The 104,538-nt window shown below is 38.7% G+C and overlaps 1 protein-coding gene across 2 annotated transcripts; it reads right to left on the bottom strand.

The window, feature by feature from the left end:
• Positions 1 to 2,167: 2,167 nt before the first annotated feature.
• Positions 2,168 to 97,881, bottom strand: ATP9A (ATPase phospholipid transporting 9A). 2 transcript variants are annotated; one of them, XM_034433019.3, is made up of 28 exons: positions 97,515 to 97,881; positions 73,040 to 73,184; positions 71,169 to 71,282; positions 65,359 to 65,467; positions 63,557 to 63,615; positions 61,026 to 61,077; positions 59,510 to 59,604; positions 59,030 to 59,110; positions 57,341 to 57,416; positions 54,959 to 55,035; positions 53,272 to 53,432; positions 50,743 to 50,885; positions 50,177 to 50,289; positions 46,414 to 46,626; positions 42,150 to 42,311; positions 37,167 to 37,259; positions 35,979 to 36,062; positions 33,543 to 33,713; positions 27,849 to 27,947; positions 23,923 to 24,012; positions 23,514 to 23,658; positions 19,748 to 19,812; positions 17,475 to 17,630; positions 16,288 to 16,352; positions 13,828 to 13,936; positions 13,661 to 13,718; positions 9,711 to 9,914; positions 2,168 to 7,440 (listed from the first exon to the last, which is right to left on the bottom strand). In XM_034433019.3, the coding sequence occupies exons 1-28, from the start codon at positions 97,580 to 97,582 to the stop codon at positions 7,304 to 7,306; spliced, it is 3,144 nt and encodes a 1,047-aa protein (XP_034288910.1). In that variant the 5' UTR covers positions 97,583 to 97,881; the 3' UTR covers positions 2,168 to 7,303. The 2 variants fall into 2 exon arrangements, with proteins under 2 accessions (XP_034288910.1, XP_034288909.1); XM_034433018.3 differs by having other exon boundaries at positions 46,414 to 46,623; positions 97,515 to 97,724.
• Positions 97,882 to 104,538: the final 6,657 nt, after the last annotated feature.

The raw sequence follows: 104,538 nt of genomic DNA, 5'->3' as shown, positions 1-104,538 counted from the left end.
GGTAAAGGTTCCCCTCGCACATGTGCTAGTCGTTCCTGACTCTAGGGGGCAGTGCTCATCTCCGTTTCAAAGTTGAAGAGCCAGTGCTGTCCGAAGACATCTCCTTGGTCATGTGGCTGGCATGACTAAATGCCAAAGGTGCACAAAACGCTGTTACCTTCCCACCAAAGGTGGTCCCTATTTTTCTATTTGCATTTTTTACATGCTTTCGAACTGCTAGGTTGGCAAAAGCTGGGATAAGTAACGGGAGCTTACCCCGTTACGTGGCACTAGGGATTTGAACTGCTGAACTGGCAACCTTTCGATCAACAAGTTCAGCGTCTTAGCCACTGAGCCACCATGTCACCTGATAACTATACCAAGCTACTTATACATACAGTTCATTTTTTCTTCAAATAGCTCCTGGTAAGCTGTATGTCTTTCTTCACATTTTTACTAGCCCCTTGTGAAGGAGATGACATTGAGAAGTAGGCTACATTCATATATCGAGCTAAAATACAGCAGGTATGTTTTCACATGTAATATGGTGCCAGACATATTAGTATAGATCTTGACCTCAGGAACTTTAAGAGGTGTGTACAACTTCAACTCGCAGAATTCCCAGTGTTCTTTGGGAACAGGTTTTCCCAGTTTGATGGAAGTGTTTCATTTTTGCTAACCCGAGACCTTTTCACTACAGGTAGTCATTGATTTATGCCCACAAATGTGACTAGAATTTCCATTGCTAAGCAAGGCAGCTTTTAAGTGAATTCTGTCCAATTTTATGACCTCGTCTGTCATAATTGTTAAATGAATCACTGCAGTTTTAATTGAAACACACGATAGTTAAGCAAATCCAGCTTTCCCCCCATTGACTTTGGTTTTTGGAAGCTGGCTAGGATGCTGCAACTGTGACAAATATAAAGTGGTTGCGAAATATCCAAATTTTGATCATGGAACCATGGGGATGGTGCATTGGTTGTTAAGGGTGAAGACTGATTGGAAGTAACTTTTTCAATGCTGCTGTAACTTTGAGCAGCAAAAAACAAATGATTTTTTAGGTTGAGGATTGCCTATTCTGGAAAAAAAATATATTAAATTTGGAAAAAACCGTCTGTGCTAGATCCAAAACATTGTAGCAGCCCTTGAACTAAATATAGCTGCATTTATAATTTTGACTGAAGGACAGTTAGGTACTCTGGGACTAACTGGTTCTAGAAAACATACATTTGAGAAGATTCCCATAATACTCAGGTTCCACCTAGTGGGCAAATTGTGCAAACTTTGCACTCTAGAGAAATTTAGGAAGCAAGCAGCATGCTAACACGAAGACCAATCGACACCTGTATGGAAATGATAATGGATGGCCCTGGAACATAATTCCAACTCAACTGTTTTTCTTTTTTGTAATTGCTGCTGTCTACACGGGTTCCATCATCTTTGATCGTGATCTTTATACTTACAACTGTTTTCATTCCTTTTAAACAGAAAACCATGGATTGAAGACTTTCATTTTAGAATATTTGTTTTTAAAAAGGGGTTTCACATGTTTTGGTTTTAAAAGTGCATCTGTGCATAGATTCAATGCAGACTCTATTATGAGAATGTTTGTATTTTATTTCACACAAAATATCCTGGCTCACATTATTGTGTGACAGCCCGCATCTATCTATCTATCTATCTATCTATCTATCTATCTATCTATCTATCTATCTATCTATCTATCTATCTATCATCTATCTATCTATCTATCTATCTATCTATCTATCTATCTATCTATCATCTATCATCTATCTATCTATCTATCTATCTATCTATCTATCTATCTATCTATCTATCATCTATCATCATCATCTCTCTCTCTCTTTCTCATCTTTCTCATGACTATAATCAACCAATGTGATGTCTATGGAGATTCTCAGTCATCCAGGTCATGGTTGTCCCAAAGGTGCTTTTTCAAGAGGCAACTGGACTTTCTGCTTTTTCTTTGAAGATGCTTCGCTTCTCATCCAAGAAGCTTCTTCAGCTGAAAACTTTGAAGAAAAACCAGAAAATCCAGTTGCCTCTTGGAAAAACACCTTTGGGACAACCAGTGTGATGGTTGTGCTGAATTCATGATCGCTTCTCAATGCAGCAACAGAAACAAGATTTGACCAACACAATATCAATTCACAATGCCAAATAGGTATGAAGTTCCATAAAATTTATTGTTAACTTGTTTTCAACCATTCCCTTTTTAAAAGTTCTTACACATCTGCAACATGGAACTGCACATGACAATTACTCAATTTGCATGTATATTTCTCTTTGATCAAGAATATGCACATCTCAATTGACAAGAGGACAAGTACAAAACATAGGCATCACAAATAATTTGACATGGGGATTCATACCTCCAACACAGGAGAGGGAAAGAGTTTTCTGCTGTACATTTGAAAAGCTTAGAAATACATATTTAATTAGGTGATGGCAATCAACCGGATCACAATTAACAGAAAGTTTTGGAATACTCTCAAACACAAGTTTAAATGTTCCAAGGAAAATGAAACACAATCCACCCTTGGACAGTTCCATTTTAAATGCTCAGGCATGAGTTTTAATCCAACCTTAATCCTCAGTTTAGTTTTCTGTACCTAATTAGGCTATGCTGGATGTGTTACTCTTGCTGTATTTTGATCTCTGGAGGCTTATTTAATACCCTTCCTAATCTGCTCCAGAAATGGAATTATTGGGCAGACAATTTCCTCCCCTTGGATTTACATTAGTAAGTCATTATTGGCTTTAATATCTAATATATAGGTGGTCCTTGTTTAGTAACTACAAATGGGAACAACTCAGTTGTTAAGTGAAGCAGTTGCTAAGTGTAACTGCTACTGTGGGTATAAGATCATACCTACTTCAGTGTAAGATCTTACTTCAGCTTTCCTTATGCTTTACAGACCTGTGAAAATCTTAAATGTGAGGATTGGTTGTAAAGTTACTTTTCCATCGTCATAACTGTGAATGGTCACTAAATGAGGACCACCTATGTAAGGATCTACCTCTGGGATATTTCCTTATTGTATTACTCATGCATGATATGCACATTGCACAGTAGAAGTATAAAAATTATTGACTGGGAGACTGTACGTGGCATTCCTATCTGTGGTTGCAGAGTCCAACCCAGGATTTTTGGTATTTTATTTACTTTTTGGAACGGGGGAAGAGTTTAAATGAATTTTAATTTTATATTTTGGAGCATGGCCCTTGTCACATTGTGTAAAGCATTGTGTGGTCCTCAGGCAGAGGTTATGTATCTGAGTCCAAAGGACATTTGGCACTAGAGATGATGGCATCATTTGTCAAGAGGACAAAGCAAGTGGAAAAAGGAAGTCCCCACAAAGGCCCAAATGAAAGAATGACCTACAGATGAAAAGCCTTCCATAACTTAAGTGCCCAGAGAGCATGTCATCCAATAGTCTTCTAACCAGACCCAGCCTGAAAAAAACATGATCTGAAAGAATTGCCTTAGCATCAGCAAGTGACAACTAAATTTCCTAAGGAGGAAACTCCCTAGTCCCAGGAGTGGGAATCTATGGATCCTCAACTCATGAACAAATTATTGTGCCTAGCAATAGCAATAGCTTTTAGACTTACATGCCACTCCATAATGCTTTACAGCAGTCTCAAGTGGTTTACAGATTGAGCATATTGCCCCCAACAATCTGGGTCCTCATATTACTGACCTCAGAAGATTTGAAGGCTGAATCAACCTTGAGCCCCATCAGGATTGAACTCCAGACTGTGGGCAGAGTTAGCCTGCAATACTGCATTCTAACCACTGCACCACCAGGGCAACCTATACAATGGCCATGCCATCTATAGTTCAACCATGTCTGAAGGGAGAAGAGTTTACTCAACCTGATGCATTCAATCATGGATTTATCACCAATTGTTCTGGATCAAAATATACAGCCACATAGTCTTATTTCCAATGTGAAATCAACACCATTACAGAATGTGTGCAGTTATCAAAATGCCCCAGTGTTTAAACAGTTATAGTAGAAGTTTTGCTTCCTTGTTATCTTTATTTCTATTCTTGGAGGTCCTTTGTGCAGTGGAGATACCTAACCATCCAATGGATAATGGCCAATACCACTCAGAATTAACCTCATAATTCATTACACCAACTTTCCCCAATTCTGTGTTTTCTGGAGATTCCAAATTCCAACTCTTGCTATTCCAAGCTGATTTCCTACAGAAATGAAAGGTAGCTAATTGGAGGAAATTGTTCTACACAAACACCAAAGTTTCATATATAAAAAAATAAAAGTTACTGTTAAGGAAATGGTTACAGAAGGTAAAAGAAATGCAAGTTTTATACCCTTTCCCCAAATATATCCATGTCTATCCCCTCTCCAGCAGGTGAAAAAATAAAAAAGAAGCTATCTCACTTGTATTAATCAGCCATTTGCAGTCTCTTTCATTATACAGTATTAGCATAATAGCATTCTACTCTTGGATCCTTTAGTCATATAAAGGAAAGTGTCCTTTACAGCCCACTCGAATGCATACAATATTTTTACACACAAGTTTAAAAAGAGTTACTCCCAAGTGTATCCAGAATTTCAACTCTAATTTATCTGGGAATACACTAAAGATTCAGAAGTGAAAAAGAGCAGAGTACAGCAGGAAAGTGAGAAATTGTTAATAGATGATGAGAAAGCAGAAATTCTTAATTCCTATTTTGTGCCTGTCATCTGGGTTAGACGATATTGCTATTGGACTCAAAACTGGGTCAATGACCATGCTTAATACGGGCTCATTTCAGCTTGAGGGAAAGTTTCATGTGGCGTGCTATCACAAAACCCTGTGCTTTCAATATTTTTATCAGCTAATACTCTTCAGGAACGAAAAAAGCTTCATAATATCTAATCAGGTTTAAGCAATGAGCTGATGTGAAGAGGATGGATTTATCAGAGATTTAAATTCTGCACTTGGAAAAATTAAGTGAAAGATGCACGTATAGGATGGGGAAGACCTGACTAGACAGCAGTGAATGTGATAAGAGATGTACTTATTAACCAGAAATTAAACATGATATAACTGTGTGATACAGCTGCTACAAAGGCAAATCTTAGCTTGGGGTGCATTAATATGTATACACAGTCCAGATCATGACAGTATTTTTTCCATTCTACTTTACCTGGCCATACCCCACTTGAAATATTCTGTCCAACATGAAGCACCAGAGTTCAAAAGTTTTGCTCAACTCAAATTGAGTACAACATTTTAGCTGAGTGTAATCATCTTTCCATCTTAAATCTAAACTCTGATTACCCCAATGTTCAAGTCTTCGTGCAATCTGCTCTACAAGGAGAATTTTTCCTTTGTTACAGGATAGTGAAGAAAATGGAAAGGAAGATGAGGGCTCCTTGGGGCTCTCTGAGCTGGATTGTTTTCTTGCAGATGTTTCATTACCCAAACTATGTAACATCATCAGTAAGGAGTAAGGTTTGCTCTCATTTCTATTCTAGTGGCTTGCCCAGTCAATGTTGGTGGGAGTGCTTTTATCACTTTTTCTTGTTCAGAGTGAGGACACAACTGCACATTTATAGGTAAAAGGTTAAGGTTCCCCATGCACATATGTGCTAGTCGTTCCCGACTCTAGGGGGTGGTGCTCATCTCCATTTCAAAGCCGAAGAGCCAGTGCTGTCCGAAGACGTCTCGGTGGTCATGTGGCCAGCATGACTAAATGCCAAAGGTGCACGGAACACTGTTACCTTCCCACCAAAGGTGGTCCCTATTTTTCTACTTGCATTTTTTACGTGCTTTTGAACTGCTAGGTTGGCAGAAGTTGGGATAAGTAACGGGAGCTCACCCCATTACACGGCACTAGGGATTCGAACCGCTGAACTGCCGAATTTTTGATCAACAAGCTCAGCATCTTAGCCACTGAGTCACCGCATCCCTGCACATTTATAACTGCCTCTAAATACTTGGGGGAAAGTATAATGAAACCTGCATTCTGGGAGGAAAACAATGTAATGTGAATTGGGGAATGTGCACGGGAGAATTAGCATTAAAATTTTATTTTTAATAGGGATTCTTAATAAATATCCAAAAAGGCAGTGGGAAGGGGATTTATGCCCTATGGACAGAACAGATCAAGCCATACAGGTAACACCTCCTTCAAGTATTGTGCATCAGTCTGAATCTGGAAGTTCCATTGGCCAGAAAATGATGCTGCATCCAGGCAGTGTACAAAGCCTCTTCCAAGATGACAACGTGACTAAAGGTCTGTTGTTTTGTGAAGTAGCTTCAGAGCTGTGCTTTGCACAAATGTTTCTTCAATAACTCCTAAGGCCTTGCCCATCCCTAACTTCTGATCCTTTTTCTTACCTGTCAGTTATCTCATTCCCTTTATTCTCTTTGGTTCTGGCAGCCAAGCTTGTTTTAGCTGTTTTGCAGAAAATCTCAGAAAAGAGAGCTGGAGGTTGCAGAGGGGAAGGTGGTAAATTGTAGGGTGAAACCTGAGCTTCTGACTGTTCTTCTTTTCCTGGTAATGATCTTCCACTCTTACCTTCATCTTAATAAATGGGCAGTTTGTCCTTGCAGAACCAGGATAGGGGGTTACAATTTTCTTCTCCCCTCCCAAAAAACTTTTCAATAATTTTCTCTTTAGGAAAAAGACACATTCCCTTTAGAAAACCACTGCAACATGTTTTAACTGGAAAGAGTCGTCTGTGAATTCCTTTTCTGCAGAAAACTCAAGAAAAACCGTAGCCAATAGAAACCAGTAATTCTGATTTGCGTTGGACCACTTCAAAGAGGTCAACCCGGCTTGAGGTATGTACAGTGGCCTGTTAACTACATTGTTGTGTTGCTCAGATGAAAGCATTTCCCAAGGCACAGAAAATATTCACAATGAGAACCTGAACTCAAAAGATAAGTAGCAATAAAAATGAGGAAATTAAATAAGTTGACCCCCCAGAAAAAGGAAAATACATTTGAAAAAAAAAATAATCCGTCATCTCAACAGCTGACTCAGCATTTTCCAGACCCATCCCATGCAGACAGTTTTTTTCTTCCCAGTTACATGCATTTGTTTTCAGTTTGATAAATATAAAGTGACAAAACTGAATCGCTGATATAAGTTCTCTCTGCTTCGTTTGACTGTGAGGAGGGTCTTTTTGTGTGTGTTTTAACTGAATTATTCAGTCTTCCAGCACTGTTCCCCAGCCAGTGCAGATTGCTTATCCAACTGTCGGACATCGTTCGATGATGAATACACATTTATTGAGTCTGTAAGCACTGTGCAAAGAAGAAAAGTGAGTCCTTGCTCCTATGAGGTTAGTTTTGAATAACTTGGGGGAGAAAACCTTCGTCTCAGGTACTTTAGGACATAGAGAGGAAGACAGCTGACTAAGGTGATCACAGTCACCTTCCATAAGAACGATAAAGTTGCTATGAAGTAAACATCTGCAAGAAAGAACATATTTCTCTGTCACTCACTGTAACTAAGAAGGACATGTTTTCACGGTTAACTTTGTTTGCTTTTAATAAAAATACAGATTAAGAATTCAATTGCAATCCATCTACCCTGTTTCCCCCAAAATAAGACATCTCCTGATAATAAGCCCAATCGGGCTTTTGAGCACATGCGCTAAAATAAGCCTCCCCCCAAAAATAAGCCCTCCCCGAAAATATTTAAACACAGAGCTGGAAATCAGGTAAGACGGCAAGAGAACCCCCATCTTGTTCCACTCGCCCCAAAATAATAAGACCTCCCCGAAAATAAGGCCAAGGGGTTCAAAAAAATATAAGACAGGGTCTTATTTTCAGGGAAACACGGTATTTCAGTAGCAACTATAATAGAATTATGAACTCTGAATCAGAAATGTTAACAGGAAGCTGTTAATGGTACCAGTTTGTTGCTTAGCACGACTCCTGCTGTTTCGTGGCAATCCTATAGCAATGAGTTTTAATTTTACCTTTGGGGCCTATTTGTTTTCCTATTCCGAGCCTGCTGAGTACAGAGGAAAAAGAAATTAAGCATAGCAGTTCACATAGTTCCAGCAGGCCTCGTATTAATCCTCAGTGAAGGCTACCAGTTTTGAGCTACAAAAATCCAGATTAGGATTAGATGGCGAAAAAGAAAGAACAGAAAAGAAAAATTAAAGGAGAGAAAAATAAGTAAAGAAAAATAAGCAAAACAAAATAAGCAAAGCAAAGCATTGTCTCTTTGCTGCATTTTAGCAGCTTGCTGGATTTTTATAGCACAGTTCTGATAGCCTTGTGTCAATGTTAGTAGAATTTTGCCAACAAACTTTCAGAGACAGTGGATTTTTTTTACATTAAAAGGTAAAGGTTTCCTCTGTCCATTCTAGGGGCCAGTGCTCATCTCTGGTTTTTTAGCTGAGGGAATCAGCATTGTCTGAAGACTTTTCCATGGTCATGTGGCCAGTATGACTATATGCCGAAGCACACGGAACACTGTTACTTTCCCACTGAAGTGAAACCTATTTATCTATTCACATTTGCCTGCTTTTGAACTGCTAGGTGGGCAGGAGATGGCATAAGTAATGGGAACTCACCCCGTCACATGGCGCTTGGGTCTCGAACCTGGGCTGTCAGCTTTCCAGTGAGAAGCTCAGTATCTTTAACTGCTGAGTCACTGCCCTTCCCCCCTTCCCCTTTTCCTTCCTCCCCAGGTGGCAATTTTGGGGAGGAAGGAAATTCGGGGGAAGATGTGATGATTGGAAAGATCTTAACTATTTCCCATAGCTTTATTTGCACAGAATTATTCCATAAAATATTTTCTTGATAAACAATTTCTGGACATTTAAAAAGGTAGAACAGGTGAAACTGATTTTAAATTATAAGGGTAAAATAAATCTCTGACTTTTTAAAATAAGAGAGAGTTATATTTTGAAGTACAAATTTGCACATGAAACTTGGCATCCAGTGGGATGTTTTGGGCTACGGAATATTTTTTTTTAATAAACCTGCTTGTCAAGTTTTGCACAGAAGTGGAAGATAAAAATAGAAATTGGGGAAACTTAAGTAAAAATTCGGCATTCACAGTTTCACATTTGGGACCATTCCAACCGTCAATCAAGGACACCATATTGTCTTGCTGTAAATTCAGGACTGCTTTGCAAAGGAGCTGTAATGGTCTAAATGTTCTTTCTCTACTATCAAACCCTTCAATTACCTGATTTGTTCCATTTTCACTACATGACCCGACTAACAAGAGATGGAAAATAAGCCCCTAGTAAACACATATTACTTGATAGAAAGAGTATCAATTAGAGAAACTGTGGGGGATAGTTGAGTGATTTCCCATCTCTCTAATTTTAACACAGCTGTGAAGCTTTTATTTTCTAGAAGGCTTCTCAATCCAGCTTTTATAATCCCCCTCTCGAATTTCTAGTCCCTAAGCAAGTAGCCTAGACACATACTGGTTTGAAACCAAGATCTGCCTCTTATTGCTGATATTGATCTTCCATTCATGAGAGGTAATATTTCCTGATGTTTATATAAAGTTTGATCAAAAACCATTTCAGTTCTTTGGGTCCCTTGCAAAATAACTCATACCTAACTGCCTATACTTTACAATTTCAATAAAAATGTAACAGATAAAATGATCATCAATTTCCAGCTTCATTATTTAGCAGAAGATTGAGGTGTTCTTCCATTTTGCAAATAATTGAGGAAGTTTGAAGGAAGACAACACAAAAGATAGTTACCAATAAATTCATGTAAGAAGACCAGTGAGGCAATGTAGCATGACAGACTGAGTAATTCTGCCACTATCATGAGCCAATGCCACGTCTGAATGGTCAGTGCCACCATCAGCAGTTCAGTGAGGATCAAAGATGTGAAGGAAATTGCCACAATGTGGACGAATTCAGACTCAAAAAGCAGAAGTGCGCCATACATAATTATGCTGCCTGAAATGAGAGGAAATGAAAGGAGTTACAGCATCAACCAGAATGACAATTGTTGTCGACTATCTATAATGTACATGATTGGATTGAATGGAAAATAATGTCTCCAAATGATAATTGAACTGAACTATTTTGAAATAATCCAAAGCTTTGAAAGTTCAGACACACAAAAAGGATTTCTTTTTTGTGACAATACAATGTTTAGGATTTATACCTCATGAGCTGCCTATGAAGCAGTTGTGAAATTGGATCTCATCATTTTACCTCATCCGTCCTAAAACCCAGACTTGACATCAGGTAATCTCCATATTTTTGCCAAATTGAAGGAATATCTTTGTGGGCATTTGTTGAAGAGGTGGAAAAGACTACCAACCCCTGACTCAAGAGACAGATTGGAGTTCTTTTGTGGAAGCTTTCAAAAGTTTGTTCATCATTGGCAGAAGTGTTTAATGAATAGTTATGGAGTATAAAATTATATACTTCTCATTCAACCTGTGTACAATGACACTTGTTACCCTTCCTGTTGGACCCAAAACCAAGAATGACATGTAATTCTTCCAAATGAGTTTTAATTATTTCACACCTACAGACAACATCTTGCAAAACTAAACATTCTACTATCTTTACCTACAATATACTCTGTGAACTATAAGAGAGGAGCTATCTTCACCTTCTTTCTCTTACAAATCTCAAACTGAGTTGCCATTTACTCCTCTGGAATGTACCCCCTCCCTCCTGTGAACTTACCTCCTGATGAAATGAATCTGTAATTGCCAGCCAGCCCATAGACAAACCCCCCACATGATGGGGAGGGCCAAATTATAATTTTTATCTAAAACTTGCAGAACTGTATCTCGCCGCTGGAAATGGCTTTAGTACTTTGATCAATTCAGGAGAAACTGGCTTCCACAGTTCTGTTATTATACACAACCCACATAAAATAGAGTTCCAATAGTCCTTGCAGTCTTTTTTTCCCAACCTGGACTATTCTGGATGGCTAACTACCAAAATAGTTTCCTAAAGAGAAATGATTAGTGTGTATGGAAATATCTTATTTTTATCTAGTGAATCTGTTTATTCATGATTCATTCTACATTTGCAAATAAGTCTGCAAAACAATGAAGCCTATCCTATAAAAATGTTTACTGGCCTGTTTGGCAAAGAAATGCTAAAAAAACCCTCTGATTCTCTTGTAAAATCCTTATTGGAACAAGTTGCACAAGAGAATTGGTGGGTTCTCCATCATTAGATATGCTGAAACTGAGGCAAAACATACTATACATTTCTCAAGGATGTTCTAATTTGAAATTCCAAATAGAATTGGGAGCTGGAATTGGTGGTGGCCATGTTTTATTAGTAGCTGGTATAGGAACATGAAAATGTAAACAGGTAACAAGCATAAGGAAGAGTAAGAAACAAGAAACCAGTTTATCACACACAGAGGAAGAAAGAATGGAAAAAAAGACTACTGTATTTGAATCTAAGGAAAATATACTTTCAGGAATCAGTGCTTTCTCATATTTGTGTGCATATTTGTTGTTTTCTTCCAACAGTAACCCCTTCTACTTCAATCAGTGCTGCTTCAAAGCAAGGGCATTAGACTCTATGGCCTAAAAACCTCTTTCCAAATCTATAATTCTGTCAGCTGCATTATGTAGAAAAGACCAGGAAATCAACTTCCTCAAATGGCTAATATCATTTTTATTGAGTTTGGTTATAAAAGCACAGAATCTTGCAAGTCTGATTGTGCTGTGCCTTTTTTTCCTTCTTACTAGTTCACTGAATGAGGGAAGCATCTGCCTGAGCCACTTCTGAATGCTATCTCTTGTTCTAAACTTAGAAAAAATGTTTCAGTTCCTTTTGCCTAGGTTGGTTTCTGCATATCTCAATACAGGTAATCTTTCCTAAATTCTACACCTTTTCTCATGAAAGAAATGGAAACATTCCTTCCTATCCAACTTCACATGATATCATTCATAATTTTATGCACATCTCTGTAGTATATATGAAACTTTCTAGCTTAAGGCTCAGAGGGACTTGGAATTGATTTTAGCTATAATCCAAAGCATACATAAGCAACTAGACCCATTAACTTCAGCAGGAACTTACATTCACTGACACATAGACACTACACTGAAGGTAGCTGAGCATGTAAGGAGATAGGATGGGAAGATAAGAGTGATTTTGCATTCTGCTTCTGGCTGATCAAAGAATGGCTTCACAGTATCCTAGAGATTCAGATGCAGACACAAGTCATGACCTCAGCATGAGTAATCTATGTTGATGAGTAATCCGCAGCCTAATTTGAAAAGCAATTTGACCAGTGACTCAAGATTAAGCCATAAAATACAGATTCAGAGAATAACCTTTCCACCATCTGGGAAGAGCTCGGTTTGGGGCCATTCTTGGGCAAAAACTACTGGCCAAATTGCATGGTGTGATCCATCAAGGGGGTGAAGTCATTCGACCCACAGAATGTAATAGGAGAAGAGTCCTGGTTTAGAAATCTTTCCCACGATGTCTCATTTTTTCTGACTGACCAGAAGCCGTGTGTCCAAATGAAGGCTTTCATATTGTTTCCAGCATTGATACAGCCCTTGAAAATAATTTCTCTTGGAACGTTCTCTCACACATCTTTATTACCATCCCAACATGTTTATTTTCCTGATTTTGCTTCTCTAAAGTATCCAAAATAAGACAAGCAGTTGCCCTAGTGAATGAGGAGATATACTTGAAAACGAGTGGACAATGGATCTAAGCCATTACTATGGTATCTTGTAGCCAGATAACTTATTTCAAAATAAAGTCATTTCAATTCCTTCACTGAATTCAGTTATTTCTTGGGTTCTAGGCCATGTCATTCCTTTTTCTTCTGGTGATCAGCAGAAATGCCACTGATAAAAGGCAAATCCCTAGAAGGTGCAGCTTCAAGATGCTTACTATTCAATATGTTTGCTACCTGCTTACTATTCAATATGAATAGTAAGCAGGTAGCAAAGCTCTATGAACTACAGCTGTGTGAAGCTGCAGTACTTAGTAGAAAAATGGAGGAAGAACTTATACAACTGGAGCATGTAAACTGGATGAAACGGTTTTGGTATGGAGCATTTGACTTATGGATTGGAGGAACCCGAGACAAGTGACAATGATCTGTCCATGGAACACATGCGAGAAGAGATTGCAATGGTCTTCATCAGAACCACTTTAACATACCAGCACTTTCAAGGTGGAAATGTAGCAACAGAACCAAGAACCCTACTAATCGATGACAGCTTGATGGATTCCTCTCTGCTGCATCTAATTCCATCATTGCAGAAAAGGGAAGAATAGTTCTGGCAATGGTAGGCCTGAGATGACATAGACCAATTTCCTATGAAATTGTTGATCCTTGCTCTGTCTGTGTTCAAACTGACACCAGAGATAAATCTGCTCTTGGTCTGCATATCTCTGGCTTACCTCCAGGCCACTAGTTTTACCAGCCACTCTACAGGCTTTCTGGTGAGAAGGAAAGCAAGACTGCAGCCAAAGTCTGAGGAAATACGATCACTCAGCAGAAGCTAAACAGAACCCCTGGTGGTCAATGAGAACAAATTCAGAGCTCTCCAAAATTTGCCAGCTCTCTTTATAACTTGTGAAACTAAAAAATGGCTGAATTTCTTTTTTGACAGAGAATTATACGAAGCCAAACTTGGAGAACAGTTTATTTCAAATTTTCAGAAACACCCTGTTGAATAAAGGAAACCTCTTACCTTGATAGATACTTATTAAAACCCAGATCAAAAATGTCTTATAAGACAACGGTCTTCCCTAAAAATGAAAGGGCAGAAAAAATGAAAATGAAATCTGTCTCATATTTGTTAACCTCAAAGTCACATGCAGAAATTTGAAAGGAATACGAATGAAAGAAACTTCAAACCTTCAGGAGATCTTTGTAGAGCTCTGGATACAACATAGCCACTACTGCTTTGACATCTTTGTCCAGCACTAGAGAGAATACTGGAAACATGGTGTAGAGGGTAGAATATCTAAAAACAGGAACACAAGAAATTCCAGCTGAAGTTTACAGTCTACCATTTTAGTTTTCTTCGCAAATCCTCTCTTCATTTTCAAAAAGGTAGGACATGGAGACAAAAAGCAATGACAATGATTTCAATTTCAAAATTTATCTGTGCCAGAGGTTGTTAATTTTTTATACTCATTGGCAGGGGCCACATTTAACACATTTGCAGAGGACTAAGGAGTAATGATGCAAAGGAGGAAGACAGAATGGGGTATATACAAAGGTAGAACCCATTTTTTTCTCCACCTTTGGGCTTATTTTAGAAGGCTTACTGCTCTTTCTTTCTTTCTTTCTTTCTTTCTTTCTTTCTTTCTTTCTTTCTTTCTTTCTTTCTTTCTTCCTTCCTTCCTTCCTTCCTTCCTTCCTTCCTTTCTCTTCCCTCCCACCCTCCCACCCTCCCACCCTTCCTCCGAATTTGTATTACAACCACTATGTTTCCTATTTCAAAATAGTGGGCAATTATGCTCATACTTTATATATAAAATGCATGGCTAAACCTGTGCTGTCTAAGTAGGTGGCAGCTGGGTTCAGAAACTGGGTTGGGTCTGACTCAGTGGTGAAATCCAAATTTTTTTACTACTGGTTCTGTGGGCATGGCTTTGTGGGCATGGTGTGGCTTGGTGGGCGTGGCAGGGGAAGGATACTGCAAAATCAACATTCCCACCCCATTCCTGGGGGGAAGGATATTGCAAAATCTCTATTCCTACCCCACTCTGGGGTCAGCCAAAGGTGGTATTTGCTGGTTCTCCGAACTACTCAAAATTTCTGCTACCGGTTCTCCAGAACCTGCTGGATTTCACCCCTGATCTGACTAGCCTGGGAATGGGAGATCCCCCAGGGAATTGAGGACTGTAGGCTAGAAGGCTGGTAAAGAAAATCTTAGAAGTCAGTGGGAAGTCATTTCTGTGGTGTTGCTACAAAAACTATTGGATGAGTTTCTATGGCAACCAGAAATCAAGGTTAACTCTAGGGTATTGAAAGTATGTAAGTGTTTTACTATTAATCCTGCAAAATAACCCTGAATATTGTCTATGGAGATTCTTGGTCCTCCAGGCCATGGTTCTCCCAAAGGTGCTTTTTCCAAGAAGCAACTGAATTGTCTGGTTTTTCTTTGAAGACATTTTGCTTCTCATCCAAGATGCTTCTTCATCTCTGACTGGATGGTGTGGAATGGAGAGGATTTATATTTCTTTCAGACAACTGGTGATTTGCATTCTTTTAGAGAGACGTTGAGGAGCTTCTTGGAACTTCTGAAAGGTCTCCACACCCATTTGCACTACTCAGGTGACCCTGAGGACACAGATAAACCTCCAACTGGCCTCTAAAAGAATGCAAATGACCAGCTATCTGCAAGGAATAACCTTGAAATATTAAAATTTGAAGAGATGAAAGACTGCAGGTCTTAAGAAGCTATTTTATACAATCAGTGTCTTAATTCAACGAGGTCGGAGTGCTCTGCAGACTCCGTTGTCTTTCTCAGTTTATGTTACCAGATACTTTGAATTGGAAAAGATCAATTCCTGGGACTGTCTGAGTACAAATTAGATACTCTACTACTCAGCTACTAACTTTCCCCCACTGTTAATGTCTAAGCGCTGCTTGACCTCTAAAATAAACAGTTATAAAGAAAGACGTAATAAGTCTTATGTGCTACATAAATGTGGTGACCAGATATGCAAAAAAAATATGCACATGTACACATCAAGAGTTGGATCTGCTTGCGTTTTCTTGGCCAGATTATATTTTGAACAAAACCTCAAAGTATGCTGCTGAAATGGTCCAAAGATCCAGGACTTAATTTTATCCAAAACGCAACAGGACTCAGCCTCAAACCTTCCCTATGCTGCTGGGCTTTCACCCAAAAAAACAGTGATGTGGGGCACTGGCATTCATTTTATTTTCTTTCTGCAAAAGAGTCATATTATAAAAACATGGCTACACGATTTTGTTTACTTTTTTTTAAAAAAATCTGCACCCTGCTTTTTGTTTTCAGAAAAGACACCTCCCTTTCCCCCTCTCCCCTCCAACATGTTATATACCATTGCTTCTGGGATACAAAAGTTGCTTTAACAGCTAAAATTGGTCCTAATGGGATCCATGTGCTTTTTAATGGTTGCTGGATTAAAGTTGCTTTGAAACTGTGCATCTTCAAAGTGTCCTGCTTCATTCCGATAAGAGCAGCAGAGGCAGGAAGGAAGGAGCGCGACATTTTGGCCTGTGCTACACATTGCCATGACCGTTTTCAAACTCAGGAAGGCTTCAAACAAATCTCATTATACATTTTAACGATACCACAGGGAAGGGTTTGGCTCTTACCCAATGATGAGGAAGCCTTGATAGAGCGGAACAGAAGCAAAGTAAAACACCGAAGAGAAAACTGCCTATGGAATAAAAGGCAAGGAATTATTAGGCTTCAAAGCAAAAAGAAAACAAGAGTCAATGACAACTATCTCTTCAGCTTTCTCTTAACGGAAAGAGTTGGCGCTCCCTCATTTGTCAAGTAGGTGACAAGGCAAGTAGTGAAAATTAACACTCAGGACTCAGGAATGAGAAAAGACCACAGGTGGCTTCTCCACCCAGAAAGATTTGGAAATTTAGAAAAGGAGACATTGATGTTCATGGTAAATTAAATCCTAGTGAAAGCGTGTGTGTTTTTTTTTTAAAGGGTTCCAAAGGATATTATGCCTATTCAATAATTCAAAATTTTTTGAAAGTCATTATACAATCAAAACCAGAGATATTTCTGCTAGGGCTGATGGATAAAAATTTAGGAAAACTGCATGGTATTCTATTCCTATATATGATAATGACAGTAAGACTTTTATATCCCCAATAGTGGGAAGAGTTGACATTATCTACAATGCAAGAATGGTTGGCAAAGTTGATGGTGTTGGCTGAGATATTGAAACTGAGGGTCTCATTAGAGAAAAAGCATTGGGTAACTTTCATGCTAATTGGAAGTCCCTTTTGGACTTTTTTTTTGCACAAACAGAAAAAATGAAATGATATATGGATTTGGGGACTATTAATGTTCATAGATGATAAAAAATGGATGTGAATTACTTTTTATTTATATCTTCTGTAAAAGAAGTCTGAAATTATTCTTTCTTTTTTGCATTTCTGCTTCTTCCTATAATTTTTACTTTTTCTTCTTTTCTATCTTTTTTTCATTAGTTCTTATTAGTTTTTATCTTTTTACTTTAAAATTTAACAAAATTATTGTGTTCAAAAATGATTCCAAATCGGTGTAACTCACTGACAAACTGCTATCTGTTTTCCACACATGGAAGAGAAACCCTATCAGTTGAATGTGAGAAAGTAGGAATTTACAGACCAAAAGAAACAATGCTCAGTTCTTGTTTAATTGATTTCTCTTATTTTCTTTGCCATTTGGACAGAGCAAAGTAGAAATCCTATGTGGATTTTTTTTTTTAAAAGAAAAACCTCCTGTCTGGAGTCAAATGACCAGAGGACACTAAAGACAGTAAAGAAACATCACTGACCTGCATGGTACTGATGCACAAACTTCTGTGGATCACAAACTGGCTGAGAGCAGCAGATCTTTTGTAGCTGTTTCTTCCATGCACCATCAGTAGCCGTCCCAGGTGCTTAAACTGAGTGATGGAGAAATCTGCTGCAAGTGAGGCTTGTTTTCCTTCCTAGGAATACCGTGAAACAAAAATATCAATACCCTCCATCATTACAAAACCCAGAATTCTCCTGCCACAAAAGCAGGCATCGTTCTAGTTGTATACAGAAGCCTGTTCTCCTTAGATCAGCACATAAAGTCACTTGAATCAGGCATCTGACCGCGGTGAACATGGTATGTGCCTTTTGCACAGCTCCCTCACCTTTAAAACTGAGAAGTGAAGGAGTTCCAAAGAACGAGGATTTTTCTTTTTTACCAGTGTCTGGTTGATTTACAGTGCTATTCTATGCAGATTATTCACAGGTAAACTCATCTGTATTTAGTAGAGTTTACTGCAGTGTAATCCACATGCAGAATGTAGCCTTAGGATATCTGAGGCATTCACAAAATCATTTTCAGTTTTCTACTTGTGTTTTCCCAAAAATAAGACCCTGTCTTACATTTTTTGCCACCAAAAAAGGCACCAGGTCTTATTTTCGGGGGAGGGGATGTCATCAACTGACTCACTACACTTGAGTGTGTTGTCCCTGGTTTCCTTTTCGCTGTCAGAGGCCTTCAGGAATTTCTTCTGCAGACGGCAAGGCTAAAGGCATCTGCAATCGATAACAGAGCTCCAGATCGATCCAGAGCTCTGTTATCGGCTGCAGAGGCCTTCAGGAAAGCCTTGCTGGCGTTGCTACCTGCAGAAGAAATGGGCTGGCAAGGCAGGTGTCGGGGTGTGTGAGGCGTGGCTGAAACTGTCCAAAAGTAAGTAGTAGGACAGCTCCACCCCCCATCCCCAGCTTAATTTTTATCCGTGCATCCTGAAGTGGGCAGGATCTTAATTAGGGCTTATTTTGGGAGTAGGGCTTAATATTGGGCACACATGTAAAAATCAAGCTAGGACTTACTTTGGGGGTAGGTTGTATTTTCAGGGAAACATAGTACTTCTATTTATTGTTATTTATTTATAACACATTTTCTCTTTTTTTCTTGCAGGTAGTCTTTGATTTATGACCACAATTGGGACCAAAATTTCTGTTGATAAGCAAGATGGGGGTTGTGACTTGTGCCTAATTTTCACAATCTTTTTGGTCATGGTCCTTAAGTGAATCATTGCTGTTGTTGAAGTGAATCAAATGGACATTAAGTGAATCCAGTTTGATATTATGCCCATGTGATGCCATCACAACTCTCACTGCATGTTAAGGATGCCATGACTATCTCAAAATCATTTCTTAATACTTTTGGATAAGAGCAGTGGTGAAATGTAAATTTTGTTACTACCGGTTCCATGGGCGTGGCTTGGTGGGGGGGGTGTAATATGACTGAGTGGGCGTGGCCAACTTTTTTTTTTTTAACTTTTAAAACCATTTTTTGTACAACCTCTTCGGCTGAGAGGCTGTAAAAAAAATGCTTTTAAAGCCTCTGACAATCCCAGCTGACTTGCCTGATTGGCAGAGGCTTTTTTTCCTTTTAAAAACATTTTTTCTATAACCTCTTCGGCTGAAGAAGTTGTAGAAAAAATGCTTTTAAAAATTTTAAAAAAGCCTCTGATGATTGCGCGGCTCAGCCGGGCAATTGGGGGGGGGGCAGGAATTTTTGCTACCGGTTCTCTGAACCACCCGCTTCCATCGCTACCAGATCAGGCGATCCGGTCCGAACTGGGAGCATTTCACCCCTGGATAAGAGGGAAAACAATGCCCCGGTTAGGAATAAAATCAGACCAGAAAGGTATAGGATGACAGTTTAATCAAAAACATGTGTCTTAAATTGGGGCTAAAATCCTAAAAATTTGACACCCGCCAACACTGTGAGTGGGACCACATCACATCTGTAGGCTCAGGAAAAAAATATATATTTTTTTTACTTTTCCATTGCGTCATGTCTATTTTAAGGATTATACTTACATTTTTATGGTTTTCTCATATTAAAATAGGAATAAGCAATTATGGTCAAAGGAGGAAGGGTCTTTGATAAATAAAGAAAAAATTTGTCCAGAGAGCTTCCAAGGTTGTGTTCCATAAATCAGATGAAACTCTCATTGTGAGATTATGTCTATCCATTGAAATAAAGCATATCCCTCTCTCCTGAAATCCCTATCATTATGACTGTTGCATTCAAACTAAACATCATGCTTTGACTTACCTTTCCTTCAACACCAACACCACAGTCTGCCTCCTGAATCATACTGACATCATTTCCCCCGTCACCTGTAACACATAAGATCAAAAAAATTCAGGAAAATTTGGAGTGGCTTAGAATGCTAGCAATCAGATACGATCCGTAGCTATTCTACAGTATGTTTCCATTTTAAAAGACTTATCAAGGTAAAAAGAAAACAGAAGCCATGATGAGAAACATGGAGAATTATAAATGGAAAACTGTTCCAGAGTCAACATTGTAAATCTATGTGAGTGAGACAGCTGTAAAATAAGTGCTCTGTTTGGAACCACTCCTGGTATTAAAACCAACACTTTCAGTCTAATTGGGCATAAAGTACACTGTGTTGCTGCAAAGGGATAGTTCCAACATGGGAATGCTTCCAGGGCTGTTGTAGCATTTTTCTACAACCTTAGGGCAAGCCCAAGTGATGGGCATAGAGTCAAATTGGGCATATGGACATTCAAGTTTTACCTGCATGCATCTAGTGAATGAAACAGCTCATTACCGCAAGCTAATGAATTTCAACTAGCAGGTGAAATTTTAAAAAAAGAACTACACAGACACCTTCAGAGAGACAAAGAAACACAAAATTTCCCCCATGGAATGAGGTGGAGACATCTGAAACACATCTGGCTTAAATTCATAAGTTATCTGGAAGCCACACAGGGCAAATGGTGGAAGCACTGAATCATAAGAACATCCCATTTTTTGCCGTTTTCTTTATGGTTGAAAGCCAGTTCCAGTTCCCCTTGCTAGCCAAGGTTGGATCTGATTAGGTTTTACTTGGTCTGCTATAGCTAACCATAAAGAGACAAATCATTTTAGCTGTAGAATTCCTAGCTGGCAATGACGTCCTTTTGATTTTATTGTAACCCTTTGGTTACAATAATGGATTCCAGAGCTTCATTATACATGCAACATAAAATGAAAAGAACAGCAGGATGGATATTCTAATATCACTAGCAGTTTAGCATTTCTTTGGACAATTATTTCAGGTCATTCAATATAGATTTCACTGTCTCTTTTCACGTTTTAACTATGCTATGTTTTTTTTTTCAGTATAATGAGGTGTAAAGTAAGCAAGCGGAATAACTAAATAAAAGAGCAGAACACGTTTCATGGGGCCTATTTTTAAGGAAAGCAGAGATAATAAAACATGGTGGCTAAAATTCAAACCCACAAAGTCTGGGGGAAAAGAGTTAAGAGCTGCAGTTGTAGAAAATGCAATAAAATAAAATAAAATAAATCCACTATTTGATAGCCACTGAAGTTGGAACTGCAATTTCCAAGTGAAAATCCTCTTAAGAAAACTTTGCATGTATATAATAAGGGATTGAATTTAAAATGTGGTTTTCTTTCATTAAGAATAAATTATTCCTTAGGAAGAACTGTACCTTTTATCTAATCTGGAACCTATCTAAATTTAAATCCATGGAAATAAAGGTAAAGGTAAAGGTTCCCCTCGCACATATGGGCTAGTCATTCCCGACTCTAGGGGGCGGTGTTCATCTCTGTTTCAAAGCCGAAGAGCCAACGCTGTCCAAAGACATCTCCGTGGTCAAGTGGCCGGCATGACTAAATGCCAAAGATGCATGGAACGCTGTTACCTTCCCACCAAAGGTGGTCCCTATTTTTCTACTTGCATTTTTACATGCTTTCAAACTGCTAGGTTGGCAGAAGCTGGGACAAATAACGGGAGCTCACCCCATTACGCGGCACTAGGGATTCGAACCGCTGAACTGCCGACCTTTCAATCGACAAGCTCAGTGTCTTAGCCACTGAACCACTACATTCCTTAGTTCCATGGAAATAAACAGCATAAATAAGGGCTAACAATATTGCTGAATTTATGCCCCTCAAACACTCAATATGGGATGAAGAAGAGTTATCCCATCTCTCTGAGAACTGGAACTCTGGAGATTTAGGACAATGATAATATCTTGCTGCAAGAATGGCAAGGCTATTTAATCCAAGTACTGTAGTCCTCAAATTTCAACCATTGGTTTAATAACTATTCAAAGTTGCAATGGCACTGAAAAAGGTGCTTTACAACTGGTCCTTGAACTTATGACTGTTTTGGTTGTGATCATGTGATCAAAATTCAAGCCTGTCACAATTTACAATGGTTACAGAGTCCCGGGGTCATGTGATCATCATTTGTGACCTTCCCAGCCTGTTTCCAAGAAGCAAAGTCAATGGGGGAAACTGGATTTTCTTAATGAACGTAAGATTCACTTAACAACGGAGGATCCCGGACCTTCGCACCTTCCGTCGCGTGCTTAAAACGTTTTTATTTCATCAAGCTGGCCTGGCCTAAATCTTCTCCTTTTTTAAATTTAAATTTTAAACACAAATTTTAATCTGTTTAATTATGGGGCATTTTAAAATTCAGCCAAAATTATTTAATTCATTTTAATCTATTTTAAATTTTGTATCTCTGTGTTTTATCTTCTGGCTGTTCACCGCCCTGAGTCCTTCGGGAGAAGGGCGGTATAGAAATTTAATAAAATAAAATAAAATAATAATAAACAACTGCAGTGATTTGCTTAACAACTGTGGGAGAAATATCATAAAATAAGGCACAACCCACTTAACAACTGCCTTGCTTAACAACGGAAATTCTGGTCCCAACTGTGATTGTAAGTTGAGGACTACCAATAAACTCAATTGATTAAGAGTCATCAAATCACTGTCAACTCTTAGCAATCACACAGATTTTCTCCACGATAATTTCTTCCAAGAACACCAAAATGTCTGTGGTTATGATGGCATGGTTTAATTACTCTTCTGCAAGTGATCAGGAGGTTAGACTCAATGATCGTTTCTGATCTCTCTTTATTTTCTGCAAAATTATTACATTTGCATGGAAAGGGCTACCTCATAGCTACATCCATGGATTTGCTTTCCTTTCATTTCATGGGGTGCTGCAGTGGTGGGTTGCTACCAGTTCGCCCCGGTTTGGGTGAACTGGTAGCAGCGACGGTGAGAGGCTCCGCCCACCCACCTAGACGTCATCAAAAACACTCTGTGCATGCGCAGAAGCGCCACATGCTCCCAATAGCGAACCGATAACACCGGGATTTGAAACCCACTACTGGGGTGCTGCTTCAGAAACTCTCTAACCTTTATTAAAACTCCAGAAAAATGAAAACCCATAGATGTGTGATGTTTAAATCACAGCTTTTTCTCCGTTTCCATGCACTGAGGAACCAATATGTAGAAAAAGATGCTAAACTAGAGAATCCAACTGGAGAATCCCTACTATGAGAGATTGCAGGGAGGCTAGGAAATAAAGATAAGAAGAAACAACTGAAAAACTGAAGAATAATCCACAGATAGCTTAACCCAGGGGTGTCAAACTCAAGACCGGGGGGGGGGAGGGGGGGCAGGCAGATCTGGCCCGCAGGGTACTTAGATCTGGCCTGTGGGGCCACCCTGGAATCAGCGAAGGACCAGCCTGTCTGCTATGGTCTCCTGCAACCCTCTACCAGTGAAAACAGAGCTCAGGAGGGCCGCATGCCTGCCGGCCTGTTGCCTGTGCAAATTGAGCTGCGCATGTGCATGCATGTTCCAGCCAGCCCCTCATGTGACCCAATTCCAAATACCCCCCAGCCCGGTAGTGGGTTGCAGCCTGGGGGTTGGGGACCACTGATCTGTAGATACCCCAAGAATAACCTAAAAGATACCATACTGAAGTACGTCTAATCTTTGCTTCCTTGATGTCACCTGTGTGAAGCTTAACACCTACCTACTGCGCAGGTCAGCTTCCCAGTTCTCTCCTTGAGTAAGCGTACAATCTGAGCCTTTTGTGTTGGGGCACATCTACAGCAGATGACTGCTGGACACTGGCAAGCCAGTTCCATGAACTCGTACTCATAGTATTTCAAGCATACCTATTCCATGAAAAAAAAAAACAAAGAAACAAATAAAGGTAATGGGATGCAGATATTCTTTGCCGACCCCTGTCCCTTGTAAGAGCCTGATGTTCTAGATCAAGTGTTTCTTGGTCGTGGCAACTTTAAGATAAAGCTAAGAGTTCTAGGACAACTTCTTTTCAAGGTTGAAAAACATTTCCCTGGAGGAATTTGAAGGCCTTTCTGGCCAAAGTTGGCACCTGCTGCAGAAACAGGAGCCAGGAGCTCCAGTCCACCTCTCACCTCCAAGGAATCCCCAGAAATCACCAGCGCACAGTCATGCTTGCGGCGGAAAGCATTTAGCTCCAAATGTGCTTCTCCACGGTTGGTCACCTGGACAGGAGAGAACGGGTAGTTTAGTGTCAGCAAAGAATTCATTGTATGTCACATGGATGTCAAATCAGCCAGATGGTGTCTGGTGTCCTGATCCAAGCCCTGCCACTTCTGTACTTGCAGGTCTTATTTATTTAGTATATATGTAGGCTGCCCCAATCTGTCGTAATTCTGTGTGGGTGAGAAAATAAGACAATAGAAACAAGACTATACATAATCCCCAAAATAAAAAAAAAAGGTTAAGGTTAGGCAAAATGAAGAAGCCAATACAAGGGACCACCATCCACTCTTATTCATGGCTTTGAGAAAATCCAGCTTTTAAAAGTTTGTTTAAGTGGGGCCTGGAAGATACGAATCTTGGTGGATGAGGAATTGTGTTTCAGAGAGCAGGCACCATGACAAAAAAAAGGCCTGTTTTCTGGTTCCCATCACACAATCTATTGGACCTGGAGGATGTCAACCAGTGGTGGGTTCCAACCGGCTTTACTACCGGTTCTCTTCGTGCACGCCTATCAGCTGGGCTAAAAAAGAAGAAATAAAGGTAGGAATAACGTGGGGGCGGGCGGGAGGGCCCAGGTCCCAGACAAAGAGAACCGGTTCGGTGACGTCACATCGTCACCACTACCGGCTCGGCCGAACTGGGCCGAACTGGGAAGAACCCACCACTGATGTCAACCTACCACAGAATGCATGAGATGGGCAGAAACTACTGGTAATAGACTGACACTCAGATAGCAAAGCCTTATTCCATGAAGGGCTTTATAAGTAATATCCAGGACCTTGAATTGCACATAGGACCTTATGGTAACTATTATAGTTACAATGCAGAAGTGTTACCTGAACATATCACAGCATGCTCATAACTCTGGTGTATTATATTTCAAGTAATTACACTGCAATTGTCCAGACATAAGGTGACCAAAGCATGAATGACTGTCTTAAGGGCCTTCAACTTCAAGCACAACTGACACACTAAATTAATTTGGGTGAAAGTCCTCCTGACAACAGCTGTTGCCTGCTATTCAAGCAGAAGATATGAACTCTGAAAGATCTCCAGATTGTGACTAATCCTGAAAACGATAGTGCAGTCCAATTCAGGACCAAATATGGATGGAAGCAGTCCAGATTTTTTGGGGGGGGTGGGGGGGGAGAATCCAATTAATCACAACTGCCCAGTCTTGTCAGGATTGAGCCTAAGCCTGTTCAGCTCAGATTCACACAGCGCCTCCAGACACTGGGAGAAGATCTTGAGAAGCGTGAGATTCATAACTGCGTATCATCAGCACACTGATGAACTCACCCAGTGGCCTCAAATAGAAAGGGCAATTGCCCAAACCCTCTCCCCACCTCTCAACACTGACCAAAACCAATCACAGAGAAAGGAAGAGATCACTAGAACATCCTGATCCCCACTCCTAATACCTGGAGGATACCTGTTCTGACCTAGGCTTCCCAAGAGCATGAAGCAGATTTCTTGTCCCGACAAAAAACCCTTTTTATTAAGTTACTGTTAATTCTTCTCATTCACATCCAGCGAAGTCTTTCAAGGGTGAATTTAGTCACAGACCTTATCTGGCTTGTAGAGCTGCCAGACCGGTATCTTCAAAACTTGGCAAGGAGTCATGAACCAATTAAGCGAATTAATTGTCTCCTGCAAACTCCACTCCCCTTTCGCTCCTCTTTTATTCCCTCTGGGAGGGGCCATTCATCATCCACCTGTGGCCTTACTCCCAAATTGACCCTTGTTCTTTTGCTGTTCCCTTCGTCTAGCAACTCTGCGCATGTGCACATGGGAACAGGCTCCAGCTGTTTGTCTGCCTCACTGATGTCTGACTCTGAAGGCAGCTGATAACTGGCATACGGCCCTGGCTCCCTCTCTGTCTCCGATGCAGAGCCCTCATCAGAGCCTTCCCCAGACTTCAGACTGGCCCATGTTCCTCCCCAACCTCCTCACTGTCCAAATCTGCTGCCAGCTCTGCTGGCGGGCCACAACAATACCATGGTCAATGATACTGAAAGCTGCTGGATATCAAGAAGAACCGGGGTGGCTGCCCATAAATCCTGCATTTTGCTCCTCCCTAGCAAGGAATGAGTCACAGCCCCCCCCCCCCCAAAAAAAAGACCTACTGGGCAGCTAGTTGAGGATGTGATAAAGCTGGAGAAATAATTACATTTCACCGTTCTTATTGCTACCATGTAATCCCTAGGCTCTCATTCATCCTCAATTAGATTCAAAGACCCTTTGTCTTCTTCCAACAGCACTCTAGGCCTTTTTCTGGCATTTTGTCTCCTGAAGTTCCTCAGAAAAATCAAGAAACTCATTAGGATCGTTACACAGTGAAAGGCCACAGAGGAGCAATTTGATCCAAGGATTGTAGGCAGCAAAAAGTGACTCAAATGTTGCAGATTTTTGAATGCTTACAAACTTACATTAGTGTGGATCTTATCCAGAACATAGAAGAACGATTAGTGGCTCAAAGAAGTAAAAGAAAGCACTGATCAGTCTGGGGGGAAAACAGGACATATAAAGGTAGGAAGAGAATTGGGTTATGAATATGACACTATTCTCACCTAAACATTTTTCTGACATAATTCAGTGCATTCTTACTTGGTAAAGAAAGTATAAAGTATTCAAATCCAAAGAAGACAAGGACATTTCAGATTTGGCAGAGATATCTTTGGCATACCTGTATCAAGCAGAGGAGGTGTGTGCACAGTAATTCCAAAACAACTAGTTTCTTGCTTTTGGGGGTCTGTATACCACATATTTTTGCTGTATACAGCAAAAAAATAAATAAAAAATAACCAAATCTGGTTTTTGAATGGAACTATCAGTATCCAGGGGTACGTCTGCATAGCCCTCTCTTTTTATTCTTACACCCATGATCACACTTTGTGAAGAGATTGCTCCATCCCGGTCAACGCTATGAACTTGTGGCAATTTTAAGAGAGGATCTATTGAAAGAATTCTAGAAGACAAAGATCAGTAATTTCTAGTGCTCTTTAGGAAATTTAATGCCACTGTATTAAAAGAGCTGAAGTCAATAGCATAAGGAAGAACACACAATATAGTTCAGAAATGAAAGTGACTGTTAAACGCAGGGCTAAAGGACAGGCTGCATAAAGATCTGCATCTCTACTTTAATGACTCAGGATAGTCCTTTTGCCTGAGACAATTTAGCTTAAATGAACAAAGTGATATTCCATCTTTTATTGCACAGCCATGGTACAGAAACACAGTGGCCTTTCTTGGTTTGCCCAATGAAATCTTGGAGCCTGACATTTTGCAAAATGCCCTCAGAAAACATTTTCAAAGAGATGCAGGGTTCCTTTTACAGAACAACAAGGATGAGCAATAAATTAGTTCTTCAAGACAAGGCAGGAGAAAACAACATTCACACTGGTTTCAAATCTTCAGTGAAGGGCGGATTTGGAAAATAAGCCAAAGTGCTTTGCTGTAATATTTTTTTGGGGGGGGAGAGGAAGAGAACCATCAGAACAAGAATTAACCATTTTAACATTTTTGATTTGTTCATAAAATGCATTTCTGCCCAGCATTTTGTCTTGTTCAAGAACTTATTTCAGGAGCGATCCAAGCACCCTAATAAAATTGAGCCTGCAAGAAATTGGAGGAAACAAGAGCTCTTTTTCCACGTTGAAGTTCCATGTTCTAGGATCCATCGTATGCAATGATGTTTGCAGCAAAGTTAGGCTTATATCATATGCTCAGGCTGTAGTCTACAAGCACAGTGAAGCTGAATGTTATTTCCCCCCAATTCAAAATAAAGCTCTGTGGACAAGTGCTAAGTAAATTAAGTTTTATTTGTATTACTCACCAGTCTAAATATATGAATGTCCTGAGACCTGGTTACCAGATGTGCATTCTTAGCTGTACACGTGGCTGTTTCCAGTTTATCCCCTGTGAGCATCCATACCTAGAATAAAAAAAAAAATTCAAAACCTCACATGAATAGAAACAAAGAGCCAGTATAATGCAATGGTTTGCTTTGGACCAGACTCCCTGGAGACTCAGATTCAAGATCCCACTCAACCACAGGGCTCACTATGTGGATCACTTTTTCTCAAGTCAGCTTACAAGGCTGATGTTCTGGGGATAATATTAGAAGAAGCTCATATTTAAGCTGCATTCAACTCTAAAAGGAAAGCAGGTTGCATTAAATGTAGTAAATAAATAATGGTAAATAATAAAAAGGCACTTAATAAATGTTTAGCTTGTAGGAAAGTTAATATATATATTATATTTTAGATATTTAGAAGCCAATGTGGCACTGTGGTTAAGACCAGGATCCTGGAGACTCAGGTTTGTCTATTTTCAGCTATGGAAAATCATGGGGTGAAATCATTCTCTCTCAAATCAACCTACCCCACACCATTACTGTTGTGGGGAAAACACAGAAGAGGAAATACTAAGTATGCTGCCTTGGGGTCCTGGAGGAAAGTTATATAAATCTAACAAATCAATCAATAAAATTAGTAAAGATGACCCTATAAAAATACAAAAATCTCCGTTGTGTCAAGAGATTGATGACTTCCTGTGATTTCATGGACATACCCATTTCTTTTTCTTGGCACTAGAGTAGAACACCATTAGGAAAATTGGAGAAGACCCATCCTCCCTGACGTATCATGATTTTTTCCAACTACCCAACATCTAGGCACTGTAAAAATAAATAGAAGGAACTTGCACCTTTATACCAAGTAGATTATCTCTGTCTTCTGGATAATAGAGTTGGACAAACTAAGGACAAGGACAAATCTGAAAGTAAGTCCCATGATTTTTTATTTTTATTTTTATTTGATTTATATGCCGCCCTTCTCCGGAGACTCAGGGCGGCTTACAATGCGTTAAGCAATAGCCTTCATACTTTTGTATATTTATACAAAGTCAGCTTATTGCCCCCACAAACTGGGTCCTCAATGATAAAAGTATAAATGATAAAAGTATGTAGCTTCTACTACTTCAAGGGCTTCACCACACTTTGCAAGGTAAGAGCACTGAGTTAGGGACCAGTAGGGTGGAAGGATTAAGTGGTGAAATACTATCCATAGGGATCTCCCAGTATTAATTAGGTGGGGTCAAGTTGAGTCTGGACTGGATTTTAATTAAAATATAATTGAAATCCTACACCGAGAAGAGATTTAGGTATGATGGCCTCAATAGTCTTTTCAAATCCCATGATTCTTTAAAGTTTTATATAAATGCAATTGACAAAAGCAATTTTAGCAATTGCGTATTTGGAATAAATTACATGGAATTTAAAAGTAATTGTTAAAAAGCCTTTTTATATCATACTGGGATCTAAGAGATATATTTCGCAAAAACATGAGTCAACCTTGACCATTTTTGGAGATGGAAGCTGCAGCTAAGACAAATGGCACCAATAATGCAGTAATGGATGTTCTATAAAGGCAGCTTTAAACTGCTCCATGTGGCAGCTGTCTCAATGCAACAGGCTGTTTGTGTGAAGAAGATGCAGCAAGAAAGGTCTGTGGTGACATGGAGAAAATTGCCACATCCACACAATGAGTCATTGTACATCATGAGAAGACAGTAACCATGTGGACAACTTCATAGAGATTTTCACATAGCAACCAAAATATGCGCGCAAGTCTCTGATTAAACTTTTTAATAGTCAGTGGAATCCAACAAAATTGGCCTGCTTTGCATATTGCACAATTGTTGCTTTGTTGGGAAATACATCTTATGGAATGGGCACTAGTGATATATAATCATGTACATCTTATGGAATGGGCACGAGCAGTGGTGAAATTAAAAAAATTCCCCTACCGGTTCTGTGGGCGTGGCTTGTTGGGGGGAGGTCATGTGACTGGCTGGGCATGGCCAACTTGACATCACTCACATCGAGGGGCTCCTCACTGGCCCCTCCCCTCCGCCACTCCTTGTTGTGAATGGCAGGAAAATGGGGAGGGGAATATTCCTACCTACCATCCGTCCCTCAGTCTGTGCTGAGATTGAGGAATGGATGACAGGCAGGAAAATCCCCTTCCCCATTTTCCTGCCTTTCATAAAAATGGCTCCATTCCAGCTGCTCTCCCCCACCCCTGTCACCCTCCCTCCTGGGGACTACCTTAAAAGGGACAGGCTGCATCAGCTCCATTCTGAATGGAGGGAGAAAAGTTAGCATTCTCTCTGCTGCATTTAACATTGAATAACTTTTCTCCCTCCATTCACAACGGAGCTGCTGCTCCCTTTATGGTTCCCTCCTGGCCTCCTCCCTCCTGGGGACTACCTTAAAGGGACAGGCTGCAGCAGCTCAGTTCTGAATGGAGGGAGAAAAGTTAGCATTCTCTCTGCTGCACTTAACATTGAATTCTGTGGAATATTGAGCGGCTAGAAGAGGTGAGCGGTGACCAGCCGGGCATGGGTGGGGCCAATGAGGGGTGATTACTACTGGTTCGGCAAACTGATGCCAATAATTCCTAGCGGTTCACCCAAACTGGTCTGAACTGGTAGGATTTCATCCTTGGGCATGAGGTATATAATCATGTAACCTGCCATAAATTCTACTACACATTTTGTTTTGTATTGCCAGTTGTAAATTGCAAATTTATCTTTGATACTTATGATATTTCTATAGTATACTGCAATGTTTTTCAACCTTGGCTGCTTGAAGTGTGGACTTCAACTCCCAGAATTCCCCAGCCAATTTGAAGGAGCACTCATGTACCACCTGATGCCAAGTTTTTCAAGCAGTCATGCATTTTCCTGAGATTTCTAGTCTATTACGGAATATGAGAATTCACACTGGGAAGAGTTATAATTGATATGGGAAGGAACTGAACACTTTCAACAGGCAAAGCCAAGAGTTTGGGGAGCATTTCTGAGTAGCACAAGCATGGCCTTGGGTATTTCTCTACATCTTGGATATCGTATCCATTCTCCCTTTTTTCACAAAAGTTCAAGTCTTGGCTTTCATGGAAAATTGTAAAATAAGAATAAACTCCATGCTGCCATTCTTTCCCTTCAGACAGGAATCCAAAGTCCCATGGTTTCAGACAAGCATTCTATATATCATTAATACAATTGAGCGTGTCCAGAAATATTTCACAAGAAGAGTCCTCCACTCCTCTGCTTGTAACAAAATACCTTATGCCACCAGACTTGAAATTCTGGGTTTAGAAAATTTAGAACTACGCCACCTTCGGTATGACCTAAGCATAGCTTATAAAATCATCTGCTACAATGTCCTACCTGTCAATGACTATTTCAGCTTCAACCACAACAATACATGAGCACACAATAGATATAAACTTAAAGTGAACCGCTCCAGACTCGATTGCAGAAAATATGAATTCAGTAACAGAGTTGTTAATGCCTGGAATGCACTACCAGACTCTGTGGTCTCATCCCAAAACCCCCAAAACTTTAACCTAAGACTGTCTACTGTTGACCTCACCCTATTCCTAAGAGGTCTGTAAGGGGCATGCATAAGAGAACCAGCATGCCTACCATCCCTATCCTAATGTTCCCTTTAATTGTATTCATTTTATGTATTCAATTCATGCTTATATATATTATCTAATATGTACTTGACAAAGTAAAATAAATAAAAATAAAAATCACACATGGCTTCATGTTAGCCAATAGGAAGCACAATTCAGTACTTTCTTTATACTAAATACACACTGAAATTTGTACAAGATAGTCCAGTTTGCTTGGTAATGCTAACAATAATGAAATCAGCTGAACTATGTTACTCGGGATGAGACAGGTACTTTAGTTATAAGCTGATTTAAAAAGCTTGCTTTCCTGACATGGGGAAATACCAGCTATGGTGTGATTCCTAAGCCACCATTTTTTTCCCCAATACAAGTGCTCTCTGAATAGACAGACTCCCAACTCTCAGTCATTCTGGGAATCCACACAGCAGGTGGGTACTCATATATTAACAATGCCTACTATAAAAGTATACAGAAGTTAAAGGTCTTTCAGTTTGAGCTTAATTCTTTTTAAACTTCATGAAACATCCTTGTATTTTTCTTGGCTTGCTATTTTTTTCTTATGAGGTGTTCTTCTTTTACCTGCCAATCTAGCCTTCAGCCAATCTTTCCTGGAAGATTCCGATACTAATCAGATCTGACCAAGGTTAGTTTTTAAAAATCAGCCAAGGTCAGCTAGGTGCTGCCATCTATTTATATCACCAGATATAAAGAGAGATCAATCAAATAAAATGCATTCCCTTGGAAGTTTTAGTGGGCTGTCAATCCCTCTGCCTTTAGAAATATCTGGCTCTGAAATCGCATTCTTAATGGAACTGATGACAATTTCAGCTGCTCTTTGGTTATATTTAAACAGGTTATATTATATTATATATTTATATTGTTTTTATTTATATTTGCCTGACAGTAGTCCTGACACTGGTCTGAATACCCTGGAAAAGTGTGCAACAGGAAAGTCAGATAAGCTGCAGCATCCAGAGCAGTGGGAAGTCTTTGTAATGCCACCTTTGTCAAATCCCTGAATTTACTTAGAAGCAGAATGGAATATACTTCCTATTTCAATGGAACATCCTGCTCAGATAAATAATTTTGTTAATTGAAGGGGAAATGCTGTTCTTCTACCAAAAATCGTAGCAATACCAAACCAGAATTCTCAGATGTGACTCCATAAACAATGTAGGTACTTAACCGATACAGGTAGTCGTTAACTTACAACCACAACTGAGTCAAGAATTATGGTTGTGAGTCTTTCTATGGATATTAAGCAAAGCCATTGTCTGTAATGGGCATTTTTTGTTGGAAACTAAATGTAAATGCTGGTTTCTGGCAAAAAAAAAAAATGTGGTCATATGACTGTGGGAAGCAGTAAACAGCCACAAATTGGGGCCAGTTGCTGAATGCCCAAAATACAACTGATGTGACTGTGGGTGTAGTGTCAGCTGTCAGAACTTTGAATACGGTTTGTATCTTTTTTTTGGTTCTGTTGTAACATTGAATGATTGCTAAGTGACTGGTCGTAAGTCAAGGACTACCTGTAGTGCTTTATATACTGACAGCATTATTAAGGTGCTCCTAATGATGTGGAATAGGGAGGCGGTGGCTCAGTGGTTAAGATGCTGAGCTTGTTGATCGAAAGGTTGGTAGTTCAGCAGTTCGAATCCTAGTGCCGCATAACAGGGTGAGCTCCCGTTACTTGTCCCAGCTTCTGCCAACCTAGCAGTTTGAAAGCACGTAAAAAATGCAAGTAGAAAAATAGGGACCACCTTTGGTGGGAAGGTAACAGTGTTCCGTGCGCCTTTGGCAGCCACATGACCACGGAGATGTCTTTGGACAGTGTTGGCTCTTCAGCTTAGAAACGGAGATGAGCATCGCCCCCTAGAGCCGGGAACGACTAGCATGCATGTGCAGGGGTACCTTTACCTTTTAATGATGTGGAAATAATCCATTTCTGCTCATTATAATTCTGTCATGTTTATTCAGCCATAGACTAGTACACTGCGGGGGGAAAACAGTAAATCTTACACTTTTGATTTCTGAATCAATCATACCTTAATGCCAGCATTTTTCAGAGTTTCCAAAGTTGGCCTGACATCCACCTGTAGCTGATCTTCTACTCCAGTCAGGCACAGAAGCTCCATCTCCATCTCCAGACTCTCAATCACTGTGGCTACCTTCAGGGAGCGATCGTGGACACTTAATTTTGCTTGGACGTAGCGGGCCTAAGGAAGATCACGAGAGACACATCCCTTTACTACTTGCTCATTCACTAAGTGCTTAGCTCATATTAGAACAAAGTACCATGGATGAGGAAAAGCAGGGACAATTTCCCAAGAGCCAGCAGCAATGCCCCCACCTCTATTTTAAAAGCAGCCAGATCGTGCTTTTCAGTTTTGGCAGCAAAAAGCTAAAATTCAGCAGCATAATTTTTGGTTTCCTTTTTTAACCCTCAAGACAAAAATCAGGTGCATTAAGCCTTTTCAGGGTTTTAGGAGCTATCTTCTTGTCTTTCTTCACGTGCACAACAAAACTAAACAAAACTAAAAGCATGCATACAGACACATAAAAATTTTGGATCAACCATTCCTTCCCACAATGTCACTGTATCACCATGATGCCCCCTGGTGGCTCAGAGAAGATTAAATAAAACGCAGCTCCAGCAGGGGAAAAAGTATCCCTCTCATTTAAAAAACTGGGCAATTACTATTTTTTTTAAAAAAAAAACTAGGTGTGGAAGCAAATATATTCCTTCACTTGCAATTGCCAGCATGTTTATAGGGTAGGGAAGAGGAGGAAAAGAGCAGGAAACATATGGGTTGGGTAGCCTCTCCCTCTCTCTCTCTCTCTGTCTCTCTCTCTCTCTCTCTCTCTCTCTCTCTCTCTGTGTGTGTGTGTCTATATATTCCACTCCCTCCTAAAGCCAGATGGGAAGAGACTGGCCCACATTTCAAGAATCTTTATCTGTGAGAAGAACATGGGAGAATGGTGAGTCAACTGGCTGGCATCCACAAGTTTGATGTGGCCCTTGAGCTGCCAGCTGGCTGCCATTGATACATTAGGAGCACATCCAGAGCAGCCCTCATGTCATAAGTCATTTTTATTTTAGCCTTTGTCCTTCAACATCCTGGAATAAATTATATAGCATCATCAAGGGTGGTGGAGCAGAAGACAATGCAAGATATTCTTCCCCAACAGGTGCCCTCCATGCTGTGCAGCCACACATACTCTGACTGTGCTAGCTAGAATTGGTTGAAATTATATGGATTCCTTTCTCCTTGTCATGCAAGGTAGAATAGAATAAAGTAGAATCGAATCGAATCAAATCAAATTGAATAGAATCGGTTTATTGGCCAAGTATGATTGGACACACAAGGAATTTGTCTCCAGTGTATAAGCTCTCAGTGTACATACAGTATACATACAATAAAGTAATGTAATAATAAGATATCTAGAGGAAAAGGTAGTAGAAAAAATGAGAAGGATAATATTAATACAGCCATTCTACATGAGTAAATACCCTTAAATCTTCTTATGAAGATTTATTCGTGCCTTCTGTTTGCCCTATATCCTTCTTTGATATAAGTGTTATAAAGTATTTTGCACTACTCACTTAACCAGACCAGTTAAAGATCTAGGGACTGCATTTGCACAGCATGCCTAGATAGACTATTAACTTTGGTTAGGTGTTTTAATGGTTTAGTAAGTGTGTGGTGCAAATCCAACCGACTAGATTAGTTTATTCATGCTTTGTGTACCTATAATATCGGTTAACGTAAAAACCAAGTTAAGCATATTGTGTCAATATAAGCCATCTTAGTTATTCTACACTTGATGCCTTCCATGTGGATAGATTTTCTCCCAGAATTCTTGGCAATGGCTATATAGATAGAGGAATTATGGAAGATAAAGTTCTGTTCTGGAGGGCATCTAATATAGAAAAGACTACTCACAAGAGTTAAGATATAGAAATATAGAAAAGACTACTCACAAGAGGTAAGAAACAGTTCGTGAGGTTGGAATTGTAAAACAGCCACATCCAGAGGTGGGCTGCTGCCAGTTCAGACTGGTTTGGGAGAACTGGTAGTTGCAATCCCTGTCCCAGCACTATCCCGTCCTATATTGCCATGTTTTTGAAGCCACGTACATGGTCGGAAGGCGCGCTCGCACATTTTCGGTACTGGGTGAACCGGTTGTTACAACCGGCATCAGCCCACCACTGGCCACATCCAATGAAAATGATAAGATACAAGTGGTATATATTTTATACAGCCAACTCACTCATCCATTTTCCAAAATGTTCTAAAGGTAACCCTTCCAGTCTGGAAGTTGCCAATGCATGATGGACTGTGGCCAATTCCATCTTTCCCAAGAAAAGGAAACAGCAAGCATAGTAGTTTACGGTTTAACCTATTTAGGCACTGCCCTGCTTATTCCAGACATAAATGGGATATTCATTTTGAGCTCTATTTCATATTTAATTTGCTTACCTCAAAATCTTGATATTGCTCCTCAGACAGGGATTTCTTTGCTACTACAAGAACCCTTAATCCTTCTCTTGCCATGTTACCACACTATAAAGGAATACAGACATATTCTTATAAGCTAATCTGACATTGGAAATAAATATTAGCATAATAATTGTCCCTGTTTTTTTTTTCAGAGAGCATAATTTAAAAATTCCAAAATTATGGAATTGCATCATAATAGTAATACTATAGTTTTAATAAAACCATAAGTAATAAAATTGAAACTGTAGTTTTAAAAGTCATCTACAAAATAATGGTTACAGTTTTATATCAAAGGCTAGCAATCTTTTCAACCCAAAAATCTTGCAAGACTTTGACTATTTTACCTTAAAATGTTATTTGATTTTTGGTGAGAATGCTAAACTAAGGTGAAATCTCAAATAAAATCTGGATTTTTTAAAAAATGTAAAAACTTGGTTGAGCTTGCTAGAACCTCCTGTGATCTAGCAACCTTCTAAAATTTTAGCAAAAATATAATTAAATTCCAGATTAATTTTGGAGAAAAATCACACTATTACCAGATGCATGGATACCCACGTGTTTTACATAGTGTTTCAAGTCTTAGGTTTCTCCCATGCAGGACAATGTAAAATATTTTTCCTCATTTTTTTCTGGGACAGCTAAATGATGGAGATTTCCAAAAATTTTAGATTTTGCATGGAATTACTATTGCATAGGTAAATTGCAAAGACCATTCTAATAAAGATGGTCTACATAAGCAAGTTGCATGAAATATATCTGCAGATTCAAGATGTGTATATACACCTCACCATTATGCACACACGTTGCCCTACTTTTACTTTTCTTTACCATATCTATAAGTAGAACATACATCCCTCCTCTCCTCTCTCCTCTCCTCTCCTCTCCTCTCCTCTCCTCTCCTCTCTCTCCTCTCCTCTCCTCTTCTGTTTGCAGATGGTCTTTTCTTGCCTTCAAATGATTTGGTTACTACTCCCACTACCCCACAGTGGCCAGCCAGGCTAACAATGGAAGTTGTAGTACAACAGATAGCTGCCAGGTTAGGAAAGGCTGAGTTATATCATCAGGAGCATTCAAAGCATTTTCTGAATTCAATTTCATACTTCTAATGAGAATTTCATACTTGCAAATGTAAAAAAAAGTCACAGCATTGAGAATGCTGTTCTGTACCTCTTCCTCTAGCCAGTCATTGTACTGAACAATGCCTGCCATAACCACATCCGCCCCTTTCATGTAGAATGTTATTTCTCCTGTAGATTCATCCTGAAAGAGATAGAAAACAGGGAAGAGAAATAAATGAAATGACAAAAGGGGGAAAAAAAATCTCAGGCGCCCTGTTTTAATACAGATACTAAAGATACAGAAATCTATTCATAAAATATGCAATACATCAATTTAATGTCATTGTGTGTTATTCTAGAAATGCTTAACTTGAAGAACCATAAATCAGCAAAAGAAAATTGCTGTCTCCAAAGAATATAAGGTAGTGCAGTTCAGAAGAAGAAAAAATGGAAGAAAGGAAAAGTTTTATGTCATTTAAAAAACAATGTGGAATCTTAGCAAGCAAAAGTTAGCTTTCTATTATGAATTGCTATCTTCTTCCCTCCCCAATTTGCACAGTGTGTAGGAGTCAGTTTGATAGAGGGAGTCTCTTTTATAAAAAAGACTATCGTACCATCATTTTATTTTTAAAAAGAGGGAACATTGGGGAAAGGTTCTTATCCTTTCCTACCCACAAAGCATATAATGGTCCTTCTTTTGATCAGATCATCATTCTCATGCAATTAATTTTTAAAAAATAGATGTGCATATGTCATTTATGTATTACTTGTTTGTTTCTTAATATCTACATCTATTTGGTCTGGGTATTATCAGTTTCTAAGATACATTTAGCCTGAAAAACAGTTAATTAAATTGCAACTTTCTTCCATTATTTCCAAGTCTGTCATATAGAAGATGAAATAAATTTTCTGTTTCTCCAAAGAGTATGTCCTATAGTAACAGGTTAAGATTACAGGATATAAGATTTGTTCTAAATGCTTGAATTTTCTGAAGAGATAATTTTGGAAGTAGAAAAACTTTTATTGAAGATTATTGAAGATTAGCAGTTGTGTGACCACTTATGAAGAATGGTATAACTATGAACTTCTAATATCATTGGGGCGTGGACTAAATAGCCTTTGAACTCCTTACTAATTCAGTGTGTCTAAGAGCTAACACTAACAATCAAACAAAGTAATACATCTGTGTACGTCCACTAATAATTTATACTTGAAGCAAGTGCTCCAATGACTGAATGCTCCACCATAAAACAAATTCCAAACTCTCCACGTATATTAGCATATCAAGGAAATCAATTCTACCCTAGCCTTTTGCTTGACCTGTAAATTTTCTATGCGTTTGAACAAAATAAACAGAATTTGATGATGTAAGTTCTATCAAGAAGGGAGAATGGGTTGATGTTCTATCTAATGACAGGTGTTACTGGCTGAAGTCCCAGGCTGAGGTCAGGTTCCCACTGTTTTGCATGGAAAAAGGTCACTGCTATTTCCTCATTCCAGCCATTCTCTTGCAAAGGATAAAACATTACACTAATTCACATTTAGGGTTAAAATACACACATGTACATTATCTTCCCCTCCCCCCCAAAAAAAAATCCATTTGAAATTGGTGAGTATTAAATCACAGGATTAAGGCTGTAATCCTATACTCACCTAACTGGAATTAACTACACCGAATCCAAAGGGAATGTTGAGAGAGAGAAATTTATTAGTTGGTCTATAAATAAGAAATATGTATACTGTTCAGATTCTGTAGACTCCGCTTTTGAGCAGAAGTTCTACAGCTGGGCCGATCTTGTTTTCTTTCTCCCTCCCAAATGATTTTCAGCCACGAACACATTTTTCTTCTAAAATCTTTGGGATTCCCCCAGAGCCATTGTGGAGCAGTGATTAAGACGTTAGATAAGAACTGAAGACTCATTTCAAATCCATCCTTATCCATGGAAGCTGACTGTCAGTCAGCCAGATGAAAAAACAAACCCAGTTGAAGTTAATAGAAAAGACTTGATGCAAATCCAGGAAGATTATAGTATCTCAATAACATAAACAGAGTGAAAAGAGGATAACCAGCCAAAAAAAAAAAGTTCTGGAAACCTCTAAAAGGCTATAGAAACTAGAATGGGACAAAGTGCCAGAAATCTCATTTTTACAACCTCTGCTCACAATTAACTAATATTGTAATAACAGTTCCATAATTTTGAGAAAACGCAGGAGGTACCTAGTGTACGTTTTCAGGCTTAATCAAAAAAAAAAAAAATCTCTTCCTGACAAAACCAAGGAGGGAAAAAAAGAGAAAATTCTGGTCACTTTGCATTATTGCCCTTCCCATTATTCCCCCCAAATGGTAGATGCAGTCCCTAGATTCTCTTTGTTTGTTGGAAAGAAAAGAAATTAAATTTGGTGTTGAGACTTGGGCTTGTAGACATGCCTTCTGTAGAGATGGGAATGGCTGACCTCTCAACAGTATGTGATTTAACACTAAGACCAAATACAAAATTTCTCTCCTCCATTGATACTGTAGAGTACACCTGCTGAAGAACGCAAAAGATTTCTTTCATCAGATGAAGAAAGAGTTAAGTGGACTTCTCTCCCTTCTCCTCTGTTTTTTTTAATTTTTAAAAACATTTATATAAGCTTGATCAACAATCTTCTTTAGCACTGTAATATCTTGAGGCTGGAAATCAACACAAAGATAAACACCATAACCTTATTTATACCAGTGGCTTTTACATATGGCAGTGGCACATTATTTGTCATCTTTGACAAAAGGACATATGACAATGGAGTCATCTGTCAATGCAAACTTCCAATTTCAAATCCAAGGGTGCCAGGAAAAAAAAAAACACATTAAAATATTTCCAACACAAATTAAGATCAATGTTTGTGCATTACACGTTTAAACTGTTGAGATATGTTTTAATAACTTTTTGATAGGAAACTAACAAGAAAGTCCACTTCCTGCAGCGCAGAACTAGTTTTAAGAGCGTTTAGATCTTTTGTCCAATATAAATATCATATCAACTATCTCCTTGCATTAGTCATTTCCTCTCACCAAGTTCAGTAGGAGGTTAGCACATTCCCATGATATGGCACGATTACAAGTATAAATCTGCAGAAAGATTTGCCAGTTGTATTGTTTCTCAACCACATCTTTTTCCACCATAGTCTGATTTTGGGCCAAGGTTCAAAGGCCTTTCCCTCCCTCCCCCAACTCCCACTTGACACATGACAATAGCAGTTTCTGAGTTGCAAAAAAAAAACCAAAAAAAAAAATTATTCTCCATTCCAACTGCTCAGAAGAAGAGAGACTGGAAAGTTTTTGTGGTTGAACAAACAGCTACCTCCCTACCAATAAGAGGCAGCAACTGTCTTATTTTGCCCAGCTTGTTGGCTATAACAGGATCCCTGGAATCAGATACTATGAAAGCAGACAAATCTTTAACAGCCTCCTCTTAAGAAGAAGACGCTACAAAACTCAGAGAGAGGGAGATTGCTAATTGTTTTACCATTTGCAAGGCAGCTATTTCTAGAGAATCTAGAAAAGGTATTTGGCCTTTTTTTTTTAACTCGGCCACAAAGATTATAAGTAAAACAAACATGATCCAACATCTTATTACTAACAGTGCTTTTGTATTTGAGATTGCCCATCTTTTCCTCTTTCTATTTCTCTATATCACATATCAACATGTTATCTCTCAGTATTTTCATCCTCTTAAAACAAAAAACAGTCCCAATTGATGCATGCATATGTAGGAAATAGAGGGGATGCGGTGGCTTAGTGGCTAAGACGCTGAGCTGATTGAAAGGTCGGCAGTTCAGAGGTTCGAATCCCTAGTGCTGTGTAATGGGGTGAGATCCCATTACTTGACCCAGCTTCTGCCAACCTAGCAGTTTGAAAGCAAGTAAAAAAGGCAAGTAGGAAAATAGGGATCACTTTGGTGGAAGGTAACAGCGTTCTATGCACCTTTGGCATTTAGTCATGCCTGCCACATGACCACGGAAACGTCTTCGGACAGTGCTGGCTCATTGGCTTTGAAACGGAGATAAGTACCGCCTCCTAGAGTCAGGAACAACTAGCACATATGTGCGAGGGGAACCTTTACCTTGTACTATGTAGGAAATACATCGCAGTTATGAATTGAATAACAGGAGGTAGGAAGTGTAGGAAAATGAAGATTCAGAAATATCAGCTTCTCTGAACCTTCTCTATAAACTGAGAGTTTTCTTATGGCAGAAAAAAAATCAATAAGCATTTTCCCCACTGCTAGAAGACACAATAAGAATTAACTTGGAAAGAAATATAATCAAATTCAAAAGGATGGAGTTAGAAGGTAGTTCAGATTCTTCCAATGGGTCTCTAGAAAATTTGCAGTACTTTTGGAGATAAATTTTTGACTCCTAATTGATTATCAAGAACAGTAGTTTTAACCTGAGGAAAAGAAAGCAGCTTGGAAAAATAGGCAGATTTTTTTTGGGGGGGGTATGAGCTCCATTCTGTTCAAAACATTTTAGTATTAAGATTCCAGAGGAGTCTTATAGCAATCATTCCCAGCCATTATCTTTATGCAGATCACAATTCCATCAACAGTTTGTGAAGGGCACTATATAAACCAGGGATTAGGAAAAGAATGTCTCTATATATTATGGCACGTGTAACACACATGTCCATATGTTAATCCTATTTTTTTTTTTTAAAAAAAAGAGAGATGTGAATCATTTACAGGTAATTACATATTTTGCACCAGTCTCTGCTTTATAAAATATCCTAATAAAGAAATAATAACAACAATACATCTGGAGCAGCACTTGAATACCACTGGCGTTGACAAAATCTCCATCAGTCAATTGCAAAAGACAGCTTTACTTGGAACAGCTTACATCCTGTGACAATATCATTAATATAATTAAGCAGCAACATCTGCCTATCCCAGACCCTTGGGAAGGACTTGATAGGTGGTTAAAAATGCCAAAACCAGTCTAAACATTTAGCTGACTGTATAACCACCTACCCACAATAAATTGGTTCCTAAAACCCTGAAATCTCACCCCAATTTACAGAGAATGCTTCTCCCCGTGTGCTTATTCATCTTACCCGAACAATGATCCCCATTCGTTTACTTTCGTACGTGAAGGGGAAAATCTGCAGGATGGTATAGTTTAGAATGTGGCCACCAGGAGTCCTCAGCTGCACAGAAGCCTGGTCTCTTCCAACCAGTGTCAAGCCAACACTTTCTGTCCATTGCACCAGGGCCACCTAAGCACAAGAGAAGTCACAGGTCAGATAGACTGCTGAGCTAGTGGGTTCAGAGGTCAAGCGAATGCAACAGGAGGGAGGAGGGAAAAAGGCAAAGTGAAGAAGAAAGTGATTCGATTATTAACTGTACCATTTCCTCTCTTGGATTCCTCAGCCTTTGCCGTGGTTAGAAGTGACTTTCTAATTTGATAACACCTGGGACTAGCAGATGTGGTTTATATGGTTAGGGTTGGGAATATGACAGCAATTGAGAGAATGACGTATCCAGGAGCCTGAGGTTCCCAATCTTGCTCTCCTTTCATCCCATCCCTCTAGAACAGTGTTTCTCAATCTTGGCACTTCAAGATGTGTGAAGCCAAGCATGCTGACTGGGGAATTCTGGGAGTTGAAGTCCACGTATCTTGAAGTGACCAAGGTTGAGAAATACTGCTCGAGAATCTCAAAGGTAAATGACTGAGCAACTTCAGCACCCTGAAATGTACACTGAAACAAGAATAAATAAAGAATAAATAATGAATTAGCTTTTGTCCCAATGCTTTCCATTAGCTACATACAGTACAATCCTTGGAAAGTTAAATAATTTTTCTCTGGATAAATTTTAAAAAGTTCTTAACAACATTGTGGGGTTTGTTTTTTTTTTTGGTTGCCAACCTTTTTTTAAAAAAAATATTTTTTCCCCCATGATGAAGAAAGGAAAAGGAAAATACTCTGCCTTAACGTCAACCATGTTGCTAGGACAGGGGAAAATATAGAAAATACTGAGAAAATAACAATTTATGAATACAATGATTAATGAGTGTGAGGATCAATTTATCTTTCATTGTGAGTTCCAATGAATTACTCTGAAACTAACACGCCCAAATATTTCCTCTGCATCTCTTTGCCCAAATATTATCTAATAAGATATGGAATAGGAGATTAATTTCAGGCTATACTCCCATCAATGAACCTTCCTAGGCTGCAGCCATTATTAGCGTCCCATATAGCATGGGTGTCAAACTCACCATGCCACGTTGCCTTCACATGTTTTGCGATGTTTTCCCATGTGCAGAGCCTGCATGTGACGCATCTGGCCCACAGGCTGCCAGTTTGACATCCCTGTCATATAGCAAGCTTTTCTTGCGTCTTGTGCTTTAGCAATGTTATTTGACATACAGTCCTTAACTTACAACCATTCATTTAGTGACCATTTGAAGTTACAAGGCACTGAAAAAAAAAGTGACTTATGATTGTTTTTCACACTTAAGGCTGTTGCAACATCCCATGGTCACATGATAAAAATACAGACACTTGGCGAATGGCATGCATTTATGGCAGTTGTGGTGTCCTGATATCATGTGATCACCTTTAGCGACCTTCAGACAAGCAAAGTCAATGGAGAAGCCAGATTCGCTGACTGGGGAATTCTGGGAGTTGAAGTCCACGTATCTTGAAGTGACCAAGGTTGAGAAATACTGCTCGAGAATCTCAAAGGTAAATGACTGAGCAACAACCATGTTACTAACTTAACTGCTGTGATTCACTTAACAACTGTAGCAAGAAAGATTGAAAAATGGGGCAAAATTTATTTAACAACTGTCTGGCTTAGCAATGGAAAATTTGGGCTCAATTCTGGTAGTCAGTTGAGGACTACCTCTATGTAAATTGCACAAAGGAGCTGCAACCAAAAAAATGCAGCATGGATTGCTTCTTCCTCAGGGAAGCCAGTTTTCAAGACGCTCAATAATTTCTCATTAATTTCTACTCTTTTTTTCTTCCCCTCTCACATGTTTTAGTCAGCATTTTTCCACTAATGAGAGCAAACTTCTCATTGAGGTGAACTGGGGGTGGGGAATGTCTCACCTTTTAAGAAATTGGCACATTTAAAAATTTCCCTTGATGGTATCTGTCTTTTCTGTCAATCGTATTGCTTTGGCTACCTATCTTTATTCAAAATATGAGTTTGCTGTGAGTACGTGACAGTCATCATGAAAGGGTGCTGCTGGGTGAGGAGGAACTTAATAAAATCATTATTTGAGGAAGATGAGATTAAGCTTCTCGATTAGAGGACTTTTATGCAGGGATTTCTACCACATGCAAGAAAAAGTGGTAAGCCAAAAATCCAATCCTTGAGGTCAAATGGTTTGGGTTGACCAATCTCTCTCCTCCTTTGCCCTCAAACTGAAAAGAAGAAGGCACAGCTGGTATGCGGTTTAATGTGACTATGTGATAGTTACATATGTTATTCCAGGCATTAAGTGACGTGTTGTTAAAATGCTATTCTTAGCTGATGGATTAGTGAATCTAGATCTAATAAAAGGGAAAGGCACGTGGCTTTTAGGAACGGGGTAGCCGATTAACAATCTGGCATTGGTCTATGTAAGCCACAGCCTGCATTAAACCGAAAACTGCCTCTCTGTAGGGGCTTGCTTGCTTGCTTAGCTCTCACTTCATCTGTGCACCTGTAAACACTTCTCTTAAAAATGCAAAAGATCTCCAATGATCCTTCTATAAAGGAAATTCCTAGGATTACCGCAGGGTAATTCTGGTGATTACCACAGCATAAGATGGCAGTGGAGCAGTGATATGTTTTTGGGCTGAACGGCCATGGTTTAGTTTGATTTAGTTCTGACGTTTTACCCGATGTTGTGGCCGGCATCTTCAGAAGCACATAGAGAGGTACACCACAAGGCAACACACTCCGTCTCTGAAGACGCCAACCACAGCGTCTGATGAAACATCAGAACAAAAGCAAACTAGATCATGGCTGTTCATCCCAAAAGCTCATTGCTACTTTGATGCCAGCCATGAAATTCTATATCAATATGTAAGACAATAGTCTTGCTATAGCCCTCTAATTATTGGCTAGCATTCCTGTAACTTTCTAGCAATTGAACACTCCTTGCTCATGAACTCATCTGAATTTATTGGCCAACAAGGCTCTTGATTAATGCCACTTCAGACCTATGGAGATATATAAAGAGACCCTTCTTATTTTTTACTCAAAGTCTCATTTTGATGGCAGGATCCTTGTGAACAGCTGCTTGTAATGTAGTTGATAGACACATTTTTTTCACATTCTGGGAAGTGGTGAGGTGTTTTGCGGGGGGTTAAAGGCCACTTGGTCATGTCTTCTCCTGGGCAAGTTATCTGATCAGATTCTACCTCTTACTTAATTTCCCCTCGGTTACTGTAAGGCCTCAATCAGACAGAATGACGGAGCCCCAGAGGCTGTAACTGATCTCTCTATAAAGATGCTTTCAGGAGCTTTGGCCCAGGAATGCACACCGGAAACAAATGTAGGAAACCCAGCTTTGTGTTTCAGGAAATGAATGCTGTGCCAACTGGTAGAAATTATCCTTTTTCTTCAGAAAAAGGGGGGTTAGGGAGATGGACCTTCAAGGTTTTGTTCGAATTTCAACATTAACTGCTCTTCCTGACTTAACAATATTTTATTACTATAAAGTTTCAAAGGTAGATTTTTAGAAGTCTGTTAAAGCAACATTTCACTGATTTCCTACAGGGAATGGCTTAGCCATATCAAAATTCAGAAAAGTAACTTTAGCTTTTTTCTTTCTTTAAAAAAAAGAAAGAAGCCAACTTTTTAGGGGTGAAGACAATGGAAGACTTATATTGTCAATATTGTCAAAGAAATTATATTCTTCCAAGACAGGATTTTATCATGAAAGATTTAACTTTTAAAACAAAATAAAATTCTGGTATATTTGCTTGTGAGAGTCAGTTGGAGCAGTGGTTAAGGCATCAGCTTAAAAACCGGGAGACTGTGAGTTCTAGTTCCTCCTTGGACACAAAGCTGGCTGGATGACCTGGGGCCGCTAATTTCTTCTCAGCCCTAGGAAGGCACTTTTGAAAAATCTTACCAAGAAAACTAGACATGATTGAATGGAAATAAAAGAAAATTGTATGATTTGAGAAATCTTATTTATATAAACCAATTACATTGCCATGGATAAATTCCAGGCATTAATGTCATATGAAATTTAACAGCTGTACTTACATTATCCATCAAAATACCATTAACCATATTTGGAAAACAAAAGGGGGGGAAAAAGGCATATTAAGAAATAAAAAGACAATAACATTCTTTTGAGGACCATTTTACCTCATCAGGACTAGCAGCTTGGTACACCCTGCAAGAATCTTCATAATGCTTCTCAGCTTCAGCCTGATCTGTCACACCATTCGATTCGTAGACAGGAGTCACATTGTGGCAGAGCGCAATTGCTTTCACTGCCTCATGGACACGGCTGCTCAGGGTTTTTCGTACTTTGGTAGCCAGGCTGGGTGCTTTTAAAACAGGTGGTTCCTGCGACTGCTAGAAGAGAGGGGAAAAGAGGCTGATTGCAATTAATATCCTGAAATTAATACTCTCCTTATGAGTCTGGCCATTCTGAAGATCAAAACTGATGATAAAAATACATTGTAGGACAGAAAAAGTAATTAATTTATTTGCTTAGCCCACAAAGGCGATTAGAAAGAATTTATCTAGTGTACCATTTCCTCAAAATGTCCTGTTTCTATGGGATAAATGAACATATTGCACAAACAGTTTAAAAGTAAGCAGTTACAAAGTTAGGAGCACTCTTATGTGTTCCCACTGAGGTCAATGAGATTTAAACATACACAAGGTTTCCCCCCCTCATTTTTCAGTCTGTCTTTAAGGCAAAAAGTATTCTAAGGATGGCAACACACTCTATACAAATAAAAAAAAATTAAAGCACACTTAGAAACACAATTAATGGACATTTGGACAATTGTGCATGGTCAGCTACTTCTCAGCATATGGAATAAATTCATTATTCAGTGAAGTTTAACTTCATAGCAGCATTCACTTTCAAAATTAAGTGTTCAAGAGATAAATGGCCCCTTGAAATATTGTGCATCTGGAAGATACTTTTAGCAAGAATAATCTCTCTCTCTCAGCATTGTTGTCTTCATAACCTTAAGACATTTTGACCATAGTAATTGATATGAATATTTGAATACTGAATATTTGGAGTTGGGAGAAGGGGTTTGTGCATTTGGTGACTAGATCATAAATAATCTTATAGAAATGGGTGGCTGAGACAGAACAGTTAGGGATCCATGACTAATCTTACTGTTAATTATATAGTTTATTATATGGGGAATGTCTGGTGAGATAAATTGTCCTCACCAACACCAAAGATCCACCCTGTTGGATAACATTATAATGAAGGAAGCAAAAGAGTTGGCAATGTTATAGCACCACAGTAAATTAACCTCAGGGAGAGGAAGAAAATAAAAACAACATTTATCTCAAATAACTCCTTGTAAAATTACTTGTTACTGTTAATTACTGTTACTGTTATGCTGTGAAGGATAATACAACATGGTAGGAGCTCTCATCAATTGTTCTCCCATCTCAACATTATTCTAAGGAGCAGATCCTATAATTCTTTAGTCTAGATCAACCAAGTATTCCTAAGGACATGCTTCAGCTGGGAATTTGTTATCAATAACACTACTAAGATCATTGTCGTGTCCTACGAATTTCACCAATCAAAATTTAGAGGGGAGGGAAAATGGTTTTCCTTGTTGCTAATTTTACAGAAGTGGGTGTTGGATGCTAATCAATGTACATTGCCAAGACATCTATGTGTCTTGGCCACACCAGACAACTAAGCCTCACTCAGCATGACCAATCAGCCACATGACCAACTGATCATATAAGACCTATAAAAGCAGAAGAGAACTGAAACAAGACTTCACTTCAACTGAAAGTTCTACTGATGATGTTACCTATCCTGGTAACAAAACATTCAGAAACTAAGCAACAAATTCAAAAGAACAAACCACCACCACCATCTATGTAGTTCCTGGTCTATCCATTGTATGCCTCAATTTAGACAATCAACAACATCAAAAGGACAACTGTACAGGAATGTTTTTCATTGATCAAGAGAGGACAGATTACTTTTCATTGGTAGCATTAAGCTCCATAAAAATATAAATTTACAGGAAAGCAAACTTAGCAAAAGATGTTTAATGCATAGGATATGATGTTATAAACATAGAAAAGGAAAAAATAAACCCAAGTGGGCAGATATGAGGGTCGAAAGTTTTAATTTTTATTACTGTTTTCAAAGTCTGCACCAAATCTTCCAGGTAATTTCACAATTACTAAATTATGCTGGTCACAGGGGAATATATAACCATTGAGTTTCCTGTGCTGTTAACCTCTTGTGTCAAGAGGACAAAAGTTTCACTTCCAGGTCAAAGGGCATAGCATGGTACCAATAATTAGAGCAATGAATCAGAACTACAGTTTAAATGAATCATGGCCAGCAAATGCTTCCAATTACCAGAGATTCTAACCTTTCAATTATGTTTAAGCTTGCACTCATTGAGACATCCCTTACCACTGTTAGCTGCTTCTTTCATCTTATTAAATGAAACTATATTAATTAAAGTTGATCTTGGCTACAGGTTGGAGCCAGGAAATAGAACAGTGATCTGCAGATCTACTTTTCCTGCTTCCAGTTAGGTTGTGATGGGGAGAAATTATCTAGGAGGCAGCCTATTTAAGGGTCCCTGATTGTGTATACAGAACCTGGATTAATATCATTTACCCATACGAGGTCATTGTCAGATTATGCTGAGGCCAGTAACCTTTTTCAGGATATTGCATGGCCACTGCCCAGTGGCTGAAATCTCACAAGATCAACACATTTTGTAAACTGTTGGACATCTATTTTTGTTAGTTTAAGTTTGGGGTTTCCAAAGATGTTTTGTGGTATTGCTGCAGGTGTGTCAACCTCTGGGTTGTGCTGAAGGCAGGGTGGGGTGGGCGAGAAGGAGGCAAGACCAGAAGATGTGATCCTGTTCCACCTTTGAAGCAAATTTATTATAGAGTTTGAAGAGCTTTAAAATCTTCACTTTAAAAAAAAACACAAGCTTTTCCTGCCCCGAATTGTACCTCTCCTATTACTCTGATTTGTGGAAAGAAGGTGTATAAAAACAAAGCTAGTGTTAAGTGTTATTTGCTTCCCATCTTCTACATCTATTTAAAAACAGGAGCTAAAATGTCTCTAGCCAGAAAAGATAAATCACTATTTCTGTCTTTATTGGAGAAGCAAATGAATAACATGATTTTTTAAGACATTCAGCTAAAGGTCTGGGTTAATTCCATTATTTCTCTAATATTAAATTTTTGTTATTGCAAGAATCATGCAGCATGGAGAAAATGTGTCCTACTATTAAAGAGTCAGTTTGTCTAGTGCTTAAGGCACCAGGCTAGAAACCAGGAGACTGAGTTCTAGTCCCATCTTGGGCCAGTTCTTATCTCTCAGTCCTTAGAAGGAGTTTGTTTGTTTGTTTGTTCAACTTATATAATGGAAAACCACTTCCAAAAAACTCTGCCAAGAAAACTGAAGGAACTTGTCCAGACAGTTGGCAGGAGTCAAAACTGATTTGAAGGCAAAAGAAAAAAAGAAAAAAAGCCCTGTTATAAGACACTATGCAATCATTACCATTCTAATTTTTTTCCCCCTTCTCAACAGATTTTCTATGGAAATGAAAACTGGAAAAAGTAGTATGGAGAGAAAACCAGGAATAGGTTTTACAAATGAAGGAAATGCTACTCAATTTCAAAACAGTGTGCCATGTAGCACTAAATGCTGTGTTTAACAAAAAGTTTAATTTTTCAGGATTTATTGTAGTATATGCCACAAGCGGGAGATTCATGGCCCTCCGGAGGTTGCTGGATTCTTTGGCTTAGCTGATTTTTCATCTTCCATACAGAAACAGTACGAAAACATCATTTCCTGATGCCAGAATTATGGTTCAGCAACATCTTTTAATTCTATCATTCCTTAACTCTGACATAGCCTCATAATTTTGCTTACCTGTGTATATATGCTAAAGATATGGCTCTGAACTTCATCTATGGAGTCAAACCCATAAGCCATTGTTCCAAGATGGACACGTTTGAAAACCATCTCATTCTGTGTTAGAGTCCCTAGAATAGGAAAATTACATATTATGGCACAGAAAGAGCAAATTAAACACCAAGAAACATTTCTAAGTCTCTAACACCAGAACTGCTTTAACCTAAAGACCATGCATTACCAAGAAAAGCATCCCGAGAGATATCAAAATATTGTTACAGATTGTAATCTTTAAAGTTAAAATAAATCAGAAAATTAATAAATACATTAAAGTATTAGACATTTTTAAAATATTAATTAAGTATAACTAGAATTAAATTTGCTTGTTCTACTTCATCCAGCCACTGCTATTTAAAGAGTAATGCCCAGCATACCATTCAAAACTGAAAGTACTATCAAGTTGTCATGTATCTCATATCCATTTTGTACATTCAGAAAAAGGCACTAAGATCTTTCGCAACACAACAAATAATTGCAACAGAACCTTGATTCTGTGTCCTGCAAAAAATTATATATGAAAATACCTGTCTTATCAGTAAGCAAGTAGGATATTCTGCCTAGTTGCTCTGGGATTGTGCTAGATCGAACTACTGTGCCAGGAATTTTAGAATCCCTCCGGATCATCCAACTGTAGACAATTTTTCCCATGTCAAGATTCACTCGTAAACTACATAAAAGAAAGAGAAGATGAGGAAGAAGCAACAATAGGTTGTTATTAGGAGTTTACTCAAAACATGACTTAAAATTTGGTATGAAGGGTGTTTGAAGAGGTTTGGTCCCTTGCAATTTACCCCAATTTGGTTCCATCTGTATACCGTATTTTTCAGAGTATAAGACGCACCTTTCCCCCCCCAAAAAAGAGGGTGAAAATCTGGGTGCGTCTTATACTCTGAATGTAGCCCCGCCCGGCTTCTCAAACGGAGATTTCAGAGGCTGTAAAAAGCATCAGAAAAGGAGCTTCAGAAAAGAAGCCCCCAAACAGAGCTTCAGAAAAAAAGCCCCCAAACAGAGCTCTGTTTTGGAGGCTTTCAGAGGCAGAGGCTTTTCTGAAACAGAGTTTCAGAGGAAAAAAAAAAAAAAAAGCAAGGCACGGAGCTCACAACCAAGGAACCTGTTGCTAAAATTCACCTCTGGGAACAGCTGATTGGGGGTATTCCCAGAGGCCAATCTACCTGCCAATCAGCTTTTTTCTTATTTTCCTCACCAAAAACTAAGGTGCGTCTTATACTCCAGTGCGTCTTATACTCCGAAAAATACGGTATGTGGGATTGCAACTATCAATGGACAACACCATGATAAAAATTAGATAAGGTCTGAACCAGATGCTACTTTCTTACACGGGATTTATATAAACACATTCTCTCATTTCTGAAGCCACAGAGCAGTGTTCCTCCAAATGACATTTGCAACCCAGTACTTAGGATCGTATCAAATAAAAATCGCTTCAAGGTAACTGGTGGTCTGAAGCAGTTATTTGAACTCTGGCCATTATTAGCAAACAATGTAATAGGGAGTATGTTGTAATCCAGTTCAAAACTCATAGTTAAGCTACGTGATATTTGGGAAATTCATGACCTGGATCTCCAGCTGTTTTCAAACGTAACACCTAATGGGTTTTAACTAAGATTTGTTGGATAAGGCATAGTGTTCTGGTTCACCATTGTACTAAGCTCAAAGTAAACCACATTATCATTGGCATTCACTGTAGGAAACAAGGGAAGGCAAGTGACATCTAGTGATAGCACTATGCAGACTCTTCTGCACGCTGTGACACAAGTACAAAAAGAATGCATCATGACAATTTTTGTAATGGGTATCAAAATGATGAAGAATGGATGACTATGCATATTATGGCTTAGTATGAAGAATGGATCCAGCCTTTTTTTAAGAACAACAGTTCAGCATAGGGAGGAATTTTAGAGTTCCCCACATAGAGAATTGTCACTTGTTTTCTATGTTTAATATTTATACTTCCTATATTTAAAATGCTCTTTATCAATATGACTTACATCAAGCTAAAAATTGTAAATGAATTTCTTAAAAATAAGGAATACTTGTGATGATTCCCCAAACTAGAGCTGGGAAATCAAAGCACGCCAAATGCTAATGAACTCCATCATTTAACCAAGTCAGTCAGTCCAGGCAATGACACTGGTGGAAATGTTAGAGCAATAGAGGATCCCAAGTTCCTTAGCACTGCTCTAAATTTTCACAGCTCTACAGGCCTTTTTCAGGCTGCAAACTATAATTTATATACAGATGAATTATACACATAAATTAGTCAGTTCTTGCAAGCAGTTCTTGCTCGCTTTACTCTAAGTATAGGAAGGTTATTATTCACTTGTTACACACAGATTTGGAAACTGTGATTTATTTAAAGCACCAGATTTGTTTTGCTCCTAATGAGGAATGAAAGACTGATACTTCCTACCCACATGTCCCTAAGAGATTGCATAATCCTAAAACTCATCTAGCCCATTCATGCAGAATTCACAATGGCCTGAAACTGTAAAACCTATCAATAATTACATCATGCAAGAACTTCTAGCATGCTTGCTTTAGCCTTCAAGGAAGCACTTTTCACTTGAAAATAACAAGAGTAGTTACATAAAAAGCAACTAGGCTGATGTTAAGGATATGGAGTAAATCATTTATGGAAGTTTGAGTAAAGCTCAAATGAAGAAGAACCTCAAAAATACAGCTCTATTTTAAAGGAGTACAACAGAGATGGGTTTCAGCAGGTTCTGACCAATTCTGGAGAACCAATAGCAGAAATGTTGAGTAGTTCAGAGAACCGGTAAACACCACCTCTGACTGGCCCCACCCCTATCTATTCTCTGCCTCCCAAGTCCCAGCTGATCGGGAGGAAATGGGGATTTTGCAGTAACCTTCCCCTGGTGTGGGGAGGGAATGGAGATTTTACAGTATCCTTCCCCTGCCACACCCACCAAGCCACGCCCCTCAAGCCATGCCACGCCATCAAGCCACACCCACAGAACCCGTAGTAAAAAATTTTGAATTCCACCACTGGAGTACAACAAATACATTTATACCTGATAGGAATGATATTTGAGAACAGAAGAAGAAATCTGAGGATCTGAAGGTACCAGCGGCCAGCAAAGTGTTGGAGGGAGACCATGACAAGGGAGACCACCACCAAGGCCGCAAAGAGTATCTTGGTTAGACAGTTAACTTCCAAGTCAAAGAGACCAATCTTAAAAAGAGAAAATGATTGTTTGCATTAACAATTATTGCAACTGGAGCAGGTATCAAACTAAAATATGGTCACACACTACTCCAGGTTTTTTTTAAAAAAAGATATAGCACATCTTTCCCTAGTTCAGATTTTTAAAACAGGGCATCAACAGTTGACTTCCAATAAAAAGTAGGAGGGGATCTTGCATTGGCCAGGGATTGAACCCCTAAGGCAGGCCTGTCAAACTTGCAGCCTGCGGGCTGGATATGTCACATGCAGGCCACACCCACCCTGGCTCCGCAAAGGCAAAAAATGTCGCAATATGTCACGATCTGGCCCATGACATGATCAAGTTTGATACCCATGCTCTAAGGTTACTTTAAATTTTAAATGCTCCAATTCTACTCAGAAGGCATCAAACAAGGCAAGATTGATTCAGATGATCAATATTCTTCTAGGTATAGGGATCAGAAGATCAGGTGATCCTATAAATTAGTATTATTGTCTTAATAGTTATTCGTGGCTCCCTTTTTATTTTTGTGGTACATTGTTATTTCTACAGCTATATTGATATTTTTACCTCTGTATATCTGTATATTTATATTTGTAATGAGAGGTCCTTGGTACTTTCTGAGCTGGCTTGTTTTCTTGCAGATGTTTCATTACCATAACTAGGTAACATTATCAGTGATGGTTATATTTGTAACTGTGCTGTACTCAGATTTTTTTTTTTACTTCAAAAAGCTGTCCTCTGACTGTAATAAATATAAACTAAGCTAGCCCCTTCTCCTTGACACTGTTTTCTGTATGCAGACACACAGGTGATATTGATGTGGATGACCAAAGATCTGGTTTCTGTAATTCTCCTGTGGAAACCAGTTGACATGAAGTTACTGTCTGAGAACTCATACTTTACATTGTTCATCTAACATGCTTTATATGCACACCCGAGTGACACATGTCAGACGTGTGACAGATATGATCAGGCATCTAAAATGGACTACACAAGTTTGCATATTTATTGGCAAAGCTAGCTTTATAGACCAAGTAAAAGAGATGAGTGTCAACCCTGCTAAAGGCATCTTTTGCTGCTTCATGGTTGCCACAAGGCATAAGGGGGAAAGGGAGTGGGGAAAATAGATAGCCTGACTTGGCCGTCAAAACAAAAAGTTTTCCTGTGGGAACCAAGGTCATTTCAACAAATGGCTGAGAGAGGAAGAGTGGAGTAACCAAGTGAATGACCAACACCTCCATTAGACAATGTAACTGATGACCTGGGGGAAGGGTGGAACTTTCACTTTTAATTAGGTGAAAACCGCGGGAATTTTCAGAGTTGGTTTTTATCAGCTATGCCAATATGATGTATCCAATAAAGCTGTTCTTTGAGGAATCTACCTGCCTCGGAGTTCTACTTTTCATGGGTGCATTACTCAGAACGCTGACAACAACTTTATGTTGTCAGCAGCTCAGAGTCACCTGTGTGCAAGTAATGTGGTCATATAAATTTAAGGAATAAATAATTAATGAGGAAACATTTCCCTTACCTTACTGCGTGGATTTGAGGTATTCATGACACTGCGTAACTCTTGGCCTGTATAGAGAACAACTCCCACAACTGTTCCTAAAGGATTGAAGCAAAAACACCAGTCCTACACTCTGTTCGTATAAGTTCACATATATATAGTGCACTAGAACAGCCTTCCAGGGAAAGAGCTGGCTTTTTTCTCACTGGAGGTTTGAAATGATGCTGATGGTCACTTATCAGGGATAAGTGCACAGCCCGCCCCCTCCAACCCTGTTTTGGCCAGCAGGGTGCTTCAGGAGGCAGCCACCCCATCTCCCCCTGCTCCCCCGCTCCCCCCACCAGCCCACAGAGGAGAGCTACAATGCTGATCCGGCCCTCAAAGAAATCCAGTTTTTGACATCCCTGCTCTAGATATATTTGGGCTCCACAAAAGTGACACAAAAGTGCCACCAAGGAACCTAGGATGATAATTTGCACTGGTAATCAATTTATTCATGCATTTTAATTAATTTATAAACAGGTCTTAACCAATACAATTTACATGCATAGGTACAATAACTGGAGAATACCAATAGTGTTCAAAAACGAAACAATAAAACATACATTCTGTTGTTAAAATCAGCAGAGCAATCTTTTTTTTTGGGGGGGGGGGAGTAAATAATGATGCTTAGAGGCCAGGACATGAAAAGTGTTAGTGTCAAGAGAAAAGATGTACAGCTAAAACCAAAACTATACAAGATATAATTTTAATTTAAAATATAACTAAGGAGAGGTATCATGATTAATCCCAATACTATAAATTATGGTAAGTTTTCTTTGACATTAAAGATTCAGTGGCATTTTATACTACATAAACCTTTTGGGAGAATTTAAGAATTTTTACTCCAGTAAATTATATGTGTGTGTGTGTGTGTGTGTGTGTGTGTAGTTAATATTTCGGGTTTCTTCCCGTATAATTGTGGATATATCCCTAAAAGGGTAGAAGCGACGTTTTTTAGGGATATATCCACAATTACACGGGAAGAAACCCGAAATATTAACTATACACACATATATACCCGTGAAAACTTACATAGACATATATGTATGTATGTATGTATGTATGTATGTATGTATGTATGTATGTATGTATGTAGGTCTTTGGTTATTCGGGTCTTCTCCCACGTAAAATTGGAAGTGTCTTGGCGATGTTTTGACGAAGTCTCATTCGTCATCTTCAGGCTGGTGTTCTCGGCTTCGTGCCGAGAACGAAGCCAAGAACACCAGCCTGAAGATGACGAATGAGACTTCGTCGAAACGTCGCCAAGACACTTCCAATTTTACGTGGGAGAAGACCCGAATAACCAAAGACCTACATACAAACACCCGCGAAAACCTGAGAAATATATATATATATATATATATATATATATATATATATATATATATATATATATATATATATATATATATATATATATATATATATATATATATATATGCATACACTATAATAATCAAATCCAAAAATCATCTATAGAAGTTAGCATCCCTCAAACTGTTGTATTCAGATCTGTTGAAACGGCAGCTCTCAGGAATCATAGCCAATTGTTAGGCTGGCTGTGAATTTTGCCAGCTGCAAGGACAACACATCAGAGGGTGCCAGGTTTCAGGGAAGCTTCAGCAAAGAATGCAGGCAACACATGGCACAAAAGTTGTCTGATTACGGTAAATCACAGAACAAACAAATCACAGAAACCATCCTGGCATTACCCAACTCATTGTTTTAATCTCATTTCTTCTGAGGATTCTGTCTTTGACATGCCTCTCAGTCAGCTAAGTACCATGAACTTCCCTCCCTGAAAGCGGCACATCCATGCCTTAAGTGCTCAACAAGATGGAAAGCTTATAGAGAAAGAGGTGAGTATATTTAGCCATCTCAGGGGAGTGACAGCGGAATTGTTTCTTGAAATACGCTTCAGAGAAAAGCCTTTGATTTCTTCCAACTATAGCCTGATACATCTGCTCTTGCTTTTATCAGATGTTCTCCTTTGGAGTCGCAAATGGGGAACCCCATTTATTTGTGGATCTTTTATCCCGGCTTCCCTTTAAAAGTCTCCCTGACACCCTTTCTGTAACTGATTTAAAATGTCAATATAGGGAGCAATTAAGTGCTATTCTGGCAGTGGATGCTTTCTCCAAAAGGTTATTTATTGGAATTCCAAAGGTCTTCTCATCTATAAATGTCCAAAGGGGTAATTAGATGTCAACTCAAACCCTTGGTAGTGTTAGCACAAGTGGAAAACTTCATTCCAACCCCTAATTTCCATTGACAAGAGATGATTATTTTCAATTACAAAGAGATTTTTTTAAAAAAAAATTGCTAACATACTCCCTGGGAAATTCACACATCAGGCCTTACCTGAAGCAATTACTGTGCTAGCCCAGAGGGTATTTTCAATACTCAAGCTCTCATTCACAGGAGGGTCACTGTCCTCCTGAAAGAGTCAAGGAAACAAACAAAAATAATAAGCACCTTGTGCATATATTTTTTTTAAAAGGTTCACACACCATTTCTAGAATTTCATAAATGATCAGAGACGTTTAAATCTCTCAACACTGTTGCTTCAATCCTCAGGTGCTGAAAGACCACAGGATTCTTTCCCTGTCACCTCAGGTGTGAAGCCAATGCTGGAGTGTGATGTGTGTCAAGATGTTCAGTAGTGCAGGCTACAAGAAGCAACAGTTGAACTGCAGCTCCCAATAATACAACACCCTGACAGATTATGGTAATGTACGTTCAACAGCCTGCTGGTTACATCATAGATTATCGTTCAAATCTGAAAGGTTCAGGAAATGCTGTGTGGCTGTTCGTAGCTGTTTCTGAGCATTTCATTTTAAATAAATCATGCAACAAAGGAAAACAGTGGTGTTAGCTTGAAGCAGATAGCCTTTTCCAGTTATAAAAGGTAGATTTGCACGATGTAAACCAACAATCTTAACTCCAGGGTCATGTTCACACATTATATTAACTAAGAACCGCTTTTAAGATTCAGGGGAAAAACTATTCACTGACATCTGTCCTCTTCCTCCCAGCTTTTCTGTCCCTCCCTCCCTCCAACATTACATGTCCCTTTTGCCAATTGAAATGAATAAACAGATGTGTTTAGGGAAACTCAAAATATTAAAATAATTATCAGTATGGAACACAATCTTACTGCCTTGAATGAAAACTACCTGGGCACTTTAAATACCAAATCATTTTTTAATTGAACAGCCTTCTTGTAAGGAGCAGCTGTATGTCTCCCTTTTAAATTTCCTTCTGTAAACCATGGATTGTTTTAAATAGTGGGTTAAGTTACAATGGTTGGGTTCCCAGATAATATTAAAATAACAAACCAAGCTTTTGATTTACTAGGATGATACAGTTTACCATAATTGTCTAATGCTACAGATGTACTAATTATTATCGCTTGTTAATAAACATAGTTAAGACAAGCAATGATTTAGTGTCTAAACCATTTCCCATGCTTTATGTTGATTAGAAAATTGGACAATTATATTTGATGATGTGTTGTTAAAAAAGAAAAATTAAGTGCCAATTCTATTATTTCCTCTTACAAGACTGTAGTACAAGAACAAACTACATTTTATGCTGTTCATCTCCAAACATGTTTGTTTAGATTAATTACAATTACCCATGGAATGGTATAATTTTTATCTTGAAAGCTGTGTACTCCCCAGGTATAAAAACTGCACTCTCCAAGGCAACTTGGAGCTTAATGAAAGGAGTCATTAGCTACCAACTTGAACATTTTCCTCCAAAGTTCCAAGCTTTAAGATGCAATTGTTGATTGGGACAAAGCTGGGAGGTTATAGGGCAAATCTCTCTGTTATATATCACTTTCAAAAAACAAAATCCCTCCTTATGAAAAGATCATTCATCCAGCACATGTCCCAAACAGAGATCATTACGGAAAGTGTTATCTCGGTCTAAAATCTATATGGAACATGTAGAACATCTCCAAATATTGTTTTATAAGCCCAACACTCTTCTGAAGTTTCTAAGTTTTACTTTTTTCTTTTATTAAACAACAAAGTCAATGCCTACTCTTGTGAATGTCCCAACGAAGTTATGGATGTCAATATTTGGCTCCTCTGCATACACATATGACCTGATTTGAAGAAGGTCCTACAAAGGAAGATGAGAGTATGAAGACAGAAAAGGGGCAAAATTCATTATAATAGCAATAGCACTTAGACTTATATATCGCTTTACAGTGCTTTACAGCCCTCTCTAAGCACTTTACAGAGTCAGCATATTGCCCCCAACGATCTGGGGTCCTCATTTTACCAACCTTGGAAGGATGGAAGGCTGAGTCAACCTTGAGATGGTTAGGATTGAACCCCTGACAGAATTAGCCATCTTTCCTATAGGAACCAGAGACCAAGATATGCTCAAATAAACCACCAAGATTTAACTCAGCACATAAGCTACAAATTGGTTTGAAAAACAAATATGTCATTGGGAGATATTTTTTTTTAATGGCACGTTAGGTTGTATAATTAAAACGACGTTTGTGTTACGTACAGAAGCAGTAGGTAACCTCTGAGTACAGCTGACAGGCAGGCGCAGTTTCCAATCTGTTTCACCATCCAGCTGATCCGTTCGGAGAAAGCAGGACCCTATAGAAATATTCATCTGAGTTAATTTCTCCCTCCCATGCTATACATAGGAAATACGATACCTCATTATTTAAAGCAAATTCTTTATAGAAAGGTTTAGCCTACATGGTACAGTAGGGGAAGAATCTTAACTCAGTGATCTGAGAGGTGTTTTACCTATAATTAATTGTGGGAGTGATCAGAGGGGCTCCCCATACAAAAACAACAAAAAATCAGCAGATGGCTTGCTGAGAAAAAAATAGAGTAGTCAATAGAACTAGACATGCCTTCCTCAATGCGGTCCCGTCCTTGCATATTGGACTTCATGTAAGGTGGTGGTGAAGATTCCATCACTTTCATGTCAGAAAGGACATCATCCATGCAGTAGTCTCTAAAACTTTGGTGTCAAAACTCAACTTCATTGAGGCCGCTTCATCAGGGTTGTGCTTGACCTCGGAGAGCTGGGTGGGCATGGCCAGCTCAACAGCACTCATGTTGGGGGCATCTGTGGTGGCTTGAGTGCTCTGCCAGCAAAAACGGAGCTCGGGAGGGCTGTGTGCAGCCCCCCCCAAGCTCCATTTTCACTGGCAGAGGCATTGTGGGCCAGTCCTTCAGCTTTAGTTTGTACCAGACACAAAACACTGGTGCTTTGCACAAATCAGAATTGTCTCTGGAGATAAGATGCAAATACAGAGGTTTTTATTTTTATACATCATTCTTTTTTTGGGGGGAGGTACTAAGATTAAGCCAAATAATAACCCTATAACTTCAGTGTTGAGAGCAGCTCCATGTGTGCCTCCAAACCATCTTCTGATGTGGGTCACAGTCTCTGTGTGACCTACAAACAATTTGACTGTGGCCACCATGACTATAATATGATTGCACTTGAATCAACAGTGCTACTGGCAGCTGTTCCCTTGATAAATATTATCACACCCAGGCAGGATCCCACTGTCTTCACTTTACGAAGTAGTTTTAAAATTGTGCTTTTCTTTTCCCACAGTTCAATTTAGGTAGAAGTAAATAAATATTATGAAGAAGCTTCAGAATTGCTGATTACATAAACATAAAGCTGCGGTAGCCGAGAGTTTGCAAGCTGCCTGAACAAATGGTGGGACATCTCAGAAGAGAAGCTAATCTGAAGCTCAATGAAGCCCAAGCTACTGCCAACATGCCACATCAATCTCCCTTTCCTTCTCACTGCTTGACCTTACACAACAGGACGTCCTGCAAGATAAACAAGCTCTATGTTTTTTTTAAAAAAATCACCAATTATAAAATAAGAAGGAAGCTTGAGCTATTGAAAATGAGTGTTTGAGTTCGTCAGACTCACCAAATTTAAAATTGTATCTACTTAGGTTACATGTTCAAAATGATTATGATGTCCCCTATAACTGGCAAAAGGTTAATGGTTATTTTCACAATGGGTTCCAGATGTTTACCGTTCTTTTCTGATGTCCTCAAGAAAATCATGTCAGCAGGGACCCGTTGGTTCTTCATTGGGAAAAGAAAGGCAGTCAATGAATATTCAGTCCATAATTTTGACTGGAAATATAATATACAACTAAGAAGATTTATTTTTTCATTCGTTCAATTTCTATAGCTGCCCATCTCAATCAATGACTGGGGGAGGGTTTACAATTCAAAAAATATATTATAGTTAAAACATTTAACAGGCACAATATAATTATTAAGTAAAGGAGCTCATTGAGACAGGCTGATTATTGTATATTATATAGAGATTATTGTATAATTCCATCCAAACTAAATTCATAGAGATATATTACACAAGCAACTTCATAACTTTAAATCCCAGTGTCAGTCTTTTCTAGGTCACCCACAATAGAAAGAGACAATTTAGAAAAATGAAGTTGAAATGGTATAGGACCTAGAGCAGGAGGTTGGACTAGATGACCTTCAAGGTTCCTTCCAACTCTATTTTTTCTGTTATTTCATATTTAAGTGATATGGGAATAAACAGAACATTTTTGCCATAATAGCATATCCATTTATTCTCTTAATCAAAATGGTTATTATATATTTTTACACAGCCACCATTCAATGAAAGTAAAAGTATAAAATTCAGATCATTAAACCTGAATCATTGTCAAAGACCAGAAAAGAGAAAGCTCTTAAGACCAGTGAAGTAGAGGTGGATGGGTTTTCTAAAGACAAAACCTGAATACTGAACTGAAACAGAATACTAGCAAGGCTTCAGGCCTATCCTGAAGTGAAACAGACTTTCATTTTGGAGACTTCGTAGGATATGGAGCCTTGACAGCTGTCATGATGTATACGCTTCCAAAGGTTCCCACTTAAGTTGATAATATAAGCAAGAACTACTGCTTTGAAAACATGTGTCTGAGCAGTTATCCAAGAAAGAAAGAAAAATCCTTGTCTTTTGCAAATAGCTAATCTGGAGAAGTTTCCTTCCATTGCAATGATTCTGCTGCCCCCAAATGTCCTTATCAGGGATGTGGTTTTCCTTTTACTCTTACATCTGGTTTCAAGGCAGCTGCCTTTCTTCTCGTCCATATAAGCCCATGGAACCTACGGTCTCTCTATTAATTTGCACAGGAAAAAAAAGGAAGATTGCCACTGAAGACTGTTCCCTCCAACCTGCCAAGAAGTCTAATGATAACAGAATGCTCTTTGTGGAGAAGGCCTTCACACCAAATTCATCTTTGTAGTGTGAGGCTCTCTCTCCTCCTAATACTTCTCTACCTTGAAAGTGCTCAGTAATATCCTCAGAAAGTTTCCTTTTGCATTAAGGTCCGCCTGCTACCACCAATAGCCTCGCACCGGCCAGTACGCTCCCATAGAGAGGGGCTCCTCCGGGTGCCGTCGGCCAAACAATGTCGGCTGTCGGCCCCTAGGGGGAGAGCCTTCTCTGTGGGGGCACCTACGATTTGGAACGAGCTCCCCCCGGAGATACGTAGGATCCCGGATCTGCGCACCTTCCGCCGCGCGCTTAAGACTTTTCTATTTTATCAAGCTGGCCTGGCCTAAATCTTCCCCTTTTTAAATGTGGAAATTTTAAATTTTTAAATTTTAAATTCGTCTTATTTATAGGGGCATGGGTAAGGCGTTTTAAATTGGGGAGCCATTTTGGATTTAATTCTGTTTTAAATGTATTTTAATGTTTATATTGTATGTTTTTTAATTTTGGCTGTTCACCGCCCCGAGTCCTTCGGGAGAGGGGGCGGTATAAAAATCTAATAAATAAATAAATAAATAAATAAAGGTCAGCACCAGCATTTCTGAATAGGAAAAGCATCTAAAGCAGAGGTCTTTAAAGAAGAGCTATGCTGGCTGGAGAATTCTGGGAGTCGAAGTCCACAAGTCTTAAAGCTGCCAGGTTTGGGGACCCCTGATCTAAAGGGTTTTGAAAACCAAAGCAGGCTTTCAACCTTTGGTCAAAAGCTAATCAAAAAATGGAGCTTCCTTCCTGAAATTTTAATTAACTTCTAAACAAGAATTAAGACTATAAGATACGGGTGGCAAAATCCAGTTAACTACTAGAGGCCCGTAAAGGGATAGGTGTACATATAACACTGTGCTGTCATGTACTTCTCATCTGGATGTTTGCCTACAATTGTTTGCATACAATTATGAAGCAGCCTTCCCAATTTGGTGTCCATCAGATTTGTTGGCTTGGAATTCTGATTACTGAAGTTCAACATATAGAGAGGCATGAAATGGAAGAAACCTGCTGTACAACATGCTTTAACTATTAATTGCTATGCCATCAAAACTGACACCAGCCAGAACATAGAATAACTAAGAAGTAGTACATGATTGGAGGAGATTTGGCCCATAGAATGGGCAAGAGTCAGACAGGACTGAATGGATAACATTGTAGTCATTGTCATCATCATCATCATCATCATCATCATTGATTGCTAAATGCTGATTCCTCTGTTATGTTATGGGTATTGAGGAAAATATTATCATCTTTTAAATGCAGTCATACCTTTTCCACAATGATAAGGTCCCCCACTTGAATATTAGAACTTTTCACCTTCACTGTGCCTGAAGACAAAACAAAATACTGCTTTAAAATTCTCCAAAAGTGTGCATAATTCTTCACAAGACACTAAGCATTCTCGGTGACAACCCTCCCACGCACACTTCAATTCAGAGGGAATTATTTGGCACCTTTCTATTGACAAATATGGTCCACAGCTGATATGATCCTTGATGCTAAAAACTCAACAAGTATTAGCAAAGAGCAATGCCTCATTTTTAAAACACTGTAGAGTAGCTTTATGCAGCTGTGAACAGTACAAATGACCAGCATGCATTTAAATTTGAAGCAGAGAGCCAAAGCAAAAGATCAACAAAGTGTAGATGGGAATTAAAAACACTCCCCACTCTTCCAAGAAACATTTAGCTTTTAGGAGACCTTATACATCATGACTTGCAAAACAGAGCACAAAAGGTTTGAGAAAATATTGCTTTTTGATACAGCTGGTAAATGCCAATGATCTATATCAAAGCAGTACTCCCTTGGTAGGGGGTCTCTCTGCATTTCATAGGACTTTTTTTTTTTTAATGCTGGTCTGGTTTACTATGCTTTGTATTCATGAACTGTAGAGAGAGGAAAGCAAGAAAATAAAACTCTTAAACCAAAAACCTAAAAAGGTATCAAACCCAGCATTTGCAAATTTAAGGACAAAACTGGGCCAAAAGATACATGCTCAACAAACTTGCATCCGATAAATATAGATTTATCTTTCCCCCCCTAAAAATATTTTTCAGTATCCCAGAAAGCAAATGCAATTTTAAAAAATAGCAAATTTGAATATCCACTATGAAATTTAAATGTAGATTCAGAGCAAAGGTTTTCACAGCAAAGATTATTTGTGCCTTGTTATTTTATCTTCCATTTTATCTTCCTGGTTCTTATCAAAGAGAAGGAAATCCTGTGTTAATTAAGAGTGCCTTTTCATATGCATATTTTCTTATCCCCTTTCCATTTATTACCTTTGTCTACATTGTTTTACATATGGATGCCTGCCTCCCCATTGTATCCTCCAAAAAATAAAGATAAAGAGATAGTGGGTAGCTTCACAATAAGTATATTCATGCATGATTTGTTGGCTAATTATTATACACTAGGACATACATGCTGGCTTATGAATCATAATATTAGGGTTTACACTACATGTAGTTTGAGCCCTAATACTGTTTACTGTTTACAAATTTTACTTACCATAGTATCTGAATATTTGAAAGCAGTTAACAAGTGGATTTGTACATCGTACTATGCCATTGTTATGTTTATGTTTATAATTATGTTTAATTGCTCCAGTTGTATGAATTTGTACAAGAAAGTAAACCATGAACCATGATTTATGATTCACACACTGAATAAAACTATAATGACATTTGTTTAGGGAGTTTCTCCTTCCAAAAATTTAGCAGCTTAAATTTAAGGCTATTAAACCATGGCCTACCATTATATACAAATGGCAGCATATTTTGTTTTGTTTTTATTTACCAGATATTCATATAGTTACAAACTTTATATATGTTATAAATTTGCCTTATAAAAAAATAATCATTAGTAGGAAGGTTTTGCTAGAGCATTCTTTCAATAGGACACTATAAAGTTCTGATTTGGCCCAAGTCACCAAAGGGATAATTAAAAGCTCTGTCCATATATTTGACATCTTCCCCTTCAACCCCCTCCTTCTCAAAATTGCTGTTCTGATTATCATCATCTTTTGATAGAGTTGCAAAGAGACAGAAAGCTGGAGCCAATTTCCTGACCTCTTGCTGTGAGCTTGCTGTAAATCTGAGAGTTGACTTCCTTGTCACGCATGTAACATCGGATCTCTTCTACTGCCTCACGGATGATGGTAACAGTAAGCACAAAGCCCTAAAGAGGCAGAAAGAGAAATGGTGGAGGATTAGTCAAAGAAAATAGATTAAATCCAAAGAACTTGTCAGAAGACCTGGGAAGTTAGTGAATGATCACAACATGGAGTCAAGATTAAATGTTTAGTTAAATTTTCCATTTCAGAAGAAGCCGCTTAGTTGGTAGAGGCTAACATTTTATGATGTGATATAATATGATATAAAACCATATGATGAATGATTGAGGGGACTAGGTACCATGTTTCCCCAAAAATAAGACCCTGCCTTATTTTATTTTTTTTTTGAACCGTGAAATATGAGCTTGACCTTATTGCCATGCGCTCAAAAGCCCTATTGGGCTTATTATCAGGGGATGTCTTATTTTGGGGGAAACGGTATATGTAGGGGGACTAGGAGTGACATGATAGCAATCTTCCAATATTTGAGGGGCTGTCACAAAGAAGGGGTTGACCTGTTCTCCAAAATACCTGAGGGCAGGACAAGAAGTAATGGATGGAAGCTTCTCAAAGGGAGATCCAACTTAGAATCAAGGGGAAATTTCCTGTCAACGAGAACAATTAATCAGTGGCATGGCTTGCCTCCAAAAGTTATGAGTGCTCAATCACTGGAGGTTTTCAAGAAGAGGTTGGACAGCCCTTTGTCTGAAATGATATAGGGTGTCCAGCTTGATCAGGGGGTTGGACTAGAAGACCTCCAAGATCCCTTCCAATTCTTTTTTTTCATGTTTTATTTGTTTTATTTATATAACATTTAATTTTCATCAAACAGTGTGTGGTCTGGGTACAGTTATGTTTAAATAGTCATATTACACATCTTTGTTGTGGTATTCATCACCATAATATTGATAATATAATAACATAATAAGGTAAAGGTAAAGGTTCCCTTTGCACATATGACTCTAGGGGGCAGTGCTCATCTCTGTTTCAAAGCTGAAGAGCCAGAGTTGTCCAAAGACATCTCTGTGGTCATGTGGTCGACATGACTAAACGCCAAAGCTGCACGGAACATTGTTACCTTCCCACCAAAGGTGGTCCCTATTTTTCTACTTGCATTTTTTATGTGCTTTCGAATTGCTAGGTTGGCAGAAGCTGGGACAAGTAACGGGAGCTCACCCCGTTATGCAACACTAGGGATTCTAACCACTGAACTGCCGACCATTCGATCGACAAGCTCAGTGTCTTAGCCACTGAGCCGCCGCATTCCGTATAACATAATATAACAATAATACTTAACATCATCTTCTTTAACAACTCTCCACTTTAACATTTCCTCTTTTTATATCTCCTCCTTTCTAACTTCTGTTTCTATTATCTAGCCATTGATAAAATACTGTATGTCCCATATCAAAAAATATTCAGTTTCTTCTTTATCCTTAATAGTAAGCGTTAGTCTATCCATTTCTGCGCATTCTAATATTTTCTTAACTACATTCCCCTCAGACAGGATCTCATCATTTTTCCATTGTTGCACAAATTCTAGTTGCGGTTGCGCAAATTCTAGTTGCGGTTAGTATATGCAAGATCAGGTATGTAGTCTTTTTATTATATTTTTCTGGTAGAATGCCCAAGAAAAATATCTCTGGTTTCAGGTCTATATGTTGTTTTGTCATTTTTTTCAGCCATGTATGTATTTTTGTCCTTTTTTTTTTTTTTTTTTTTTGCTTTTGGGCATGTCCACAGATGATTGATTACACTTCCAACATTTAGTAGATCTGTCTTTATACATTTTTGCCAATCTTGCCAGTGCAAAATGCCATCTATAAAACATTTTATACAGTTTTTCCTTATATGCATTTCCTTATATGATCCCTTCCAATTCTGTTATTCTGTATTCTATGTTACATGACTAGAAATAACAAGTAGAAAAAATAAAGACTGGTAGTACAAAACAGTACTAAAGCCACATTGCTACAATGTTCAAGCTGCAAATATTCAACTTCTATGTTGCTACAATATTTCCGAAAAGATGGCCTTTTCTTTTCTTTTACTTTCTAGATAATACAAATACTTTTGGAACAAACCAAGCTTGTATCCATTTCTTCCATTCTATTCCTACCAATGGTCAAACCAATGCCTCTGCAAACTCCATAGATATTGTATTTATTGTATTTTAAATATTTTTATATTTATTTTTAAAATATTCAATAATGAACAATTTAAACAAGACAAATAAAACCCATTCAATAAGAAGGAAATACCTTTTCATTTGTGACCCCAACAAGTGATATTCATAGGAAGAAATACATTTATTTATTAAATTTATATCCCATCCATCTCACTACCCAAAGCTGCTTTGGGTGGCTATATAACCAGCCTTATCTAATTCTGATAACCTATATCATCACCTTGCTTAGTGCTTGCAAACTATCATAATACTGCTCATCAAAGTAATGTTTTAGATTCTTGTTATTGGTGATGCTTTTGTTTTGCTATTTTTTTAAAGACACCAAGACACATTTATAGTGATTTTATACATGTGCACTCCTGAGAAATAGTCCCCACTGAACACACAGGACTTTCTTCTAAGTGAGTGAGATTACAGGTTTCATCCAGGGGTGGGCTTCAAAAATTTTCGCAAGGGGTTCTCTGCCCGGTTGCTGGGTGGGCGTGGCCATGGTGGGCGTGGCCTAGTCAGCCTCCTGCACCACCGGGGGGGGTGTTGCCCTCCCCAGGCTCTGGAGACTTTCCCCGAGCCTCCAGGAGGGCAAAAATGGCCTCCCCAGGCTCCGGAGGCCCTCTGGAGGCCAGAAACAGGTCCGAACTACTGGTAGGCCCGTTTTTCACCCTCCCCGAACCTCCGCACGCACCCTGCACTTATCTGCATCCAAAACAGGCCGCTTGGGGACTCCTGGGAAGGGTGGGGTGGAGTGGGCGGGGCCAGCCAGGAGTGGGATTTGGGGATTCTCCGAACTGCACAGAATCTTAGCTAGAGGTTCTCCCAAACCCCTGCGAACCCCCAGCAGCCCACCCCTGGTTTCATCCTTTAGAAGGGGAGGACGGCAGAAATATCATCACTAAAATTCAACTTCTCAGTCTAAAAGCATTTTCTTTCATAGTTTTTCTCTCTTTTTAAGACATACTTTAAATATTTAAAAATATGTTTCCAGACTGGGATTATATATCTGTGTAAGAACATTCTTGATGTAGGTTCTTCTTACCTGAATCATGGAAAGGAAATAATTTGTTCTGTAAATGTAATTAAGCTGTCCAAAGGAAATCAATCTGCTGTACTAATTTCTAGGAATCTTCCACTCCTTTGCATAGCTTCCATGAACATTAATTCAGAATTATATTACTATATGCCTTCAAGGCTTGCCATTACAAAGAGATGCAAATGATACAGGGGACTGATTCCAGCTCTCCCAAATTTGGAAATCATTAGTATATTGTATAAAGCAACTCCAAAGGAATTTGGGGTTATTAAGTCTTGTTTGAAAGAATGGCAATATCCTTTGGAGAAATAAACAACCCTTTTTACATTTACCTAAACTCAAATCCTGTATTTTATTTACTGTATTTTTAATTCCCTCAAAGTTTCTCTTCCCCAAAGCTAGTTTTAGCCCCATGGGAAGGAACATAGATCAACTTTGGGAGGATGGGGAAAATTTGGTGTTCCATTTGCTATTTTAAAGTAAAAAATAACAGCCTTGAATTATCCAATCCTATCATCACAAGCTCTGATTTCCTATATTGTTGTTCCTTCAATTAAAAATAAGCCCAGGTAAATACTTACTGACAGCAAGTCCCAATAACTAATGAGGCTTTCTTCTAAGTAGATAAGTAGCATTCAATTATCATACTATTTTATTCCCATTATGATAGCATTTTAATTTGGTGCTTAAAATATATATCAATCATTACTCTAAAATGCTACCTCAAAAACCAGTTTATAAGGTTTATGCATACTATATAGGAAAAAAATTTATGCATTTAAAGATTGGGGTTCCAAATAATCATTAAAACTATCCCATTTATTCTGCCTCACTGATTCCTCTCAAGTTGTTATTTGACTCCAAAACGGCTGTTTCAGCAGTCTACAATGAACAAAAAGTCTATTATTTATAACTCTGGCAGCTCACATGCTGAATTCTAATGGTTCGTGTGATCTGAACAAATTACAATGAGCTACAGGTTTGAAGCAAGCCCTGTTAAAAAAAATACAAACTAATTTCTACAATAAACACCATACAGTAGTGCAGCCAGATGTGTATTCCATACCATATAAAATGAAGGCATATTAAGAACACAAGCTACTATTAAAAAGGGGGAAAGTTTCTAGCAATCATGCTACATTAAGAAGTGGCTTGCTTTGTTAAATTCTAAATTTAAGCCAAGCCATTGGAGATAGCTATCTCTCAATACTTTTTTTCTTTTCAAAAGCAAACAAAGGCTTAATCAGAATAACTACAACTGGGAATGGGGGAGAAGAGGAAATTTAACCTATTCCTCTCTGTTGCTTTCTACATTTCAAGTCCCTCCCTGCCCCCCCAGCAACCTCAAAAGTGGTTTTTGCCTCATGAAAAGAAATATAGATCTGCTTTGGGAGGAAGAGAAAATTTTGTTTTCCATTCGCTATCTTAAAGTAAAAAAATAACAGCCTTGAATTATCCAATCATATTATCCTAAGCCCTGATTTGCTAAATTGTTTGTTGGGAGAGCTATAATTGAAAGAAGTTAAAATCCCTAAAGGCATACTAAATCACAGCTACCCAACTGATAATCTTGTGTGGCTTCCGGAGATCTCTAAAAAGCATTAGCCATTATAATTTTTTTAAAGTGACACAACCGGTTAAACACATAACTGGATTGTTATTATTTATCATTTTATTAATTTTATTACATTTTTGGTTTTGTCCTCCTCTTCATCCAACTCGTATGACTATAGTTCTCTTCTCACAATTAGTTGAGCCAATAAGAAAACACATCTGAACCAGATTCAATTTACTGCAACATATATTTAAATCAAATGAAATGAAATTTAGCTTTACTCCTGGCCCTACCAATTTTGTCTTTGGAAACCAGTCATTAACATACTGTTCAAAATCCAAGTGTGGCTGTTGATGCAAAAACAAAACAAAACATAGCACTTCCTTGTATTAAACAAACAATTAAACCATTTATGGTTTGTTAGACACAGACTGCTGGTGAGAGGAACAAGCAAAACCAGTTAGAACTGTGCAAGTCAGCATGTTCCTCCTTAATTTCCATATTGGTCAATATATAGTTTATATAGTTTAACCTTTGGAAGGATCTAGAAAAATAAAACAAACAAACCCAAAGTCTATCTACTTCGTATTTGTTCAGCGTTTAGTCCATTGTTCCAAAGACAATTACAAAAATGCTTCCATGACAACCTACTTTTTTAAGGGAGTTAACCCAGGAGAATATCTTTAACTGAACTCTTGGAATGATTAAGTTATGGGATAAATTACTCCCCTGATCAAGTGTCTCCCTGTGTATTTCATTTTCCTGCATCACTCAAGGTTTTATTTCTGAATGGTGAACCTTTATTAAATCAATTTTAAAAGTTAAACCAAGCATCTACAATTCCCAAAGACATAAAGGGCAGGTTTCATAAAATAAGCTAACAAAAACCATTTTAAGTTTCAGCATTACTTGGATCTCAGAGATAAGGTTAACAAAGGACATCTTGTATTCAAACACTGAAACTTTTCTTGGATAAATAAACCTGATATTACCTACCAGTGGAACCCAATATGTGTAAAGTGCACCAAGCCTCATTTCAGGAACAAATTGAGAACAGGCAAGAAATAAAAAGTAGAGATTGAAGAAATATTTGAATTGGTTGAACAGGACCTAAAAGCAGAGCGAGGAGAAGATTAAGTAAGTGACAAGGGAATATTGGAAGCAACTCATCCAACATAAAAGCAGCAATCCACAAAAACATGTTAATTTGAGAAGATTCTAAAAAGGAAATAGTTGGACAGTAAAACTTTACTGATTTATAAAAACACACACATACATACACACCAAATACTCTCATCTCTAGGCAGAATATAGGTAGTCCTCAATTTACAACCACAAGTGGAACCAGAATTTTTGTTGTTATACAAAGCAGTTAAGTAACTTGTGCCTGATTTTATGACCTTTTTGCCACAGATATTAAGAGAATCACTGCAGTTATTAAGTGAATTAGATGTTCGCTTTTTGGAAATCAGCTGGAAAGACAGCAAATGGCAATCATGTGACCCTGAGGGGGTCATGCAACTGTCATGAATATATGTCAGCTGCCAAGCGCCTGATCACATGACCATAGTGCAATGGTCAGAACTGCAAGGACTGATTATAAATCACTTTATTCAGTGCTTTTGAAACTCTGAACAATCACTAAATGAATGCTTATAAGCAGGGGTGAAATGCTCCCGGTTCGGACCGGATCGCCCAATCCGGTAGCGATGGCAGTGGGTGGTTCGGAGAACCGGTAGCAAAAATCCCTGCGCCCCCCCCCATGCCCAGCTGAGCCCCATGATCATCAGAGGCTTTTTTTTTTTACTTTTAAAAGCATTTTTTCTATAACCTCTTCCGATGAAAAAATGCTTTTAAAAATAATTAAAAAAAGCCTCTGATGATCGCACAGCTCAGCTGGGATCATCAGAGGCTTTTCAAAGCATTTTTTTCTGCAACCTCTTGGCCGAAGGTAAAAAAAATGCTTTGAAAAGTCTCTGACGATCCCAGCTGAGTTCCCTGATCAGCAGAGTGGTATTTTTTAAAGAGCCTCTCTGCCGATCCCAGCTGAGTTCCTGATCGGCAGAGAGGCTTTTCAAAGCATTAGAAAAAATGCTTTGAAAAGTTTTTTTTTTAAAAAGTTGGCCACGCCCACCCAGTCACATTACCCCCACCACCACCAAGCCACGCCCACAGAACTGGTAGTAACAGATTTTACATTTCATCCCTGCTTATAAGCCTGTAGCAGTTTGAATCAGTTCAGTAATCTTTAATCCTCATTCTATTGTACTTTTGCACTAGTATTGGGAAGACACATTAGATGAGAGTTAATTTACTTTAGAAATGTATTTCAAAGTAGATTATTTAAGGTAATTGTTCATTGGGTGAGACATTCTTGCCTTCATTTAGCAAGATTTAATGGAAATACGGGAGGTTAGGAGACCATATGAGAATATCCTGGCCTCCCATATTTCCATTAAATCCTGAGAGAAATCTCATGAGGGAACTCTTTTCATAAAACCTTTGCAGTGATTGTGCTATTATAACAACTGGGGCAGGAAAATTCCTGTTCATAAGAAATAACTGAATAATTCCTCTCTTTAAAAAAAAATGAAGATTTTTTTTAAAAAAAACCCACTTCTATTTTGGTTTGTTGGCTATTATACACAGATACATCTGTGGGAGGAAATGACATCACATGGGTCATGATGTCATCATGCAAATAGCATGATTGATTTGCATCAGAGGTATCATGTGACTGGTGCCAATTAGTGGCACCCGTCACATGTCACCATTAGCAAATGGTGACATTTGCACAATACAACATGCCACATGTGCTGTTCTGGTTTTTGTTGTAGATTCTAAGCAATGTCTATAATCATACTTACTCCTGGTAGAAAAGTAAAGAAGTTGTACTTCTGGTTGTTGACGACATTGCGTGGATATCTCTGATCCCTCTTTTCGGGATGGCCAAGCCAGACGGTTCGAGGCCTGGGATCTCTTCTTCCACAACATCTTAGGCATTCACAGCATCTGTAGAAAAAAACCCCAGAATTTAAAACCTTATTACCTCAAGAAAAGCAAAATAATGCCAGCTTGTTCAACCAAAGGTTGCACTTTTCTGCCATTGTTCCTGACAAAACAATAAGCCAGGATTCTAGATGCAAGTGTAAGAACAAATGATAATTAAGCTAGGCTTTCTAAACCAAAATCAAACTGAGCCTTGGTAGTACAGTGGTTTAAAGCACCCTGTTATTGACACAGCTGCCTGCAATTACTGCAGGTTCGAATCTCCCCAGGCTCAAGGTTGACTCAGCCTTCCATCCTTTCTAAGGTAGGTTAAATGAGGACCCAGTTTGTGGGGGCAATAAGCTGACTTTGTATAAATATACGAAAGTATGAAGGCTATTGCTTAACACATTGTAAGCCGCCCTGAGTCTCTGGAGAAAGGCGGCATATAAATCAAATTAAAAAAAAAAAAAAAACCAATGGTTTCAAATTGTAATTTGGGATTCCCTTCCCTAATCATATTTTTCTCTTTTAGTTCTCAGAACAAATTGTTTCTCTACATCAGGGCTGTCAAACTCCCGGCCCGTGGGCTAGATGCATCACGCACTGACCACACCCATGTCCAATTTAGTGAAAGGGGGGGGGAGTCTCAACTGAATCTATCTGCATAAATTTTTTAGATACATCTTTTAAAGCAGAGAACTCTAACTCCAATTGGCACAAGAGATGCATGAGTACCAGCTCATCAACCCAAGGGCTGATAAAAGGTAAAGGTAAAGGTTCTCCTTGCAAATATGTGCTAGTCGTTCCCAACTCTAGGGGGTGGTGCTCATCTCCATTTCAAAGCTGAAGAGCCAGCGCTGTCCGAAGATGTCTCCGTGGTCATGTGGCCGGCATGACTAAATGTCAAAAGCACATGGAACACGGTTACCTTCCTACCAAAGGTGGTCTCTACTTTTCTACTTGCATTATTTACATGCTTTCAAACTGCTAGGTTGGCAGGAGCTGGGACAAGTAACAGGAGCTCACCCCATTACGCGGCACTAGGGATTTGAACCACTGAATTGCCGACCTTTCAACTGACAAGCTCAGCGTCTTAGCCACTGAGCCACCACGTCCAGGGCTGATACACTGGAGCTTTTTCATAAATTGATTGAAAAATCTTGAGTGAATCAGAAACGAAGAAAGTGAGTATCACATTATGCCATTAATATACTGAATCAATGCATGAGTGACTGTGAACAGTGCTTCCAAGTCCAGAAAGGGATGCAATTGTTCACAAAACCAAATTGTGCAAAAGCCCTCCTGACCACAACAGTCACCAACATTTTAAGCAGCCCCTGTGAGTCAGGAGGATCCCCAGAAGTGTGTGCTGGTCTCAAATGGGGAAGTGCAATCCCATCAGGACCAAAGGTGAAAATGTCTCAGACCTCAGGGGCTCAAATAACCCCAGCAATGGAATTTTGTCAGGATGGAGCCAGAATGGTGCATTCCTCACCATATTGATCACTTCACTTCTAGTGCATCAGATTTCTGAAACCTTTTGTTCTATTTTTATTTATGAAATGTTAATCTGCTTTTCAGTGTTTAAAACACCCTGAAGAGAGATTTTGAAATGCCTCTTCATTAAAAATTGAGCAAAACAGTCGAGTCCAGAATGTTCAGTTCTTGACTGAACTTTTGAAAAAAAAAGTGCAATAAAATATGTATTTCTTCAATGAAATGTACTGTAATGTTTCTACATCCTGAAACACCAATTAGCCAAATACATTTTAGCCCTCTTTACTGTGCACAACCAACCTGCGTTTAATGTCATATGAACCAGAATGTTGTCTTTGCTGAGTAAATAAGATTTACATTAACCATGATTAAGCAATCATACACAGGCTGTCTAGAACCAATCACGGAAGCAGCTTTAATACTATGATCTGGTTCCAAACCTATTTTAATCTGGTAAATAATTAATCGTTAGACACTAAATTCAAAGTAAGCAAAAGACCACAACTTACAAACCATAAAATCTGGAGTGGAACAACACACTTAGCCATCATAGGGTTTATTTGGATTTGGTTGTGTATGTGAGAATGGAATATATGCATGCCTTGAAGCTAGTTTGATGACTTTTCACTTTGTTATGACTGCTTAATGGTTCTTTATTAGAAATGTAAAAAAAAAATACTCTGGAAGAAAGCATACCAAACTTATTCCATTCTATTGTCAATCAATCAATCATACTGATCCATGAGGCCACCAGGAAGTAAGATCCACTACCTTTTTAATCCTTGAACTTTTGTTTGTTCAGTCTGGAGCTGGCCCTCCTAAGAACAGTAGCTAAATTAAATATGTAGCTACTGTTCTTAGCAAAAAAGTTGCAGATGTACTTGAGATGTCAGACAAATGTGTTAAAGAGGCACAAATACACTACAATCCCTCCCTGTTTCTCTAGCCCTTGGAATTCCCTCTTAATTATGCCACTGAATTTCAATTCAAGCCGAACAGTGAAACTTGTTTAGTACGATTCTTGGACGGCAAATCCCAGGGCAGCTAGTTAAGACTGGAATTTGAAAAACATATTTGAAGAAGGTGGCTGAAGTCCACTCAGTGATTTCTTTCTTCCTGAAAGACTCATAAAAAATGTAAGGCACAGAACGTATTAAAAACTTAAACAAGTGCTTAAAATAGGCTTAATTTTATTTTTTAAGAGAGAGAAAGAAATGTGCTCTCCCCCACCAATAAGAGATTTTAAAAAAAGAAGAATCCTGGTACAATTTTGGATGAACACTGATAGAAACCATCAGTTTCAATCAAAGAATAACAGAACATAATGACAGAATAACAGAGTTGGAAGGGATCTTGGAGGTCTTCTAGTCCAACCCCCTGCTCAGGCAGGAACCCCTATACCATTTCAGAAAGTGGTTGTCCAATCTCTTCTTTAAACCTTCCAGTGTTGGAACTGGAGGCAAGTCCCTCCACTGATTAATTGTTCTTTCAGGAAATTTCTTCTTAGTTCTAGGTTGCTTCTCTCCTTGATTAGTTTCCATCCATTGGTTCTTCAGGTCAAAGCCTTCAGGTGCTTTGGAGAATAGGTTGACCCCCTCTTCTTTGTGGCAGCCCTTTAGATATTGGAACACTGCTATCATGTCACATTAAGGAAAGCCTGTCTAATAGGACAAGGCAAACACACTTACGCCATGTTCTACCTACTTGTTGGAAAGTTGAGGTGGGGTGGGGTGAAAGAAGCTATCATTTCCTTGAAGAAAGTACACTTCAGTGACAATGCTCCCTCAAAGGCATGCAGATCTTTATTTGCTGATAAAGAGATTACTCACTTGACTAAACATTGCTTACAAATAAATACATCTTATCCCAATATTTCCACCTACAAACTCCGGATGCATCCTGTTCCTCCAGTTACCCAACTGAGCCCAAAATTTATGTTGCTGAAACATTTGTTAAGTGAATTTTGTCCCATTTTATGACCTTTCTTGGCTCAGTTTTGAGTGAATCACTGCAGTTGTTAACTTAGTAACACGGTTGTTAAAGAGTTGTTAAACTGGCTTCCTCATTGACTTTGCTTGTAAGAAGTTTGCAAAAGGTCACCATAAGAGCCGTGGTGGTGCAGTGGTTAGAGTGCAGTACTGCAGAGTACTTTTGTTGACTGCCGGCTGCCTGCAGTTTGGCAGTTTGAAACTCACCAGGTTCAAGGTTGACTCAGCCTTCCATCCTTCCGAGGTCAGTAAAATGAGGACCCAGTTTGTTGGGGGTAATATGCTGACTCTGTAAACCGCTTAGAGAGGGCTGTAAAGCAGTATATAAGTCTAGTGGTCAATCATTTAAATATGAGCCAGCAGCCAAAAAAGTCAATGCAATCCTAGGTTGCATTAACAGAGGGATAGAATAGAACAGAATGTGCTGGAAGGGGCCTTGGAGGTCTTCTAGTCCAGCCCCCTGCTCAAGCAGGAGAACCTATACCATTTTGGATTAGTGACTGTCTAGATTCTTCTTAAAAACATCCAGTGTTGGAGCGCCCATGATTTCTGGAGGCAAACTATTCCACTGATTCCACTGTTCCATTGCTTTCAGGAGAGATCAACCAATTTCATCAATATATTTCTAAAACAAGAAAGTCACTTCATTTTACTTAGATAGAATCAAGTTCACATGAAGTATTAGTACCGCTTTATAAAACCTTAGTAAAAATACTGCATCCAGTTGTGGTCACCATATTATAAAAAAGAGGTAGAGATTCTAGAAAGAATGCAGAAAAGAGCAACAAAGATGATTAGGGGGCTGGAGGCTAAAACATATGAAGAACAGTTGCAGGTGAGTTGCAGGTGAGGGTCAAAGCCGGCGGGGGCCTGGTTGCAAAGCCGGGCTCCGGCATGGAGCAGGCCAAAAATGGTGGTTCTCTTAATTCCAAATCCAGAGGGATGGAATCAAGATCAAGTGAGGTACTGATACCACTCTATAAAGCCTTAGTAAGTCCTGCATCCAGTTTTGGTCATCACACTATAAAACAATGTTGAGACTCTAGAAAGAGTGCAGAGAAGAGTAACCAGGATGATGAGGGGACAGGAGGCTAAAACAGACGTGAACGGTTGCAGGAACTGGGCATGGCTAGTCTAGTGAAGAGAAGGACCAGGGGACACAGGATAGCATCTTCCAATATTTGAGGGGCTGCCACAGAGAGGAGGAAGGAGGTCAAGCTATTTTCCAAAGCACCAGAAGGCCAGACAAGGAACAATGGATAGAAACTGATCAAGGAGAGATTCAACCTGAAAATAAAGAGAAATTTTCTGACAGTGAGAACAATCAACCTATGGAACAGAAGTTGCCTTGGGAAGTTATGGGAGCTTCATCACTGGAGGCTTTCCAGAAGAGACTCGACTGCCATTTGTGAGAAATGGTGTAGGGTCTCCTGCTTGGGCGGGAGGGTTGACTAGATGACCTACAAGGTCCCTTCCAGTTCTGTTAATCTGTTAAATCTGAATTGGGTTTATCTAGTCTAGTGAAAAGAAGTTCTAGGGGTAACATGATTGCAGTATTCCAATACTAGTGGCGTTGCCACAAAGAAGAAGGGATCAACCTATTTTCCAAAACACCACAATGAAACAAATAAACAATGGATGAAAACTAATCAAGAAGAGAAGCAACCTAGGACTAAAGAGTAATTTCCTGACTGTGAGAGCAATTAACCAGTGGAACAGCTTGCTTTCAGAAGTTGTTTATACTCATCATTGGAAACCTTTAAGAAGAGACTGGACAGCCACTTGTCCAGAATGATATAGGTCTCCTAGTTCACTTCCAACTCTCATATTCTGTTCTGTTTTAGATTTGAGTCCTAGGCAGATTAGATGAAAGTAAATCTACTCAAGTTAGGAAAGCATAAATTTGTGCTTCATTCATTTATTTGCATCAGTTCATTTCCTTCGTTTTTACTCAACAGAATAATCATGTAAGTTACTAGCACAAGCAGAAATAAATAAAAACCAACATAAATTAAAATGGGCACATAAATAGAGAAAACCTCATATGATTCATGGTCCTATTAGAATGGCCAACCTTTCACAAAGGCAAATTTGCAGCTAGGGTATTTACGAAAGCTATTTGCAAACAAAAAGAATTCAAATTAATCTCCATACTGTGAAAACATTTTTTCCAGCCAATTTAGAGCTGTTGGTTAGTGCCTCTGTGTTGCATTCTGTGAGTTTCACACTTGCCTGTTCTTTTCCTGGCCAGTGATTTTTCCTAGTACCTAAAGCTATCTTTTCTCTTGCTGATTGTGGGGAAAATTGTGAAATTGGATATTTGTTCTCCTATTGCATGCTTGACTTCTGCAGTGTTGACAACTGCTCTTTTTCAAATCTAGGGGTTTCGCAACCTCATACATTTTTTTTCAGCAAGAAATCTAGCTTGGTTCCACTTTTATTTTTAATAATATTTTTTTCTGAGATAGTATGCAAGTGATATTGCAACAAAAGAACAAAGTATGCTGCTTCATAAACACAATTTATGTGTCTCTTATACATCTGGGTGAGTCAGCTGTTAAAAATCATATAGGAATTTCAAAGCAAGAATATCTTACATAAACAGTTTATTCTAAATTATAAGGACCAGCACACTATCCTGCAAAGAATCCCATGTTGTCCTTGAAGTATCCCTCCTCACCCCTTATTTTTCTGAAGAAGAAATCTGTGTTATTCAAAATTTTGCATGATAGGCTATCAACATAAATTAGATTAAGATGAACTTAATACAGTTGTATTGATCATTTTTTTTCTATTAAATTTCTTCTGAATTTTCTTCCCATAAACTAACATGCTTGAACCACCCTGGTATTTGCTCAGTATTTGAGGGCAATGATTCAAAGAGTTTCATAATGAATAATAGAGTTGCTATGGAGTAACTATGGCTCCCATTTGATTTCATTGTTTATTTGACTACAATGTTTATAGATGGATATAATTCCAAAGGAATACAAAAGTGAGTTGCTGTACTTTGTTGCTCTGCTTGTATTGATAAAAGCTATAGAAGCCAACTGGAGCAGTGCCTTCAAACCATACTTTAAGACAGGAGTAGGGAACGATGGCCATTTTATGATCTGAGGACTTCAACTCCCAGAATTCCTGAGTCAGCCATGCTGCCAACTGCATGGCTGGCTCAGGAATTCTGGGAGTTGAAGTCCACAAGTCAAAGAGGGGCCATTGTTCCCAATCTCTGCTTTAAGACATTTAAGAATCAATATTCTTCAATACAGGTTCAATATAAATCTCATTTGAATGGTCCACTTATTATTTATGGAAATTTTTAATCTATCAGGGGTCCGCAAATTATTTATAACAAAATACTTAGGATTCACACAAGCACTTTCCTTAATAGTAAATTTAAAAGTTCTATAGGACTTTATAATTCTAAATTAACAGATTCCATTAATCAAATATTGTATCATAATTTACCATGATTTTTCCCCCATGTTCATGCTTTACAGTAGAATGAAACAAGTAATACAAGTCTTAGGCACACACAAATTCCAAAATTCTTGGTTGAGCCATAGATCTCTTCCAAAATCAGAGGAGATAACAATTACATAGTTGTAAAGTGTGTTGTGTTAAACATATGTTTAAATGTGTAAATGCAGCAGTGTGTGTGTGTGGGGGGGCTGAAACATCAGGTCTAACCTGACATTTAATCTTCTTTCAACACATTATTTTTGAATTTATTTCTCTCCTCATTTAGGGATTGCCTTGTTTAGTGACCATTTGTAGTTACAATGTGATGAAAGAGTAACTTTGTGATTGATCCTTACATTTATGATCTTCACAAGTCTGTAAAGCAAAAGAGAGCTGAAGTAAGATTGTAAGAACAGTCACAATTTCATTTAGCGACTACTTCTGAGTTGCCGGTCCCTATTATGGTTGCTAAATGAGGACAGGCTGTTCTCATTTTAGCTATGTTTCATTTTCTTTTTGAATTTCTTTGGCTTACTATTCCTCAGTTTCTGCACTCAGTATTAATTTGCCCTAAAAGAAAATAGGATAGGTCATTTTAATAAAGGAGCATTCAAAAGAAACAAAAGCTTAAAGATTCCACCCGCCTCTCTCTCTCTCTCTCGCAATTCTGTTGAAAGCAAAAAATGAACAAAGCCCTCATGAGTAGAAGCTCCCACTCATCAATTAAATATTCTCCACTAAACCTTTAGCATTTACTCAATACTAAATTCAGTACTTAAATTTCTTAATACTTAGAAGAAAAATGATTTTTCCTTAAGGAATTATTTAACACTTTCAACTATACATTTTTTTCCATGAGATTGCAAGCTGCAGAACAGGAAATTGGTTGGGGAGTGGCAATCAACCAGCAAGGTAGTTTTGTTCTTGTTTTCTCTTTTAAATTAAATATCACATTTCTTGCTTTCTACTTCACCGCTTGCAAATAAGTGTAAAAGAAATCTTATCTCGTTAAAAAAAAATCTAAAGGTTTCCCTCTTTCCCCCAGAGAAGCGGCAGCTGTAAAAATCTACTGGGTTGTAAGGAATAAGATAGGAAATGTTAGCTTAGTTTAAATAAGAAATATTTCACCCAGTAGCAGAAAGATTAACTTACACAAGAGTCATTTTCAGACATCCTGTTGAGAACAAATCCAACATGATTTCCATGTAAGGTCAATACTTTCTAAACTAAATATTTTAACAGGAAATAGTCAATGAAAGGCAAGAGATTAAATACTGCTGTTTCCCTGTTCCATGATCCCAGTTGTAATATTTATATATGGGATAAACTAGCAGATTTTAATTTTCAATTTTTTTTAAAAAAAGCGTAAGGCTGCCTCAGGCAATGATAAAAGAGGAAAGAAGAAGGCTGGCAAAAGGATGTTGCTTTTAGAATAGGAATGAATCTCTAATGTTGGTGCATCTGATCCACAAGTCTCATGAAGGGCCATTCTTCTACCCCAGAATTCCACAAAGAGAGAGAGAGAGAGAGAGAGAGAGACAAAGAGAGAGAGAGACAAAGACAATCCCAAACTCACCCAGCGGGCATTGCACCTAAAATGGGACTAGAACTCACAGTCTCCTAGTTTCTATCCTGATGCCTTAACCACTACGCCAAATTGGCTGTCTAGTCCTGAAAGCTGGATCTACAACACAGGAAAGAATTACAACACCCCTGACAGGAAGTTATTCAGCCACTACCTCAGAGAATGTATCAATTTTCATAACTGAATATTCTGTCCTTGAACATGGCTTTTGTGTGATGGTTCTAATACTTAATACTACCTTTTTGGAAGAACTTAAAAACTCATTTTTTTTCCAAGTGTTTATATGACAAGATTCAAATACTGGTTCATTGTCCTCCTCCTTTCCATTAATCTACATTCTCCATTTTAGGAAATAATGGAATATCAATAACGTCAACAATGTTAGAATAAAACTTCTGCTTTGACACTAAATGTGCTGTTTGCATGCATTCTTTGTTTCATCTGTGCTTAGCAAAGATGACTCTATTGTTAAAATAACTACAAACTGTATTCATTACATTAGCACTAAAGTTTGTCAGAATTGCCAGAAGATCCCAGAGGAACTAATTCAGCTTATCAGGATTTTAGATTTTTAAATATAATTAGGAACACAGTTCAAAGAGGTTGGGCTCCTGCTAAGAGCTTCCTGAATCTACTCATCTCCTTCACCAGTACAACTTGCCACCAGACAATGATGTGGAAGAAGTGTACTAAATACCACTGACAGCTTGCACTGTCAAGTAAGTGTTTACAAGGAGAAGAAAAAAGAAGACAATGACAAGACCGAAAGAGATACCTGGAGAGAAGGTCAACAGACTGAAGGAGGGGAACATTTCACAGTACCTGTTGCAACAATAAATCTTAATTCTCCAAACACTTAACCCCATATTCGGGTTGAAGTCTTATAAAAAGGTCACTCTTAGAGTAGTTTCTTTATGCAGACAAGAAGAAAGACTATATATACACTATGTCTGTGAATAAGCAGATCTGCCTCCTACATAAGAGGCAAGATCTCTATATAGATCTCTGCTTCCAGTTTTAAATTCTAGGCCTTCTGCTCTTGCTTATCCATGTCAATGGATACTTGGCTATTATCTTCCTCATCTTGAGAGACTCCAGTATCTGTTTATACATGTTTTTCTCTAGTCTGAGAACTCTTTTCCCATCTCACCAGCTACAATCCTAAAATCTTTTTCCCCCTCCCTCTCTCTCTCCCTCCCTCCCTCTCTATTTATTTATATATAAATAAAATTTATTGGCCACCCATCTTTTTTTTTCAACCCACTTCTCTAACTCTTATCAAGACTGATTTTTATTTTTTTTCTTCTAAAAAACTATCTCCCCAAATATTATATAATCCCATATTTCAATTCCCATCAGCCCCTTATCAAAGGCATCAAAGCCCAACTCTTCAGTTAAGGGAAAAATCAGAGAAATTTCTCCCAAATAAGCCTCCGTGTTCACCACTGACAGAAAACGCTGAATGCACAATTACAGAGTAGCAATTAATTCTTGCTCAACTGTGTTCTTTTAACATCATACATGTAATAATAGAAGGTGAACCATGAAGAATAATCTGCCTTCAGACTCCTGCCAATACAATTTAAATTTAATGACATTTCCATTATTTCTAGAATGGTCACTATGTGTATCAAAGGAAAAAAAGCATTAAAGCAATAGTACAAGTTTAAAGGACAACTAATCTGTACCTTTCTGGAATATTGGTGCCCAAGCAACATGAAGCAGTACCTATCTATTAGAATAGCATTTCCTCAGAGATTCAGATGGCTCTAACAACACTACTCATCTTCAAAAAAACCCTGATTTCCCCCCCCAGGTCTTAGATTAGGTGATATTATGGGATATGATATTATGGTGATATTATGGGATGTGACATGTACTTGCTGGAGAATAAGCAGCTCAGCCTTTCCACCATGCACAGTGGCTCCAATAGCAAATAGGCCACCACAATCTTTTTAAAAAATCATGCTTACTAAACAGTTTTGATCTCAATGGAAGATAATAAATGTTGCCTAGTGAGCTCCACATGGAAGACTAGAATAAAACTAATACAGAGAACAAATTGCTACTGTCCATTGAATAGCTATGTCCTCTGGTGCATTCATATACAAGTGTATTACCTACACTTAACCCTAAGCTACATCATGGTACCCTGATGATTTGTGGGGGGGGGGGGGACCCTGAGCCACATCATTTCTTGTGTGTGAGGGTTAGGATTGACATAAACCAATGATGGCTAACCTTTTCCGGACCGAGTGCCCAAAGCAAATGCGAACCCCCCCAAGTGCAATGCACATGTGTGTCCCACACATGCATATGTGTCCCCCACATGCACCCCACATCGTGCATTCATGCACCCCCGTGCATGCGCAGCAGAGACACGAAGACCAGCTGGCTGGCGGGAGGCACATGTGCATGCACAGCAGAACTGAGCTGGGGTGACACCTCGCATGCCCACAGAGAGGGCTTTACATGCCCTCTGGCATGCATGCCATAGGTTCACGACCACTAACATAAACTGTCTACTTGTTTCCACCAATCATTCAGCCCTTATTCCCAGTCTTGCTTACTTATTATTATATGGGAATTTAAAAGCAACTCTCCTTGCAACTCTTGACGAGGGTGCTGCTCAGATAATCAAGTGTTAATTCAGCAAGTCAGAATATTCATTACCTTCATGCACCTCTAAGTAATATGCATTACTTTTATGCACCTCTTTGAGCAGGAAGAAAGTTAAGTTGATGTTTACCACAGCTTCCTATTAATAACTAGGTTGGGACTACTTGGCATACTGCCTTGTTTTAAAGTTGACTTCTGCATCTTAGATGATAAAGATCATGCTTCCAGGCAGCTTCCTGATTTATTTTACCTTTTGCAGGAATGAAGAAGTGATAAGACCTTAAATAGGTCACAATGCTAATGCTCATTTTGGTTTATTAAACCAGAATTTGATTATTCAAACACAGCCACTTTCATATGCGCAGGCAGAAAAGAGATTCCTTATATAATTCCCAGGAAAATGAAGAAATGCAGCAGAACAGTAGATAAGATCTGGAGATCAGAGCCAAAAATGATGAACAGGTAGTTAAATATTTCCAACAGGTATGAATCAAGTTTTAATAAACATTTTACAAAAGACAAGTCTGTTTAAATATGTCTGATTCCCTTTTCCTCAGGGAAAAGATTTTGTTTTATGCCTTTCTTTATACTGTGATATATATTTCATATTTTCTTTTTAAAAATCATTGATGGAGGGTTGATTTATCTTCTCTAATTGAAGAAGATGCTTTCCTTCCTTAGAAGTAAAATTTAGCCTGAATATAAACCATGGAGAGATTGATTTTGACAACAGTATGTTCCTACAACTTTAACAGCAGAAACATTTGTAGAACATTAACAGGGATAAATAGGATTGGTAAAACATCACAATGGCATACTGTAAACATGATGTCACCGAGTCATGATGTCATTGCACAGATTACAAAATGGCGAGATGATGTCTGTTGCCCATACATCAGTGGTGGGTTGCTACTGGTTCACCCCGGATTGGGTGAACCAGTAGCGGCGGCAGCAGGAGGCTCCACCCACTTGCCCAGATGCTTCTGCGCATATGCAGAAGCATCATCCATGTGCAAGCACACACGCACCCATGAGCAAACTGGTAGTGATGGGTTTTGAAACCCGGCCCTGCCATACATAAACCATGCCATTGCATGATGATATTACAACACACAGGCAGTTTGCTCCTCTAGTGTGTGTGTGTGTGTGTGTGTGTGTGTGTGTGTGTGTGTGTGTGTGTGTGTGTGTGTGTGTGTGTAGGAGGGGGGAGTTTTAGTCCCACTTTAGGCATGAAAACCAGCTGGGTGACTTTGTACCAGTCACTCTCTCTTTGCCCAACCCACCTCACAGAGTTGTTGTTGTAGAGAAAACAGTAAGAGGAAAGAATAGTAGGTATGTTTGCTGCCTTGAGATATTTATAAAAATAATAAAGGCAGGATATAAATAAATAAACAAACAAACTTCGAAATGACACATGTAATTTGCATCATTTGCATGATGATTAAAATATTAAAATACCATCATGGCATGTACCAGACACTTATGTCTTCTACTCTTCTCTTGTAGCAATTACTTTTTTTGAGGTGGGTATGAGAAACCTGCCACCATGGTACCTTATATATAAGGAAGTCTCCACCACAACTCTGGATTGCAAGATATTAACTCAGCATCATAGAAGAAACAAGGACAAATAGAAGGCATTGAATTATGGTTAACCTCAAGAGGATAAAAAGCAACATGAAAGCTCTCTTCAAATACTTAAAAGGCTGTCACATAGTTGATTTTGTGTTTTTACTTTTTACCCTTGCTCCTCGTTCACCCAGGAAACATTTGCTGTTGGACAAATTGAACATTACAAAAAACAAGGTACTCTTTTAGCTTTCAAATGAGCTTAGCATTCTTAAAAACAGCAGTGCGTTAATAATGTATTTTAAATATTTATATGCCAGGCTTCAAATTTTATATTATATCCTGCAACTGCTGAAAATACAAAGAAGTACTTCCCCTTAGGCCAAAAAGATGTCTCATCTTGATACAAACAATACATCTAAGGCTATTTGCCATTACTGTTATCTGCCTTGAAGATTTTAGGAAATGCCAGTAAACAAGAGCCTTCTAAGAAACTAGCTGCCATTGTCACCTACTGCCAACAAGTCATCTTTAACTAGCCTGCTATGTCTGTTATAAGATCTCCAACACAAAGAAATTAGAGATAACAGGTTTTTCCTATTAGCTTTATTAAGTTTCAAAGAAACAATAAAATACAAAGTAACATAAAGGGGGAAAGGGGGAGGGGATAAAAGTGAAAAGTTAAAAAGTAACATACCCAAACACAAAAACATAATAAAACATACAGAAAAAGTGACCTGTGACTATTTTCAGTGCAGAGAAAATTACAAAACCTCTAAATTTAATAATATCAACATCTAAAAACTTTTAAAGTATTAATAACTAGTATCTGAAAACACAATATTCAAATACTCTCAATCAGTGTAATCTAACATATAAAAACCTATAACTAAATAAATCATAGTCATATATTTGACATTCCACAATCTTTATCTAGTCAAATTGGATCTAATCCTCAAATCCCAAAATCAAAAATTCATTTTTCTCCTTATCCTGTAGAAAATCTAACAATGGTTTCAAAGCTGCAAGAAATTGCAATATTCTAATTGCAAGTATTAATAGGTTTAAACCAGCTGTTGTTCCATGTAGATTTGTTTAAATCAGACAAAATGAAGAAAATGATTGAAAATTATACCAAAATGGTAAAAAAAAAAGGCAAGGCAAGTCCATATCTTGATGGAATGTTTACTAAGATGGGAAATTTTAAGATGTGCATATGCTGACAGAAAGAGAGATGATATGTCAGGGTAATTACATTTGTTGAAAGAAGTGAAAATGGTTGTGTATAAGAGTATGCTTCAGCCCTCTTTGTTATATGGAAGTGAGGGTTGGGTATGTCAGAAAAAAACATTAAGAGTTGAATGAAAGTGAGAATTAACACGTTATTAAATAAGAGATAAGATTTAACAAGAAAAAATGGGCTTTAAATGAATGTGAATACGTAAGTGAGTGAATATCATAAAAGAAGTCTATCACAATGTACCGGTAAAATAAAGAAACCTATATGAAAAAGCAGTGAATTGGTGCAGAGGAAGGAGAAGATTAAGAAAATTGTGGCTCTATGAAGATGATGACATTCTCAAAAAGAAGTAAGAAATTTGAAGAAAAAAGCTGATATTTAGAATTAGGATATGGATATGGATGAAACAAGGACTGGTTATAAGAAATGGAGAGCAATAATGAATGGCATTGGCTATAATTTCTTCTTTCTTCTTTTCTTATCCCATGCCTTCCTTATTCCATACTTTAGTTTGTTTGTTTTTTATTTATTATAGTTATTCCTATTTTATACTCAGTACAATATTTGGATATTCTGAAAGGGACAGTGTGATGGGTGTACAGTAGACCTACAAAAGTAGCACAGGTTTGTAATGGATTGTATTCAGTAGCACAATTGCCAAATTACTCAATTTTGAAAACAGAACTCTAGAGGGGAAAGCAGACATTTAGGCTACTGAGCTAGAGGAAATTCAACCCTTTGCTCAGTCAAAGCTGAAATCAAGTTAAAGCTTCCACCATGCTTTCTCTGTCCATCCTCAGTTTTAAAATAGGCAAGCTCATCACTTTTTTAGGCAAGAACCTTTCTCCTAGGAAGCTTTTCTTAACTCTCAATCATCAGGGAATATAATGGCTTTTTTGAGGGCCTACAAGTGTCGGAGTAGGGCACGTATCATGTGTCCCTCAGTGAGCTGATCATTGCACAGATTTTAGGATCAGCAGAACCATTCTCCCAACCCCCAATCCCCTAAACTGGTCTAGGAGGACACTGTGAAAGATACTTTTCATATTGTCGAGGTTAACAACCATTTCTATCAACCTTACAAAAATAAGAAACAGATGGAGACTGTATCCCTGCCCAAAAGTGAATCATATTAAACTTTTATGTAAGTGGGAGAGAGTGACATGAGAAATTTGAACTGTGATTCATAAATAGAGCTTGAATTTAATAAGCAGCAGTCACTGGAATTTCTTTCATAAGGACCTCTTACCTTTCTATAATAAAACGATCTTATCCACCTTTCCTACTGGATTCTGTGTCTGTTTAATTTGTTCCAGTCTAGTGTATCAAGAGATAACCAACAGGTGCCATGGTTGATAGCATCAAAAGCTGTTGAGAGATCTTGGAACATGAGCAGGGATGTGTTAACCCTACTATGCCCTCTCAACAGAGCTTCCATCATGGTAGAGGGTGTCATCTCCAGACCATAACCCAGTTAAACTGCCACCACTCTCAATTATCTTGATGGAGAATGATAAAATAATCCTACCTTATATATAGGAATGAAGACATGAGATGAAAGACATGAAAAATATAGGCAGGAACAGTTAAGAAAAATTAAGAAACATCTCAATGCTGGGATAAGAGAAGGCAAAACAACCCTCCTGAGTCTCTTTGATATAAGAACCTCTAGCAGGTTTCAAGATTTTGTTATACCCTACAATAATAAAGTACTATTCCTGAAACCTATGCATTGTCCATTGGGCTACCTCAAAGGGCAGACACTACCATCTCCATCAATGTATCTTTCCTGGCTAATAGAAGGCAAAAGGGAGCTCCTTGCAGAGACACTATTAGTGTAACACTTCTTTTGGCTAAAGTAAATTTTCGATAAGGAACTAAACATAAGCCTAATTCTTAAGGGGCTACAAAAAATAGGGTTTAGTATCACCATCCCAAAGCCATGTTTTCTTCGAAGTTTCACTAAATTAAATTAAATGTACTCCATAATAAGCTTCAAAGTTGAAGATGAAATGTGCTAAATGGATTTCATCCAAGATGCTCAAACATTTCACTCAGTTTCATGGAAAATCTTTAATTTTTAATACAAATTCTGCATAAGACCTCATGTGTCATAGCTGGGAGCAAAGTGCTCAGCAAACGTCTCCATCAGACTACAAAGGAAAGGAAATTATATACATTTGCCCTAAATGTGTACAAATTAATGCAATTCCTTATTCTCACATGATCCTAATTTTATTCAACCAGTACTACGGCACACTTGTTTGGCTTAGTAACATTTACATATAGAAGAGCAACAAAGATGATTAGGGGACTGGAGGCTAAAACATATGAAGAACAGTTGCAGGAACTGGGTATGTCTAGTTTAATGAAAAGGAGGACTAGGAGTGACATAATAGCAGTGTTTCAATATCTCAGGGGCTGCCACAAAGAAGAGGGAGTCAAGCTATTCTCCAAAGCAGGAGAGGGCAGGACAAGAAACAATAGTATCAACTAATCAAGGAGAGAAGCACCTTAGAACTAAGGAGAAATTTCCTGACAGTAAGAACAATTAATCAGTGGAACAACTTGCCTCCAGAAGTTGTGAATGCTCCAACACTGGAAGTTTTTAAGATGTTGGATAACAACCATGTTGTTCCACCAGGCTGGGCTATCAATGTAAAGATATTAATTGGTTTTAAATGGGATTTTAAATTTGGGGTTTTTAAATTGTGCCTATTATTTAATAATTTTAATTATTTTTAAATTTTGTCTGTCTTTGTGTTTTTAATTAGGCTGTACACCGCCCTGAGTCCTTCGGGAGAAGGGCAGTATAGAAATAAAATAAAATAAATAAATAAATAAATAAATAAATAACTATTTGTCTGAAGTGGTGTAGAGTTTCCTGCCTAAGCAGGGAGGTTGGACTAGAAGACCTCCAAGGTCCCTTCCAACTCTGTTATTCTAGTCTAAAATGTATATCTCTAAGAAATGAAAATTTCTATCCAACAGTCAGGAGACCCCCTACTCCTGTTTCATTTATTCTGGATGAAGCAAAATAATATAAAGCTTTCAGTCGAATTGTATTGAGCTTTTTAAGGTTCTCTGCAAGTCCTTTTTAAGAGTCCTGTTCATTTCATTATGTAAATAAATCAGAGACTAAAGAAAGATAAGAAATTGTTATTCCACAGGTTTCCCTAACCATTCTTGAAAATTTTACACTGAACAAATATTTTTATAGGAATATCTTGATGAAGAAGGTTGTTTTCCCCCCAAAGATCACTGAAAATGTTCCCTCTTGCTTTGTGTTTTGTTTTAATAAGAAATATATGTTTTTCATTGAGCATTTTGGGAACAGAAGCCCATCTTTCTATTATTTTTTCCAGTTCTTGGTGTTCCAGTGATTAGGATTATTTCCTAATCATTCAAATATAAGATTGTTAGGATGCAAAATTATTTTACGATGTAAATCAAACTAGGAAACTAAAAAAATATCCCCGAAAGCAAGAGCAACCCATTTCAATATTACTGTCAGTACTACATGGACATGTCCATAATATCACCAAGAGTTGGACTTGATTTAAGGAAAACTTTCTTTTAATCTGAAATTAATCTGAAATTGAAGACAATTGCAGCATAGGTCTGTTCTACTGAGTCCCACTGAGATTAAGATTATTTACAATATATCCAAGGAGTACGTACAGATTGCATCTTTAATCAATCCCATATGGCAGTTAGTCAATGAAGATGTTGATTAATCAATTAAGAGTCTAATCCCATAGATTTATATGCAGAAGCAAACCACTGGGTTCAGTGCCTTGATAGGCAGATCCAGGACTCAAATTCACAATGTATCATTTGCATATCATGTTTATATAGTATGAGAAAATTATGTATTTAAATATTCATATCTTGATTTTTGAGGGGAAATGCCTTCCTATTCCAATTTATATAGTTACTTCGAACATTTTCATATTGCCTATAAATAATAAATGATACTGTTTCTCTGTTTTTGGCTAAGATCAATTATAGTATTGATAGACAATGATGGCATCTATAAAAGAACAATAAAACTACAGAATTTATTTAAAGATATACAATGAACTTATCATTAAAAGTAAAGTAAAATAAATAATCAAGACATCTTCAAGGATGTATATCAGAACACCAAAGCACCAAATATATATTATATTACATATTATATTAAAACCACAACACTGAAAACAGTTAAAAGACATTGAATTATGCCTAAAAATTAGCAAAACATGTTTCATCACTGAAAAGATCTTGCTTTTGTATTTATATTTGTATTTGTATTTATTAGATTTATATACCGCCCTTCTCCCGAAGGACTCAGGGCGGTGAAGAGCCAAATAAAACACATAACAATATATAAAATTTAAAAAACAATTTAAAACATATTAAATGAATTTGGCCCTTACACATTAAAACACCCCCTTTTTTAAAAATGAATTAAAATTAGCAATTAAAAGAGTTAAAAGAGTTAGTTTAGTAACTACCTGACTCACTTCAATATCTACAAAGATGGTCTTGAAGTCTAGGCAGGAAATAATCCTTCAAGCTCCTTTAAGACTTTAAATACCATCATTTTGAGTTGGGTCAGACTAATCTCATTGTCCTACTGAGGACTAGTGAGAGTTCAGTGCTGTCTTCTGAAACAGCCCAGTATCTCATATATAAGATGATATAAGGCAGCTTTACTCGGAATTCCTTACATCCTGCAACACAGATGGTACTAAATATCTGTAACACCATCAAACATCTACATCAGTGGTGGGTTTCTACCGGTTCGGGCAAACCGGTAACGGCGGCGGCAGGCTCCGCCCACCCGCCCGGACATCATCATGGACGTTCTGTGCAGAAGCGCTGCGCACGAGCAAAGCAAACACACACATGTGCGCGCTCATAGTTCTGAACCGGTAGCGAAGGTAAGTGAAACCCACTTCTGATCTACATCTGCCTAGCTCAGGTCCTTGGGAAGGACTCATAGGCAGAAAAAAATGCCAAACCCAGTCTGAAAATTTGGCTGACTGTGTGACAAACCATATTTTAAAAAGGTTACCATAAATAGGACAATTAGCATATCAACCTGAACTGATACTATCAAAACTTGATAAGTAATGCTAGCGTAACTGCTGATATTTTTTTTTAAATGAAAAGGATACACTTTCCTGGTCTTTCCCAGTTCTACAAATGACAAGGATTTAGCAATTTATAATAAATGAATATATTAGAAACACATTAGGAGATCCGGACTCAGGCCAACATTTTAGACTGGATCAATATTTTTGAGATTGCTTGATGGAGCAAGGAGGAGGAATGATCAAGCCATAACCGGGAATTTGGAATTATATATTTATGGTTCATAGACACTATAGGTATTGTCTTATAAGCAGCCTTTCCTATCCTTCAAACACAGGTGGAGGTGCCTTCTCTAAAGGAGTATGTGCCCTTTGTAATTTGAATAACCTTTAAAAATTATTTTTACTAAGTGTTAGAAATAATAACTGGCTTAGTTGTCTACTCTGAGGCTTTTTCAGTTCACCAAAATGTTATCAAACTAATAGTGTTTACCAATCAGATGTTTTCATCTTTACTGGAAATAAAGTGGAATAATGAAAAGTAAGCTGGTCTTCTGAAAGAGTTGAAAAACTCTGAAAAACTAGCTAATACAAAAAAAAAAAAAGAATCCCCAGAGGCCAGGAAGGTAGACAGTTGAGAAAAAAAATAATGCTACATTAATGTAGCAACACGGTTCTATGCTCTCAACAACTCTTGATGGTTACAGGAAAGATCGCTTCCGTAACCCAGCTGAAACAACCAGACTCTCCAGCCTGTAACTAACAGAGCTTTGGAGCTAAGGTTACATTGATATAATTACTGAAAACATTACTAACAAGGTAAGATACACAACTGAGATAGTGAAAACACCAGTGGAAGTTGTATAATCCTCAGAAAGAGAACTGCAGCAATGGAGTGCTAACTGGCCTACACATTTCACAATCATGAGGTTTGCTTTTCATGTCAACAGAATCACCAGATTAATCCACTTCACTCAGCTACGTTATTTTCTAATGCTTGATATTATCATATCCTAACAAAATATCCATCCTTATGATCAGCTATTAGCTGTAATATGTTTACTACACTTCAATGTGCTCTTTAGTCTTTTAGGTATTCAGGAAGCTGCAGTGTGTGTTGCTGCAATGGTTTATGAGTCAGCCTTTGAAGGAAAACCCAAGAAACTTCGCATCTTGGAACAAAGGACAACAAGATGGCATCGACTCCCATTCATCTAACTCCCATTCATTCCATTCAACTCTAAAGTAGAAGTCTTCTACCTTAGATGATCATTTCAATACTGGCTACTCCATAGCATATGTGAGAAAGAGATGCTTTTACAGGTGGGGGACAGGGACACAGGGAATGCTACATGGCATATAGAACTTAGTTTGACAGTAGAACTGGAATATTTATTTATTTATTTATTTATTATTTATTTATTTATTAATTAGTTTGATTTATATGCTGCCCTTCTCCGGAGACTCAGAGCAGCTTACAATGCTTTTAAGCAATAGCCTTCATATTTTTGTATATACCTGCTTAGTAGGGCTTTTTGCACCCCCCAGCAGTGTTCTATTTTATACAAAGTCAGCTTATTGCCCCCACTTTATTATTTATTTATTTATTTTATTTTATTCAATTTCTATACCGCCCTTCTCCTAGTGGACTCAGGGCGGTGCACAGCCAGAACTAAAACACATACCAATACAAAATTTAAAATTATTAAAATAATTACATACTTTGGCCCAAATTTAAAACAATTCGCATTAAAACCCATTGACAGATTAAAACCTAAAAAACTAAAAAAAAAAGGGGGGGGGTTCACGCCAGCCCTGCTTGATGGAAAAGAAAAGTTTTCAGGGCACGGCGAAAGACCCGGAGATCCGATATCCTTCTTATCTCAGGGGGCAAATCATTCCAGAGGGCAGGAGCTGCCACAGAGAAGGCCCTCCCCCTGGGGGTCGCCAGCCGACATTGCCTGGCTGACGGCACCCTGAGGAGTCCCTCTCTGTGGGAGTGTAGTGGTCAGTGGGAGGCTATCGGCGGCAGAAGGCGGTCCCGCAAATACCCAGGTCCTATGCCATGGAGCGTTTAAAGGTGGTAACCAACACCTTGAAGTGCACCCAGAAGAGCACTGGAAGCCAATGCAGCTCATGCAGGAGAGGTGTCACATGGGAGCGCCCCCTTGCTCCCATAATCCCCCGCGCGGCCGCATTCTGCACCAGTTGGAGCCCCCGGGTACTCCTCAAGGGGAGCCCCATGTAGAGAGCATTGCACAAACCGGGTCCTTATTTTACCTACCTCGGAAGGATGGAAGGCTGAGTCAACCTTGAGCCTGGTGAGAATTGAACTCGCAGTAATTGCGGTCAGACAAGAAAATAAAGAAATGGATCATCAAACAATAGTAATAGCAATAGCATTTAGGCTTATATACCACTTTACAGCACTTTATATTGCAATTTGGGTCCTCATTTTACCCACTTCAGAAGGATGGAAGGATGAGTTCTTAGGCAAGTCATGAATGACTAGGCTCAAATTATGCTACTCTAGACAATTACATAAGGTCTAGCTCTCTGGAGAAGACTCTGGTGCTAGGAAGGTAGAAAGAGAAGAGGATGACCAGCAAATGAAGGGGATGAACTTAGTTACAGTAGTGAGGAGCTCACTGTTGGAAGGACCAGGTTAGTAACAGATTATGATGGACAAAATATATCTACTGGTTACCAAGAGTCAAAACTGACCTAATGGCACATAATTAATTAATACCCAGTAGAGTGCAATTTCCCACCCTTGTAACTTTCAGATGTGTAAACTTCAATTCCCAGAATTCCCCAGTTGATATAGCCAATCATAGAATTCTGGGAATTGAAAAACGACTGATATAAAGCAAAAAAGCTCAGGGCAACTTAGGGGTATTAGCCAAGAGGATGTAGCTATTGTTCCCTCCATATTACTTGCTATTTGAAATGTTACCTCACTTAACTTGATGATCAATGACACCTGTGATCTGATCTGCTAGCCATTTTAATATAAGGAATGGATGATCCTCCAAGCATTGCTAATATAGCTCGGATTACTCCTCCTCATTGGCTATCAGAACTAAAGCAAGAAGAATTGGAGTCCAACTACTACCAGATGTAATGGTATTTCTTACCTCTTTTAGATCAAAGTAGCTATAGTATTTATATACATATGCATACTGTACACGTACAGTATATATGTAGCAAATGACTCTTCTGTTTCTGAATGGAGTGGATAATCATTTCTCCCACAATGATTCTTTAAATTAAATTACATATTTTTTGTATTGGCCACCCTTCATTTCTCACCCCTCATTCCAATAATGATTATTTGAAGTTGGGCAGGGGTAGGTTTTAATAATATATATAGTTTATCCATGCCTCTCCAAAACCTAATAAAACAGGAATGCATTAATTTCTAATTGTACAATGCTTTCAAACTTTTATTTCAAAAAGGCGTTGCAGAGCACAATGAAGCACAAATGAAGCAGCCAGATCTTTTCCCATTTCTACCACATTTATACATACTGGCAATAGGAAATGCCAAACTACTTTTGTAAGCCAGCCAAGAAAAACAGAGAGAGATGATAAAATGCCCACTATCAGTTGAGCTTGACTTGAAAAGGACCTTACCTTTTGCACAGATTTGCTCTTTGCTTTTTTGGATCAAATCTTGATGACTTTTATGTGCAATAACTGAACAGCTTAGAACTTTCACCTCATAACCGTTCATCTCATAAATCAAAGTAAATAGTGCATTTATTTAACACAATCCTATATATTTGAACATATATGACGCACCTGTTTACTGTGAGTGACTTATATCTTTTAATTCCATGCAAGAAGTGGTTACTTGGCTTTAAGTATTTCCCCCCACCCCAGAAGCAGAATAATTAATGAATGAAACAGACATTTTTATGCACATGAAACCTGGTGTTCTAACATTTATAGATTGAATTTGTAGGTGGCGTTCAACATTCTTCTGTTTTACATTTCACCCTCTATGTCTCTCTTTTCCTCATGATGCAAATATGGGCTTATAAAATGTGCCTGACAACAAATGGTACACATTGACTTAGAAACAAAAGAGGCATCTCCTAGGAAGTATAAATAATTCTTGAAGCCCAACGCTATGATGACTTGAACTTCAGGCCTGCTACACAAAGAAATCAGAGAAACCGACTAGGAAAGGAATATGCTATTTCATTTGACAGCTTCAACAGGAATTTTAAAGGCAGAAAATATCCAGTAGCCCAGGTCAAAACAAAGAAACAAACAAACTCTAGGTCAGGTGTTCCTGATGGACAGGTATAATGTTATACAATCCAGAAATCAGCCATTAAGGAAGTCATTTCTGGGAGGAGGAGGGGGGGGGAAGAAAGCATTTTAATTGCTACAATGGAACAAGTTTAGCCTAATGCAGATACCTCTGGCAGGATTATTCCAGAAGATGCACTAGACTTTATACCAATGATTAAAGAGCACCAGCCCAAAGTTTACATGCTGAGCTGCCTAATAATGAAAAGGGGTGGAGCCACTCCCAAATTCATATTTGGTGGAAGTCCCTTTTGTTTTCTCCTGGTTGTAGGGACACTTTGTAGATACAAAGAGATGCTTCCTTCCTTTTTTTCCCCCTCCTTCCCAGCTTGGCCCAGAGAAGGGCCACTAAAGCCGTCTCCTTCCCTTCCCTTTCCCTTCCTCATCCAGGTCCTTGAGACTGGAATGGCAGCCTCTGCCTGCCTGGGCGTGCCACCTACAAATGGCGTCAGAATCAACCTGTCAGTTCCTGCCGTCCAGCCTTCCTCCCGCCGCCCGTTCCGGCCCACGTCCCCCCACAACCCTTTCCCCGGTTTATTGCTGAGGCTGCAGCGAAACGGGTGTTTACAGCAGGCGGGGTGTCGGGGGGGGGGGAGAGAGAAAGGTGGGGAAAACGATCCGCGGATCCCGGCTCGGCCAAGGGGAAGGCGCTGCACCGTATAGCATTTAGGGAATCGGCCACGGAAATCCCCTCCGTCGTTATCTGAGGGTTTTGGTCAGCTCGGAAGTCCGCCGTTTCGGCAGCCGAAACGGCAGGGCAGGCACAGACCCAGCGGCATTTCCCCTTAAAGCAGCCCCAGAATTAGCAGCACCGGGTAAGGCGAGTGAGCGAAGGAGCCGAGGCTGCCCTCCCTAGTTAGGGGCCAGGAACCAAAGCCGGGGCGGCGCGCCCTCAGCCATGGCTGAGGTTCGCTGCCTCGGCGCGGAAAAGGCGAAAGCTTGAATGGGGAAAGGGAGGCCGAGACCCTCGGAGGGAGGAGGAGGACTCACCCGCCGCGGTGCTTGTTGTCCATCCGCTTCTTCTGCCTGACCGGCTGCAAGGGGATGTTATCGGTCATGACCGCGGCAGCCGTGGCGAGGAGCGCCGGCGAGGGAGGAGCGCGGAACAGGTTCGGCTCGTCGCCAGCTTTCGCCTCGCCCGGCCCACACCCAGCCTCTCCGAGCTGGGAGGAGAGCGCGCCGCTGCCTGCCGAACTCGGGCGGGCTGGGGGCTGGGCGGCGGCGTCGCGCAGGTAACGTGGACTCTCACGCCGGCTCGCGCCGTCCCCTCCTCCCCCCCCCCAGCCCACCGAGCCTGGTGTGGAAAATGGGCGAGGGCCGTTTGCTTGGTCGCCTCAGGCGGTGGTGCCTTTTCCTCATTCCTCGCGGAGGGGGACACCTCCCCGGCTGCGTCTCTTGCCGGTTTTATTACCCTCCCTCGTCGCAATATCTTCCCGCCACTCTGCTCTTAAGGCTTGTGGCGGCTCTGGCCCAGGAATTTCGAGTGGCCTTTCAAGACTCTGGACTCCGTGGACATCATTCCTCCTTGCTTAAATCCCTCTCTCGCCTTCCTTTCGGGTGCGCTGCCTGGTGCTTTCAGAGGAGACGTTGCTTCTCTTCGCTAACCTACCCTCTCAGAGAGCTCTTGACCGGCTCTCCTCGGCTCGCCCTTACATACGTTCAGATCTCCCGTGGAGAAAGCTTAATATACAGCCCAAGATATTTGTTTGAACGATTCGGTTCACACGCACCGATTTATTTATTGGTTTGCAGTCCCAGTGTATATGAGAGCATATACACCAAAGACAAATTCCCTGTGTGTCCAATCACACTTGACCAATAAAGAATTCTATTCTATTCTATTCTATTCTATTCTATTCTATTCTATTCTATTCTATTCTATTCTATTCTATTCTATTCTATTCTAAGCATGAATTTTGAGGGCTAGATCATAGGATATAGCATTGAGATTACCTTGCTGATAATGAATAAATTAATTAGAGTTGGGATTGATTATATTTACATAGGAAATCAACAATAAATCCCAGCACTGTACCAGTATCTATTTATTGCTAAGATTTGTATACACACTTTTGTTTTGCCAACAAAAGTGCGCATATAGTCAAGCCTATGATTTTCCCAGTTGCAATGTATGGCTGTGAAAGTTGGACCATAAGAAAGGCTGAGCGCCAAAGAATGGAGGCCTTTGAACTATGGTGCTGGAGTAGATTGCTTGTTAAAAGGCCAGATCCTGAAGATGAAACTCAAATACTTTGGCCACCTAATGAGAAGGAAGGACTCACTGGAGAAGAGCCTAATGCTGGGAAAGATTGAGGGCAAAAGAAGAAGGGGATGGCAGAGAACGAGGTGGCTGGATGGAGTCACTGAAGCAGTAGGCGTGAGCTTAAATGGACTCTGGGGGATGGTAGAGGATGGAGGCCTGGAGGAATGTTGTCCATGGGGTCGCAATGGATTGGACATGACTTTGCGACTAACAACAGTAACAACAAGATTTGTGTACTGTTTCAGTCATAATGGTTCTTAGAGGCCTAGTTCCCATCCAGTAAACATAACAACATATAATACTGGTAATATAATTGCCAAATCAATACTTCAATAAATATCCAGTAACCATTTGTAATCCAACCATCTCCCCTGGTTTACCAGGAACAGCAACTTCATAATTAATGCCCTGCATTGTTCAATCATCGAAGGCTTTGCAGAAAGGCTCCAAAATGTTTGGGATAAACTAGGAAATCATTTTTAAAAAAGCATCTAGGAAGAATGCAATGAGGATCATTATGAAGAGTCTCAGAATGTCTAAGCCTGTCTTGCCATAGCTTCACTATTAGAAAAAATACTGGGATAAAATTCATAGAAAAGTAGCAAAATGGAAACAATGGTTCACTAAAAATCTCAGACTTGCCATTAAACACTTAGATGATCTTCCAGATATCTGGAACAATGTTCTATGGGCAGGTCAACCTGAAGTAGAACTTATGAGGGTACATTGATGTTATGTTTGCCAAAACCATTATTCATAATAAGAACCTCATTCCAAATATCAACATGGAGGTAGAGACATCATGACTGGAGAACACTTTCCTACATGGGATCTGGACAAGTTAGCATCCTTGAAGAAGCAGTATAAAGGCCATCTGCCCCTGTGCTGAAGCAAAAGTGGTCATGCAGCAAGATTGTTGATTATTTGCCATTAGGTTCATGTAGATAGGCCTTCTGTCAAATGATCTGTTTCTAACTGGTTACTTCACGATTCCCCAAGGTCAATCCATCAACAGTAATTGAATAAACCTAAAAGGCAGGCAATATCTACCATGTCAGTATTTTCATTGTCAGTTTTAGATTGGCTGCTGAATAAGTCGTCATTAGTTTGGTTTTCTTTATATTTAATCTTTTTTTACTATGCCTTTTGACTTTCATTACTAGAGGATGTAGATCATTTACATTTTCAGAGTACTATCATAAATTTTCCAGCAATTTTCTTCTTGCAATTTTAAAACCATTTGCTTCCAATCCAGCCTGTTTCAATATACTGTATATTCTGTTAAATAAATAAAGTGAGAATATACAGTCTTGTCTCACTAGAAGTCTGGAGCCAGTGTGTTTGGCCATGTTTGGTCTGGTTGTGACTTCTTATCCGATAGATAGATAGATAGATAGATAGATAGATAGATAGATAGATAGATAGATAGATAGATAGATAATGATCTAGATCCATCTATCTATCATCTATAAGACATTTGAAAGTTTGATTTGTTCTTCAAAGGCCCTTCTATAATCAATATATGGATTTATTTTTGGTGTTATTTGGTTTTCTTTATTATTTAGCATATTTTTGGCTTTGTGTTCTCCCTACTTCCTACACTACATTTCTTTCTGGTCTTCCCGTTCCCAATATTTCTCAAGCATAAGTGTAGGTTTTTCTCAGAAGAATGCTCCTTCCATACATGTACAGTACAAAGTGTACTGTACTACTCAACGAATTATGCCATCCCTCCCTTTTGATCATGCTGGCTGGGGTTTATGGGAATCAAACTGTAACACATAGAAAACAAATTCAACTCCTGTCCTTCAAGAAACACGATCCAATGTTTTTCTTTATGGCCAATAAATATAGTAATATTTCAAAAGTGTGGCAGAAACCATGTGCTGCAATTGCCATATTTCCTCGTTGTCTGTGCTGCATAGGATTAATGTGAAGTCTAAAACATCCAGAAGGCACCAATTAGACAGTACCTATTATACCCCCCACCCAATTTCTCTGCCTTGGTTGCATAATCTTAGGGAAATGGTTTTGAGAAGTCTTAAGTTTAAGAATCAGCATAAAATGTAGCAATACAGGATGAGTTTGTGTTTTGGCCATATCAGTTTGGAATTTGGGAAGTTATATCAGTGAGGATATAACTTGTTGGCAAAAGTCAGTTGATGCATGCATGAAATTAAGACATAGAATGTTGCAACAGCAGAACTGACAGTCCCACTTTTAATTCTAGAACGTTAATACAGTTATTGTAAAACTGTGCTTGCATGTTAGAAATGCAAAGGGGGAAAAACACCTCCTTGAGAAAAAGTCTGGCCTGGCTGACAGCTAACTTCTGTCTTACACAAATTTTATTCTTTATGCAAAGAACTGTTAAAATGGAAATTCTCATTTGTAGCCCTGAAGATGATTTCAAATGGAGGTATTTCATTATTATCAATGCAAAGACACCCTGGGACTAGTCCCTCTTTTCCTCCATTATACATTTTGTTCTGGTAAGGAAAAAGGTGTGGGAAAATATGGAAGGATTCCAGATGAGAGACAGTTTTGTCTTGATGCTCCATAACTTTTGGCTAATTATGAAGCAGTATGTTAAAATAAAAGCCCTCTCTGAAACTGTTTGCATTTCATTTTGTTACAAAAAAGTAAAAGTTTCTTACACAACAAGTTTTGAATGTTTCCATTCTGTAACCTCTCAGAAACCAGTTTAAAGCTAATATTCAATAGTTTTATTAATGTAGAGCCAGAAAATTGCTGGCTTAATTCTTGAAATGATCCCATATAAAGCAGGCAGGCCCAGCCTGTATTTGGGACAGTGTAAGGAGTACATATAAGGGAAATTCAAGCTTTGGATGGGCATTTTATCATGTACATGCACCATTTACTGCTTGAAAATAAACATCTCATTGTCTCATTGTTAACTGGACAAAATGGCCAATTGTTGGGCAACATTTTTAAACCAAGGTATGTCAAATAGGTTAACTTACAGAATGTGTCCAAAATCTGGAACCCATGACTCCCAAGAGAATGAAATTTGGCTGCTACTGCTGCTGTGGTCATGTGATCTTCATTTTCGACATCCAGTTTCAAAATCCCTCATGCTCTCACCCATACAGCAATAGCCATTTACTTTGTGCTGTGTGGATGAGAGCACACAGTGAATGGAAGATTCCTGATACTCCTTGCCAGATTCCCATAAGGAAACTCAATGCGGAAGCTGGCAAGAAGTTAGAAATTGCTCTTAACAGAATAACAGAGTTGGAAGGGGCCTTCAAAGTCTTCCAATCCAACCCCAGCTCAATCAGGAGACTATTTTAGACAAATGGCTGTCTAGTCTCTTCTTAAAAGCCTCCAAAGTTGGAACACCCATAACTTCTGAAGGCAAACTGTCCACTGATTGATTGATCTTATTGTCAAGAAATTTCTCTTTAGTTCTAGGTTGCTTCTCCCTTTGTTCATCCATTGCTTCTCTTGCTTTCTGGTGCTTTGAAAAATAGATTGATCGCCTCTTCTTTGTGGCAGCCCCTCAAATATTAGAACACCGCTATCATGTGACTCCTAGTTCTTCTTTTCACTAGACTAGATATACCAATTCCTGCAACTGTTCTTCATATGTTTTATCCTTTAAAACCTTCCCTTCTTGAAATGATCCCATATAAAGCGGGCAGGCCCAGCCTGTATTTGGGACAGTGTAAGGAGTACATATAAGGGAAACTCATGCTCATCCAATCGTCTGTCTCTCTCTTTCTAGAGTCTCAACAACTTTTTTTATATTGTGGTGACCAAAATTGGATGCAGCCTGAAAGAAGGCATGACTATTTTAGTGATCTGAAAAGAGATCATTTCTGCTGCACATTTCAAAGGATTTGGTTGGCCCTCCTCTTCATTACTACTAAAAACTTGTTCAATCCTCCACTCCTGAGCAGGCTAATTCACAAACTGCTTGCAATTCTGAGAAACAAACTACATCCCAATCATGTCCTTAATCCACAGACTCAGCCTTATTTTGCCCATCCCCTCCTAAAATAGAGACCAGCTATGAAGACATGTAAGAGCCAGTTGTTTGCCCACTTTAAACAAAAGCATTAAATTGTTGGACAGAACGTGCATTACATAAATTGAAATGCAAGTAACAAGTTTGGGTACCCAGACTGGAATTATGAACAGTACAGCAGTGTTGTGCATGCTTTTAATCTACACGTGGCACATTTATCTCATCTCTGTATCCAAACCCGGGCAAATGTACTGCAAATAATTGCTTAATTAATTGCTCGTATACTGCAATAAGCCATAATCACCTTTGATCTGATCTGGTGGGATGGCTTTATTTTTTTCTCATCTCTCCCCTTTCTAGTACAAGGTGGTAGCAGTTATTTAATAAAACCCTTCAAAAAACTGTCAGTATTTGCAAACAAGCTATAATGGCTTACATGGTCACTGGCTTTTATAAAAAGGCTATAAGGCATATCTTATATATTACTGTGTTGTATGGACTTTGGAAAATAACCCCAAGATTAGCAGGAATTTGGGAGGACACATTCACCCCAATAGAAGTTGTGGGAGATGGTTGGAGACAGAAAGTTCTTCCGTAGACTTGGATAACATTTTGTTTTGGTATAGTAACATTCAAGTCAAATGTCCTCTAAAAAGTAAGGCTGGAAGTTTTTGCTTCCAGCTGTCACAGGAAAAAGAAGTCTTTTACGATATTCATTTCTGGTCAATGCTAGAGTTTATTCTATTAGTTTCACATACCGTTCCACATCCAGTCACTTGGTAATAGCTTGTCCTCTATTCGTCAAGGCACAGAAGTTTATTTACATTTTATTAAGGACTATGCCAAGTTTCTCCAAGGTAGTCTTCCTTTTTCACTGACTCTTTCCAAAAACATCCTACAAATGGGTCTAGGAGGCTTTTTAAAGCTTGTTTTTGGCAGAGATGAATAATTCTGAGGGAAAGGAATTCCTTCTTTCATTTAAAATGGAAAATGTGTATTTTTGTATGTCTCTGGATTAGAAAGACTGAAGGTAAGAGAACAATCTGAAGTTGAATTTCTTTAAGAGAGAACTATAGCTGGCTTCAGGGCTTGGAGTTATGATTTTGTAGAAATGCCTGATCTGCAGTTTGGGAGCCCTCTTGGATCCAGCACTGATGCTGGATAACCTGATGGCATTAGTGTGTTAATAGTGGCTTTTATCAAGGTTGGCTGATTGGCATCAGTGTGATACAAGCTGGTTATCTCAATCTGTTGACAACCTGACCTAGAATGGGGAAGCTGTAGTGATAAATAGGGTCTCACATCACCCTTTGTAATGCTTTGCAGCAGCATCATACCACAAAGCTTGAAGATGCCTGCACAAACACATCATGGCCGAAATGTCACCCTCCTCCCATACTTGTGTCCCAAGCAGAGGTGGTATTCAGCCGGTTCTGGAGAGCTGGTAGCGGAAATTTTGAGTAGTTTGGAGAACTGGCAAATACCACCTCTGACTGGCCCCGCCCCCATCTATTCGCTGCCTCCCTAGTCCCAGCTGATCGGAGTCTCAGCTGATTGGCTGAGTCTTCTTTTGTTGCCCTGCACACGGAGCTGGAAAGCAGGTTAGTGGGGTGGGGAGGGAATGGAGATTTTACAGTATCCTTCTCCTGGAGTGGGGTGGAAGTGGAGATTTTGCAGTATCCTTCCCCTGCCACGCCCACCAAGCCACGCCCACAGAACCGTTAATAAAAATTTTTGAATGCCACCACTGGTCCCAAGTA

The sequence above is a fragment of the Pantherophis guttatus genome, chromosome 3, assembly GCF_059756535.1.
Source record: "Pantherophis guttatus breed Tessera chromosome 3, ASM5975653v1, whole genome shotgun sequence".
NCBI classification, from domain to species: Eukaryota; Metazoa; Chordata; class Lepidosauria; order Squamata; family Colubridae; genus Pantherophis; species Pantherophis guttatus.
The sequence above is the reverse complement of the archived record's forward strand: the minus strand, read 5'-3'. Positions and strand labels throughout refer to the sequence as shown.

Coding starts and splice junctions, on each gene's coding strand:
- ATP9A (XM_034433019.3), bottom strand. CDS start 97,582: ATGACCGATAACATCCCCTTGCAGCCGGTCAGGCAGAAGAAGCGGATG. Junction 59,111..59,509: donor AGAGGTTACCTACTGCTTCT/GTACGTAACACA, acceptor CTTCCTTTGTAG/GACCTTCTTCAAATCAGGTC. Junction 9,915..13,660: donor TTTAATAAGTATCTATCAAG/GTAAGAGGTTTC, acceptor CTCTCATTTCAG/GCAGCATAATTATGTATGGC.